At 49.9% G+C, this 140,660-nt stretch overlaps 1 protein-coding gene across 1 annotated transcript; it reads left to right on the forward strand.

The window, feature by feature from the left end:
* The first annotated feature begins 34,881 nt into the window (after window positions 1–34,881).
* On the forward strand, window positions 34,882–117,488 carry LOC147108035 (uncharacterized). Its single transcript, XM_086005983.1, has 11 exons — window positions 34,882–34,933; window positions 47,045–47,178; window positions 53,762–54,240; window positions 85,463–85,670; window positions 94,606–94,720; window positions 98,850–98,907; window positions 104,194–104,235; window positions 105,877–105,900; window positions 113,469–113,549; window positions 115,100–115,202; window positions 117,004–117,488. The coding sequence occupies exons 1-11, from the start codon at window positions 34,882–34,884 to the stop codon at window positions 117,253–117,255; spliced, it is 1,548 nt and encodes a 515-aa protein (XP_085862109.1). The 3' UTR covers window positions 117,256–117,488.
* The last annotated feature ends 23,172 nt before the right edge of the window (window positions 117,489–140,660 follow it).

Here is a 140,660-nt window from a genome sequence, read left to right on the forward strand (position 1 = left end):
ATTGTGTGTCGGCCGGGGCTCAGTGGGCAGCACTCTCGCCTCTGAGTCAGAAGGTTGTGGGTTCAAGTCCCACTCCAGGGACTTGAGCACAAAAATCTAGACTGACACTCCCAGTGCAGTACTGAGGGAGCGCTGCACTGTCGGAGGTGCCGTCTTTCGGACGAGATCTTAAACCGAGGCCCCGTCTGCTCTCTCAGGTGGACGTAAAAGATCCCATGGCACTATTTCGCAGGGGAGTTATTCCTGGGGCCAATATTTATCCATCAATCAACATCACTAAAACAGATTATCTGGTCATTATCACATTGCTGTTTGTGGGAGCTTGCTGTGTGCAAATTGGCTGCCGTGTTTTCTACATTACAACAGTGACTACATTTCAAAAAGCACTCAATTGGCTGTAAAGTGCTTTGTGAAAGCTGCTAAACTCCCCAGCTCCTCTTCAAAATAGTGGCCGTGGGATCTTTTATGTCCACCTGAGAGAGCAGACATGGTTTAATGTCTCATCCGAAAGACAGCGCAGCACTCCCTCAGAACTGAACTGGGAGTGTCAGCCGAGGATTTTTTGCTCAAGTCTCTGGAGTGGGGATTTGAACCCACGACCTTCTGGCTGAGAGGCGAGAGAGCCAGCAGCAGTGTGGAAAACGCACACACAGAATATTGGGAATGTTAAATCTACTTTCCAAGAAAACTATTTGTTCAAGTTTTGCAATAAACTAAAAATTGCATCAGGCTTTGTGGTGTTCCCATCAACAGGATCTGGGAGTGCTGCAGCATCAGAGAAACAAATTGAGTCCTAGATCTTCGGGGAGAGATAAACAAGAGTCTTGAACTTCTAAGGACAAGATAAAATGACTTTTTAATGAGCTCTTAGAACAGACTCACACTGCCTGTAGAAGTGCTCATAATTGTGTCCGGCAATGCTACTGCTGCACATCTCTGCGGGGCAGTTATTTGTGCAGCGTTTAGTGGGATCTACGGGCAATGTGTTGCCAGCTAAGAAGTTGCAATGGCGTTGTCCACCTTGACAGACTCAGGAGATGCAACACATGCCCTTTTACCTCCTCCCTTCCCACTGTCCAGGGCCCCAAACACCCCTTCCAGGTGAAACAGTGATTTACGTGTACTTCTTGCAATCTAGTATACTGTATTCGCTGCTCACGATGCGGTCTCCTCTACGTTGGGGAGACCAAACGCAGATTGGGTGACCGCTTTGCGGAACACCTCCGTTCAGTCCGTAAGGGTGACCCCGAGCTTCCGGTCGCCTGTCACTTTAATTCACCGCTTCACTCCCACTCTGATCTCTCTGTCCTCGGGCTATTGCATTGCTGCAATGAAGCTCAACGTAAGCTCGAGGAACAGCACCTCATCTTTCGATTGGGCACTTTGCAGCCTGCCGGACTCAACATTGAGTTCAACAATTTCAGATAATTATCCCTGCCCCCATTTTTCATGCAGTATGATTTTTGCCACTCCCATTTGCAACATTTTATCTTTCCTGCCTCTTACAAAAGCACAGGGTGTTCTTTCTATTCCTTCCTCCCCTCCTAACCACCCCCCCCCCCCCCCAGTCTCTGCACCTGCTTAATATCTGTTACATCTCCAGCTTTTTCCAGTTCTGATGAAGGGTCCCAGACCTGAAACGTTAACTCTGTTCCTCTCTCCACGGATGCTGCCTGGCCTGCTGAGTATTTTCAGCTTTTTCTGTTGTTATTTCAGGAAGGGAATTGACTAAAGTTGGTGCTAAGATGTGCATTTGAATTGCAGACGGTACAGGAAGAGTGACGAGACTGATCCAAGGGCATGAACTATGAGGAGAGGTTAGAGAGGCTGCAGTCCCACGTTGGTCCAGCCGTGGCTCAGTGGGCAGTGCACTCTCTCGCCTCTGAGTCAGAAGGTTGTGGATTCAAGTCCCACTCCAGAGCCTTGAGCACAGAAATCTAGGCTGACACTCCCAGTGCAGTGCTGAGGGAGTGCTGCACTGTTGGAGGTGCCGTCTTTCGGATGAGACATTAAACCCGAGGCCCCGTCTGCTCTCTCAGGTGGATGTAAAAGATCGTGTGATACTATTCCGAAGAAGAGCAGCGGAGTTCTCCCCGGTGTCCTGGGGCCAATATTTATCCCTCTACCAACATCACTGAAACAGATTATCTGGTCATTTATCACATTGCTGTTTGTGGGAGCTTGCTGTGCGCAAATTGGCTGCTGCGTTTCCTACATTGCAACAGTGACTACACTTCAAAAAAGTACTTCATTGGCTGTGAAGCGCTTTAGGACGTCCTGAGGTCGTAAGAGGTGCTGTAGCAATGCCAGCCTTTCTTTCTTTGTATGAAGGGGCTTCACCAAGAGGCTTAAAAATGGGGTTGGATGTAGGATCAGTGTGGACACTCCAAACTAGTCCCAAAGTGCATCCAGATCAGAACACTACGGGCTAGAAATTCAGTAGGCTTTGCGCCCAGTTTTCGCCCAAAGAGGGCTTTTGCGCCACTTGCTGAGCTTTCGCCGATATTCAGCGCTGCGGTAATGGCGGCGTTAGCCAGTAGCGCTGCGCCGCCACCGATGACGTCATCGGTGTGCGCAGTGCCCCGCTACCACCCCGCTACCGGCCCGACCGCCATATTTAGTTGCGGCCGCCTCTTCCGCAGCGGCCGCAAACAGCGATCAGAAAACGGGGCCGTCCTGTAGCGTTAGTGGGGCGAGTTAAGGCGGAGGTGCGGTCGGCCGCTTTTTCGGCGGCTGCCTGCCCGCACCTCCTTCCCCGGCCTCCTCCACCCCCCCCCCCCCCCCGCGGCATTGCCGGCTGTTTTCCGGGAGCCCGGCACTTCTCCGTGGTGCCGGGCTCATTTGCCGGCACTAGCGAGCGGCGATCTCGCTGTTGCAGGCACCTCCCCCTTAAGAGAGGGAGGAAGGCCTGCAGTACCGCAGCCTGCCGCTCCGCAGCGGGTGGCGCTGCGGCACCTAGCGCGCTGATATTCAGTTTCAGCGCCCCAAGCGGGGGCGCCGAAACCCTTGAATAGCGGCCGCCTTCGAGTTGGGGCGCTGAAACTGAATTTCCGGCGGGCGCAAGTGGCTCCGCGCGCAGCGGTACTTTCTGGGCGCGAGCAAGCTGGCCGCCCCAAACTGAATTTCTAGGCCTATTAATCTTCAAATCAAATCAAATCAACTTTTATTGTCATTGTTAGTGCACAAGTGCAGTACAACGAAATGTAGGCTTGCGGCTCCCGAGGGTGTACATTTAGATTAAGACATTTAAACATTCGACATTCATTTGGCTTGTAATACATTAACATAAGCATAACCATAATAAAGTGCATTGGCAGATGTGCAGGCTTTAGAGTTTATTTGTGGAGTTCAGTAGGATGACAGCCCTGGGAAAGAAGCTGTTCCTAAATCTGGTCGTACGGGTGCGAATGCATCTGTAGCATCTCCCAGATGGCAGGAGGGCGAACAGACTGTGGCTGGGGTGGGTAGGGTCTTTGATGATGGTCCGTGACCTCCGTAAACAGCGTTTCTGGTATATGTGCTCTATGGTCGGTAGCCGGGTGCCGGTAATGCGTTGGGCAGTTTTGACTACCCGCTGCAGGGCTTTCCGGACTTAGCTACAGCTGCCATACCATACTGTGATACAGTTTGTCAGGATGCTCTCTATTGTGCAGCGGTAAAAGTTAGAGGATCAGGGGTGACAGGTTACATCCCTTCAGCCTCCTTAGGAAATATAGGCGCTGCTGGGCCTTCTTCACCAGAGAGGAGGTATTGAGGGACCAGGAGAGGTCTTCCGTGATGTGGACTCCGAGGAACTTAAAGCTGTCCACCCTTTCCACCACAGCCCCATTGATGTGGATGGGGGTGTGACTTCCGCCTTTAGACTTCCTGAAGTCTGAGCTATAAATATGGCTGACCCTATCCATAGCCAACTCGATGATGTTGGGTTTGTTGGTCAACTCATTCAGAACCAATCATAAAAATAGCATAAAGCATCTATTTATTCAATGGTTTTGTGTCGACACTGGTCTTTTTGACAATCCTGAAGGTAAAATCATTCTTCAATTTTCCAACATCTGGTGTTTTTACGAAGGTGGAAATCATAACAAATAATGTCTACTGCAAAGTGATGACTGCTTCAGTGACCGCTCTCCCTCGTCTGCTGACACTGTGTCTACACAAAGCTTCACTTCTGCCTGTAAATCTCAACGACTATTCATCCGAACCTGTTGTCAAGGTTCTCTGACCTTGCTGAATAAATTGCCCTGTGCCTTGCATTGTTTAACTCAAAACACTGGCCATTAAAACACCCAAACTAGTTGCCAGCAACCTTGTCTCCACGGCAATCTCGTAAACCGGGCTAACGAGTTGTCAACATTTTGAAAATGTTTTATGAGCTTCCCTGGTTGCTTGCTCGGTACAGGTCTGGAACTGCGCCCGCAACGGATTAGAAGGTCACCAGACTTTGCTGATTTATCTGATCTCTGGTGGAACAGTTGTTTTTGAGGGGCACCGCAACTCACCTTGGGTGTCAGAGGTAAAAGGGGGAAAAAAATCAGCCCGGGTTCCCCGCCCTTGATCAGGTGGTCCACCTTAGAATTGGTCCGTTTTGGGTATCAGATGAAGACAGCTTCCAAAATAACAACAGAGAATGCTGGAAAAACTCAGCAGGTCAGGCAACATCCGTGGAGAGAAATTTGAGTTGACGTTTCGGGTCGAAACCCTTCTTCAAAACTGGAAAGAAAATAAAAAGATCGAAGGCAAAGCTGCGATCGAACAAAAGAAGAAAAGGAGACAATAAAAGGTATTAGAAGCCAGAGGAGATGGTAATGGGCCCGTGGAGACAAAAGGCAGCTGAGATTAGGTGTGAAGTGTACTGGCAGGATAAGGGCAGCTGCCAGGTGAGAGAGAGAAACAAAAGGAAAGGAGGGGGGGGTGGGGGAGGGAAAGGAGGACCCAAAACAAAGGGGTGGAAAAAATTAAAAGGAAAAAAGTAATAGGGGCCGAGGTTATGATCTGAAATTATTGAACTCGATATTGAGTCCGGAAGGCTGCAAAGTGCCTAATCGGAAGATGATTTGCTGTTCCTCGAGTTTACGTTGAGCTTCCGTGGAACAATACAAGAGGCCAAGGACGGTGAGGTCCGAGTGAGAATGGAGCGGTGAATTAAAATGACAGGCGACCGGAAGCTCGGGGTCACCCTTACGGACTGAACGGAGGTGTTCCGCAAAGCGGTCACCCAATCTGCGTTTGGTCTCCCCAATGTAGAGGAGACCGCTTCGTGAGCAGCGAATACAGTATACTAGATTGCAAGAAACATAAACATAGAAGATAGGAGCAGGAGTAGGCCATTCGGCCCTTCGAGCCTGCTCCGCCATTCAACGAGATCATGGCTGATCATCCGAACCCTAGCACCCGGTCCCTACACCGACAGCCATCCCACCCAAGCCCTATCCCCGTAACCCCGTAACCCCACGTATTTAATCCCCCCTAACACTAAGGGCCAATTTTTATCATGGCCAATCAACCTAACCCGCACATCTTTGGACTGTGGGAGGAAACCGGAGCACCCGGAGGAAACCCACACAAACATGGGGAGAATGTGCAAACACCACACAGGCAGTCACCCGAGGCCGGATTTGAACCCGGGTCCCTGGCGCTGTGAGGCAACAATGCTAACCACTATGCCACCGTGCCATACAAGTACAAGAAGACAGCTTCCAGCTCGGCTGCAATAACCCCCGCCAGTTGAAATATCTCGCTGGCGGACATGTCAAGAATGGCCACTACCCATACTGAAGGGTCGCTGGGATTTGGTGAAGCACTTGTCAGCAACTTGCGAGAGGAAGGTAGAAAATAGAAGGGGGGAGAAAATGGAAAAAAGAGAGAAATGTCTCACTAAATCTTTAGGACAGATGACTTGGCTGTAGGAGCTTCGCTGAAATAACAGAGAGGCTGAGAGACTGTACACATAAAAGGATAAACGACGCTTAGTCTGGTTTCAAATTCATGAACATCCCCCCCCCCCCCCAATGTGGCCCCATAATAAGGAGAGTTCCTTAAGTTCAGTTGCATATTCATTAAAAGGAGCTAGCCCACAGCCCCTGAAGAGTTTACAAGAAAGACTTGGCGTTAATGAAATAAAGCCTGCAACAACATGCATTGAAAAGGCATTCAAGTTGGTGAAACTGCCCCCCCAGTATGAGTCAGTACTTTCAGGGGAAGAACAGAGAAAACTGGAAGGGTGGAGGTGGGGCAGGGGGGCGGCGGCGGAGAGAATGAAAAAGACTGTTCTATTAAAGCTGGGATGGTTGGTGTATGAAGGGTTGATTGCCTTAAACTTCGGAATGGACTTCTCGGTAAGGAAAAGAATTCAAAAACCTTGGGAGTCATTTCAGAAGCAGTTGGATGCTTTAATGGGGTGGGGAAGAACTTTTTTTCCCCCCTTGAGGGTGAGTGAGTTAGAATCATGGAATCATACAGCACAGAAGGAGGCCATTCGGCCCATCGTGTCTATGCCAGCTCTTTGAAAGAGATCTTCAATTAGTCCCACTCCCCCCTGCTCTTTCCCCACAGCCCTGCAAATGTTTCCTTTTTAAGTATAGATCCAATTAACTTTTGAAAGTTACTATTTCCTACATTACAACAGTGACTACACTTCAAAAAGTACTTTATTGGCTGTAAAGTGCTTTGGGACGTCCGGTGGTCGTGAAAGGCGCTATATAAATGCTAGTCTTTCTTTCTTTTATTGAATCTGCTTCCACCACCCTTTCAGGCCGTGCATTTCCAGTTCATAACATCTTGCTGCCTCAAAAAACTGTTTCCTCGTCTCCTCTCTGGTTCTTTTGCCAATTATCTTCAATCTGTGCCCTCTGGTTACCGACCCTCCTGCCACTGGAAACAGTTTCTCCCTATCTACTCTATCAAAACTCCACAATAGTTGAACAGTCTCTCTCTTCTGTGTCTATATTCCCACCTGGTGGACTAAATACACAGAATTTTGCACCTGCGAGGGGTATTTGGTCAACTTGCTATCCAACCAAACCCGCGACCCCAACCACCTAGAAGGACAAGGGCAGCAGGCGCATGGGAACACTACCACCTCCAAGTTCCCCTCCAAGTCACACACACCATCCTGACTTGGAAGTATATCGGCTGATCCTTCATCGTCGTTGGGTCAAAATCCTGGAACTCCCTCCCTAACAGCACTGTGGGAGCACCTTCACCACACGGACTGCAGCGGTTCAAGAAGGTGGCTCACCACCACCTTCTCGAGGGCAACTAGGGATGGGCAATAAATGCTGGCCTTGCCAGTGATGCCCACAAACCAATAAAAAAGAACAAGCCGAATGAATGGCAAGGGTGGATGTCAAAAGGATGTAATCAGCTTCCTCGACGGATTACCATCCAGTTTATAGCTGAGGAACTAGGTTTGAGCCACGGCCTGTGCTGAATAACTTCCACCCACTCTGCGTGCTTTATTGGGTGGTGGAACCTGCCCTTGGAGGGATGAGGGCAATCTGCAGGATATACTGTCCCAAAGACTATAAAACCATGGGATAGTCTCTCAATAAACCATATAATGTTTACGTGCTCGTTCGAGGAGCGTCAGACAGTGGTGAGAAAGGGAAAGGGTCTGTCTCTTACTCCCTTGAGTATAGCAGATTGAGGGATGCGCTGATCAAGATGTTTAAAATGCTAAAAGGGGTAGATACGGAGAGACTATTTCCTCTGATATGGGAATCCAGAACAAGGGGACATAATCTTAAAATTAGAGATAGGCCACTTGGAAACGAAATCAGGAAGCACAAAGGGCAGTAGAACTTTGGAACTCTCCCCCCCCCCCCCAAAGGGCTGTGCGTGCTTGGGGTCAATTGGAGCTTCCATGACTGTGATCGGTAGCTTTTTGTTGGGTAAGGGTATCAAGGGTCATGGAGCTATGGCTGGAAAAAAGACTTGAAGTGCAGATCAGCCATGATCTAATTGAATGGCGTCCTCCTGTTCCTGTGCTCCTATGTGTCTATGTTCCTAGTATTCCTGATCCATGTGCAGTGCAGCTTAGATGTGAACTGAAGCTGCCTTGTCGTCCTCCAGTGCACCTCAACCCAAAGGCCATGGTGACATTTACATTTTCCGCCCGTTGCTTTCGTTTGGTGTCTGTCAGACCAGCATTGCTGAGTTCTGCCAGACTTATGAGCGGTTTTGCGCTGTTGACTGATGTCCAGTTATAAGATAGTAGAGAGACTGCGCAACTCGGCTAGCAGCCAATGAGTAGAGAGGGAACGCCAGCGAATCTGGACCTGGTTCCAACCCAGGCCACAGAGATGAAAAGACAGCAATATTCTTCCCTTGTTGTGGACTCTTCCTGGGGCACCATTCCACAGCCCCCTGCTGCCCCTCTGATACCTGGCTCAGGTAGCCATTCTTCAGGTGTGAGCTTAGATGATGATGCGTCAGCAGACTATTCAAACATAAGGGGGGGGTGGGGGGCATCACGCCAGAGCTCCATCCTGTGTTCATCCGATGTCTGGGCTTTCCAGAAGCAGTCACTGGATAGTCATCGAGAGCTGGAGCCCTGGCTGATTGGCGGCCGTGCCTTCAGCAGCCGAGGCCCGAAGCTCTGGAATTCCCTCCCTGAACCTCTCCGCCTACCTCTTTGACCAAGCTTTTGGTCATATCGCCTAATATCTCCTTATTCGGTGTATCGCTCCTGTGAAGCGCCTTGGGACGTTTTACTACGTTAAAGGCGCTATATAAATGCAAGTTGTTGTTGCTGGTTTGTACCACTCCGATTAACTTGTTCTTGGAGCTTTCCTGACCTAATTGACTGAACAACAACCAGCCAAGTCTCCCTTGCACACTGTTAATCCTTACAGGCATTTTTATGTAATTATTTATACAGCCATTAAACAGTGCTAAGCCAAACCTCTAATTATATCCCACAAAGTGTTCCTATACTTCTCCCAAACAATGTTTAATGTCTTGGAAAGATTTACTCAAACTCAGAGCTCTCTAGTCCTTTGAAAGGGGCCGATTAAATTTTTTCATAAATTGCAACTCACAAATATATCATTACTAGTACGCAATCTGTACCAAAGGTGGAACTAGCCCAGATAGTTTAATATTACCCTAACCACAACACAGCCTGAGTGGATTCATAGAATTGTCGAATGATACCAGTTCCACTGCCGATCATTTCAGTTTTTGCCGGCATGCGGTTGATTTTTTGTTTTGTTTGCATGAATTTTGTGCTGATCAAGTTGCGGGATGTTAGCACTGGAGAGGGTGCAGAGATTTACCAGGGATGCCGGACTTCAGTCACGTGGAGAGACTAGAGAAGCTGGGGCTGTTCTCCTTAGAGCAGAGGCGGTTAAGGGGAGATTTGATAGAGGTGTTCAAAATCATGAAGTGTCTGGATAGAGTAAATAAGGAGAAATGGTTTCCAGTGGCAGGAGGATCGGTAACCAGAGGACACAGAGTGAAGGTGATTGGCAAAAGGACCAGAGGGGGAGACGAGGAGACATTTCTTTTACGCAGCGAGTTGTTGTGATCTGGAATGCGCTGCCTGAAAGGGCGGTGGAAGCAGATTCAATAATAACATTCAAAAGAGAACTGGATAAATAATTGAAAAGGAAACATTTGCAAATCTACGGGGAAAGAGCGGGGGAGTGGGACTAATTGGAGAGCTCTTTCAAAGAGCTGGCACAGGCACGATGGGCCGAATGGCCTCCTTCTGTGCTGTATCATTCTCTGATTCCATGTAGGGCATATGTACCCTGTCGTTAGATTCTTCGAATATTAGAGTACAGGTACCTGACAGGTTAATATCAAATTCTTCTATGCGCTATTAATGGAGGCAATAACCATTAAAATAACCGTATTAATGCCTCTGTAGAAATAGCAGACCAAGCAATTTTAAACAAAAGCATTAGAATAATCCAATTTCAAGACACCCGTGCGCCATCAAACACTCCCAGGGCAGGTACAGCACGGGTTAGATACAGAGTAAAGCTCCCTCTGCACTGTCCCATCAAACACTCCCAGGGCAGGTACGGCACGGGTTAGATACAGAGTAAAGCTCCCTCTACACTGTCCCATCAAACACTCCCAGGGCAGGTACGGCACGGGTTAGATACAGAGTAAAGCTCCCTCTACACTGCCCCATCAAACACTCCCAGGGCAGGTACAGCACGGGTTAGATACAGAGTAAAGCTCCCTCTACATTGTCCCATCAAACACTCCCAGGGCAGGTGCAGCACGGGTTAGATACAGAGTAAAGCTCCCTCTACACTGTCCCATCAAACACTCCCAGGACAGGTGCAGCATGGGTTAGATACAGAGTAAAGCTCCCTCTACACAGTCCCATCAAACACTCCCAGGACAGGTACAGCACGGGTTAGATACGGAGTAAAGCTCCCTCTACACTGCCCCATCACACACTCCCAGGGCAGGTACGGCACGGGTTAGATACAGAGCATAGCTCCCTCTGCACTGTCCCATCAAACACTCCCAGGGCAGGTACAGCACTGGTTAGATACAGAGTAAAGCTCCCTCTGCACTGTCCCATCAAACACCCCCAGGGCAGGTACAGCACGGGTTAGATACAGAGTAAAGCTCCCTCTGCACTGTCCCATCAAACACTTCCAGGACAGGTGCAGCACGGGTTAGATACAGAGTAAAGCTCCCTCTACACGGTCCCATCAAACACTCCCAGGGCAGGTACAGCACGGGTTAGATACAGAGTAAAGCTCCCTCTACACTGTCCCATCAAACACTCCCAGGGCAGGTACAGCACGGGTTAGATACAGAGTAAAGCTCCCTCTGCACTGCCCCATCAAACACTCCCAGGACAGGTACAGCACGGGTTAGATACAGAGTAAAGCTCCCTCTACACTGTCCCATCAAACACTCCCAGGGCAGGTACAGCACGGGTTAGATACAGAGTAAAGCTCCCTCTACACTGTCCCATCAAACACTCCCAGGGCAGGTACAGCATGGGTTAGATACAGAGTAAAGCTCTATCTCCTCAGTCCCAACAACTTGCCTCAGCCTCAGTAGAGCACCCTTTACAGCACCAGTGTGATAATCTTCCAATTCCACACTAGCCATCCTACAGTCTCTCTGAGATAGATTGTCAGTTTGATGCCGATTGAGGTTGAATTGGTAGCCGGTTTGTGCTGAGCCCATGTGCCCAATCAAAACTGGATTGAGACGGGGCAAGCTGGCGTCACAGAGACAGCGAACAGTGAAACAAACATGGGACATTCATCCCGTCTGTCTGGGATGGATTTTGAGCTCATGTGGTGAAGATGAAATGCCAAAGTCTAAGGCACAGCGCAGGGCTTGGTAATCTATCAGCTCGCAACAACATCATTGGTTCTACTGCTTGTAAGTGAGGAGGTTGTGTTACAAAGAATGACATCGAGTCTACAGCACAGAAACAGGCCATTCATCCCAACTGGTCCGTGCCGGTGTTTATGCTCCTCATGAACCTCCTCCTACCCTACATCATCTCACCCCATCAACATATCCTTCTATTAATTTCTCCCTCGTGTGTTTATCCAGCTTCCCCTTAAATGCATCGATACTATTCACCTCAACCACTCCCTGTGGTAACGAGTTCCACATTCTCACCACTCTCTGGGTAAAGAAGTTTCTCCTGAATTCTTTATCAGATTTATTAGTGACTATTTTGTACTGATGGCCCCCTAGTTCTGGTCTCCTGCACAAGTGGAAACATCTTCTCTAAGTCCACCCTTTCATAATCTTGAAGACCTCTATTAGCTCACTCCTTGGCCATCTCTTTTCTCGATGAAAGAGCCCCAGTCTTTTCTATGATGGGGCCCTTGCGATACTAAACCACACAGCCGAAGAGTTCCAGGTCTGTTTCCAGTTGTGTGCTGTGCTACTGATTTCAGCTGGGGCGGTTGGGGGAAGGTGCATGAAATTGGTCTCAAATGTCCCGGGGCGGGGAGGCAAGGAGTGTGGATATTGGCCAGCGTTCCTGTTCCTCATTACTGTTGAACGGGCGCTATTGGAACTGCAGGTGTATACAAGTGACTGTTGGACAAGGGCAGGTTGGGCCTTGCCTGTGATGCCTTCCGCGGTCAAATAGCTCTCTGGTGCTCACATGGCTGAGAGACCAGAGGGCTTCTGTCACCTTTGAAACTGTACCCATCCACGAGTCACTACCTTCAGGTGAGGAGATAGCCGCAGAAAACTGGAAAAGGAAAAAAAAAAATGCTGGGGACAATTATGACCTCCCTGTGAACTTGGGAAGTAGAGGATTGAGAAGGTCTTTACATCGTGGCACTCCATATTCTCTGGAGCTATTCGACTACGGGAGGCAACACAGCCAAGCCCCCATCCTCTCCTGTTCAACCAATCAGCAAGAGCTAGAGTGAGGCTTTGCACAGTTCACAAAGACTTTGCGGTTCCTAAGCTGGGGAGTGTAACATTCGTCTGGAAGTAATAACAGTGGTTTGGAAAGAGGCGACCACAGAATGACCCCGACTGGAGAGCAGTGAATCGAACTCTGTAGCGTAGCAGAAACTTGTGTCGTTTAAGTGCTGCGTCCAGAGGGTCTGGGTACCTAATGACGGGGAGAATGTAATTGGACTTGAGAGGGGAGCAACTGAGATGATTCCATGGGTCAGGAATCCAAAGCATGAGGACAGTTGGGCTTGTTTACTTTGGAAAAGAGATTTGGACACCACGTCAGTGAAGTTTTCAAGATTACGAAAAGAATTGACAAGGGCTCTAATACCAGTGCGCACAAGTTAAAGATTAGCTCTAGTAGTTAAAGGCACCATCTGATATGGCGCCAGGGTTAGTTTTATATCACAACAGAGACTACTCTTCAAAAGTACCTCATTGGCTGTAAAGCGCGTTGGGACATCCCGAGTTTGTGCAAGGCGCTACATAAATGCAAGTTCTTTGGCGATTGGGGGGGTTACATATCAGCAACCCTTTGGCTAAGGAGGTGAGGTTCCTGCTCCTGATCACCATTCAGTGAGCTCTTTTGGAAGGTGGGTCGCTGTTAATAGTGCAGGCGGCTGAGTCAGTATTCCAGGAGGCTCTACGGTTGAAGGTGTTTCCGTTACTTGAAGTACCTCATGCAATCCAGAGGTGACTCAAGTACCCCCCCCACCCCCCGAATGGCAAGCGAGATGAAGCAGAGCCTCACTGGTGTTGGGTGCATGCTTGCTGACAACTCACGATTGGTGGAAGTACTTGCAACCATCCCAGGCGTGACCAGAATTATGGCATTTCACACTAAGATGTCTACTTACCAAAACAACATGAAAGAAAGAAGTTGCATTCATATAGCGCCTTTCACAACCAATAGAGGTCCTTAAGGCTATGAAAGGGTGACGTAATAAAACTCACTACGCACTTGCTTTGAGTGTAAAGCAAGGCTTTAATCAACTTGTTTCAGAACATGGAGGTCTAGTTGTACTTCACTAGCTCCTTGTCTTACAAAATGTCCCTGGAAAGCTGGGCCCACGCCCGAGTATTTATACTCCTTGGACGGCGCCACCAGCTGGCTGGCCAGCATTATTTCATAAGTAGTTTCCCGATGATGAGATTTATAACAAAGGGTTCGCTAGGGTAGATGTAGAGAAGATGTTTCCACTTGTGGGGGAGACCAGAACGAGGGACCATCAATATAAGATAGTCACTAATAAATCCCATAGGGAATTCAGGAGAAACTTCTTTACCCAGAGAGTGGTGAGAATGTAGAACCCGCTACCACAGGGAGTGGTTGAGGCGAATAGCAGAGATGCATTTAAGGGGAGGCTAGATAAACACGTGAGGGAGAAAGGAATAGAAGGATATGCTGATGGGGAGAGATGAAGTAGGGTGGGAGGAGGCTGGTGTGGAGCATAAACACCAGCATGGACCAGTTGGGCCGAATGGCCTGTTTCGGTGCTGTGGAATCGATGTCGTTCTCTGTAACCTCAGGACGTCCCAAAGCATTTTCCAGCCAATGAAGCACTTTTTGAAGTGTGGCCACTGTTGTAATGTAGGAAACGCGGCCGACAATTTGCGCACAGCAAGGGGTCGAGAGTTCGAATGACCAGATAATCTGTGATGTTCCGCACTGGGGAGTGTCAGCCTAGATTTTTGAGCTACTGGCCTTCTTTACCCTCCATCTCCCAATATTTTTCTAACTAATGCACAAAATATGTTCAAAGAAAATGGAGAGAAAAAAGAATACACCTTTTTTTTTACTGCCCCTGTGAGTTTCCTCCCCGGGTGTCGCTCGCAGCCAGCGTCCCGGAGATTAATACAGAAGCAAAATACTGCAGATGCTGGAAATCTGAAATAAAAACCGAAAATGCTGGAAATACTCAGCAGGTCAGGCAGCATCTGTGGAGAGAGAAACAGAGTTAACGTTTCAGGTCGATGACCCTTGGTCAGACGAAGGGTCACCCACCTGAAGCGTTGACTCTGTTTCTCTCTCCACAGATGCTGCCTGACCTGCTGAGTATTTCCAACAATTTTTGGTTTTTATTCCTGGAGATTGATCTTCAACTCCCGGAGACTCCAAGCCAATCCTGGAGGGTTAACAACCCTAGTTGGGAAGCTCCCCAAGTCCCTTCTTATGACCAGTCACACAGCTGCCCATCCCACCCCACCCCCGTCACATTGTAAATCTGACATTGCATTGCAAAAGCTTGAAAATTAAACCGATAGGCCAGATTGCAGCTGGCTGCAGATGTGGCGGAGGGAGGCGCGGAAGGGAGCAGGACTCTTCCAGCTGTTCAGGGTGGGCAACGTTTCAAACAAATTCAACCCCAGCGATGAATGTTAAGCTTCACAGCGGACCCAGCCAGTTCATTGAGTTAGAAAGACAGAGGAACCATAAAAGGCAAGTTAGACGAGTGATTAACACAGGCCAGAGGAAAGCCAATTGGACCAAAGTGCCTCGAAACACAAGCACGGTAATTAGTGTCAGGCTGCTGTTTGTTTAAGAAAAAATAAAACTAGCATTTACGTGGCTCCTTATTACAGCCTCAGGACATCCCTAAGTGCCATTCAACCAATAGATAACTTTTGAAATGTGGTCAACGTTATGGCATCAAACACAGCTGCCATTTTGTGCACAGCAAAGTCCCACAAATACCAAAGTGACCAGTTAATCAGTTTTTGGAGTTACTGGTTGAGGGATGAATGTTGGCCTGGATGACGGGAGAATGCCAATGGATTAGAGAGGAGTTGAGCGGCACTTTTTTCACCCAGAGGGTGGTGGGGGTCTGGAACTCACTGCCTGAAAGGGTGGGAGAGGCAGAAACCCTCATCACATTTAAAAAGTACTTGGATATGCGCTTGAACTGCCGTAACCTACAGGGCTACGGACCAAGAGCTGGAAAGTGGGATTAGGCTGGAGAGCTCTTTTTTTGGCCGGCGCGGACACGATGGGCCGAATGGCCTCCTTCTGTGCCGTAAATTTCTACGATTCTCTGCTCTCCTTCCCTGGGGGGTCATCTACCTCCATCTGAGCAGGTTACAGGATCTCGGCTTAACATCACATCCAAAAGACAGCCCCACCGACAATGCAGCACTGCCTCCCTGAGCGCTGCGCTGAAGTGTCAGCCTAGCTTATGGGCCTGATCCATGTTGGGGCTTGGACCTACAGCCTTGTGCCTCACAGATGAGACTGCCGCTACTGAGCCAAGCTGACAGTCGATTGTGTGATTATTGGATTGAATTGTTGGATTGGGAGAGGAGCAACTAATAAATACTCTTAATTAATAAATCAGGAGGTCGCTCACCAGCAGTAACGCTGGAAAAGCACATTTTAAGGGAACGCACACCTAAAATAAAAATTTGAGGGAATATTGTTTGGGCAGTGTGAATTGCTGGTGCCCTTTTAATGGCTCAGTCGCTTCACAAGGAACCTTCTTCAAAGTCTTGCAATGAAATCGCATTGAGCATTTTCCTTCAAAATCCATCTCTGAGATGAACTGGAAGAAAAATAGATCTTTTTTTTTTCTTTACGCGTTGGATGCTGTTCAAAGATGCTACTTTGATAGATGGAGGTTTAAGCAACGGGTCCCCCCGCCGTATCTAGCAAGGGCCTTTTGGAAGCTGTTGAGAGGAGTTCGGTCTTTGAAGCTGACTTGTTGAAGCATCAGTCAAAGCCACACTGTGTATACTCGGGACTGGGCTGCAAGTCACGACGGAGCGGCAGAATTATGGATTTGGAAGCGTAAAGGCAGCGGTCGGGGAAGGGAGGGCGAGAGGGGCAGGGAAAGCCCCCTGGAGTGTTCCAGGCCTGCGAGCTGTCAGCGTAACAGCCCAGTGGAGTAAGGGACTGACTGCCACTCAGACTTGGCATTGTCCCGTCCTGTCGCACCAAAGGACGACCAGCGAGCGCTCTGAGTTCAGGCAAGTGATCGATCAAGGCTTGGGAAAATGTTTTAAAAGTTGAGTCACTACTTGGCAAGCGATCTCTATTTTTTTTTGGAACTCATTTAAATTAATTTTTAATTTAACTTACTGGGGATGGAGGGATTTGGCAGGGGGGTGGGGGGGAGGGATGGTGTGGAGGGAGCGAAGAGCTTCAGCTTAGACTTCAGCCAGAGACAATGAATCCTAAAAAGGAATCAAAGCCACCTATGGTACAGATAAGGAGCCAGACAGTGGAACAGAGACAGAGGAGGATGGAAAAGAACAGATGCAGTAAGAACGCGAAAAACAGGATTCAAATGGAAGGATAAACACAAAGATATTACTCGCTGTGTGGAAAGCAAGACTCATTCCTTTGTCCAGCACCTCAAAACTGTGGGGCTCCTCACTTCCCTCCTACAATCTACAAAGTCTCAATCCCAGGATTGGTGTCACTTAATGACTAGTTCTTGATTTACCTCATCTTTTCTCCTATTCATTTCAATCAGAGACTTGAGCACAAAATCCAGGCCGACACTCCCAGTGCAGTACTGAGGGAGCGCCGCACTGCCAGAGGTGCTGTATTTCAGATGAGATGTTAAACCGAGGCCCCGTCTCACCTCATAGTTGGATTTAAAAGATCCCGTGGCCACTGACATGAATCAGTCATTCGTGAAAGAAAGACTTATGAAATAATACTGAGTGGCCTGCGGGTGGCGCTGTCCAGGGAGAGTATAAATACTCAGGCATGGGCCCAACTTGCGCAGGATATTCTTTAACAGGAACTAGTGAAGGACACAACTAGACCTCCATGTTGTAAAACAGTTGATTAAAGCTTTGTTTAGCGCTTAAACCAAGTGCCTAGTAGTTTTCTTACGTCAGCCACTATTTCGAAGAACAGCAGGGGAGTTCACCCCGGTGTCCTGGGCAAGATTTATCCCTCAACCAACATTCGCCTTCTCAGCACTGTTGTACAATGGGGATTTGGGTTTGTGTTCAGTGGAACCGCAGTCGAATGAGGTGATCCCGGACAGCCCGGCCGGAGACAGGATATGCTGGTTGCCTCCTCCTCTTCCTGCTGCTTCTCCTCTTCCTCTATCTCCTCCTCCCCTTCCTTCTCCTCCTCCTCTTTCTCCTGCTCCTCCTCCTCCTCCCTCTGCGAGCAGCTCGTTCTCTTCTTTGTTGCCTCTGCTCCATCTTCCTGTCGTGCTGCAGGCCAAGGGGGGGTGGCAACGACAGCACCCAGGACTGGGAGCAAGTGGTCTGACCAGAACCCTTGAAGTCAGAAGCTAGGCCTTCTCCACTTGCAGCACTGCTCCCGGTCACACCTCACCAACTTTAAACAACCCTGGAAAGCTCCAAACACTTCGACAAACTTACATGGAGCCGGTAGAAATTAATCAGCAACTAACCTGAGAGTGGTTGCTGATCCCTTTAAATAGCGCTGGCGAGGGGTCCTTGCCGCTGCTGAACGCAGGTTCATTGTGCGTGGTTAAGACAGGGCGATATCGCCAGCGTCGAGGACGAAAATGACAGCGCTGGCGTCACATCAGCGTTGCACTCTGATTGACGTCACAATCTACCAACTCTACACACTTCCGGTGCACGCTCCTAACGCCCGCCATACCGCCCTCACCAAAATGAAGCCATTTTTGACACATAACGACACCCATAGCCACTCCATCAAAATTTACAATCAAACTAATGTTACATCCCTGCCGAAAGTGGACTGTTCCCACTGGTGATGTCATTGAGTAGATTGGGTCAATACTCTCCGGAGTTTAAGAAGAATGAGAGGTGATCTCATTGAAATGTATAAAATTCTTAGAGGGCTTGACAGGGTAGATGCTGAGAGGTTGTTTCCCCCTGGCTGGGGAGTCTAGAACTAGGGGACATAGTCTCAGGATAAGGGGTCGACCATTTAGGACTGAGATGAGGAGGAATTTCTTCACTCAGAGGGTGGTGAATCTTTGGAATTCTCTGCCACAGAGGGTTGTGAATGCTGAGTCTTTGAGTATATTCAAGACTGAGAGCGATAGATTTTTGGACTCTAGATGGAATCAAGGGATAGAGAGATCAGGCAGGAAAGTGGAGTTGAGGTTAAAGATCCGCCATGATCTTATTGAATGGCGGCGCAGGCTCGAGGGGCCCTATGGCCGACTCCTGCTCCTAATTCTTATGTTCATAGATAAACTCCACTATCTGTTTATGACATCATGGAGCAGAACAATTCAAACAAAAAAGGGGAAGCAATCTACAACGGAGTCAATAATATGAAAAGTGTAGGTTTTTGAGCGTAGTGTTTATATGAGTCGCCCACTCACTGTCAGGCCCTTTAAAAGCTCTGCTCTTCTCTTTACTAGTCCTATCACCATCTCGTCTCGTTTTGAATACCTCTTAATGGGGGAAAAATTCAGTGTCGCCCTGCTTGGGGCGCCACTATCGTCCGTGCGCAAAGTTTAGCGCCTGGCGCTAATTATCACCTCCGACGGCAAACTTGGCTTTTATCGCCCCTGGAGGTGATTGGAGCGCTAAATCAGGCGCTTCACACCTGTCTTAAGGCACAAAGGCCGAGCAGCGAGGCACTACCTCAGAGTGCTGGCGAAGCAAGGAAGGGCAAATCAAAATGAACCTGCAAAGTGCTGCTCAGTACCCAAAACTCCTTCACACAGCGTTGAATCTCTCCAGAAGTCTCTCTCTCTCTCGCTCAGACTGCGTGGTGCAAAAATGTCACCAACAAAGAAAGGCAGGAAGCGGTCGCCTTTAAATAGCGCTCCCCCAGTCCCTTCCTGACTGCAAAACGCTCCCCTCAACCTGTCGTTGCTAGCGGCAGGCAGTAAGGCAGGGGGCGCCACTCAATATCCGGTCCGGGGCGCTAATGGGGCGTTGCGCACTCGACTGACGTCACGATCTGCCGGCGCAGGAGATCGTGGCGGTAGTGTTTAGCGCCGCTGCAAAATGTCTAGTTAATTTCGCGAGCGGCGCAAACATCGTCGCGCCCGAGCGCTAGTTGCTTTGCGCCCCATTAGCGCCCACGAGAGGTGCAAACAACTGAATTTTTCCCCCAATGTCTCTTCACTTCTCTTTTGTTCTCTCACCCCCATTTCCCAGTCCCCAAACTGGCCTTTTAATCTGTTTCATTTCCTGTGTTTTTTCAGTCCTGACGAAGGGTTTCGACCTGAAACATTAATTCTATTTCTCTCTCCACGGATGTTGCCTGGCCTGCTGAGTTTTTCCAGCATTTTCTGTTGTTATTTCTGCTCTTCTTCTGTTGGCTAAAGTCAAGAGTAAACAAATGTAGCCTGCTGGTATTTCTAATCAGAGGAACAGGAGGTGGCCATTCGGCCCCAGCGAGCCTGCCCCGCCTCTCAATGAGATCATGGCCGATCGGTAACTTGGCTTCTTTAAACGGGGATGTTGCAATGCAAAGTTGTTTATGAGACGTCGCCAGAGAACTTAAAAAAAAAAATTCCTACCCAGTTCTATTTCCCTCCACTCCTGAGGGCTCTAACTCGTGTTGTGGGGGTCCCCAGTCCCACCGCTTCCCCTTCACAGGTGGCCGGCTGTTCCATTGCAGGAGAAGGTCACAGCTGGGCCGGATCCTGACCTCACCTGGTCGTTGAGCACAAGTCACTGGAAAGTGAGCTGGGGGTGAGAAACCGGGCTGATTTTCAGCCCTATTACAGTGCCCCGACTGACTGACCTCGCCTAACACACGGAACAAAAGAAAGAAAGACTTGCATTTATATAGCGCCTTTCGCAACCTCCGGACGTCCCAAAGCGCTTTACAGCCAATGAAATGTAGTTACTTTTTGAAGTGTGGTCACTGTTGTAATGTAGTTAATTTGTGCACAGCAAGATCCCACAAGCAGCCATGAGATACTGACTGGATAATCTGTTTTAGGTGTTGGCAGAGGGATAAATATTGGCCAGGACACCGGGGAGAACTCCCCTGCTCTTCTTCAAAATAGTGGCCATGGGATCTTTTACGTCCAGCTGAGAGAGCAGACGGGGGCCTCGGCTTAATGTCTCATCCGAAAGACAGCACCTCCAACAGTGCAGCACTCCCTCAGCAGAGTTTTGGATGAGCTCAAGTTTACGGAGGGTGGAAGATGGGTTGGTTTAGTGTCTGAGTGCTGGCGGTGAGGTGAAGTTCACTGTGGCCATGACCTTACCCTTGTCCAAGATGGCTGCCAAGGCCTCAGCAAGTGCCTGGGCCCTCAGACAAAGGAGGGAGAGACGTAGGGGAGAGCAAATGATTTGTTTCAAAGTTCGACAGTGACACATCTGATAGGGTGAGATGAAGAGGGGTGGGGAGGAGGCCCGTGTGGAGCATCAACGCCGGCACGGACCAGTTGGGCCGAATGAAAGAAAAAGAAAGAAGGACTTGCATTTGTATAGCGCCTTTCACGACCACCAGACGTCTCAAAGCGCTTTACAGCCAATGAAGTACTTTTTGAAGTGTAGTCACTGTTGTAATGTGGGAAACACGGCAGCCAATTTGTGCACAGCAAGATCCCACAAACAGCAATGTGAAAATGGCCAGATAATCTGTTTTAGTGATGTTGATTGAGGGATAAATATTGGCCCCAGGACGCCGGGGAGAACTCCCTGCTCTTCTTCAAAATAGTGGCCATGGGCTCTTTTACGTCCACCTGAGAGGGAAGACGGGGCTTCGGTTTAACGTCTCATCCGAAAGACGGCACCTCCGACAGTGCAGCACTCCCTCAGCACTGCACTGGGAGTGTCAGCCTAGATTTCTGTGCTCAAGTCCCTGGAGTGGGGCCTTGAGCACAGAATGGCCTGTTTCTGTGCAGTAGACCTGATGTAATTCGATGTAACACATCATAACACGGATTCTGCGTTTGAATTTCTCATTTAAAGAGAATAAGGCCTAGTCTCGCCTGGGCGCCGGAAGTACTGCCTGGGAAGGAGCTGTGAGCACCAGCCGGAAATTCAGTTTCAGCGCCCCAAACGGAAGCGTGGCGCTGCTCGAGGCGCCCCGCATCCCTCTTGGGGCACTGCAACTGAAAATCGCAGCACAACGTGCCGCAGCGCCACACGCTGCGGCACGGCGCACTGCAGTACTGCAGGCCTTCCTCCCTTTCTTAAAGGGTAGGGGCCTGCTGCAGCGCGATCGGAGATCGCGAGTGCCGGCAAAAGAGCCCGGCACCGAGGAGAATTCGTGCCGGGCTCTTGGGACACAGCCGGCACAACGCGGGGGGGGGGGGTGCTCAGGAGGCCGGGGACGGCGGCGCGAAGAGGCGCTGGCAGGCGGCCAGCAAAAAAAATGGCCGCCCTGCACCTCTCCTTTAATTAGCGCCTCTACCGCCGCTGGTAGGCCCCCCTAAACCGGTCGCAAATTGCGACCGGTGTTACAGCGGAGGGCGCTACTCAATTTCGCGATCGGGGCGGTAGCGGGGCGCTGCGCACACCGATGACGTCATCGGTGGCGGCGCAGCACTACAGGCTAACGCCGCCATTAGCGCCCTGCTAAATTTCGCGGGAGGCATGGCCAGTGGCGCTAAACCCACTAAGTGCCCTCTTTGGGCACGAACTGGCGGCGCAGCCCACCGAATTTCTAGGCCTAAATCTCGTGTTGAAAAGAGCGGTTTACTGTATGACAGGATGCGGAGGTATTGTGATCGTTCTGGCGAAAGATGTTGGCACATATAGTCATGTGACAGGAAGCAGCAGAGAAAGAGGAACTTTCCTGTCACTCTGATAGCGAACAGTATCTGTTTTTCTAACTCAGGCTTCTGTTCCCGAAGCATTTACAGATCTCTGAAAAATGTAATTTTCTAGAATATTCCTCAAGGGACTTTTGATTTTGCAGGAATCGAATTTAAAACACATTTCATTGGCTAAAGAAAGAAAGATTTTTATACTGTAAGAGGGGATATATGGCACAGAGACAGGCCATTCAGCCCAACCAGTATTGTATGCTCCACTCGATCCTCCTCCCGCCTTTCCTCATCTAACTATCAGCATAACCCTCTATTCCCTTCTCCCTCATGTGTTTGTCCAGCCTCCCCTTAAATGCATCTATACTATTCGCTTCAACCACTCCCTGTGGTAGCGAGTTCCACTTGTATTTCTATAGCGCCTTTCATGACCACCGGATGTCCCAAAGTGCTTTACAGCCAATGAAGTACTTTTTGAGGTGTTGTAATTTAGAAACACAGCAGCCAATTTGTCATGCACAGCAAGCACCCACAAAGAGCAATGTGATATTGACCAGATAATCTGCTTTAGTGATAAATATTGGCCAGGGGAGAACCCCCCTGTTCTTCTTCGAAATAGCGCCGTGGGATCTTTTATATCCACCCGAGAGAGCAGGTGGGGTGGCAGTTTAACATCTCACCTGAAAGACGGCACCTCTGACAGTGCAGCGCTCCCTCAGCACTGCGCTGGAGTGTCAGCCTAGATTTTGTGCTCGAGTCTCTGGAAGCGGGACTTGAACCCACGACCTTCTAGACTCAGAGTTGAGAGTGCCGCCCACTGAGGCGTTGGCTGACACACAAACTATCTCAATAATCCGGTGCCTTTTTATTTAAACAAAAAACTAGCTGTAAGAGCCAAAGTCCATAGTTAAGGATTCTTTAAGGTCAGGTTTTAATGTCAATTTAACAACCAGGGATTTTTTCCAAGTGCTTTTTTTTCCGGATTTTATTTTATAGTGCTTTTTTTTTAAAAAAGGGGGGAGAAAATCAGGTGGGGCAAATCTCGCAAATAGTCCTGGGGAAATTTGGAGAAAACCAGTTTTTATTTTGAACATTGCTACAATTCAATAAAACAAGCAAGCGACTGAAACAGAAATGCATCGTTGAGCTAAACGATAACCCACTGTTATCTACGCAGTTCCTGAGAACCACATTTATGGAGCTCAACATCACTTCACTGCAAGATAGTTAAAAAAAAACATTTAAAGCAAAATTGAAGAGGCTGGTCTAGAAATTCGGGGATTTTTCCAGAGCCGGCTGTTGATGAAAAAAATGGCGGCCGTTGATGAAAAAAATGGTGGCCGGCTCGCTTCCCGCCCGCGGCGACTGCCATTTTGGGCAGGTCAGCAGCGCTGCCGTTGCCAGCGCGCGCTCCCGATATTTAGATTAGGCAGATCGTGACGTCAGTGAGCGTACAATACTGATTCGATGCACGATCTGCCATTTTGGCCATCGCCGCTCCATTCAACGCCCTCTCCTAATCACGACCAGCTGACCAAACGTTCAGCGGCAGGGAAGGAGCCCCCCGCAGCGCTAGTTAAAGGGTTCATCAGCAACTTCCAGCTGATTTGCTTTTTCAGTTCTACTGGCCCGGTCTAAGTTTGTGCAACCGTTTTGGAGCTTTCTAAAGTTGCTTAAAGTTGCTGAGGTCACAGGGAGTGTTGCTGCAAGTGGAGAACGCCGTGCTTCTCATTAAAAGGCTGCTGCTCACACCACTTTCTCCCAGTCATGGGGGCTCTACTTGCGGTCCCCCACCGCGCTGGAGTATGACAGGGAGGTGGACTGGAAGAAGAGGAGACGATGCTCACAGAGGGAGGAGGAGAAGGGCAGGAGGGCTCTCAGGAGGCCTTAGAAACATAGAAGATAGGAGCAGGAGTAGGCCATTCGGCCCCTTGAGCCTGCGCCGTCATTCAATGCAATCATGGCTGATCATCCAAATTCAGTACCCGGTCCCTGCTTTCTCCCCATACCCCTTGATCCCTTTAGCCTTAAGAAATATATCCAACTCCTTCTTGAATATATTTAATGAATTGGCCTCAACTGCCTTCTGTGGTAGAGAATTCCACAGGTTCACCACTCTCTGGGTGAAGAAATTCCTCCTCATCTCTGTCCTAAATGGCTTACCCCTTTTCCTTAGACTGTGACCCCTGGTTCTGGACTCCCCCACCATCGGGAACATCCTTCCTGCATCTAGTCTGTCCAATCCTGTCAGAATTTTATAATATTCAATGAGATCCCCTCTCATTCTTCTAAACTCCAGCGAGTATAAGCCCAATCGACCCAACCTCTCTTCATATGTCATTCCTGCCATCCCAGGTATCAGCCTGGTGAATCTTCGCTGAACTCCTTCCATGGCAAGAACGTCCTTCCTCAGATAAGGCGACCAAAACTGCACACAATACTCATGATGTGGTCTCACCAAGGCCCTGTACAACTGCAGCAAGACATCCTTGTTCCTGTACTCAAACCCTCTCGCTACGAAGGCCAACATACCATTTGCCTTCTTAACCGCCTGCTGCACCTGCATGCTTACCTTCAGCGACTGGTGCACAAGAACACCCAGGTCTCGTTGCACTTCCCCTTCTCCCAATCTATTGCCATTCAGATAATAATCTGCCTTCCTGTTTTTGCCACCAAAGTGGATAACCTCACATTTATCCACGTTATATTGCATGTTATAAACATAGAAACATAGAAAAATAGGAGCAGGAGTAGGCCATCCTACCTGCACTTAAGCCAGGAGCAGTGAATTAGAAGGCTCCGCTTCACCAAGGAGGTGATCACAGAACTCTGCCACCTCCTGCAACCAGACCTGCAGCCTCAGATAGGGTGACAAAGGCTCTCCCAGTGACTCTCAAGGTCACCGTGGCCCTCAATTTTTTCGCCACCGGATCCTTCCAGTCGGCAGCAGGCGACATCGCTAACATCTCGCAGTTCACCATCCATCGCTGCATCCGGGAGGCCACAGAGGCTCTCTACTCCAGGAGAAGGGACTTCATTGTCTTCTCTCTGAACAGAGAGGAGCAGGACGAGCCCGCATGTGGCTTTGCCAGGATAGCGGGCTACCCCGTGGTGCAGGGCGCCATCGACTGCACACACACGGCTTTGTGGACACTGAGATGTTCCCTAACTGCAAAGGCTACTGATGTAAGAAAACTACTAGGCACTTGGTCAAGCGTTAAACAAAGCTTTAATCAACTGTTTTACAACATGGAGGTGGAGCAAGCAGCAGACCACCATGAAATGGGACACCCGCTCCGCTGAGTATTGGTGGGCTCCTCCCAAGCGGTCAAGGCAGTGGAGCCATTGCTTGAGCCCCTCGATGGCCTATTCGATGACATTCCTCGTGGCAGCATGGCTGTCATTATATGAGTGCTGGCCACGAGTGGTGGGGTTGCGGAGCGGAGTCATCAGCCAGGTGCAGAGCGGATAGCCCTTGTCGCTGAGCAGCCACACCTCGCATTTGACGTAGTGGCTGGAAGAGTGCTGGCTCGCTGGACTGGCGCAGGATGAAGACATCATGACTGCTGCCAGTATAGTGGGCATTCACCATCATGATGCGCTGGGCGTGGTCGAACAACAACTGCACATTAAGTGAGTGGTAGCTGACATGAATCAGTCATTCATGAAAGAAAGACTTATGAAATAATACTGAGCGGCCTGTGGGTGGCGCTGTCCAGGGAGTGTATAAATACTCGGGCATGGGCCCAGCTTGTGCAGGACATTCTTAACAGGAACTAGTGAAGGACACAACTAGACCTCCATGTTGTAAAACAGTTGATTAAAGCTTTGTTTAATGCTTAGACCAAGTGCCTAGTAGTTTTCTTACGTCAATGGCCATCATGAGGGCCCAGCCCTGGTCACCACGGGCTCCACGACTGCCTCAGGAGGAGGAGGAGGAAGGGAGGAGGCAGACAGCAAATCCCTGTTCTGGACAGGCTGTCCGTAACGTCTCATCAGACTCCGATTCCGGTGAATGAAACCCCAGATCCCCATTGCTCACCACTTCCTCATCACACCATCCCTCTGTCGCTGAACATCACAACATCCTCCTGGGCACAAAGCTGAAATGAGAGCCACCACAAAACACACATTGCAAACAAAATTTATACATTCATCAAATCCAAATCAAAAGAACAGAGTCAGCTAATCACCCTTGTGCATTCCCTTAGTGTCTGTCTTTCAGGTGCCTTTTCCTACTCTTGAACTCCTACGAAATGCTCCCCCAGTGGTTGCGGCCTGGCTGGTGGAAGGCTGCTGACTTGCAGTGTGGGAGCCTGGAGATGGTCTTGAAGGACAACCTCAAGCAGCTCTGGGCCCAGAAGGCCCGGCTGTAGACTGCACCAGCTCAGCCTGGGCGGCAACAGTCTGGGCTGGCTGGCTGACAGGCAGCAGCAAGGGCACTGGCGGAGTGGCAGTGGTGGGAGTAGGACTGCTGTCATCCTGAGAGGGGACAGCAGGTTCTTGCTCTATGGCGCCACTGCCACTCCCCCCGGGGCGGCGCCTCAGCAATCTTAGTAATCTTTCGGAGGACAGATTACATAGATACATAGAAACATAGAAACATAGAAGATTGGAGCAGGAGTAGGCCATTCGGCCCCTCGAGCCTGCTCCGCCATTCAATGAGATCATGGCTGATCATCCAAATTCAGTACCCTGTCCCTGCCTTCTCCCCTTATCCCTTGATCCCCTTAGCCTTAAGAAATATATCTAACTCCTTCTTGAATATATTTAATGAATTGGCCTCAACTGCCTTGTGTGGTAGAGAATTCCACAGGTTCACCACTCTCTGGGTGAAGAAATTCCTCCTCATCTCTGTCCTAAATGGCTTACCCCTTATCCTTAGACTGTGACCCCTGGTTCTGGACTCCCCGGCCATCGGGAACATCCCTCCTGCATTTAGTCTGTCTAATCCTGTTAGAATTTTATAAGTTTCAATGAGATCCCCTCTCATTCTTCTAAACTCCAGCGAGTATAAGCCCAATCGACCCAATCTCTCCTCATACGTCATTCCTGCCATCCCAGGTATCAGTCTGGTGAATCTTCGCTGCACTCCCTCCATGGCAAGAACATCCATCCACAGATAAGGCAACCAAAACTGCACACAATACTCAAGATGTGGTCTCACCAAGGCCCTGTACAACTGCAGCAAGACATCCTTGTTCCTGTACTCGAACCCTCTCGCTACAAAGGTCAACATACCATTTGCCTTCTTAACCGCCTACTGCACCTGCATGCTTACCTTCAGCGACTGGTGCACAAGGACACCCAGGTCTCGTTACACTTCCCCTTCTCCCAATCTATTGCCGTTCAGATAATAATCTGCTTTCCTGTTTTTGCCACCAAAGTGGACAACCTTGCATTTATCCACATGCATCTGCCCAATCACCCAACCTGTCCAAATCATACTGGAGTTTCTTGGCATCCTCCTGACAGCACACGCCCACCCAGCTTTGTGTCGTCTGCAAACTTGGAGATATTACATCTAGTTCCCTTGTCTAGATCATTAATATATATTGTGAATAGCTGGGGTCCAAGGACCGATCCCTGCGGTACCCCACTAGTCACTGCCTGCCACTCAGAAAAAGACTTGTTTATTCCAACTCTTTGCTTCCTGTCTGCCAACCAGTTCTCTATCCAAGTCAGTACCTTGCCTCCAATCCCATGTGCCTTAACTTTACACGCTAATCTCTTATGCGGGACCTTATCGAAAGCCTTCTGAAAGTCCAAATACATCACATCCACTGGTTCTCCCTTATCTATTCTACCAGTTACATCCTCAAAAAATTACTGGACTGCTGCGACACCCTGCAAGCCCCTTTCGACACTCGTAAAGCCAGCGACAATGGCAGCAGTCTGAGCTTCCACTGCAGCAGTGAGATGTTGGGTTGCTACCGCCTGTGCTGCAATGGAAGCTGTGAGATCGTCCATCACACCCACCAGCATATTTGGGTCCGCAAGGTCTCTCACGGAGTTGCCCATCCTTTCCATCCTGGAAATCATGGGCTCCAAGCTCTGCACAAAGCCCCGTGCGATGTTGGAGCCGGACACTTCCATGCCCCTTGACACTGCCAAGAGGCTCTCCGGCAGGCTTGCTGTTGCACCTAGTATTTCCGTGTGCACGCCCATCACCCTTCTTCTGAAGGCTGCCCCATCGCAGTCATCATCTGAGTCCTGTGGAGCAGAACTCGTGTGCGAACTCGCCCTCCGGGGAGCTGGCACCCGAGCTACCCTTTCCCTCTGGCCTGGGCTGCAGCCCACTCATGCCCGATGACTCACCACGTGCAGATCCTGCCTCTATACTACCCTCTTCACTCCGCACTGTGCCACTTTCTGAGCTGCATGTCTGCGAGTGTCAGACGCAGAGCTGGTGTGTCTTCTTCTTCTCCTCCATCAGTGTCTTCCTCATGTTCAGGGCCAGGCTGGGCCGCTGGCGGTTCTTGGGTATCTGAACGCAGAAAGGCACAAGGGTCAGGTTGTGGTGAGGGGAAGGTGGGAAAGCAAGATATCCATGCTTACACCATGAGCAGCTTGTAAGTGAGAAGAGATTGTGGGATGAGGGGGAAGTGGGGTGTGAGAAGAAGGATTAGGTATGAGCATACCATCTGACATAATAAAACTCACTACACACTTGGTTTGAGTATAAAGCAAGGCTTTAATCAACTTGTTTCAGAACATGGAGGTCTAGTTGTACTTCACTAGTTCCTGTCTTACAAAATGTCCCTGGAAAGCTGGGGCCCACGCCCGAGTATTTATACTCCTTGGACGGCGCCACCAGCTGGCCGTCCAGCGTTATTTCATAAGTAGTTTCTTGATGATGAGATTTATAACACCGTCATCATCAGCAATGCTTTCAACTTCTCTGCTCGCCACGGACACTCACAGCCCCTCCAATTATTTGCAACACTGATTCCTCCAGGTCGTTTAGGTTCTCAACCCTCGCTTGGCCACCTCCTGTCTCCTGTTGTTCTCGGCGGTTGTGCGCCACCTTGGCCTGCAAGAGAAAGGGAAGTGAGTCAGTCTTGAATGTTCTCATCGAGAGCGACAGATTTTTGGGCACTAAGGGAATCAGTGCACATGGGGCCAGGGCAGGAGCATGGAGTTGAGGCTGACGATCAGCCATGATCTTATTGAATGGCGGAGCAGGCTCGATGGGCTGTGCGGCCTACTCCTGCTCCTATTTCTTATGTTCCAATGCTCTTATAGACCAGTTGGGCCGGAGATTACACTCCACACGAGCCTCCTCCCACCCTAATTACCTTTTCCCACCCTGCCCCAATGTATCTCTCTATTCCCTTCTCCCTGTGCTTCAAGCCTCCCCTTATATGTCCTAGTGTTCGAGGCTGAACCAGAGTAAACCCATGTTTGCCCAGCACTCAGTCTTTCAGTCAGATTACGGATTTCACTTTTGCTGAGGGGCTTCTGGTAGGTCTGGATTCTGTAAAAACATCTCTGCGAGACTTCCTGAGCGAGAGACCCGCTCCTATCGCCATGTCACAGCACAGCAATAAACCAGGAATGAATTGGGCTCAAGACATTTCCATTTGAGGAATTATTTGGTGTTCGGGATAATAATATCTGAGTCATCTGGTGCTTGAGGAGGGATTAGAAACATGTCATGTGTGGGAATCGAGTCTCGTGCTGTGCGCCAAACCTAACACTGCGACTGGTTATCCTGCCTGTAATGAACAAAGATTGACTTACTATGACTACTCGGTTGCCATGGTAATTTTTAATGGGTAGCGATTTAATTTTCCTTTTTAAAAGGGACATTGCTCTCTTTTTAGCAAAGTGTATTCTTTATGCAACATCGCACTGCGCCACACAGTCTGGAAGGTTCCGAATTCGATTCCCAGTCTGCGCTGGGATCCCGACCTGCTTTCCTATTCCAGCCTGAATCGCTGGAGAGCGATGTAAACACGGCACTCTCCCACTTTAATCGCCCAATAATCCAGCCATTGTCCCTGTGAACCAGCTGCAAGGTGGGACCTTCCCGCATCCGGGAAGGCGCCGAACACCTCGAGTCTCTTCGTCGGGAGCAAGCGGAAGCCAAGCACAGGCAGCGCAAGGAGCGCACGTCAACCCAAGCACCCCACCCACCCGCCCCTTCAACCACCGTCTGCCCCACCTGTGACAAGAGACTGTAGGTCCTGCATTGGACTCATCAGTCACCTGAGAACTCATTTTTAACGTGGAAGCAAGTCATCCTCGGTTCCAAGGGACTGCCTAAGAACAAGAAGAAGGGACCTGGTATTTTGCAAGCACACGGGCGGGCTCTGAGAGTTTGCGATGTGGGCATGAGAGGTGACATCATAGCACCACGGCAGGAAGTCATCACACCAGTGCCCGGCATGATATCATTCCGATCGGCAATCAACAGCCATCAGAACAACAGCATCTTGCATTTATATAGCGCCTTTAATGTAGTAAGACGTCCCAACGCACTTCACAGGAGCGATTATCAAACATAATCTGACACCGAGCCACATAAGGATCTATTAGGGCAGGTGACCAAAAGCTTGGTCAATGAGGTAGGTTTTAAGGAGCGTCTTAAAGGAGGAGAGAGAGGCGGAGAGGTTTAGGGAGGGAATTCCAGAGCTCGGGGCCCAGGCAGCTGAAGGCGCGGCCGCCAATGGTGGAGCGATTAAAATCGGGGGATTGTGTAAAGGGCAGAATTGGAGGAGCGCAGATATCTCGGAGCGTTGTGGGGCTGGAGGAGATTGCAGAGATAGGGAGGGGCGAGGCCATGGAGAGATTTGAAAACAAGGATGAGAATTTTGAAATCGAGGCGCTGCTTAGCCGGGAGCCAATGTAGGTCAGCGAGCACAGGGGGCGATGGCTGAATGGGACTTGGTGCAAGTTAGGACACGGGGGCAGCCGAGTTTTGGATGTGCTCCAGTTTACGGAGGCTGGTAGGTTGTTTACCAGGAAAGGTCCTCCTCGTCAGCTGTCTGAAAAGAAATCTGCTGCGTTCAGCTTTCAGTTGCCGCTGATTGTTCGAAACCTGTGTCAAAGAAAAGAAAGAAAGATCTAGCATTTCTATCGCACCTTCCACAACCTCAGGACATCCCAAAGCGCTTTACAGCCAATCAAGTACTTTTGAAGTGTAGTCACTGTTGTAATGTAGGAAATGCAGCAGCCAAAATTGCGCACAGCAAGATCCCAGAAACAGCAATGTGATAATGACCAGATCATCTGTTTTAGTGATGTTGGTTGTGAGATAAATATTGGCCCAGGACACCGGGGATAGCTCCCCTGCTCTTCTCCAAAATAATGACCATGGGATCTTTTATATCCACCTGAGAGGTTTAATATCTCATCTGAAAGACAGCACCTCTAACAGTGCAGCCTTCCCTCAGTACTGCATTGACATGTCAGCCTAGATTTTGTGTTCAAGTCTCTACAGTGGGACTTGAACACTCTCTTCTCTTAGACAGTCCCTCGGAACCGAGGATGACTTGCTTCCACATTAAAAATGAGTTCGCAGGTGACTGATGAGCCCAATGCGGGACCTACAGTCTCTGTCACAGGTGGGGCAGACGGTGGTTGAAGGGGCGGGTGGGTGGGGTGCCTGGGTTGACGTGCGCTCCTTCCGCTGCTTGCGCTTGGCTTCCGCTTGCTCCCGGCGAAGAGACTCGAGGTGTCTGGCGCCTTCCCGGATGCTTCTCCTCCACTTTCACAGAATCACAGAATCACAGAAACCCCACAGTGCAGATAGAGGCCATTTCGGCCCATCGAGCCCGCACCGACACATATCCCACCCGATCCCCGTAACCCCTACACCAACACATATCCCACGCTATCCCTGTAACCTCACGTATTTAATCCCCCTAACACTAAGGGTCAATTTATCATGGCCAATCAACCTAACCCACACATCTTTGGACTGTGGGAGGAAACCGGAGCACCCGGAGAAAACCCACGCAAACACGGGGAGAATGTGCAAACTCCACACAGGCAGTCGCCCAAGGCCGGATTTGAACCCGGGTCTCTGGCGCTGTGAGGCAACAGTGCTAACCACTATGCCACCGTGCTGTCTTTGTGCGGTCTTGGGCCAGGGATTCCCAGGTGTCGGTGGGGATGTTGCACTTTTTCAAGGAGGCTTTGAGGGCGTCCTTGAAGCGTTTCCTCTGCCCACCTGGGGTGCTCTTGCCGCGTCGGAGCTCCGAGTAGAGTGCTTGCTTCGGGAGTCTCGTATCGGGCATGCGGACAATGTGACCCGTCCATCGGAGCTGATTGAGCGTGGTCAAAGTTTCGATGCTGGGGATGTTGGCCTGAGCGAGAACACTGACGTTGGTGCGCCTATCCTGCTCCAGGTGAAACAGCGATTTACTTGTACTTCTTGCAATCTAGTATACTGTATTCGCTGCTCACGATGTGGTCTCCTCTACATTGGGGAGACCAAATGCAGGTTGGGTGACCGCTTTGTGTAACACCTCCGTTCAGTCTGTAAGGGTGACCCCGAGCTTCCGGTCGCCTGTCATTTTAATTCACCGCTCCACTCCCACTCAGACCTCACCGTCCTTGGCCTCTTGCATTGTTCCACGGAAGCTCAGCGTAAACTCAAGGAACAGCACCTCATCTTCCAATTAGGCACTTTACAGCCTTCCGGACTCAATATCGAATTCAACAATTTCAGATCATAACCTCGGCCCCTATTACATTTTTATTTATATATTTTATCCACACCTTTGTTTTAGCCTTTCTCCCCCCGCCCCCACCCCCCCCCCCACCCCCATTTCCTTTTTTTTCTTCTCTCTCCCACATGGCAGCTGTCTCCCATTCTGCCAGCATATTTCACACCTAATCTAGAACCGTCTTTTGTCTCCACTAGTCCTATCACCATCTCGTCTCGTTTTGAATACCTCTTAATGGCCTAGAAATTCACTTTGGGGCGGCCAGCTCGCTCGCGCCCAAAAGTTAGCGCTGGGCGGGGAGGCATTAGCGATCGCCAGATATTCGTCTTCTGCGCCCCAATTCGGAAGCGGGCGCTATACCAGGGTGTGCCCGCCTCCGCCTGGGGCGCTGCAACTGAATATCGGCGCGCTAGTTGCCGCAGCGCCACCCGCAGCGGAGCGGCAGGCTGCGGTACTGCAGGCCTTCCTCCCTCTCTTAAGGGGGAGGTGCCTGCAACAGCCGGAGCCCCGATCGCGAGTGCTGGCAAAAGAGCCCGGCACAACGGAGAAGTGCCGGGCTCGCGGAAAGCAGCCAGCAATGCCGCGGGGGGGGGGGTGGAGGAGGCCGGGGAAGGAGGTGCGGCCAGGCGGCCGCCGCAAAAGCGGCCGGCCGCACCTTCCGCTTTAAAGCGCCCCACTAAGGCTGCAGGACGGCCCCGTTTTCTGGTCGCTGTTTGTGGCCGCTTCGGAGGAGGCGGCTGCAACTAAATATGGGGATTGGCGCGGTTTTGGGGCGTTACCGGGGCACCGCGCACACCGATGACGTCATCGGTGCCGGCACAGCGCTAACGGCTACCACCGCCATTAACGCTGCACTCAATTTCCGCGCTACCAACCCCGCCGGTGCAGAAGGCCTCTTTAGGCACTAAGTGGGCGCAAGGCCCACTGAATTTCTAGGCCAATGTCTCTTCTTCTCTTGTGTTCTCTCCCAGCCTGGCCTCTTAATCTATTTCATTCCCCGTGCCTCTTTAGTCTTGACAAAGGGTTTTGACCCGAAACGTTGACTCTAATTTCTCTCCACGGAGGTTGCCTGGCCTGCTGAGTTTTTCCAGCATTTTCTGTTGTTATAATGGGTTTGCAGGATCTTGCGGAGGCAGCGTTGGTTGTGCCTCTCCAGTGCTTTGAGGTCCCTGCTGTGCATGGTCCATGTCTCTGAGGCATACAGCAGGGCGGGAATCACTGCTGCCCTGTAGACCATGAACTTAGTGCCGGGTTTGAGATCCTGGTCTTCAAACACTTAAACACTGACTCAGAGGCGAGAGTATGACCAACTGAGCCATGGCTGACACAGTAGAATCATAGAATCATAGAAAGTTACAGCACGGAAGGAGGCCATTTCGACCCATCGTGTCCGTGCCGGCCGACAAAGAGCTATCCAGCCTAATCCCACTTCCCAGCTCTTGGTCCGTAGCCCTGCAGGTTACAGCATCCCAAGTGCACATCCAAGTACTTTTTAAATGTGGTGAGGGTTCCTGCCTCTACCACCCTTTCAGGCAGTGAGTTCCAGACCCCCCACAACCCTCTGGGTGAAGACATTTCCCCTCAAATCCCCTCTAAACCGTCCCCCAATTACTTTAAATCTGTGTCCCCTTGTTTTTGACCCCTCTGCTAAGGGAAATAGGTCCTTTCTATCCACTTTATCTAGGCCCCTCATAATTTTATACACCTCAATAAGGTCTCCCCTCAGCCTCCTCTGTTCCAAGGAAAACAGACCCAGCCTATCCAGTCTTTCCTCATAGCTAAGATTCTCTACTCCTAGCAACATCCTTGTAAATCTCCTCTGTACCCTCTCTAGTGCAATTTGCGCAGGGGCGCCCTTTTGGGGTTATCGATAAGGTTAATCATGGGGAAATAAATTACACCTCAAGCTGTGCAGCTAGCAATGGAGTAAGTCATAACCAACAGTAAAATATCACAAATATATGTTTTTTTTTTGCAATGCCAAACACCCAGGACATTGTCACTTGCGAGGTATCCAGGCAGCCTGAGCTGTGGGGATATTTATCATCCCTCGTCTCCGGCTGTGTCACATCCTGATGCCAGGCTTTGAACTATCAAGATCACTGTCGTTAGGTGATCAGGAGGCTGTCTTCTTTTCTCAGCCAAGTATGGTAACTGTCAAGAAACCAACCCTGCGAAACATCACCTTAAACAAAGCAGGTTGGAGTCAGTTTTCTCCTTGGAGATTTCTGGCTGGGGTCCAATCCCTTGAGAGTCGAGTAACGTTTTTTTTTCCTTCAACATGTAAAGAAAAAAAAGATGATTCGAGTTTTAAGATTGGCCACATCTGTGGTGACCATGATCAAGGGTTTGTACTTCTTATCTATGTATCGCCCCCGCTAGTATGGGTGACCCTTCTGAGTGTGGTTACCCAGCCCTGATGACTTGGCTCAGTGGGTGGCACTCACGCCTTGGGGGTCAGAAGGTCGTGGGTTCAAGCCCCACTCCAGAGACTTGAGCACAAAAAATCTAGGCTGACACTCCAGTGCAGTGCTGAGGGAATGCCGCACTGTCAGAGGTGCCATCTTTTGGATGAGATGTTAAACCGAGACCCTGTCTGCCCTCTCAAGCCACTATTTCGAAGAAGAGCAGGGAGTTCTCCCCTGGTGTCCTGGAGCCAATATTTATCCCTCAACCAACATCACTGAAAGAGATTATCGGGTCATTATCACATTGCTGTTTGTGGGAGCTTGCTGTGCGCAAATTGGCTGTTGTGTTTCTTGCGTAGTCACTGTTGTAATGTACTTCATTGATGACTCCCCCACCATCGGGAACATCCTTCCTGCATCTAGTCTGTCTAGTCCTGTTAGAATTTTATAAGTTTCAATGAGATCCCCTCTCATTCTTCTAAACTCTAGCGAATACAAGCCTAATCGACCCAATCTCTCTTCATACACCATTCCTGCCATCCCAGGTATCAGTCTGGTGAATCTTCGCTGCACTCCCTCTATGGCAAGTATATCCTTTCTTAGGTAAGGAGACCAAAACTGCACACAATGCTCCAGGTGTGGTCTCACCAAGGTACAACTGCAGCAAGACATCCTTGTTCCTGTACACAAACCCTCTCGCTACGAAGGCCAACATACCATTTGCATTCTTAACCGCCTGCTGCACCTGCATGCTTACCTTCAGCGACTGGTGCACAAGGACAAGTAAAGCGTTTTGGGACTTCCTGAGGCTGTGAGAAAACGCTGGATATAAATGTAAGTCTTCAGACAGAATTCAATGCAGAAAAAGGACTTAAAAAAAAAATTAATAATTTAAAATTAAGTGGTGGCCGCTTTAGAAATTTCTGGACACCTTGTTCAAAGACTGGACTGTCCAGTCCAAAACTGGATTTTTAAAATTAGTTTATGGGATGTGGGCGTCGCTGGCAATGCCAGCATTTATTGCCCATCCCTAGTTGCCCTTGAGAAGGTGGTGGTGAGCCGCCTTCTTGAGCCGCTGCAGTCCGTGTGGTGAAGGTACTCCCACAGTGCTGTTAGGGAGGGAGTTCCAGGATTTTGACCCAGCGACGATGAAGGATCGGCCGATATATTTCCAAGTCTTCTATGTTTCTATTGGGGAGAAAGCAGGGACAGGGTACTGAATTTGGATGATCAGCCATGATCTCATTAAATGGCGGAAGAGGCTTGAGGGGTCGAATGGCCTACTCCTGCTCCTATCTTCTTAGTCAGGATGGTGTGTGTGACTTGGACGGGAACTTGGAGGTGGTGGTGCTCCCATGTGCCTGCTGCACTTGTCCTTCTAGGCGGTAGAGGTCGCGGGTTTGGGAGGTGCTGCCGAAGAAGCCTTGGCGAGTTGCTGCAGTGCATCTTGGAGATGGTACACACTGCAGCCACGGTGCGCTGGTGGTGGAGGGAGTGAATGTTTAAGGTGGTGGATGGGGTGCCAATCAAGCGGGCTGCTTTGTCCTGGATGGTGTCGAGCTTCTTGAGTGTTGTTGGAGTTGCACTCATCCAGGCAAGTGGAGAGTAATCCATCACACTCCTGACTTGCGCCTTGTAGATGGTGGAAAATGATCCAACAACTCACATTGCTGTACGACCTCTGCTCGGAGTGGGCTCCTGTGATATGTTAGCAGCCCCCATCAGGCAGCTTGAAGCAGCCCCTTGTAAAGAGATTTTATCGCGCTGCGAAATGCATCAGCTTCAAAGCTGAATTCTTGGCTCCAAAGATATTTAATACATAGAATTTTCCTTCGATAACTTTAATCATTTCATTTGCACATGAAAAAAAACTGAAACAAACTTCAAAGTGACGGAGGGCAGCCATTCTACTGCTCTCAGTATATAAGAATTGTCACCAGGTGTTGCTGCTTGAATATAAAATCATTGGGAGTTTACTGTACAGAAAGGAGGCCATTCAGCCCATCATATCTGTGCCGGCTCTGGCCAGTGCAATCCAAAATTAATCCAACAGTCCCGTTCCCTCCCATTAGGCTTTCTCCGGTCGGGCAAATCCTCAATTTTAAAAGCCTCATCCTTGTTTTCAAATCCCTCCGTGGCCTCCTCGCCTCCCTCTCCCTATCTCTATAACCTCCTCCAGCCCTGCAACACTCCGAGATCTCGGCGCTCCTCCAATTCTGGCCTCTTGCTCAACCCCCGATTTTCATCTCCCCACCAGTGGCGGCCGTGCCCTCAGCTGCCGAGGCCCTAAGCTTTGGAATACGCTCCCAAAACCTCTCCGCCTCTCTCTCCTACCTTTAGATGCTCCTTAAAAGCTGTTGGTCACCGGTCCGGATATCGCCTTCTGTGGTTCGGTCTCAAATTTTGTTTGATTCTTATCTATCTAAATGTAACCAGAGAATCACCTGCAACGGCTTCTCTTCCTGCTCCCGCATCGTTACCTCTGGTGTCCCCCAAGGATCGATCCTTGGCCCCCTCCTATTTCTCATCTACATGCTGCCTGACATAAGAAAACTACTAGGCACTTGGTATAAGTGTTAAACAAAGCTTTAATCAACTGTTTTACAACATGGAGGTCTGGTTGTGTCCTTCACTAGTTCCTGTTAAGAATGTCCTGCGCAAGCTGGGCCCGTGCCCGAGTATTTATCCTCTCCCTGGACAGCGCCACCCGCAGGCCGCTCAGTTGATTCATGTTACTGCCCCTCGGCGACACCATCCGAAAACACAGCGTCAGTTTCCGCATGTACGCTGACGACACCCAGCTCTACCTCACCATCTCTTCTCTCGACCCCTCCACGGTCTCTAAGTTGTCAGACTGCTTGTCCGACATCCAGTTCTGGATGAGCAAAAATTTTCCCCAATTAAATATTGGGAAGACCAAAGCCATTGTTTTCGGTCCCCATCACAAACTCCGTTCCCTAGCCACTCACTCCATCCCTCTCCCTAGCATCTGTCTGAGGCTGAACCAGACTGTTCGCAACCTTGGTGTCATATTTGACCCTGAACTAAGCTTCCGACCACATATCCGCAGCATAACAAAACCCACCTATTTCCACCTCCGTAACATCGCCCGTCTCCGCCCTTGCCTCAGCTCATCCGCTGCTGAAACCCTCATCCATGCCTTTGTTACCTCTAGATTTGACTATTTCAACACACTCCTGGCTGGCCTCCCACATTCCACCCTACGTAAACTTGAGGTCATCCAAAAACTCGACTGCCCGTGTCCTAACTCGCATCAAGTCCCATTCACCCATCACCCCTGTGCTCACTGACCTACATTGGCTCCTGGTTAAGCAACGCTTCTATTTCAACATTCTCATCCCTGGAGGCTAAATTCGGTTGATGGGCGCTAACGGGCGGCGCAAATCAACTAGAGCTTGGGCGCGACGCCGCTAAGGCCTCCTGCGAAATTCAGCAGGAGGTTAGCGGCGGCGCTAACTGTTAGCGCTCGCGCCCCGGCTGTAACATTGGGTAGCGCCCCCGACTTACCGCCGGATGCTGTGTCTGCCGGGGTCAGGGGTGCCTACCTGCGGCCGGGGCGGCGCTAGTTAAACGGGAGGTGGTGGGCGGCCATTTTTGTTGCTGGCCGCCTGCCAGCACCTGCCCCCCATTGCTGTCCCCAGCCCCCGTGAAGCCTCCCCCCCCCACCGCGGGGTGCCGGCTGCTCTCCGTGAGCCCGGCACTCCCGATCCCTGGTGGCCCAGCTGGGCGCCGGGACACGCTGCGCCAGGCTCCTCCCCTTTAAGAAGGGGAGGAAGGCATGCAGTACCGAGGCACGTAGCGCCGCGATATTGGCTTCCAATAGCGACCCTCCTCTCTCACGGGGCGCTACCTGGGAAAATCGGCTGCAGGGGCGCTAACTTTTTTGGGGCGCTAAAATTAGTGCCCCGGCGAAGGTAGCGCCCCTACCCAATTTTTACCCCTTGTTTTCAAATCCCCTCATGGTCTCGCCCCTTCGTATCTCTGTAACCTCCTTCAGCCCCACAACCCCCCGAGATAGCTGCGTTCCTCTAATTCTGCCCTCTTGAGCATTCCTGACTTTAATCCCTCCACCTTTGGTGGCCGTGCCTTCTGTTACCTGGGCCCTAAGCTCTGGAATTCCCTCCCTAAACCTCTCCGCCTCTCTACCACTCTCTCCTCCTTTAAGACGCTCCTTAAAACCTACCTCTTTGACCAAGCATTTGGTCACCTGCCCTAATTTCTCCTTATGTGGCTCGGTGTCAAATTTGTTGTCTTAAAATACTCCTGTGCGGCGCCTTGGGACGTTTTAATATGTTAAAGGCGCTATATAAATGCAAGATGTTGTTGTTGCGTGAACTACTCTCTGTAGTAATGCATTCCATGCTTCAACAACCCGCTGTGAAACGACATTTCTCCTCACCCCTCTCCTCGCTCCCTTAGTGACAATTTTAAATTGATAACCCCTCAACACTGATTCCCCAACCAGAGGCCATAGTCTTTCCCTATTCGCTCTATCAAAACCCTTCACCATTTTACAAACCTTCAATAAATCTCCACTTAGCCTTCTCTGCTTTAGGGAAAATCGTTGCACTTTTCAAGTCTATCTTCATGACTGTAGTTGTCCATCTCTGAAATCTAAGAGTCGCACTATCTTTTATTTGCTAATCAAATCATGAGAGTAGAGGGTGGTGAGCTGGAGCTGAAACCGCTATTCGTTGTTTAGCATTAAGGTTCCACAAACAGCAATGAGATAAATATTGGCCAGGACACCGGGGAGAACTCCCCTGCCCTTCTTCGAAATAATGCCGTGGGATTTTTTGCATGCTCCTGAGAGGACAGACGGGAACTCGGTTTAACGTCTCATCCGAGTGATGGCCCCTCCGGCAGAGCGGCCCTCCCTCAGTACTGACCCTTCAAAAGTGCGGCGCTCCCTCAACACTGCCCCTCTGACAGCGTGGCGCTCCCTCAGTACTGCACCTTTGACAGTGCAGCGCTCCCTCAGTACTGCCCCTCCGACAGTGCAGCACTCCCTCAGAATTGCCCCTCTGACAGTGCAGCACTCCCTCAGTACTGCCCCTCTGACAGTGCAGCGCTCCCTCAGTACTGCCCCTCCGACTGTGCGGCGCTCCCTCGGTACTGCCCCTCCGACAGTGCAGCGCTCCCTCAGTACTGCCCCTCCGACAGTGCAGCGCTCCCTCAGTACTGCCCCTCCGACAGTGCAGCACTCCCTCAGTACTGCCCCTCCGACTGTGCGGCGCTCCCTCGGTACTGCCCCTCCGACAGTACGGCACTCCCTCAGTACTGCCCCTCCGACAGTACGGCACTCCCTCAGTACTGCCCCTCCGACAGTGCAGCCCTCCCTCAGTACTGCCCCTCCGACAGTGCAGCCCTCCCTCAGTACTGCCCCTCCGACAGTGCAGCGCTCCCTCAGTACTGCCTCTTCGACAGTGCAGCGCTCCCTCAGTACTGCTGGTCCAACAGTGCAGCGCTCCCTCAGTACTGCCCCTCCGATAGTGCGGCGCTCCCTCGGTACTGCCCCTCCAACAGTGCAGCTCTCCCTCAGTACTGCCCCTCCGACAGTGCGGCGCCCCCTCAGTACTGCCCCTCCGACAGTGCGGCGCTCCCTCAGTACAGCCCCTCCGACAGTGCGGCGCTCCCTCAGTACAGCCCCTCCGACAGTGCGGCGCTCCCTCAGTACAGCCCCTCCGACAGTGCGGCGCTCCCTCAGTACTGCACTGGGGTAACAGACTAACAGTGTTAATCGAGCTCTTTTGGAGCTCTTGGACTCAAAGGCCAATAGCGAGGAAGGGGTGGTGTGGTTGCTCTGTGTCGCGATATTATAAATACATCCAGAAAGAACCTCCCTGAGAATTTTTTTGTTACTTCTCCCGCTTCGCTCATGTCTCTTTGGCAGAAACACCATTGACCCGCATAAACGGGAATTCTGCCGAAGAGGCAGAGCGGGAGCAACCCCAAGGAAATTCCAGACGCACGTTTGCAGTTCTTCACTCAGATTGTTTCCTCTCCCCAATGTCATAGAATGGTTTGTCAGGGGCGGCCACTGCAGCGGGTTTACGAGGCAGCCAGGCGCATCGCTGGAGAGAGATGGGACTGTGGGAGATGGGGAGAAGGCAGGTGAGGTGGGCTAGAGGTCAATTGAGAAGGGACGGGTTAGTTAGGTGTGTGCAAACATATATGCAGCGCACACGCACACACGTGCACGTACGCAATCACACACACACGCACACACACACGCAGTCACTCACACACACACACACATGCAGTCACACACACGCTGTCGCTCACACACACACGCAGTCACATGCACAGTCACACACATGCACACACAAGGCACCGCCAGAAACCACAAGACAGCTTGCTGTCTCACGTGCTGGTCAGAGTTCCTCACATGCAATGACTTTGCTGTTTGCTGAAAATCTAAATTTGGAAAGAGTAGTGCTTTAAAATCTTTACAGGACTCTTCCAATAGAAATCCCCTCAATACTTTAAAGCAAACACGTCACTGTGGTGAAATCAAGGCCCATCGCGTCTTCCCCAACTCTGCTTCAGGATCTCAAACCTGTGGAACTCCTCACCCTGAATCTTCCCTTCCTCCTACAGCCTTTAAGAACATAAGAATTAGGAGCAGGAGTCGGCCACTCGGCCCCTCGAGCCTGCTCCGCCATTCAATAAGATCATGGCTGATCTTCGACCTCAACTCCACTTTCCCGCCAGATCCCCATATCCCTTAGTGTCCAGAAAATAAACCTGAAGCTTTTATACTCGAAGATTGGTGCCAGCCAGCCCCTACAAGAATTACCTCATCTCCTCGACTCTCCTGGTGCTGTTCTGTACTACGAGCTTTTGCCCTTCACCTCAGTAGTTCAATAATTAAAACAGAAAACACAATGTTTCAATTTACAGCAGTATATTTCAAATGGCAGGACAGCTGGACAAACATCAGTAGAGATACAGCCAGTGACATAGGGTGCTGGGGGAGAGGGGTTACTGAGAGACAGTGTGAGGGAGCTGGATTAACATCAGTAGAGATACAGTCAGTAACACAGGGCGCTGGAGGAGAGGGGTTACTGAGTGACAGTGTGAGGGAGCTGGATTAACATCAGTAGAGATACAGTCAGTGACACAGGGCGCTGGGGGAGAGGGGTTACTGAGTGACAGTGTGAGGGAGCGGGATTAACATCAGTAGAGATACAGTCAGTAGCACAGGGCGCTGGAGGAGAGGGGTTACTGAGTGACAGTGTGAGGGAGCAGGATTAACATCAGTAGAGATACAGTCAGTAACACAGGGTGCTGAGGGAGAGGGGTTACTGAGTGACAGTGTGAGGGAGCTGGATTAACATCAGTAGAGATACAGTCAGTGACACAGGGCGCTGGGGGAGAGGGGTTACTGAGTGACAGTGTGGGGGAGCTGGATTAACATCAGTAGAGATACAGCCAGTGACACAGGGCGCTGGGGGAGAGGGGTTACTGAGTGACAGTGTGAGGGAGCTGGATTAATCAGTAGAGATACAGCCAGTAACACAGGGCGCTGGGGGAGAGGGGTTACTGAGAGACAGTGTGAGGGAGCTGGACAAACATCAGTAGAGACACAGTCAGTAACACAGGGCACTACGGGGGAAAAATTCAGTTGGTTTGCGGCTCCCGTTAGCGCCTTAAGAGGGCGCTAATGGGGCGCAAAACAACTGGCGCCCGGGCGCGGCGATGTTTGCACCGCTCGCGAAATTAACCAGACATTTTGCGGTGACGCTAAACACTACCGCCACGATCTCCTGCGCCGGCAGATCGTGACGCCAGTCGAGTGCGCAACGCCCCGGTAGCGCCCCGGACCGGATATTGAGTGGCGCCCCCACCTTACCGCCTGCCGCTAGCAACGACAGGTTGAGGGGAGCGTTTTGCAGTCAGGAAGGGACTGGGGGAGCGCTATTTAAAGGCGACCACTTCCTGCCTTTTTTTGTTGGTGACATTTTTTGCACCACGCATTCTGAGAGAGAGAGAGAGAGAGAGAGAGAGACTTCTGGAGGGATTCAACGCTGTGTGAAGGAGTTTTGGGGACTGAGCAGCACTTTGCAGGTTCATTTTGATTTGCCCTCCCTTGTATTGATTTAGAAGAGACTATGGGGGCTGCACTCTGAGCTCTTTCCCTGGGCCTCTCCATTGTTCTTTCAGCAGATTTGATGTACAGGTCTCTCCAGGCCGAGATTCAAGGCTGCAATGAGCAGGATGTGGATGGAGAGCAAGATCGACCCTCCCCTTTAAGATAAAAACAGAAAATGCTGGAGAAACTCAGCAGGTCAGGCAGCATCTGTGAAGAGAGAAACAGAGTTATCGTTTCAGTTCGATGACCTTTCGTTAGAACTCCCCTTTAAGAACTGGCCGGCGCCAGTGTGTTTGTGTTCCATTGCTGACTGACATCACATGAGCTTCGCCAGCGCTCTGAGGTAGCGCCTCGCTCCTCGGCCTTTGCGCCTTAAGACAGGTGTGAAACACCTGATTTAGCACTCCAATCACCTCCAGGGGCGATAAAAGCCAAGTTTGCCGTCGGAAGCGATAATTAGCGCCAGGCACTAAACTTTGCGCACAGCCGATAATGGCGCCCCAAACGGGGCGATACCGAATTTTTCCCCCTATATCTTTAACTGTGTGTATCTGTTCAATTCCTGCTTGCTTGTTAGATCTTCCAGGACAGATTCAACAATTAAACAGAGATAAACTATAGAAAGCGAAATACAGAAACGGAGCTTAAAGGAAGTTGAAAGTTTTCTGACAATTTGGCGTAAATACATTAGATTTCTTTAAAATTATATTAAGACCCCCAGGAGGGGAGTTGTCCTCTGTGTCAGCTGTGGCTCAGTGGGCAGCACCCTCGCCTCTGAGTCAGTAGGTTGTGGGTTCAAAGACCCACTCCAGAGACTTGAGCACATAATCCAGGCTGACACTCCCAGTGCAGTACTGAGGGCAGTACTGCCCCTCCGACAGTGCCGCGCTCCCTCAGTACTCCCCCTCCGACATGCGCCGCTCGCTCAGTACTCAGACTAGACTGAGCATTGTATAGTTAGCAGTTTGGAAGGGTCCTGCCCTGGGAGTGTATGCTAGGCCGATGTAGCAGAGCCTGGTCTCCAATCATCTTGGATCCCCTTGCCATTGGACCAAGACCTTGCTCTGTCAAGCCCGTGTGGTAGCTGGTGTGCAACGGCCACCCCACGCTAAAAGAATTCACGCACAGGCATCTTCCACCCTTTAAAATGAAGTTCGGGACCTGGAACGTCAGGACCCTCATGGACAACCCCAACAGCGACAGAGACTGTAGAAACATAGAAACATAGAAGATAGGAGCAGGAGTAGGCCATTCGGCCCCTCGAGCCTGCTCCGCCATTCAACGAGATCATGGCTGATCATCCAAACCCTAGCACCCGGTCCCTACACCGACAGCCATCCCACCCAAGCCCTATCCCCGTAACCCCACGTATTTAATCCCCCCTAACACTAAGGGTCAATTTTTTTATCATGGCCAATCAACCTAACCCGCACATCTTTGGACTGTGGGAGGAAACCGGAGCACCCGGAGGAAACCCACGCAAACACGGGGAGAATGTGCAAACTCCACACAGACAGTCACCCGAGGCCGGATTTGAACCCGGGTCCCTGGCGCTGTGAGGCGACAGTGCTAACCACTATGCCACCATCCCGCATTGAACTCATCAGTCACCTGAGAACTCATTTTTAGTGTGGAAGCAAGTCATCCTCGGTTCCGAGGGACTGCCTAAGAGAGAGAGAGTACTGAGGGAGTGCCACACTGTCGGAGGTGCCGATTTTCAGATGAGACGTTAAACCGAGGCCCCGTCTGCCCCCTCGGGTGGATGTAAAAGATCCCGTGGCCACTATATTTGAAGAAGAGCAGGGGAGTTATCCCCAGTGTCCTGGGGCCAGTATTTATACCTTAAGCAACATCACTAAAAACAGATGATCTGGTCATTATCACATTGCTCTTTGTGTAAATCATAGAAATGCAAGCTGAGCTCCCATGGCATTGCTCAGTGTGAATGTGAGGATCTGCTGTTTCAATAACAGGAGGAGTGTTATAACACACAATCAGTTGTTCTGCAGCTCAGGTGCAGCTGTGTTTAAACGGGACTGTCTCTTTAAGAACACAGAGTCAACATAAATAGGCTTTGAGGTCAGTTGGAGGTTATTTGGCCCCGATGTTAACTCCAGGCGGATTCCCCACTCGGGCCCGAGTTAAAATTACAGTCGGGTCTCAATGATGTCACCGGGCCACAACATGTGCATGTAAAGAAGGACCCCGTTGGCTCCGGGCGCGCGTCCTTTGCCGCCTACCTCAGGAGAGCGGGTTAAAATTGCAGACGTTGCGATCGTGGCGGCTTTCGGACAGGTACGAGCCCAGGGCGATTTTAACTGCCCGCCCGCCAGGTTTCTGCTGAGCGAGTCGGGTTAAAATCGCCCCCCATGTGCCGTCGCGTGAGAGAAATTTTGACGATTGGAAGATACTTGTAAATTTCTAGCTCCCAGTCAGAAGAAACCAGCATGATATGTCTGCTGTTTTACATATTTGAACCTTTGAGGTGCAGCATCTGAATTGTGATGACTGAATCCATATAAAATAATAGATAGATTGGATACTGACTTGGGAAAAAAAACATTGACTTCACATCCGGAGGGTGGGAGCAGGAAGTGAGATTAGTTTGGGATTGCACTGACATGATGGGCTGAATGGCCTCCTGTGTGTAAGTGTCAATGGTTTCATGGTTCTCTGCCATCTTGGGCCTCCTTCCTTCTGGCGGCATTGACAGGGAGAAGTATCGGGGGTCCTGGAGGGGGTCTACTTATTCTAACATGGGTTGCAACCAGGGAGGAGGCAACCTGGCATTGCCCGCCCAGGGGGAACAAGCTACTGGCTGGGCTTGTCACATGACAACAGCCAATGTACTCCAAAAAGTAATCTGCCGGGTGAGGCGTTTAGATGTTGCGATAAGGTATAGAATCGTACAGCACAGAAGGAGGCCATTCGGCCCAGCGAGCCTGTGCCGGCTCTTTGAAAGAACTCTCCAATTAATTCCTCTGCCCTGCTCTTTCCCCCGTAGCACTGCAAATTTTTCCCTTCAAGTATTTACATAGAAACATAGAAGATAGGAGCAGGAGTAGGCCATTTGGCCCCTTGAGCCTGCTCTGCCATTCAATGAGATCATGGCTGATCATCCAAACTCAGTACCCTGTCCCTGCCTTCTCCCCATATCCCTTGATCCCTTTAGCCTTAAGAAATATATCTAACTCCTTCTTGAATATATTTAATGAATTGGCCTCTACTACCTTGTGTGGTAGAGAATTCCACAGGTTCACCACTCTGGGTGAAGAAATTCCTCCTCATCTCAGTCCTAAATGGCTTACCCCTTATCTTTAGACTGTGACCCCTGGTTCTGGACTCCCCCGCCATCAGGAACATCCTTCCTGCATCTAGTCTGTCTAGTCCTGTTAGAATTTTATAAGTTTCAATGAGATCCCCTCTCATTCTTCTAAACTCCAGCGAGTATAAGCCCAATCGACCCAATCTCTCCTCATACGTCATTCCTGCCATCCCAGGTATCAGCCTGGTGAATCTTCACTGAACTCCTTCCATGGCAAGAACATCCTTCCTCAGATAAGGCGACCAAAACTGCACACAGTACTCAAGGTGTGGTCTCACCAAGGCCCTGTACAACTGCAGCAAGACATCCTTTTAATTTAACTTTTGAAAGTTACTGTTGAATCTGCTTCCACCGCTCTTTCAGGCAGCGCATTGCAGATCATCACCGCTCGCTGCACCTCTTTAAATGCAAATATTTGATTTGGCTCATTTATCTTTTTATTTTTAATTCCCTTTCCGCAGAATGCAAGCAATGCCCGCACGGGTTTCCCCGAGTCCCGGAGGGGTCACCCCCAGCTTGTGTAAATGCTGATGTCCGGTCGAGCTCGCTCAGTGAGGTGGAGGAGATGTACTTCAACAGGATGGCTGAGGGCAAGGCAAGTATCGCCTGAGTAATTCAACTGTTCAGTGACCCAAGTGGTTAGTAATTCTGAAAAAGTCTTCATGTACAAAAAAAAATGTTAGCCAAGGTTGTAACGGAAGACAGAACTTGCATTTATATAGCGCCTTTCATGACCACAGGTCTTCCCAAAGTGCTATACTTTTGAAGTGTAGTCACTGTTGTAATGTAGGAAACGCGGCAGCCAATTTGCGCATAGCAAGCTCCCACAAACAGCAATGTGATAATGACCAGATAATCTGTTATAGTGATGTTGGTTGTGGGATAAATATTGGCCCCGGGACACCAGGGATAACTCCCCTGCTCTTCTTCGAAATAGTGGCCTTGGGATCTTTTACGGCCGCCTGAGAGAGCAGACGGGGCCTCGGTTTAACGTCTCACCTGAAAGACGGCACCTCTGACAGTGCAGCACTCCCTCAGCGCTGCACTGGAGTGTCAGCCTAGATTTTTCTGCTCAAGTCTCTGGGGTGGGACTTGAAGCCACAACTTTCTGACTCAGAGGCGAGAGAGTGCGGCCCACTGAGCCAAGGCTGACACCTTTCATTTTATACAGTACCTGTGTAGCCGATCGCCCATGGCATTGCGCAGGGAAAATAAAGAACAAGTGTAGGCTTCAGGTGAAGTGTGGTTAGAGGGTGAAGGATAACTAGATCAGGATCTGCCAATGTCATTCAGTCCCTGCGTTAAAGTCATACGTTCTGTCCTTATTTTTGTTTTGATAATATTTGTAGTGAAATAGCAAAACCTAATGGCAAATTGGGAAGCAGAGAAGTAAAAAAAACTGCTCTGTGTTTAAGATGATTAAAGGAGTTGACAGGGTAGATAGAGAGAAACTATTTCCTTTTTTTTATTAATTCCTGGGATGTGGGCGTTGCTGGCAAGGCCAGCATTTATTGCCCATCCCTAATTGCCCTTGAGAAGGTGGTGGTGAGCCACCTTCTTGAACCGCTGCAGTCCGAGTGGTGAAGGTACTCCCACAGTGCTGTTAGGGAGGGAGTTCCAGGATTTTGACCCAGCGACGATGAAGGAACGGCCGATATATTTCCAAGTCAGGATGGTGTGTGAGACTTGGAGGGGAACTTGGAGGTGGTGATGTTCCCCCGCGCCTGCTGCCCTTGTCCTTCTAGGTGGAAGAGGTCGCGGGTTTGGGAGGTGCTGCCGAAGAAGCCTTGGCGAGTTGCTGCAGTGCATCTTGTAGATGGTACACACTGCAGCCACGGTGCGCCGGTGGTGGAGGGAGTGAATGTTTAAGGTGGTGGATGGGGTGCCGATCAAGCAGGCTGCTTTGTCCTGGATGGTGTCGAGCTCCTTGAGTGTTGTTGGAGCTGCACTCATCCAGGCAAGTGGAGAGTATTCCATCACACTCCTGACTTCTGCCTTGTAGATGTTGGAAAGACTTTGGGGAGTCAGGAGGTGAGACACTCGCCGCAGAATACCTAGCCTCTGACCTTCTCTTGTAGCCACATTATTTAAATGGCTGGTCCAGTTAAGTTTCTGGTCAATGGTGACCCCCCAGGATGTTGATGGTGGGGAATTCGGCGATGGTAATGCTGTTGAATGTCAAGGGGCGGTGGTTAGACTCTCTCTTGTTGAGATAGTCATCGCCTGGCACTTGTGTGGCGCGAATGTTACTTGCCACTTATCAGCCCAAGCCTGAATGTTGTCCAGGTCTTGTTGTATGCGGGCATGGACTGCTGCATTATCTGGGGAGTTCCGAATGAAACTGAACACTGTGCAGTCATCAGTAAACATCCCCACTTCTGACCTTATGATGGAGGGAAGGTCATTGATGAAGCAGCTGAAGATGGTTGGGCCTAGGACACTGCCCTGAAGAACTCCTGCATCGATGTCCTGGGGCTGTGATGATTGACCTTCAATCACCACAACCAACTTCCTTTGTGTTAGGTATGACTCCAGCCAATGGAGAGTTTTCCCCCTGATTCCCATTGACTTCAATTTTACTAGGGCTCCTTGATGCCACACTCGGTCAAATGCTGCCTTGATGTCAAGGGCAGTCACTCTCACCTCTGGTGAGGGGAGAGTCCAGAACAAGGAGGCATAACCTCAAAATTAAAGCTATGTCGTTCAGAAAGAAAGAAAAAAAAGGGAAGACTTTCACGACCACCGGACGTCCCAAAGCACTTTATAGCCAATGAAGTACTTTTGAAATGTAGTCACTGTGGTAATGTCGGAACAGTGACTACACTTCAAAAGTACTTCATTGGCTGTAAAGCGCTTTGGACATTCAGGGGTGATGTCAGAAAGCACGGCGGGTAAATGGAGATAAGATACAGATCAGCCATGATCCAAATGAATGGTGGGACAGGCTCGAGGGCCTGAATGGCCACCTCCTGTTCCTGTGACACAAGGGTCTTCCTATTTGTAAGGGGCTTGAGGAGAGGACTGGTCTGTGGCAAAACGCAGCTCCAGAGTACAGCTCAGTCTGAGGCTGCAGCACCTGGGCCGCTGTCCAAGGAACCATCCACGTTTCCATCTGGAGAAATGTTATGGAAAGGAAAAGACTGTGGGAGCTGCCAAAATACACGGTGTGTTCAGAAACATAGGCCCCAGCACTGCCCGGGATCTGGGCCAGACCAGGAACAGAACTGGAGAGATTATTTATTTTTTAGCGTTCAGATTTATTTAATTCTGCACAAAAAAGACACTTTTCAACAAGAGAAATGAAATGTATTTATGTATGTATTTTTTTAACGTAAATTTTTAAAAAAATGAAAAGAAGGTGTCCCTTTAGCCACGAGCAGTTTTCACCAACATTACAGTTTCCTGCATCCAACACTGAGATTCGACACAAGATTGATAACAAATGAAATACAGATGTTCTTTTTTTTCTGACACACTGTAAATGGTCCACATATGTTTTATACAAGTATTAGATTGTGCAGCGTTCTGAGACTGAGGTCAGTTGGGGGAGGGGTAAAGATGTTTGTCCGCTAGTTGAAATCACGAGGTCCTTCCATCCAACCGATGAAACGTTAAGCCTGCCTGTTCTGTTGGTTCAGGTGGCGGTTCAAACGCCCCATGGGACTATTCAATGAAGAGCAGAGACATATATATATTACCGTCAGTAATTTGATTTTATCACGCCCACTGTTTGCTCTCCCTAAACCCCCTCCGCCACGCCATCTTCCCCCACCCCCTTCAAAAATCACATCAAAGCCCAGCTCTTTGATTCCAGCGGAGGGGGTCTGTAAGATTCTAGGAGGGTCGGTAACCAGAGGACACAGATTTAAGATAATTGGCAAAAGAACCAAAAGGAGATGAGAATTTATTTTACGCAGCGAGTTGTTGTGATCTGGAACGCGCTGCCTGAAAGGGTGGTGGAAGCAGATTCAATAGTAACTTTCAAAAGGGAAGTGGATATATACCGAAAAAATTAAAAATAATTGCAGGGCTATGGGGCAAGAGCAGAAGCACGGATTCCAAAAGGGAAGGTCATGCTTGACCAATCTTATTAAAATCTTTGAAGAAGTAACAGGAAGGGTAGATAAGGGGTAATGTAGTAGACGTAATATATTTGGATTTCCAAAAATCCTTTTGATAAGCTACCACATACTAGACGCATGACTACGGCCAGAGCATGTGGAGTCAGGGGACAAGTAGCAGGATGGATGACAAGCTGGCAACAAAACACAAAACAGAGAGTAGGGGTTAAAGGTAGTTACACAGATTGGCAAAAGGTGGGAATTGGTGTTCCACAGGGATCGGTGCTGGGACCACTGTTCACCATTTACATAAACAATTTGGACTCGGGAATCAGAAGTACAATTTCAAAATTTGTGGATGACACCAAATTGGGGGTGTAGTTAATACAGAGGAGGACTGCGACAAAATACAGGAAGACATTAATAAACTATTAATAAATTAATAAATAGAGAAGTTATGCTGAACCTTTATAAAGCGCTGGTTAGGCCACAACTGGAGTATTGTGTCCAGTTCTGGTCGCCACACTTTAGGAAGGATGTGAAGGCCCTCGAGAGGGTGCAGAGGAGATTTACCAGAATGGTTCCGGGGATGGGGGATCTTAGCTACAAGGACAGGTTGGAGAAGTTGGATTTGTTTTCATTAGAGCAAAGGAGATCGAGGGGTGATTTGATGGAGGTGTACAAGATTATGACGGGTTTGGATAGGCTAGATGGGGAAAGGCTGTTCCCACTAGTTGATGGTACAAGGACTAGGGGACACAGATTTAAGGTTTTAGGCAAGAGATACAGGGGGGAATGTGAGGAAAAACTTTTTTACGAGGACCTGGAACTCGCTGCCGACGGAAGTGGTGGAAGCGGAGACACTCAATGTTTTCAAGGGGAGACTGGATAGGCACTTGAGGGAAATAAACTTGCAGGGCTACGGGGATAGAGCGGGGGAATGGGACTGACTGGATTGCTCCACAGAGAGCCGGCACGGACTCGATGGGCCGAATGGCCTCCTTCTGTGCCGTTATGACTCTATGGGGGAAAAATTCGGTTGCTTTGCGCCTAAGAGGGCATTAACGGGCGCAAGGCATCTAGCGCCCGGGTGCGGCGCCGCCAACGCCTCCCGCGAAATTCAGCGGCAGAGGTAACTGTTAGCGCCCCGCAGCACTGCGCCACCAGCGATGACGTCATCACCATGCGCAGTGCCCCGCTCACGCCCCGGCCGTGATCTTCGGTAGCGCCCTCTGACTTACCGCCGGACGCTATGTCCGACGGGGTCAGAGGGGCCTACCTGTGGCCGGGGCGGCGCTAATTAAAGGCGAGGTGCCGGGCAGCCATTTTTGTTGCTGGCTGCCTGCCAGCACCTGCCCCCATTGCCATCCCCGGCCTCCTGACCAGCCCCACTGCGGAGTGCCGGCTGCGACCCGTGAGCCCGGTACTTCTCTTGAGTGCCGGGCTCTTTTGCTGGCACTCGGATCCCTGGTGGCCCAGCTGGGCCCCGGGTCGCGCTGTGCTAGGCCCCTCCCCTTTAAGAAGGGGAGGAAGGCCTGCAGTTCCGTGGCGCGACGTGCCGCAGGGTGTGGCGCTGCAGCACGTAGTGCTGCGATATTCCCTCGCAGCGCCCCAAGAGGGAGGCGGGGCACTTCTAGCAGCACCCCGCTTCCCTCTTGGGGTGCTACCGATGAATTTCTGCCGCGGGGGCGCTAATTTTTTCGGGGTGCTAAAGGTAGCGCCCCAGTGAAGTTAGTGCCCCAAAGGGGGCGCGACTCAATTTTTCCCCCTGTGACTCTATGACTATGACTTTCAGAAGAGGCGTGTAATTGGCAAATGAACTTCAATATAGATAAGTGCGAGGTAATACATTTAGGTAGAAAGAATAAGGAGGCCACATATTCTTTGGAAAATAAGTTTCTAAATGGGGCAGAGGAACAGAGGTTATCTGGGGGTACAGATACACAAATCACTAAACGTAGCAACACAGGTTAATAAGGCCATAAAAATGCAAACAAAGCACTGGGGTTCATTTTTAGAGGGACAGTTTGGTGCTTTGGTAAGATTGCTCCTGTGCTGCCCTCTACTTGGTTTGGCAGAGTTGGCAGTGAATAGGTCTTCCTCAATATTGGAACGCATTCCCAGCAGGAAAGATGTGCTGCTAATTTCTTTTGGAAGCTGTTCATTATTTTCTCTTTTTCCCCTTTCTCTCGGCTTCCCTGCACCACGCACCTTTCCTGGCCAAGGTGGTGGACTTGCGGAAGGTGTGTACGAGTGGTCTTGGCTGGCTTGCTCTCTGTAAAAAGTGGCAGGTCTTTTTTTCCAGTGCTTCTGCGGTTCTGCTTGCCTGGGATTGGTAACTCACCTTGTGAAGATTCTCTCCCTCAGTACCCCACTGGAGTGTCAGCCTAGACGGTGTCAGCTGTGGTACAGTTGGTAAAAAGAAAGACTTGCATTTCTATAGCGCCTTTCACGAACACCGGACGTCTCAAAGCGCTTTACAGCCAATGAAGTACTTTTGAAGTGTAGTCACTGTTGTAATGTAGGAAACGCGGCAGCCAATTTGCGCACAGCAAGCTCCCACAAACAGCAATGTGATAACGACTAGATCATCTGTTTTAGTGATGTTGGTTGAGGGATAAATATTGGCCCCAGGACACCGGGGAGAACTCCCCCTGCTCTTCTTTGAAATAGTGCCATGGGATCTTTTACGTCCACCTGAGAGAGCAGACGAGGCCTCGGTTTAACGTCTCATCCGAAAGACGGCACCTCCGACAGTGCAGCACTCCCTCAGTACTGCACTGGAGCGTCAGCCTAGATTTTGGGCTCAAGTCCCTGGAGTGGGGCTTGAGCCCACAACCTCCTGACTCAGAGGCGAGGGTGTTACCCACTGAGCCACAGCTGACACAGTGACTACACTTCCAAAGTACTTCATTGGCTGTAAAGCGCTTCGGGGGGCGTCCTGAGGTGGTGAAAGGCGCTATAGAAATGCAAGTCTTTTTCTTCTAGATTACGTGCTCAAGTCCCGGAGTGGCTCTTGAACCCACAACGTTCTGACTCAGAGACGGGCCATTTGACAACTGTGTTGTATTTTCTTAAACAACTTCTAATTAGTTTCTTCCAATCATTCATCTGCAGGATGATGCCTTCCTGGATTATGATGACTCTGCGACGGATGCCACCACCAGCAGCACCGAGGATATTCCCTCCTTGGAATCATCGCTGCAGTGCTCAATGTCCTTTGGGGAGCTCAGGCGTTCTCCCTATCCAGTGGCTAGTAGCTCAGAAGATATCGCCAGAGCAGACACTATTTCAACGTGCCCAACACAACTCAGCAACGTTGGGAAAAGTAATGTTTTCCCAGAGCTCACGGCCTGCTGCCCTTTACAAGAAACTCTGGAAACCAGCAAGCCTTCCCCGGTACAAAGACCTGATGAATGCGACTTGACAGATGAAGCTGGGAAGGATCAAAGTAACAGTGCGTCTGATCTCGAGAATGCGATAGACAGCGAAGATCAAGATTCGTTTCCTTTGTTAATCAGGTCCATGTCCAGCTCGAGAAGGCATAGCTGGGAAGGACCTTTATCCCCTTCAGCACTTGGAGACACGAGAAGAAGGTAAATTCATGCAATAATAGACAACTAACTGTAATGATATAGTCAAGGGATTTCTAGATGTTCCCCTCACTTGGTGTTTTCTATGAAGCTCGAGATAGCAAGTTAGCGATGTTCTCCTAATGGTCAATATCTGACAATGCTGCAATTGGCCAACCTGTTGATCCAGTGTGCACTAGCTAGCAGTTTGTAAGATGGAGTTTGCAGGCACAGGTGTAGCTGCAAGCCTTAATAACGTTATTCCTTTTTCATTCAGTCTTGCATAAAAAAAAGCCCTTAAATTAGTTCAAATAGAGACTTTGCACGACAACTTGCATTTCTATAGCTCCAGTAACATAGGAAAGCATCTCAAGGTGCTTCACAGGAGTGTAATCAGACTTAATTCTACACTGAGCCAAAGAAAAGAAAGGACTTAAATTTCTACAGCACCTTTCACAACCTCAGGACGCCCCACAGCGCGTTACAACCAATGAAGTACTTTTGAAGTGTAGTCACTGTTGTAATGTAGGAAACATTACAGAAGGTCGTATTAGGACAGGTGACCAAAAGCTTGGTGAAAGACAATGGGGGAAAAATTGGGTTGATTTGCGCTACTCGTTACCGCCCCTGGGGGGGCGCTAACGGGGCATAAATCCCTTAGCGCCCGGACATGTGCCACTAACGCCTCCCGCGAAATTCTGCGGGAGGTTAGCGGCGGTGGTAGCTGGTAGCGCCCCGCGCCGCTGGCGATGTCATCGCCGCTTGCGCCCCGGCCGCAAACTTCCCTTGCGCCCCTGAGCTATCGCCGGACGATATGTCCGACAGGACCAGGGAGCAGTTTGGCAGCGGCAGCGGTGCTAGTTAAAGGGGCAGGTGTCGGGCGGCCATTTTTATTTTGGCCGACTGCCAGCACCTGCCCACCTTTAACATTTCTACGCGCGGTGTCGGCCGCGATCGCTCAGCCCGGCGCTCCTCTTGAGTGCCGGGCTGTTTTCACAGCGCCCCGCTCCCCGGTGGTCCAGCAGGGCCCCGGTGCGCGCAGCGCTAGGCCCCTCCCCTTTAATCAGGGGAGGAGGCCTGCAATGACGTGGTGCTACGTGCCGCCGTGCGTGGCGCTGTTGCACGTAGCGCTGCGCAATTCAGTAGTAGCGCCCCAAGCGGGAGGTGGAGCGCTTTCCCGTAACACCCTGCCTCCTGCTTGGGGCGCTACTACTGAATTTATGGCGGTGGGGGTGCTAACTTTATCGGGGTGCTAAAATTAGCTGTTATTGGCCCAAAATGGGTGCCACCCAATTTTTCCCTCATAGGTTTTAAGGAGAGCCTTAAAGGAGGAGAAAGAGGCGGAGAGGCATAGAAACATAGAAACATAGAAGATAGGAGCAGGAGTAGGCCATTCGGCCCCTCGAGCCTGCTCCGCCATTCAATGAGATCATGGCTGATCATCAAAATTCAGTACCCTGTCCCTGCCTTCTCACCATATCCCTTGATCCCTTTAGCCTTAAGGAGAGGTTTATGGACAAAATACCAGAGCTTAGGGCCGAGACAGCTGAAGGCATAGCCGCCAACGGTCTGGCGAAGGGATTGGGAGATGCACAAGAGGCCCAGAGAGCTGTGGAGGCTGGGTCTGTTATGAATCTTATGATCCATGAAGAAAGACTCATGAAATAACACTGGACGGCCAGCTGGTGGCGCTGTCCAAGGAGTAGAAATACTCGGGCGTGGGCCCAGCTTGCCCAGGACATTTTGTAAACAGGAACTAGTGAAAGACAACTAGACCTCCATGTTTTGAAACAAGTTGATTAAAGCCTTGCTTTACACTCAAACCAAGTGCGTAGTGAGTTTTATTACGTCACAGGGTTCTTGGAGGTTGTAGGGCTGGAGGAGGTAACAGAGGGATTTGAACTCAAGGATGAGAATTTTAAATTTGAGGCGTTGGTCGACTGGGAGCTAATGTCGGTCAGCGAGCACAAGGGTGACGGGTGAACAGGACTCGGGGCGAGTTAGGACACGGGGCAGCCGAGTTTTGGATGAGCTGAAGTTTATGGAGGGTGGGAGACGGGAAACTAGTCAGGAGAGCGTTGGACTAGTCTGGAGGTAACAAAAGCCTGGATGAGGGTTTCTGCAGCAGATGGGCTGAGGCGGGGGGGGGTGGAGGCGGGCGATGTTCCGGAGGTGGAAGTAAGCGGTCTTGGTGATGGAGAGGACATGGGGTTGGAAGCTCAGTTTAGGATCAGCCTGAGACAGAGCCCAGGGAGAGGAAGGGAATTGGTGGTGAGGGAACGGAGTTTGTGTCGGGGACCGAGGACAATGGCTTTGGTCTTCCCAATATTTAGTTAGAGAAATTTTTGGCTCATCCAGGACTGGATGTCAGACAAGCCACGTAACAAATCAGAGTTGGTGGAGGGGCCAAGAGAAGTGATGGTGAGGTAGAGCTGGGTGTCGTCAGCATATATGTGGAACCTGACGTTATGGGCAGGATTTTCATTGGGCCGTGGAGTCGGGATTGGAGGCGTGCGGGGGTTAAAATCCTGAAATCAGGGGTCCCGACCCCATCCCGCCCCCAACTCGCCTCCATGCCAGTTTCAAAGGAGGTGGGTACCCGCCTACCCGAGGCGGGAAGGGGATTAGTGCCAATTAACAGGTAGTTAACAGGCAGTTTTTAGCCTAATCCCTATTTTTAATGCTGAAGTGTGGGATTCCCGACGGCTCCAAACCACGCCAAGTTTGCGAGGCGGGCCGTCGGGTTGAAGGACTTGGAGGGGTCGAGATGTCCGGTGTTCAGGTGAGTGATGGGTGCATGAGTGCAAAGGTAAGTGTGTTTGGTGTGTCTAAAGTGTTTAAAGAAGTTTAAATTACCTTTTCTTACCTTTTCAGCCTTCCTTCCTTTAGGTCTCGGGAGTCCCTCATCTCACCGGCACAGAAAGCAGAATGGCTGCGAACTGTCAAAAGTGACAGCCTTCAGCTTTCTGTGCAGGAGAGATTTCTAACTGAGTCTGTGGAGAAGGACTCAGGTTAGAAGTAAGACTGTCAGTGTTTGACAGCTTCAAACAGCAGTGAAACGCTGATATTTCATCTGTCAAAACCTCTTGACAGATGAAATTTCAGTCTGTGACGTCACCTGTTGCCGGGTGGCCCTTAATTGGCTTGCTGAGCCCGCTGGGCAGGCTCAACAAGGTCAATCAAGTTAAAATCGCGTAGATTGGCCGCATCTCGATGGAGGCGGGACTACAACCCCGAAAGTTGTAGTCCCGCCTCCTACCCGACTCCTGAATGAAAATCCAGCCCTGTGTCTTCAGATGATGTCAGCAAGGGGCAGCATAGAGATGAGAAATAAGAGGGGGCCAAGGATAGATCCTTGATGGATTTCAGAGGTAACAGTGTGAGGATGGGAAGAAAAGCTATTGCAGAAGATTCTCTGGCTTCGACTGGATAGGTAAGAGTGGAAACAAGGGAGGGCAGTCCCACCCGGCTGGACGATGGAGGAGAGACATTAGAGGAAGATGGTGTGAATGACTGTGTCAAAGGCTGCGGACAGGTCGAGAGGATGAGGAGGGATAATGCAGCACGGTCACAGTCACAGAGGATGTCGTTTGTGACTTTGATTTGGGCCGTTTCAATGCCGTGGAAACCTGATTGGAGAGGTTCAAACATGGAGCGGCCTAACAGATGGGCATAGGTTTGGGGGAGCGACAGCTTGTTCAAGGACCTTGGAGAGGAGAGCGAGGTTGGAGATGGGGCGGTAGTATGAAGGAATAAAGGGGTCAAGGGTGTTTTTTTTGAGGAGTGGGGTGATGACGGCAGATTTGAAAGAGAGACAAACAGTACCTGAGGAGAGGGAGGCATTTACATTCTTAGCTGGTATGGGTACCAGCAAGGCAAGTTGGGTGGTCAGCACTTTAGTGGGATGTGTGTGTGTAAGTGTGTGTGTGTGTGTCAGTGTGTGTGTCAGTGTGTGTGCGTGTGTGTCAGTGTGTGTGTCAGTGTGTGTGTCAGTGTGTGTGTGTCAGTGTGTGTGTCAGTGTGTGTCAGTGTGTGTGTCAGTGTGTGTGTCAGTGTGTGTGCGTGTGTGTGTGTGTCAGTGTGTGTGTGTCAGTGTGTGTGTCAGTGTGTGTGTCAGTGTGTGTGTCAGTGTGTGTGTCAGTGTGTGTCAGTGTGTGTGTGTCAGTGTGTGTGTGTCAGTGTGTGTGTCAGTGTGTGTGTCAGTGTGTGTCAGTGTGTGTGTCAGTGTGTGTGTGTCAGTGTGTGTGTCAGTGTGTGTGTCAGTGCGTGTGTCAGTGTGCGTGTGTGCGTGTGTCAGTGTGTGTGTCAGTGTGCGTGTCAGTGTGTGTGTGTCAGTGTGTGTGTCAGTGCGTGTGTCAGTGTGCGTGTGTGTGTGTGTCAGTGTGTGTCAGTGTGCGTGTGTGTCAGTGTGTGTGTGTCAGTGTGTGTGTGTGTGTGTGTCAGTGTGTGTGTCAGTGTGTGTGTGTCAGTGTGCGTGTGTGTGTGTGTCAGTGTGTGTGTGTGTGCGTGTGTGTGTCAGTGTGTGTGTGTCAGTGTGTGTCAGTGTGTGTGTGTCAGTGTGTGTCAGTGTGTGTGTGTCAGTGTGTGTGTCAGTGTGTGTGTGTCAGTGTGTGTGTCAGTGTGTGTCAGTGTGTGTGTGTCAGTGTGTGTGTCAGTGTGTGTGTGTCAGTGTGTGTGTCAGTGTGTGTCAGTGTGTGTGTCAGTGTGCGTGTGTGTGTGTGTCAGTATGTGTGTGTGTGTCAGTGTGTGTGTGTCAGTGTGTGTGTCAGTGTGTGTGTCAGTGTGCGTGTGTGTGTGTGTCAGTGTGTGTGTGTCAGTGTGTGTGTCAGTGCGTGTGTCAGTGTGCGTGTGTGTGTGTGTCAGTGTGTGTCAGTGTGCGTGTGTGTCAGTGTGTGTGTGTCAGTGTGTGTGTGTGTGTGTGTCAGTGTGTGTGTCAGTGTGTGTGTGTCAGTGTGCGTGTGTGTGTGTGTCAGTGTGTGTGTGTGCGTGTGTGTGTCAGTGTGTGTGTGTCAGTGTGTGTCAGTGTGTGTGTGTCAGTGTGTGTGTCAGTGTGTGTCAGTGTGTGTGTGTCAGTGTGTGTGTCAGTGTGTGTCAGTGTGTGTGTGTCAGTGTGTGTGTCAGTGTGTGTCAGTGTGTGTGTGTCAGTGTGTGTGTCAGTGTGTGTGTGTCAGTGTGTGTGTCAGTGTGTGTCAGTGTGTGTGTCAGTGTGTGTGTCAGTGTGTGTGTGTGTGTCAGTGTGTGTCAGTGTGTGTGTGTCAGTGTGTGTGTCAGTGTGTGTGTCAGTGTGCGTGTGTGTGTGTCAGTGTGTGTGTGTGTCAGTGTGTGTCAGTGTGTGTGTGTCAGTGTGTGTGTCAGTGTGCGTGTGTGCGTGTGTCAGTGTGTGTGTCAGTGTGCGTGTCAGTGTGTGTGTGTCAGTGTGTGTGTCAGTGCGTGTGTCAGTGCGTGTGTCAGTGTGTGTGTCAGTGCGTGTGTCAGTGTGCGTGTGTGTGTGTGTGTCAGTGTGTGTCAGTGTGTGTCAGTGTGTGTGTGTCAGTGTGTGTGTGTCAGTGTGCGTGTGTGTGTCAGTGTGTGTGTGTCAGTGTGTGTGTGTCAGTGTGCGTGTGTGTGTGTGTCAGTGTGTGTGTGTGTGCGTGTGTGTCAGTGTGTGTGTCAGTGTGTGTGTGTCAGTGTGTGTGTCAGTGTGTGTGTGTCAGTGTGTGTGTCAGTGTGTGCGTGTCAGTGTGTGTGTCAGTGTGTGTCAGTGTGTGTGTGTCAGTGTGTGTGTGTCAGTGTGCGTGTGTGTGTCAGTGTGTGTGTGTCAGTGTGTGTGTGTCAGTGTGTGTCAGTGTGTGTGTGTCAGTGTGTGTGTGTCAGTGTGCGTGTGTGTGTCAGTGTGTGTGTGTCAGTGTGTGTGTGTCAGTGTGTGTGTGTCAGTGTGCGTGTGTGTGTCAGTGTGTGTGTGTCAGTGTGTGTGTCAGTGTGCGTGTGTGTGTGTGTCAGTGTGTGTGTGTGCGTGTGTGTGTCAGTGTGTGTGTGTCAGTGTGTGTGTGTCAGAGTGTGTGTCAGTGTGTGTGTCAGTGTGTGTGTCAGTGTGTGTGTGTCAGTGTGTGTGTCAGTGTGTGTGTCAGTGTGTGCGTGTCAGTGTGTGTGTCAGTGTGTGTGTGTCAGAGTGTGTGTCAGTGTGTGTGTCAGTGTGTGTGTGTCAGTGTGTGTGTCAGTGTGTGTGTGTCAGTGTGTGTGTCAGTGTGTGTCAGTGTGTGCGTGTCAGTGTGTGTGTCAGTGTGTGTGTGTGTCAGTGTGTGTGTGTGTCAGTGTGCATGTGGGGGTGATCCACAAAGGTCCACACCGCCATCTCTTGCCACAATTTATTGCCAGTTGTTCACAGTAATTATTTTTTTGCTGCCTCTTCGAATTTGGGTTGTTTGGATATGGCTACTCCTTGGATTTAGGACTTACCCACCAACGAGGGAAAAGCGCTGAGATCAGGCATTCGAAAAAGGGCAAACCCGCCAAACTTTAAAAAAAACACGGACTAACCCCACGGTGTGCGAACGCAGCTTTCAAGGTGGGGTCCTCAAGCCACATGTCGGGGAGCAACCAACCCATGCCGTCGAGACCAGAGGAAACCGTTCATACCACCCAGTATTAGCACGGGGAGGGGACATGCTGTTACTGTTCCCGCTGCCCCCAAATCTGCAGCTGTGTTATTGAGAGGGGATGTGGAGCAAGAAGCTGTTTGGGAATGTGAGGCCCTGAACCAACAGTTAGTGATTAATACTGGAGTGCCACTCCCCCTGCCATCTGCTGAATATCTCTTCACCCTCGACTGGGAATTTCCATCTCGTGGACCCCCTCTTTTCCCCATTATTTATTCTGTCTTTAACAGCAGGAGTGCTGTTTCTTTGGTGGGGGGGCGGGGTTGGGTGGTCCCTGTGCAGAGGCTGGGTTTGGGGCACTACATTTCATGAGACAGTAATAGTCCCACCTTCCACCCTCCATAAACGTGAGCTCATCCAAAACTCGGCTGCCCCCCCGTGTCCTAACTCGCACCGAGCTCCGTTCTCCCATCATCCCTGTGCTCGCTGACCTACACTGGCTCCCGGACCAGCAACGCCTCGATTTTAAAATTCTCATCCTTGTGTTCAAATCACTCCACAGCCCTCACCCCTCCCTATCTCTGTAACCTCCTCCAACCCTGCAACCCTCCGAGATTTCTGCACTTTTCCAATTCTGGCCTCTTGTGCATCCCCGAGTTTAATCGCTCCACCATTGGTGGCCGTGCCTTCAGCTGCCTGGGCCCCAAGCTCTGGAATTCCCTCCCTAAACCTCTCCGCCTCTCTCTCCTCCTTTAAGACGCTCCTTAAAACCGACCTCTCTGACCAAGCTTTTGGTCACCTGTCCTAATATCCCCTTATGTGGCTCGGTGTCAGATCCTGTTTGAGAATCGCTCCTGTGAAGCGCCCTGGGAGGTTTTACTATGTTACAGGTGTTATATCTGTCTTTCAGATGAGACGTTAAACCGAGGTCCCGTCTGCTCTCTCAGGTGGACGTAAAGGATCCCATGGCACTATTTTGAAGAAGAGCAGGGGAGTTCTCCCTGGTGTCCTGGCCAATATTTGTCCCTCAATCAACATCACTAAAAAAAAACCTAGATTATCTGGGTCATTACCACATTGCTGCTTTGTGGGATCTTGCTGTGTGCCAATTGGCTGCCGCGTTTCCTACATTACAACAGTGACTACACTTCAGATAGTACTTCATTGGCTGTAAAGCACTTTGGGGCGTCCTGAGGTTGTGAAAGGCGCTATAGAAATACAAGTCTTTCATCATTCTTATATAAATGCAAGTTGTTGTTGTTGCTGTACGTACTACCTACTTAATTCCGTTTCAGGTGCTCACACGTACAATCGTGAGAAGGCCTGTTTATTCTATTCATTCTGGGGATGTGTGTAGTTCTGGTCACCACACTATAGGAAGGATGTGATTGCATTGGAGAGGGTGCAGAGGAGATTCACCAGGATGTTACCTGGGCTGGAGCGCTTCAGCTATGAAGAGAGACTGGACAGGCTGGGGTTGTTTTCCTTAGAGCAGAGAAGGCTGAGGGGGGACCTGATTGAGGTGTACAAAATTATGAGGGGCATAGATAGGGTAGATAGAAAGGAACTTTTCCCCTTTAGTAGAGGGGTCAATAACCAGGGGGCATAGTTTCAAGGTAAGGGGCAGGAGGTTTAGAAGGGATTTGAGGAAAAACTTTTTCACCCAGAGGGTGGTTGGAATCTAGAACTCTCTGCCTGAAAGGGTGGTAGAGGCAGGAACCCTCACAACATTTAAGAAGCATTTAGATGAGCACTTGAAACGCCATAGCATACAAGGCTACGGACCAAGTGCTGGAAAATGGGATTAGAAACATAGAAACATAGAAGCTAGGAGCAGGAGTAGGCCATTCGGCCCCTCGAGCCTGTTCCGCCATTTAATGCGATCATGGCTGATCATCCAAATTCAGTACCCTGTCCCTGCTTTCTCCCCATATCCCTTGATCCCTTTAGCCTTAAGAAATATATCTAACTCCTTCTTGAATATATTTAATGAATTGGCCTCAACTGCCTTCTGTGGTAGAGAATTCCACAGGTTCACCACTCTCTGGGTGAAGAAATTCCTCCTCCTCTCAGTCCTAAATGGCTTACCCCTTATCCTTAGACTGTGACACCTGGTTCTGGACTCCCCCGCCATCGGGAACATCCTTCCTGCATCTAGTCTGTCTAGTCCTGTTAGAATTTTATAAGTTTCAATGAGATCCCCTCTCATTCTTCTAAACTCTAGCGAATACAAGCCCAATCGACCCAATCTCTCATTAGAATAGATAGGGCTTGATGGCCGGCGCAGACACGATGGGCTGAAGGGCCTCTTTCTGTGCTGTATAACTCTATAACTCTATGATGTGGGCGTCGCTGGCAAGGCCGGCATTTATTGCCCATTCCTTGAGAAGGTGGTGGCGGGATTTGCAGTCTGCAATATAAAGAAGGGTAGATCAGGGCCCCGCTGTTCCCATCGCCTAGGTGTCCTTTCCCTGGGACAGCTCGGAGCCTTGTGCAATCGCCTGGTTTTACAGCGCCCTAAGGCCGCCCCTGTCTAACAGTCCGCCTAATGTCACGGGCTTGAAGAGTTTTCAATTGATTGTTTTGCTTAAGAGCGAGCGTCCCATCTGGCTAATAGTAACTGGTGTGCGCGTGTAGGCATCTAAAGCTGAGCCTGCCGTTCGATGCTGTCAGCGTGTAACTGACCGAGTGATGCGCCTGGCATCGACTGCCAGGGATCACTTCCCTGTTCCACAAGTTGAGCCATGGAGGGAAAAATGACTTTGTTGTAACATTAACCATCGGGAAACTGTAAGCAAAGGGGAGAAGTACATCGTACGGTGCCAAGTCCTAAAGAGTGGAGGCCAAAAAATGTACAAGGACAAAAATTAATACGGGTGGATGAAGCCAAAAGAGAGAGTGAGCGATGCAGGGGGAAAAAAAGCGTTTCGGAGAGATTTTCATCTTTGCATTCACCGAGAGCAAACCAGGAAATTACAGGCCCCAACCTCTGTCTGGTTTTCTGTGCAATGTTTTCATATTTTCCCAAATTGTGAAATTTCCCCTTTTTATTACTGACCGATTTAAAAAAAAATCAGGAAGAAAGACTTGTATTTCTATAGCGCCTTTCACGACCACCGGGCGTTCCAAAGCGATTTACAGCCAATGAAGTACTTTTTGAAGTGTAGTCACTGTTGTAATGTAGGAAACGCGGCAGCCAATTTGCGCACAGCAAGCTCCCACAAACAGCAATGTGATAATGACCAGATAATCTGTTTTTGTGATGTTGATTGAGGGATAAATATTGACCCAGGACACCGGGAATAATTCCCCTGCTCTTCTTTGAAATAGTGCCCGTGGGATCTTTTACATCCACCTGAGAGGGTAGATGGGGTCTCAGTTTAACATTTCATCTGACAGACAGCACCTCTGACAGTGCAGCACTCCCTCAGCACTGCACTGGAGTGTCAGCCTAGTTTTTTTGTGCTCAAGTCTCTGGAGTGGGACTTGAACCCACAACTTTCTGATTCAGAGGCGAGGGTGCTGCCCACTGAGCTACAGCTGACACAAGCAAAAAAAAAATCAGTGTTTATTTTCAGTTTGGTTAAAAAATACTATTGGTTTGGAAGGTGTGAGGTTCGGGCTCCCGTCTGGGCCTAGTTGGCCGATCACAGCCTGAGCTTCAGTTGCAGCAACTCAGCGCCTCTGGGGTAGGGATGGAGGGAAGGGGTGGGGGTGTGTGGTGTAATTGGGGGGTGGGAGGGGGAAGGAAGCATCCCTCCTGAAATTCCTGCTGGAGGGTGGGCACGTGTGGACGTCGAGCAAGGGGAGGATTGAGATACCCACCCGGTGATGCCCCTGCAGTGGAATAGCAGCACAGGTTTTTAAAATAGCCACTTGGATGAGATACTGAAAACTGATGCACAACCTCATTGGCAGTCAGTGCCTTCAAGAGAGGAGGGAGAAAATTGGAAAGGGGGTGGGGGTTGGGGTAAAGTTTTATTCATTCATTCATTCAACTGTTTTGTATTAAGAAATTGGCTGTGTTATTTCTGACTCAATATTCATGACACAGGAACACAGCCATAGTAATGAGCATTCAGTCCAGCCTGTCCTGAATCCCCGGGGTTGAGATGCCAGCTGCACTATCTGAAACAGGAATTTTCCATAACGTAGTCATGCGAGGTCCAGCCCAGCACTGCAGAGTAACAGCCCACGCCAGCAGTTCATGGGTGAGCCCCTTTCAACAGAGAGGGCTGTGTTAGTGAGTATTTGCCTTTCGGAGTGTGGTGCAGTGGTGCTCCAACGCACACAGCCGCGGCTCCGTGGGTGGCACTCTCACCTCTGAGTCAGAAGGTTATGGGTTCAAGCCCCATCCCAGAGACTTGAGCAGATATGCCAGGCTGACACTCACAGTGGGTACTGCTGAGGGGTGGCTCTGTCTGCCCTCTTGGGTGGATGTAAAAGAACCCATGGCACTATTTTGAAGAAGAGCAAGTGAGTTAAGAAACAGGAGCAGGAGTCGACCAATCGGCCCCTCGACCCTGCTCCGCTATTCAATAAGATCATGGCTGATCCAATCTTGACCTCAATACCACTTTCTCGCTCTCTCCCCATACCCCTCGACTCCCTTGTAGTTCAAATGTCTGTCAATCTCCGCCTTGAATATATTCAATGACTCTGCCTCCACAGCTCTCTGGGGTAGAGAATTCTAAGGGGGAAAATTTCAGTTACTTTGTGCCTCCCATTAGCACCTTAAGAGGGTGCTAATGGTGTGCAAAGCAACTAGCGCCCGGGCGCGGTGCCGCCGACACCGCCCGCGAAATTCAGTAGGAGGTTAACGGCGGTGGTAAGCGTTAGCGCCCCACAGCGCTGCGCCACCGCCGATGACATCATCGGCGTGCACAGCGCCCCAGCCGCAATCTTCGGTAGCGCCCCATGACTTACGTCTGGCGGGGTCAGGGGGCCTACCTATGGCCGGGGCGACGCTATTTAAAGGCGAAGTGCCGGGCAGCCATTTTTGTTGCTGGCCGCCTGCCAGCACCTGCCCTCCACTCCCGTCCCCGGCCTCCTGAGCAACCACCCCTCCCCCGCGGAGTGCCGGTTGCACTCCGTGAGCCCGGCACTTCTCTTGAGTGCCGGGGTCTTTTGCCGGCACTCCCGATCCTCGGGGGCCCAGTTGGGTCCCGGGTTGCGCTGTGCAAGGCCCCTCCCCTTTAAGAAGGGGAGGAAGGCCTGCAATACCATGCCGCGATATTCCTTTGCATCGCCCCAAGAGGGAGGCGGGGCGCTTCCAGTAATGCCCTGTTTCCCTCTTGGGGCGCTACCACTCAATTTTGGCCGTGGGGATGCTAATTTGTTCGGGGTGTTAAAAGTAGCGCCTCAGCGAAGTTAGCGCCCCAAAGCGGGTGCAACTCAATCTTTCCCCCCAAAGATTCACAACCCTCTGAGAGAAGAAATTCCTCCTCATCTCCGTCTTAAATGGGCGACCCCTGAAACTATGCCTCCTAGTTCTAGATACCCCCACTAGGGGAAACATCCTGTCAGCATCCACCTTGTCAATTCCCCTCAGAATCAATAAGATCACCTCTCATTCTTCTAAACTCTAATGAGTATAGGCCCAACCTGCTCAACCTTTCATCATACGTCAACCCCTTCATCCCAGGAATCAACCTAGTGAACCTTCTCTGCATTGCCTCCAATGCAAGTATATCCTTCCTTAAATAAGGAGACCAAAACTGTACATAGTACTCTAGGTGTGGTCTCACCATTTTGTAATCTCACTTCATTTAAATAATAATTTGCTTTTTCATTCTTCCTTCCAAAGTGGATAACCTCACATTTTCCCACATTATACTCCATCTGCCAAATCTTTGCCCACTCACTGAACCTGTCTATATCCCTTTGCAGACTCTCGTGTCCTCCTCACAACTTGCTAACCCACCTCTTTGTATCGTCGGCAAACTTGGCTACAGTACACTCGGTCCCTTCATCCAAGTCATTAACATAGATTGCAAATAGTTGAGGCCCCAGCACTGATCCCTGTGGCACCCCACCAGTTACTGATTGCCAACCGGAAAATGACCCATTTATCCCGACTCTCTGTTTTCTGTTAGTTAGCCAATCCCCTATCCATGCCAAAATATTATCCCCAACCCCGTGCGCTCTTATCTTGTGCAGTAACCTTTTATGTGGCACCTTATCGAATGCCTTCTGGAAATCCAAATACACCACATCTACTGGTTCCCCTTTATCCACCCTGTTTGCTACATCCTCAAAGAGCGCTAGCAAATTTGTCAAACACGATTTCCCTTTCATTAAACCATGTTGACTCTGCTTGATTGTCTTATGATTTTCTAACTGTCCTGCTATTACCTCCTTAACAATGGATTCCAGCATTTTACCAATGACAGGCCTAACTGGCCTATAGTTTCCTGCTTTCTGTCTCCCTCCTTTCTTGAATAGTAGCGTTACATTTACGGTTTTCCAATCCGCTGGGACCTCTCCAGAATCCAGGGAATTTTGGTAGATTACAACCAACGCATCCACTGTCTCTGCAGCTGCTTCTTTTAAGACCCTAGGATGCAGGCCATCAGGTCCAGGGGACTTGTTGGCCTTTAGCCCCATTAGTTTGCCTAGTACTTTTTCTCCAGTGATAGAGATTGTTTTAAGTTCCTCCCTCCCTATAGCCCCTTGATTATCTACTATTATTGGGATGTTTTTAGTGTCTTCTACCATGAAGACTGATCCAAAATAATTGTTTAGAGTCTCTACTATTTCTCTATTTCCCATTATTAATTCCCCAGTCTCATCCTCTAAGGGACCAATGTTTACTTTAGCTACTCTCTTCCTTTTTATATACCCGTAGAAGCTCTTACTGTCTGTTTTTATGTTATTTACTAGTTTACTCATATACTCTATCTTCTCCCTCTTTATAATTTTTTTAGTCATCCTTTGCTGGTTTCTAAAAATTTCCCAATCCTCTGGCCTACCACTAATGTTCACAACATTGTATGCCTTTTCTTTCAATTTGATACCATCCTTAACTTCCTTAGTTAGCCACGGATGGTGCATCCTTCTCATAGAACCTTTCTTTCTCACTGGAATATACCTTTGCTGAGATTTATGAAATATCTCCTTAAATGTCTGCCACTGCTGATCTACCATCTTACCCTTTAATCTATTTTCCCAGTCCCTTGTAATTGCCTTTATTTAAGTTTAGGACACTAGTTTCAGACCCAAGTTTCTCACCCTCAAACTGAATTTGAAATTCTACCATGCTATGATCACTCTTTCCTAGGGGATCCTTTACTATGAGATCATTAATTAATCCTGTCTCATTACACATTACCAGACCTAAAATAGCCTGCTCCCTGGTTGGTTCCTCAACGTATTGCTCTAAGAAACCATCCTGAATACACTCTATGAACTTGCCCTCAAGGCTACCTTTGCCAATTTGATTTGTCCAATCTATATGATGACTAAAATCGCCCATGATTATTGCAGTACCTTTCTAACAAGCCCCCATTATTTCTTGATTTATACTCTGTTCTACAGTATGGCTACTGTTAGGAGGCCTATAGACTACTCCCACCAGTGACTTCTTACCCTTACTATTTCTTATCTCCACCCAAACTGATTCTACATCTTGAGTTTCTGAGCCAATATCATTCCTCACCACTGCAGTGATCTCATCCTTTATTAACAGAGCTACCCCACCTCCTTTTCCTTTCTGCCTATCCTTCCGAAATGTCAAATACCCCTGAATATTCAGTTCCCAGCCTTGGTCACCTTGCAACCACGTCTCTGTAATGGCTATCAGATCATACCCATTTATTTCTATTTGTGTCGTCAACTCATCTATCTTGTTACGAATGCTGCGTGCATTCAGATAAAGAGCCTTTAATTTTAAGTTCTCCTGATGAAGAGCAGGGGAGTTCTCCCCGATGTCCTGGGGCCAATATTTATCCCCCAACCAACATTGACAAAAAAATGGATGACCTGGTCAATACCACATTGGTGTTTGTGCATGCTTGCTGCGTGCAAATTGGCTGCCGCGTTTCCTACACTACAGCAGTGATTATACTTGAAAAAGCCATTCATTGGCTGTAAAGCGCTTTAGGATGTCCTGAAGTCATGAAAGGCACCATAGAAATGCCAAGTATTTCTTTATTTAATATATACAATGTTCACTATACTGTACAAAAGCGATGTCAATGACACGACCTCGGTCTGGAGAATCTATGATCTGGCCTGCGAAGCTCCCACTAATTCCGAGCGTGAAGCCAACTTCAGCAGTGTGGACTTTAAGGGGAAGAAATTCGGCATGTTAGCGCCCCCAGTTAGTGCCTGGCGGGCGCTAACGGGGCACTCAGGCAGTAGCGCGTGGTGGGGAAAATCCCTCGCCGCGCGGCAAATTTGTCAGCTCCGTAGCGCCAGCGATAACAGTTAGTGCGTCGATACTTTTCGCCACGCAGATCGTGACGTCAGTGAGTGTGCAACGCTCGTTGGGCGCCCGATCGGCAAACTTCAGTAGCACCCCCCCCCGCCTTACCGCCTCGCGCCGACAGCGCCAGGGAGCAAGATTGATTAGCGCTTGGCGCTATACTTCCAACTTCTCAAAAGTTAGCACCCCAAACGGGGCGATACCGAATTTCTAGCCTTTTAACTATTTAAACTTCCCAGGAAAAGGATCGGTGAAGGTTAACCTATCAAAGTGAAAGCCTTTATCAGTTCTCCAGGCCCAGGAATTTTACGGAGCTCAAACCTCTGAGTTGTCAGACTTTGGAGGAAGTGAGAAAATGGGGAGAAAGGATGAGAGGGAAAGTGGGAGAGGATAAGATGGAAAGGGAGAGAGGATGAGTTTATAAAGGAGGAATGGAGCTTTTGTTGTGTGTATGGGGGGCCTTGGTTTCTGCTGAGTGTGGTGACCTTTCTGGATCTAGTGGGGAGTTGCAATATTTTGTGTACTGGAGTCTCCATATTTGTGTTGACGAGAACACTGTTTTTCTACGTATAGGGCTCGCACCTCTTGTGTGTACGGAGGTCGAGTTATTGGGGGTCTTGCTTTTTGTGTGGTTAGGGAACTTGCTTTTGTGAATCTAATATTCCCCATAATATACATTGGGGGAAAAATTCAGTATCGCCCCGTTTGGGGCGCCATTATCGGCCGTGCGCAAAGTTTAGCGCCTGGCGCTAATTATCGCCTCTGACAGCAAACTTGGCTTTTATCGCCCCTGGAGGTGATTGGAGCGCTAAATCAGGCGCCTCACACCTGTCTTAAGGCGCAAAGGCCGAGGAGCGAGGCGCTACCTCAGAGCGCTGGCAAAGCAAGGAAGGGCAAATCAAAATGAACCTGCAAAGTGCTGCTCAGTACTCAAAACCCCTTCACACAGCGTTGAATCTCTCCAGAAGTCTCTCTCTCTCACTCAGAATGCGTGGTGCAAAAATGTCACCGACAAAAAAAGGCAGGAAGCAGTCGCCTTTAAATAGCGCTCCCCCAGTCCCTTCCCGACTGCAAAACACTCCCCTCAACCTGTCGTTGTTAGCGGCAGGCGGTAAGGCAGGGGACGCCACTCAATTTCCGGTCCGGGGCGCTAACGGGGCATTGCGCACTCGACTGACGTCACAATCTGCCGGCGCAGGAGATCGTGGCGGTAGTGTTTAGCGCCGCCACAAAATGTCAAGTTAATTTCGCGAGCGGCGCAAACATCGCTGCGCCTGGATGCTAGTTGCTTTGCGCCCCATTAGCGCCCTCTTAAGGCACTAACGGGAGGTGCAAACAACTGAATTTTTCCCCCATTAGGTCTAATATTCGGCTGCAATAGATACAGCATCTCCTATTCCCTATAGATCTCTTATTCTCTATAATATACACAGGGGCTGCTATTCTCTATAATATACACAGGGGCTGCTATTCTCTATAATATACACAGGAGCTGCTATTCTCTATAATATACACAGGGGCTGCTATTCTCTATAATATACACAGGAGCTGCTATTCCCTATAATATACACAGGGGCTGCTATTCCTTATAATATACACGGGCTGCTATTCCCTATAATATACACGGGCTGCTATTCTCTATAATATACACAGGGGCTGCTATTCCCTATAATATACACAGGAGCTGCTATTCTCTATAATATACACAGGGGCTGCTATTCTCTATAATATACACAGGAGCTGCTATTCCCTATAATATACACAGGAGCTGCTATTCCCTATAATATACACGGGCTGCTATTCTCTATAATATACACAGGGGCTGCTATTCCCTATAATATACACAGGAGCTGCTATTCTCTATAATATACACAGGGGCTGCTATTCTCTATAATATACACAGGGGCTGCTATTCCCTATAATATACACAGGGGCTGCTATTCTCTATAATATACACAGGGGCTGCTATTCTCTATAATATACACAGGAGATGCTATTCCCTATAATATACACGGGCTGCTATTCTCTATAATATACACAGGGGCTGCTATTCCCTATAATATACACAGGGCCTGCTATTCACTATAATATACACAGGAGCTGCTATTCCCTATAATATACACGGGCTGCTATTCTCTATAATATACACAGGGGCTGCTATTCTCTATAATATACACAGGGGCTGCTATTCCCTATAATATACATGGGCTGCTATTCTCTATAATATACACAGGGGCTGCTATTCACTATAATATACAGAGGAGCTGCTATTCTCTATAATATACACAGGGGCTGCTATTCCCTATAATATACACAGGAGCTGCTATTCCCTATAATATACACGGGCTGCTATTCTCTATAATATACACAGGGGCTGCTATTCACTATAATATACACAGGGGCTGCTATTCTCTATAATATACACAGGGCTGCTATTCCCTATAATATACACAGGGGCTGCTATTCCCTATAATATACACAGGAGCTGCTATTCCCTATAATATACACGGGCTGCTATTCTCTATAATATACACAGGGGCTGCTATTCACTATAATATACACAGGGGCAGCTATTCTCTATAATATACACAGGGGCTGCTATTCCCTATAATATACACAGGAGCTGCTATTCCCTATAATATACACGGGCTGCTATTCTCTATAATATACACGGGCTGCTATTCACTATAATATACACAGGGGCAGCTATTCTCTATAATATACACAGGGGCTGCTATTCTCTATAATATACACAGGGGCTGCTATTCTCTATAATATACACAGGGGCTGCTATTCTCTATAATATACACAGGGGCTGCTATTCCCTATAATATACACAGGGGCTGCTATTCTCTATAATATACACAGGGGCTGCTATTCTCTATAATATACACAGGGGCTGCTATTCCCTATAATATACACAGGGGCTGCTATTCTCTATAATATACACAGGGGCTGCTATTCTCTATAATATACACAGGGGCTGCTATTCTCTATAATATACACAGGGGCTGCTATTCCCTATAATATACACAGGGGCTGCTATTCCCTATAATATACACAGGAGCTGCTATTCCCTATAATATACACAAGCTGCTATTCTCTGTAATATACACGGGCTGCTATTCCCTATAATATAAACAGGGGCTGCTATTCTCTATAATAGACACAGGGGCTGCTATTCTCTATAATATACACAGGGGCTGCTATTCTCTATAATATACACAGGGGCTGCTATTCCCTATAATATAAACAGGGGCTGCTATTCCCTATAATATACACAGGAGCTGCTGTTCTCTATAATATACACAGGGGCTGCTATTCCCTATAATATACACAGGGGCTGCTATTCCCTATAATATACACAGGGGCTGCTATTCTCTATAATATACACAGGGGCTGCTATTCCCTATAATATACACGGGGGCTGCTATTCCCTATAATATACACAGGAGCTGCTATTCTCTATAATATACACAGGGGCTGCTATTCTCTATAATATACACAGGGGCTGCTATTCCCTATAATATACACGGGGGCTGCTATTCCCTATAATATACACAGGAGCTGCTGTTCTCTATAATATACACAGGGGCTGCTATTCCCTATAATATACACAGGGGCTGCTATTCTCTATAATATACACAGGGGCTGCTATTCCCTATAATATACACAGGGGCTGCTATTCCCTATAATATACGCAGGGGCTGCTATTCCCTATAATATACACAGGGGCTGCTATTCCCTATAATATACACAGGGGCTGCTATTCTCTATAATATACGCAGGGGCTGTTATTCTCTATAATATACACAGGGGCTGATATTCACTATAATATACACAGGGATTATTTTCTGTATTATATGTTTTCAAAATTGTTTCTGGTGGATTTACTGCTCGTTCTTGTCCATTTGTTCAGTTCCTGAACCATTTGTTCTAGGGTCTTGTATCAGAGTACAGACTCTGACTACCCAGAGATATGGATCAGGACAGCCACAGGAACACAAACACTACAGACAGAGGCTTTTGCACAAACTTAGCATCCTACTTTTGCAGAATTGATCTGCATGTCAAAACTTTCCTGTTCAGACTGGCAGATAAACACAGACAACTATTATCTTTTGGTTGGCGGGGGGAGGGGGGTGGAATTTGTGTGAGAATGTCGGATGGGAAGTGATAGACTTCCTACAATATGCAACAATCCATTTTTCCATGAGAGTTTCAATGCATTGCAGATTCTCAATGTTTAAAGGTGTACGGCCAATTGTACCAACTTTAGCCCGTGAACGGCATTTGCTGTATTAGCAACTTAGGAACAGGAGGAGGCCATTCAGCCCCTCGAGCCTCTTCAGCCATTCAGTGAGATCATGGCTGATCTGTATCTCAACTCCATCTACCTGCCTTGGTTCCATATCCCTTAATACCCTTGGCTAACAAAAACCTATCAATCTCAGTTTTGAAATTTTCAATTGACCCCCCAACCTCAACAGCTTTTTGGAGGGAGAGAGTTCCCGATTTCCACCACCCTTTGTGTGAAGAAGTGCTTCCTGACATCACCCCTGAACGACCTGGCTCTAATGTTAAGGTTATGCCCCCTTGTTCTGGACACCTCCCACCAGAGGAAATAGTTTCCCTCTTATCTACCCTATCAACTCCTTTAATCATCTTAGACACCTCAATTAGATCAGCCCTTAATCTTCTATACTCAAGGAATATAAGACTAGTCTGTGTAACGAGTCCTCATAATATAACCTTTTTAGCCCCGGTTTCATTCTGGTGAATCTGTGCTGCACCCCCTCCAAGGCCGATATATCCTTTCCGAGGTGCTCCACTGCGAACAGGGTCGACGGTTGCCTTGTGCGGGATCTGTGCAAGGGTTTGGTTTGGGGATTGGCTACACTTGAGCTGGACCAAGAGCTGGGCCGAGAGGAGCTGGACTGAGAGGAGCTGGACTGAGAGGAGCTGGACTGAGAGGAGCTGGGCCGAGAGGAGTTGGACTGAGAGGAGTTGGACTGAGAGGAGTTGGACTGAGAGGAGCTGGACCGAGAGGAGCTGGGCTGAGAGGAGCTGGGCTGAGAGGAGCTGGACTGAGAGGAGCTGGACTGAGAGGAGTTGGACTGAGAGGAGCTGGGCCGAGAGGAGTTGGACTGAGAGGAGTTGGACTGAGAGGAGTTGGACCGAGAGGAGCTGGGCCGAGAGGAGCTGGACTGAGAGGAGCTGGGCCGAGAGGAACTGGGCCGAGAGGAGCTGGGCCGAGAGGAGCTGGACCGAGAGGAGCTGGACCGAGAGGAGCTGGGCCGAGAGGAGCTGGGCCGAGAGGAGCTGGACCGAGAGGAGCTGGACCGAGAGGAGCTGGACCGAGAGGAGCTGGGCCGAGAGGAGCTGGACTGAGAGGAGCTGGGCCGAGAGGAGCTGGACTGAGAGGAGCTGGGCCGAGAGGAGCTGGGCCGAGAGGAGCTGGACTGAGAGGAGCTGGACCGAGAGGAGCTGGGCTGAGAGCTGGACTGAGAGGAGCTGGGCTGAGAGGAGCTGGGCTGAGAGGAGCTGGACCGAGAGGAGCTGGGCTGAGAGGAGCTGGGCCGAGAGGAGCTGGGCCGAGAGGAGCTGGGCCGAGAGGAGTTGGGCCGAGAGGAGCTGGACTGAGAGGAGCTGGGCCGAGAGGAGCTAGACTGAGAGGAGCTGGGCCGAGAGGAGCTGGGCCGAGAGGAGCTGGGCCGAGAGGAGTTGGACTGAGGAGGAGCTGGGCTGAGAGGAGCTGGACTGAGAGGAGCTGGACTGAGAGGAGCTGGGCTGAGAGGAGCTGGACTGAGAGGAGCTGGGCCGAGAGGAGTTGGGCCGAGAGGAGCTGGACTGAGAGTCTGCCTGGACTGACCAGCGATGGACGGTTACGGCAACTGGGTCTGATGGGGCCTCTGACTGTGGGAAAATCATTGGTTAGGCTGTTAGCAGTACTGAGGGAGTGCTGCACTGTCAGAGGTGCCGTCTTGCGGATGAGACGTTAAACCGAGGCTCGGTCTGCTCTCTCAGGTGGACATAAAAGATTCCACAACATTACTCAAAGAAGAGCAGGGGAATTCTCCCCGGTGTCCTGGCCAATATTTCTCCCTTAACCGACAGTGACTCCACTTCAAAAAATACTTCATTGGCTGTAAAGCGCTTTGGGACGTCCTGAGGTCATGAAAGATGCGATAGAAATACCAATCCTTCCTTCCTTACTTCCTTCCTTCCTTCCTTCCTTTCTTTCTTTCTTTCTTTCTTTCTTTCTTTCTTTCTTTCTTTCTTCCTTCCTTTTCCTTCTTCTTTCTTTCTGTCCAGTTTTGATTTTTATGAGGAGCAATTAGAGAACTGGGGCCATTAGAACATAAGCGGTTAAGAGATCTAATAGCGTCGTTCAAAATTATGCAGGATTTCTATTAAGTTGATTAATTGTAGCCAGAGAATCACGTGCAACAGCTTCTCTTCCTGCTCCCGCATTGTTACCTCTAGTGTCCCCCAAGGATTTATCCTTGGCCCCCTCCGATTTCTCATCTTTATGCTGCCCCTTGGCAACATCATCCGAAAACACAGCGTCAGTTTCCACATGTACGCTGATGACACCCAGCTCTACCTCACTACCTCTTCTTACGACCCTTCCACTGTTGCCTCACAGCGCCAGAGACCCGGGTTCAAATCTGGCCTCGGGTGACTGTCTGTGTGGAGTTTGCACATTCTCCCCGTGTTTGCGTGGGTTTCCTCCGGGTGCTCCGGTTTCCTCCCACAGTCCAAAGATGTGCGGGTTAGGTTGATTGGCCATGATAAAAAAATTGACCCTTAGTGTTAGGGGGGAATAAATATGTGGGGTTACGGGGATAGGGCTTGGGTGGGATGGCTGTCAGTGTAGGGACCGGGTGCTAGGGTTTGGATGATCAGCCATGATCTCGTTGAATGGCAGAGCAGGCTCGAAGGGTCGAGTGGCCTACTCCTGCTCCTATCTTCTATGTCTCTAAATTATCAGACTGCTTGTCCGACATCCAGTTCTGGATGAGCAGGAATTTTCTCCAATTAAATATTGGGAAGACCGAAGCCATTGTTTTCGGTCCCCGCCACAAACTCCGTTCCCGAGCCACTGACTCCATCCCTCTCCCTAACATCTGTCTGAGGCTGAACCACACTGTTCGCAACCTCCGTAACATCGCCCGTCTCCGCCCTTGCCTCAGCTCATCTGCTGCTGAAACCCTCATCCATGCCTTTGTTACCTCTAGACTTGACTATTCCAACGCACTCCTGGCCGGCCTCCCACATTTTACCCTACGTAAACTTGAGGTCATCCAAAACTCGACTGCCCGTGTCCTAACTCGCACCAAGTCCCGTTCGCCCATCACCCCTGTGCTCACTGACCTACATTGGCTCCCGGTTAAGCAATGCCTCGATGTCAAAATTCTCATCCTTGCTTTCAAATCCCTCGCCCCTCCCTATCTCTGTAATCTCCTTCAGACCTACAACCCTTTGAGATATCTGCGCTCCTCTAATTCTGCCCTCGTGAGCATCCCTGATTTTCATTGCTCCACCATTGGTGGCCATGCCTTCTGTTGCCTTGGCCCTTAGCTCTGGAATTCCCTCCCTAAACCTCTCCACCTCTCGACCTCTCTCCTCCTTTAATGGAGCAAGTGGGAGGGATTCAAATTCCTGGGACATTGGAACCGGTTCTGGGGAAGGTGGGACCAGTACAAAACGGACGGTTTGCACCTGGGCAGGACTGGGACCGATGTCCTAGGGGCAGTGTTTGCTAGTGCTGTGGGGGAGGGTTTAAACTAAAATGGCAGGGGGTTGGGAACCTTTGCAGGGAGACAGAGGAAAGGGAAACAAGGATAGAAGCAAAAGACAGGAAGGAAAAAAGCAAAAGTGGCAGTCAGAGAAATCAAGGGTTTAAATCAAACATGGCCACAGTAAATAATAATTCTAAAAGGTCTAAGTGTTAAAAAAACAAGCCTGAAGGCATTGTGTCTTAATGCGAGGAGCATTCGTAATAAGGTGGATGAATTAGCTGCGCAAATAGATGTAAACGGATATGATATGATTGGGATTACGGAAACATGGCTCCAGGGTGACCAAGGCTGAAAACTCAACATCCAGGGGTATTCAATATTCAGGAAAGACAGGCAAAAAGGAAAAGGAGGTGGGGTAGCATTGCTGGTTAAAGAGGAGATTAACACAATTGTAAGGAAGGATATTAGCTCTGATGATGTGGAATCTATATGGTTAGAGCTGAGAAATACCAGGGGGCAGAAACCATTAGTGGGAGTTGTATACAGACCCCCAAACAGTAATGCGGAGGTTGGGGATGGCATTAAACGGGAAATTAGAGACGCGTGCAATAAGGGCACAGCAGTTATCATGGATGACTTTAATCTAAATATAGATTGAGCTAACCAAATTAGTAACAATACTGTGGAGGAGGAATTCCTGGAGTGTATACGGGATGGTTTCCTGGACCAATATATCGAGGAACCAACTAGAGATCAGGCCACCTTAGACTGGGTATTATGTAATGAGAAAGGAATAATTAGCAATCTTGTTGTGCGAGGCCCCTTGGGGCGGAGCGATCATAATATGATAGAATTCTTCATTAAGATGGAGAGTGAAGTGTTTGACTCAGAGACTAGGGTCCTGAATTTAAATAAAGGAAACTACGATGGTATGAGGCGCGAGTTGGGTAGGATTGATTGGGGAATGTTACTCAAAGGGTTGACGGTGGATAGGCAATGGCAAACATTTAAAGATCGCATGAATGAACGACAGAATTTGTTCATCCCTGTTTGGCATAAAAATAAAACAAAAAGGGTGACTCAATCATGGCTAACAAGGGAAATTAGGGATAGCATAAGATCCAAGGAGAGGACATATAAATTGGCCAGAAAAAGCAGCAAACCTGAGGATTGGGAGCAGTTTAGGATTCAGCAAAGGAGGACAAAGGGATTAATTAAGAGGGGGAAAATAGAGTATGAGAGTAAGCTTTCAGGCAACATAAAAACTGACTGTAAAAGCTTCTATAGATATGTGAAGAGAAAAAAATTGGTGAAGTCAAGCGTAGGTCCCTTGCAGTCAGAATCAGGGGAATTTATAATGGGGAACAAAGAAATGGCAGACCAATTAAATACATACTTTGGTTCTGTCTTCACAAAGGAGGACACAAATAACCTCTAGGGTCTAATGAGAAGGAGGAACTGAATGAAATCAGTATTTGTAGGGAAATGGTGTTAGGGAAATTGATGGGATTGAAGGCCGATAAATCCCCAGGGCCTGACAATCTACATCCTAGGGTACTTAAGGAAGTGGCCTAGAAATAGTAGATGTATTGCTGGTCATCTTCCAAAATTCTATAGACTCTGGAACAGTTCCCATGGATTGGAGAGTAGCTAATGTTACCCCAGTATTCAAAAAAGGTGGTAGAAGGAAAACGGGGAATTATAGACCGGTAAGCCTGACATTGGTAGTGGGGAAAATGCTAGAGTCCATTATAAAAGATGTAATAGCAGAGCAGTTGGAAAGCAGTGACAGGATTGGACAAAGTCAACATGGATTTACAAAAGGTAAATCGTGCTTGACTAATCTACTGGAATTTTTTGAGGATATAACTGGTAGAATAGATAAGGGAGAACCAGTGGATGTGGTGTATTTGGACTTTTAGAAGGCTTTCGATAAGGTCCCGCATAAGAGATTAGCATGTAAAGTTAAGGCACATGGGATTGGGGGCAAGGTACTGACTTGGATAGAGAACTGGTTGGCAGACAGGAAGCAAAGAGTTGGAATAAACAGGTCTTTTTCCGAGTGGCAGGCAGTGACTTGTGGGGTACCGCAGGGACCCCAGCTATTCACTAAGGAAGTGGTACTCGGTAAAATAATGGGACTCAAGGCGGATAAATCACCTGGAACTGATGGCTTACATCCTAGGGTCTTGAGGGAAGTGGCGGTAGGGATTGTGGATGCATTGGTAATAATTTTCCAAAACTCCCTGGATTCGGCAAAGGTCCCGGCAGACTGGAAAACTGCTAATGTAACACCCTTATTTAAAAAGGGCAGTAGACTGAAGGCTGGAAACTATAGACCGGTTAGCCTAACATCTGTGGTAGGTAAAATTTTGGAGTCCATTATTAAGGAGACAGTAACAGGACATTTGGATAATCATAATTTAATAGGACAAAGTCAGCATGGTTTTATGAAGGGGAAGTCATGTTTGACAAATTTGCTGGAGTTCTTTGAGGAAGTAACATATAGGGTGGATAAAGGGGAACCAGTGGACGTAGTGTATTTAGACTTCCAAAAGGCATTTGACAAGCTGCCACACAGAAGATTATTGCTTAAGATAAAAAATCACGGGATTGGGGGTAATATTCTGGCATGGATAGAGGATTGGCTATCTAACAGAAGGCAGAGAGTTGGGATAAATGGTTCATTCTCAGACTGGCAATCAGTAACTAGTGGTGTTCCGCAGGGGTCAGTGCTGGGTCCCCAACTCTTTACAATCTATATTAACGATTTGGAGGAGGGGACCGAGTGTAACATATCAAAGTTTGCAGATGATACTAAGATGGGAGGGAAAGTAGTGAGTGAGGAGGACATAAAAAACCTGCAAGGAGACATAGACAGGCTAAGTAAGTGGGCAGAGATTTGGCAGATGGAATACAATACTGGAAAGTGTGAGGTTGTGCACTTTGGCAGGAAAAATCGTAGAGCAAGTTATTATCTTAATGGCAAGAAACTGGAAAGTACTGAAGTACAAAGGGATCTGGGGGTCCTGGTGCACGAAACTCAAAAGGTTAGTATGCAGGTGCAGCAAGTGATTAAGAAGGCCAATGGAATGTTGGCTTTCATTGCTAGGGGGATAGAATATAAAAATAGGGGGGTATTGCTTCAGTTATACAAGGTATTGGTGAGACCGCACCTGGAATACTGCGTACAGTTTTGGTGTCCATACTTAAGAAAGGACATACTTGCTCTCGAGTCAGTACAAAGAAGGTTCACTCGGTTAATCCCGGGGATGAGGGGATGGACATATGAGGAGAGGTTGAGTAGATTGTGACTCTACTCATTGGAGTTCAGAAGAATGAGAGGCGAACTTATTGAAACATATAAGATTGTGAAGGGGTTGGATCGGGTGGATGCGGGGAAGATGTTCCCGATGATGGGTGAAACTAGAACTAGGGGGCATAGTCTTAGAATAAGGGGCTGCTCTTTCAAAACTGAGATGAGGAGGAACTACTTCACTCAGAGGGTGGTAGGTCCATGGAATATGCTGCCCCAAAAAGCTGTAGAAGCTACATCATTACATAAATTTAAAACAGAAATAGACAGTTTCCTAGAAGTAAAGGGAATTAAGGGTTATGGGGAGCGGGCAGGAATTTGGACATGAGTCTAGGTTCGGATCGGTCATGGCCCTGTGGGTAGCGGAGCGGGCCCAGGGGCCGTATAGCCTGATCCTGCTCCTATTTCGTGTGTCTAATTCTGTTAGATTCAGGAGATGGTTCTGTGATAGTGGATTGGCGGTTAGGATCAGATCAGCCATGATCTTATTGAATGGCGGAGCAGGCTCGAGGGGCCGATTGGCCTACTCCTGCTCCTATTTCTTATGTTCTTATGTTCTTATGTTAATATATATTAATGATCTAGACGAGGGAACTAGATGTAATATCTCCAACTTTGCAGATGACACAAAGCTGGGTGGGCATGTGTGCTGTGAGGAGGATGCCGAGAAACTCCAGTATGATTTGGACAGGTTGGGTGATTTGGCAGATGCAGTATAATGTGGATAAATGCGAGGTTATCCACTTTGGTGGCAAAAACAGGAAGGCAGATTATTATCTGAATGGCAATAGATTGGGAGAAGGGGAAGTGCAACGAGACCTGGGTGTCCTTGTGCACCAGTCGCTGAAGGTAAGCATGCAGGTGCAGCAGGCAGTTAAGAAGGCAAATAGTATGTCGGCCTTCGTAGCGAGAGGGTTTGAGTACAGGAACAAGGATGTCTTGCTGCAGTTGTACAGGGCCTTGGTGAGACCACACCTTGAGTATTGTGTGCAGTTTTAGTCGCCTTATCTGAGGAAGGATGTTCTTGCCATGGAGGGAGTGCAGCGAAGATTCACCAGACTGGTACCTGGGATGGCAGGAATGACGTATGAGGAGAGATTGGGTCGATTGGGCTTATACTCGCTAGAGTTTAGAAGAATGAGAGTGGATCTCAGTGAAACTTATAAAATTCTAACAGGACTAGACAGACTAGATGCAGGAAGGATGTTCCCGATGACGGGGAGTCCAGAACCAGGGGTCACAGTGTAAGGATAAGGGGTAAGCCATTTAGGACTGAGATGAGGAGGAATTTCTTCACCCAGAGAGTGGTGAACCTGTGGAATTCTTTACCACAGAAGGCAGTTGAGGCCAATTCATTAAATATATTCAAGAAGGAGTTGGATATATTTCTTAAGGCTAAAGGGATCAAGGGGTATGGGGAGAAAGCAGGGACAGGGTACTGAATTTGGATGATCAGCCATGATCGCATTGAATGGCGGAGCAGGCTCGAGGGGCCGAATGGCCTACTCCTGCTCCTATCTTCTATGTTTCTATGTTTCTACGTGTAACCGGCGGCCGATTGACTACTACATGTTTTCCACCACCGCCGCACGTTAAAACCTATCCTTGAAATTAAAACGTTTCCCCTGCGATTCGAAGAACTGCACTGTTGCTTCCGTTTCCTCCAGGCCCCAGAGCACCACTGTGCTGTGTGCAGGCAGGTGTACACCACACGCCAGGGCGAACAACGCTCCCAAACTTGGCGGGAGCATTGCGTGTGAGCTTGCAGCCTCCCGGGGCTCCAGATAAACAGACGGCTTCACACACATTGTGACGATAAGCATTGTGAAACCGGCCTGTCTGTCTGAGGCGCCAGGAAATTGCAACCTTGCACACAAAGTTCCTTCCATATTTGACAGAATCATCCAGCCTGGGGCATTGCTGTTTGTGGGAGCTTGCTGTGCGCAAATTGGCTGCCGCGTTTCCTACATTACAACCGTGTCGGCACTTCAAAAAAGTACGTCATTGGCTGTAAAGAGCTTTGGGACGTCCTGAGGTCATGAAAGGCGCTACAGAAAAGCAAGTCTTTCTTTTTTTTCTTTCATTGTGTAAAGGTGTTGAGAGATAAAATATGGGCCAGGACACCGGGGAGAACGCCCCCACACTTCTTTGAAATACCTGTAGTGCCATGGGATCTTTTACATCCACCTGAGAGAGCAGATGGGGGCCTCGGTTTAACGTCTCATCCGAAAGACGGCACCTCCGACAGTGCGGCACTCCCTCAGCACTGCACTGGGAGCGTCAGCCTAGATTTTTGTGCTCAAGTCTCTGGAGTTGGACTTGAACCCACGACCTTCTGACTCGGAGGCGAGGGGGGGAAAACAGAAAATGCTGGAAATGCTCAGCATCTGTGGAGAGGGAAGCAGAGTCGTGCACCTTTTGTCAGAACTGGAAGAAGTTAGAAATTTAACGGTTTATAAGCAAGTGCAGAGGCAGGGAGAAAAGAACGAAAGGGAAGGTCTGTGATAGGCTGGACGGCGGGAGTGGTGCAAGGCAAAAGTGGTTGTCAATGGGACAAGTAAAGAAACAAAAGATGGATCTAGAGGAGGTGTAAGTGGCAACAGCTGAATCATTACCAGCACCTGCTGTCTGAGAAAATGGGAGCGATGGTTATGATCTGAAATTGTTGAACTCGATGTTGAGTCCGGAAGTTGTAAAGTACCGAATCGAAAGATGAGGTGCTGTTCCTCGAGCTTCCGTTGAGCTTCGTTGGAACAGTGTAGGAGGCCGCGGACAGAGAGGCCAGAGTGGGAGTGGGAAGGAGCATTAAAGTGGCAGGTGACCGGAAGCTCGGGGTCACGCTTGCGGACTGAACGGAGGCGTTCCGCAAAGTGTCTAATTGCTACGTCCAATTGTTGAGATCAGCGAACTTAGCACAGGCCAGCGAGTAAACCTGGGACTACCCTGGTCGATCTGGTGCACTTCTTTCCCGATGTGTATCATTGAATCTCACAGCACAGAAGGAGGCCATTCGGCCCATTGTGCCTGTGCCGGCTCTTTGAAAGAGCTGTCCAAATAGTCCCCACTCCCCCCCTGCTCTTTCCCCATAGCCCTGCAAATTTCTCCTTTTCAAGTATTTATCCAATTCCCTTTTTCTTTTGGAAGTTACTATTGAATCTGCTTCTGAAGGGTTAATTACTAGTCCTCGCCCTTTTCGGGCTACCCCAGATCAGGCGTATTCTCCAGACATTCACCTTCAATTAAAGTTAGAGATAGCCGAATTCTATAAGACGCTTAATTGGGTCTAGAGGTCCAGGCTATCTCTCCCTAAAGGAAAGGAACGACTTGAAGATGTTACATCCTCCAGATAGCACTTTTAATAAGTTTAAGCACGGTGGCATAGTGGTTAGCACTGTTGCCTCACAGCGCCAGGAACCCGGGTTCGAATCTGGCCTCGGGTGACTGTCTGTGTGGAGTTTGCACATTCTCCCCGTGTTTGCGTGGGTTTCCTCCGGGTGCTCCGGTTTCCTCCCACAGTCCAAAGATGTGCGGGTTAGGTTGATTGGCTATGATAAATTGACTCTTAGTGTTAGGGGGATTAAATACATGGGGTTACGGGGATAGAGTGGGATATGTGTTGGTGTAGGGGTTACGGGGATCGGGTGGGATATGTGTCGGTGCAGGCTCGATGGGCCGAATGGCCTCTATCTGCACTGTGGGGTTTCTGTGATTCTGTGACTGTAATCTTCCAGATATTATGAGGGTCCAGGAAACTCCCCCAGAACTCTGCAACTCCTCACCAAAGAGTGTACAGAGATTGAGTTTGCGAGTTTGATACAGAAATACTCTGTGAGACAATTCTAAAAATATACAGATTTATTAAAGAACCGACATGTAGTTAACAGCTGGTGATTCAATCGCAACTTTAACAGTTCAAAATACAAATAGCTTACATTTCTTATTCTCAGAGATCCTTATTCTCAAATCTTAACTTTGTTACATTTTTACATTTCTTATTATTTCTAATCCAGGATATCCACCAAAATCAAATAAAAGCACCTTTTTGATCCCCGAGACTCAAAGAGTTAAAAACTTACAGAGCCTGCCTCTGAAGTTGAGAATCGCTTGCCCCTTCCAGTGACTTCTGACTTTCTATCTGAAAGTTCCATATTTTGTACCCTTTTTGCAGTGGTATATCCTTTGAAGTTTTCTGCTGATGTAAGTTAATTATCTCTAGTCATTCTTTCCATTGACTTCTTTCTAATCTTTCTGTCAGTTCAGCTGTTAACTTGCAGAATCCTGTCTCCTCTTTTAGGCATTCGAAGCTTATCATAAAAACAATATGACAGCTGTATCTATTTGATGCCATTTTTATCAAAGTCTCCTGTTTGTATCTTTTCACATTTAGAAGACCTTAACTGGTTGTATTACAGACTCCTGTCTCCGTGGTGTTCCAAGTTCAACACATAAACACTGTGATTGCTTGATGCACCTATTGGTGTAATATTTACAAAGTCTTCTGTTTGTACCTTTTACAATATGTAAATCAAAAACACTTCAACCGAGTACTTGATTGTTTCCCTAGCCATCTCAATTGGTTGGAAGCAGACTTCTGTCTCCTTGTTCTAAGTTTAACATAAAACTATTTTACGGCAGGTATTTCTTTTACTTGATGTCATTTTTTCAAAGGCACATGTTTTTTAAATTTATGTGATGCTTTCTGAAGTGTTGGTTTATAACACTTAACTTGGGCATTGCTATTGTGTTTCTTCCAATGTTCAGACATAGAGGAACCTCCAACCTGCTGTTTCAGCAGGGCTATTGTCTTAGTATCAATCAACCAATTCCCATTTCAAAAGCTTGTATGGTGTTTACAACTTTTGTGTCAACAAACCATCTTATCTCAGAAGCTTGTATTCACAGCTTGTGTCGTTGAGGCTTTTTAGATTTTTAAACCCAGTTTATCATGTTTTAATAAAGTCAGAAATTCCGTTCATAGGATGGTGTATCTTTCTGAAAAAAGGCTATTCCTTTAAACTTCCACCACCCTTTCAGGCAGCGCATTCCAGATCATCACAACTCACTGCGTGAAAAATGAAATCTGCTCATCTCGACCCCTTGGCTTTTTTTACCAACTATTTAAAATCTGTTGATTGATTTATTCTGGACCTGGGTCCTAATTACTTGTCTACCTCTGTCTGCGCAGACTCAGCCTCGATCTGTTAGGTATCGACAGCGATGGGGAAGGCGACAGAGAGGATGAAGGCCAGTCGGATCCGTTAGCGGACCAGTCAGTGTACTTGTTTCCAGAAACCCTCACGGCCGCCACAGCCAGTACGGAGAATGATACACGGGAAACCGGAGGTCAGGGGAAGACCGGCTCGAGCGTGACCGAGGACAAGATGACCGAGCAGGTAACTTGCTGGGGTTCCATTTGGGCTGTGATAGAACCGGTCATGGAACCTGACTGACGGGTAACATCCAAAGATTATGTTGTAGCTCATTGCTACTGATCTTCTGTTAAGGGCCAGAATACTAATCAACAGGGTGGATTTTCCTATTATTGCTCTTGCATGTAAACAACAACAATTTAAACATAGAAACATAGAAGATAGGAGCAGGAGTAGGCCATTCGGCCCCTCGAGCCTGTTCCGCCATTTAATGAGATCATGGCTGATCATCCAAATTCAGTACCCTGTCCCTGCCTTCTCCCCATATCCCTTGATCCCTTTAGCCTTAAGAAATATATCTAACTCCTTCTTGAATATATTTAATGAATTGGCCTCAACTGCCTTCTGTGGTAGAGAATTCCACAGGTTCACCACTCTGGGTGAAGAAATTCCTCCTCATCTCTGTCCTAAATGGCTTACCCCTTATCCTTAGACTGTGACCCCTGGTTCTGGACTCCCCGCCATCGGGAACATCCTTCCTGCATCTAGTCTGTCTAGTCCTGTTAGAATTGTATAAGTTTCAATGAGATCCCTTCTCATTCTTCTAAACTCCAGCGAGTATAAGCCCAATCGACCCAATCTCTCCTCATACGTCATTCCTGCCATCCCAGGTATCAGTCTGATGAATCTTCGCTGCACTCCTTCCATGGCAAGAACATCCTTCCTCAGATAATATACAGCATTTATACAGTACCTTTAACGTAGTAAAACATCCCAAGGCGCTTCAGACAAGAACCTTATCCGATCAAATTTGACACCGAGCCACATAAGGCGATATTAGGACAAGTGATCAAAAGCTTGGTCAAAGAGGTAGGTTTTGAGGAGTGTCTTAAAGGAGGAGAGAGAGGCGGAGAGGCGGAAAGGTTTAGGGAGGGACTTCCCGAGCTTTGGGCCTCGGCAGCTGAAGGCGCGGCCGCCAATGGTGGAAGATGCACAAGAGGCCAGAATTGGAGGAGCGCAGAGATCTCGGAGGGTTGTAGGGCTGGAGGATGTTACAGAGATAGGGAGAGTGGTGAGGCCATGGAGGGATTTGAACACGAGGATGAGAACTTTAAATTCGAGGCGTTGCAATCCTCCCAGTCCAATTTTCCTCCGGGTGGTGACACTTTCCGCGCAAGCACAATAAGAGGAAGATTTGCCGCAATATCTTGCTTGAGAGCCGCTCTGAAGAGACCTGCAACATGCTGCATGATGGGGTGATGGGACAAAGATCTTCGTCCCACCACATGGCCAGCTCCTGATTCCAACCATCCCACTGTGGATGGTTGCCAAGTAGAAACTAGGCAGAGGAAAGAAAAGCTAATGGCCCAATAGTACTACTAAGTAGGTGTATTTTAATAAGGTCCTTTCACTCAGTATATTGAGCTGGGATAACCCCATCGAGGAACATAGGGACAGGAGGAAGCCATTCAGCCCCTCGTTACTGCTCCACCATTCAATAGATCATGGCTGATCTAATATACCTGCCCATAACACTCCCATACCTTCCTTTGAGAAGGAGAGGGAACAGTACTAAATTGAGCTGTAGGTTTCTCTAGAAGAATGGATCAAATCACCTTGCTTATCCATGTTTATGTTGTGCCTTGTGATTTATTTATTGTATTGGAAGGAAAGGAGTCTCTCTATTATTATTCCCACTCTCCCTGTGCCTGCACCTACTGCAGTCAGGGCCCTCAGTCAATGCCACTTGGAACCATTCTCTAGAGCTGGCAGGGCGATAGACTTGTACTAGGCTGTGGTTTCGTCAATATTCTCACTGCTGATCACTGTCCAGTAGTAACCCCTGCTGGAAAATGAGTGTGATTCAATGCCCTGTAAGGACGGGACCGGGTCCAGCCGCAATGCCCCATGTGGTGGAATAGCCTACAACATCACTGTCAAGGCACTGCCCCCAGTGAGATCCTCCAATTCCGGCCTCTTGTCCATCCCCGATTTCCATCACTCCGCCATTGGCGGCCGTGCCTTCAGCTGCCTGGGCCCTAAGCTCTGGAATTCCCTCCCTCAACCTCTCCGCCTCTCTCTCTCCTCCTTTAAGATTCTCCTGAAAACCCACCTCTTTGACCAAGCTTTTGGGTCACCTGTCCCTAATATCTCCTTATGTGTCTCGGTGTCGGTTTTTTGTATCTGATTAACGCTCCTGTGAAGAGCCCCGGGCCGTTTCATTGCCTCGAAGGCGCTATATAAATGCAAGTTGTTGTTATTTTCTGATTCATGCGATTGACAACGGCAAACGTCAAGGAGTCTTTCTGAGCACTAGAGGGAGCTAGCACTAATTTCAGGGCAGCAGAGCTGGCATCGCCTCTTGGGCCCAGACACGGCTCGGCTCGGCTCGACGCCAGACCTTCTGGCCGGGAGATGTTGAGAGGCAGACGGGCGCTAGCTGTGCGTTTTATAACTCGCTTTTGTTTTTACATGTTTGAGGTTGTAAAAAGGCGTGGGGGGTGGGGGGGGGAAAGGGAGGGGAGTTGCTTCGAAACGTTCCGGCCCTTCTGCGGAATCGTTAACGTGCGCGCGCGGCTCCTGGAATCCGCAGACTTTACGGAGCATCCGGGGGAAGGAGGGAGGGAGAGGGGGGAGCGCGTCCAGAGCGAGTGCAGACTCACCGGCAGTAGAAACGGGGGAGGGAGGGAGGGGGAGGGGAGAGGCCCAGTTACGGGGATTTCCTGCTGGGAGGAGGGGCAGGATGGGCGGTAGATGCCCCCCTCCCCCCACAAACCACGCCCCCCTCCCCCCGCCACCCAACCCCACCTTGGCAGCCCGATGCCAACAATAGAGGGGGGGAGGGAGGGAATCTGTTGGGAATGACAGCTCATAAATTGCTCACCTCAGCCATTTCCTGACTGATTGTTCGGCAAAATAACCTGAGTCCAGACTGTATCTCTACCCCAGAGGGCGGTGGAGGCTCAGTCGTTGAGTATGTTCAAGACAGGGATCGATAGATTTTTGGACTCTAGGGGAATCAAGGGATATGGGGATAGGGCGGGAAAGTGGAGCTGAGGTCGAAGATCAGCCATGATCTTATTGAATGGGGGAGCAGGCTCGAGGGGCCGAATGGCCGACTCCCGCTCCTAATTCTTATGTTCTTATGACAGACACAGTTAAGATTAGGAGTTTGTTGGATGGGGAGTGACAGACGAGCACACCTTGTACCAGTCCACAGCAAGTAGGGTAGAGCCCTCTCACCCTGTGTCACTCCTGTACCCTGCATTGTCCCATCGCCCTGCATTGTCCCATCGCCCTGCATTGCCCCATCACCCTGCACTGTCCCATCGCCCTGCACTGCCCCATCGCCCTGCACTGCCCCATCGCCCTGCATTGCCCCATCGCCCTGCACTGTCCCATCGCCCTGCATTGTCCCATCGCCCTGCATTGTCCCATCGCCCTGCATTGCCCCATCGCCCTGCATTGCCCCATCGTCCTGCACTGCCCCATCGCCCTGCACTGCCCCATCGCCCTGCACTGTCCCATCGCCCTGCACTGTCCCATCGCCCTGCACTGTCCCATCGCCCTGCACTGCCCCATCGCCCTGCACTGTCCCATCGCCCTGCATTGCCCCATCGCCCTGCAGTGTCCCATCGCCCTGCAATGTCCCATCACCCTGCATTGTCCCATCGCCCTGCACTGCCCCATCGCCCTGCACTGCCCCATCGCCCTGCACTGCCCCATCGCCCTGCATTGTCCCATCGCCCTGCATTGCCCCATCGCCCTGCACTGCCCCATCGCCCTGCACTGTCCCATCGCCCTGCACTGCCCCATCGCCCTGCATTGCCCCATCGCCCTGCATTGCCCCATCGCCCTGCATTGCCCCATCGCCCTGCACTGTCCCATCGCCCTGCATTGCCCCATCGCCCTGCATTGCCCCATCGCCCTGCATTGCCCCATCGCCCTGCACTGCCCCATCGCCCTGCACTGCCCCATCGCCCTGCACTGCCCCATCGCCCTGCATTGCCCCATCGCCCTGCATTGCCCCATCGCCCTGCACTGTCCCATCGCCCTGCATTGCCCCATCGCCCTGCATTGCCCCATCGCCCTGCACTGCCCCATCGCCCTGCATTGCCCCATCGCCCTGCATTGCCCCATCGCCCTGCATTGTCCCATCGCCCTGCATTGCCCCATCGCCCTGCACTGTCCCATCGCCCTGCATTGCCCCATCGCCCTGCATTGCCCCATCGCCTTGAATTGTTCCATCGCCCTGCATTGCCCCATCGCCCTGCATTGCCCCATCGCCCTGCATTGCCCCATCGCCCTGCATTGCCCCATCACCCTGCAATGTCCCATCGCCCTGCACTGCCCCATCGCCCTGCATTGCCGCATCGCCCTGCATTGCCCCATCGCCCTGCACTGTCCCATCGCCCTGCACTGTCCCATCGCCCTGCATTGCCCCATCGCCCTGCAATGTCCCATCGCCCTGCATTGCCCCATCGCCCTGCATTGCCCCATCGCCCTGCATTGCCCCATCGCCCTGCACTGTCCCATCGCCCTGCACTGTCCCATCGCCCTGCACTGCCCCATCGCCCTGCACTGTCCCATCACCCTGCACTGCCCCATCACCCTGCACTGTCCCATCGCCCTGCAATGTCCCATCGCCCTGCACTGTCCCATCGCCCTGCATTGCCCCATCGCCCTGCACTGTCCCATCGCCCTGCAATGTCCCATCACCCTGCACTGCCCCATCGCCCTGCACTGCCCCATCGCCCTGCACTGCCCCATCACCCTGCACTGTCCCATCGCCCTGCAATGTCCCATCACCCTGCATTGCCCCATCGCCCTGCACTGTCCCATCACCCTGCACTGTCCCATCGCCCTGCAATGTCCCATCACCCTGCACTGCCCCATCGCCCTGCATTGCCCCATCGCCCTGCATTGCCCCATCGCCCTGCATTGCCCCATCATCCTGTACTGTCCCTTCATTCTTTGTAGAAAATGAAGGCCCAGGTTCAACTCCTGGCCTGTGCTGCGTTCTTTGATCTCAGTTGGCTGATCCTGAGGGGTACTTGAGATTTGCAACAGGCCACTGTTTCTCTGAGAGGTTCCCCTCCTAAGAGTTGCCCAGTGACCCTCACCGCTGAAAGTTGCGTGTGTATGGTCATTGAGTGAGGACAGAGTTAGGGCTCGAATCTGGGACCTCTGTATTGAACGCTCTGCCAACACTCACTGTCACATATGTAGAATGGCTGCTTGGATGGGAGTCCAAGGCAGGGGTCTAGTGGGGTTCATGGAACCTTACCCCTGTAATCTCGCCTTGCACCCTCTGTAAACTTCAGCTCATCTAAAACTCTGCTGCCCGTATCCTAACTCGCACCAAGTCCCGTTCACCCATCACCCCCAGTGCTCGCTGACCTACAATGCCTGGTCAATGCCTTGTTTTAAAAAATTCTCATCCTTGTTTTCAAATCCCTCCATGGCCTTGCTCCCTCCCTATCACTCTAATCTCCTCCAGTCCGACAACCCTTTGAGATCTCTACGCTCCTCCAATTCTGGCCTCTTACGTACCATTGATTTTCATCACTCCACCATTGGCGGCCGTGCCTTCAGCTGCCTGGGCCCCGAGCTCTGGAATTCCCTCCCTAAACCTCTCCGCCTCTCTATCTCTCTCTCCTACTTTAAAACGCTCCTTAAAACCTCCCTCTTTGACTAAGCTTTGGGTCACCTGCCCTAATATCTGCTTATGTGACTCGGTGTCAAATTTTGTTTGATAATCGCTCCTGTGAAGTGCCCTGGGATAAACATAGAAACATAGAAGATAGGAGCAGGAGCAGGCCATTCGGTCCCTCGAGCCTGCTCCGCCATTCAATGAGATCATGGCTGATCATCCAAATTCAGTACCCTGTCCCTGCCTTCTCCCCATATCCCTTGATCCCTTTAGCCCTAAGAAATATATCTAACTCCTTCTTGAATATATTTAATGAATTGGCCTCCACTGCCTTCTGTGGTAGAGAATTCCACAGGTTCACCACTCTCTGGGTGAAGAAATTCCTCCTCATCTCTGTCCTAAATGGCCTACCCCTTATCCTTAGACTGTGACCCCTGGTTCTGGACTCCCCGACCATCGGGAACATCCTTCCTGCATCTAGTCTGTCCAGTCCTGTTAGAATTTTATAAGTTTCAATGAGATGCTAAAGGCGATATATAAACGCAAGTTATTATTGTTGTAAGCATCTTCAGTAGAGGGAAGAAATGAGAAACTGTCTAACAGGAATGGATCAGTAAACATATTTAATTCCATGCATCTATTTTATATTAAAGATAATTTCACACAGGTCTAAGTGTACGATGGCTGTAGTCTAGATCTGTCTCCCACATCTGTTGTCAATCTTATGCTCAAATTGCACTTCAATGTGTCTGTTTCCAGCTGACTCTGGCCTACTGAAGTGCAAAGTGACATGAAGCTTGCAGCAATTTGTTCCATTATTAAAGAGCACATTGTTCTAAATAAACACAAGGGTAAACCCCTCGGTCAGCACTAAAACTCTCTCAAAAAAAAAACCAACGAAGTGCGGCTCCTTTCACTCCAGGTGTAGGCCGTGGCCTTGGAACTCGGCCTGTGTGCAGTGTCAGGCTATTGGAGCAAGGCCTGGCTGCCCTTCGGCGAGTAGTTGCTGCTGCAAGGCCCTCTGGGCCTCCGTTCACGGGCTAGTCTGGCCGGCCTCCCACCTTCCAACCTCCGTAAACTTCAGCTCAACTAAAACTCTGTTGCCCCCGTGTCCCGAACTCGCACCAAGTCCCGTTCGCCCATCACCCCCTGTGCTCGCTGACCTACATTGGCTCCCAGTCCAGCAATACCTTTAGGGAAAAATTGAGTCGCGCCCCCTTTGGGGCACTAACTTTGCCGGGGCGCTACTTTTAGCACCCCGAAAAGATTAGCGCCCCCGCGGCCGAAATTGAGTGGTAGCGCCCCAAGAGGGAAGCAGGGCGCTACTTGAAGCGCCCCACCTACCTCTTGGGGCGCTGTGAGGGAATATCACGGCGCGCTGCGGCACGTCGCGCCGCGGTACTTCAGGCCTTCTTCCCCTTCTTAAAGGGAAGGGGCCTAGCGCAGCGCAACCCGGGGTCCAGCTGGGCCACCAGGGATCGGGAGTGCCGGCAAAGGAGCCCGGCACTCAAGAGAAGTGCCGGGCTCACGGACCGCAGCTGGCACTCCACGGGGGGCTGGTCAGGAGGCCGGGGACGGCAACGGGGGCAGGTTTTGGCAGGCGGCTAGCAACAAAAATGGCCGCCCGGGACCTCGCCTTTAATTAGCGCCGCCCCGGCCGCAGATAGGCCCCCCCTGACCCCGTAGCATCCGGCGGTAAGTCAGGGGGCGCTACTGAAGATTGCGGCTGGGGTGCGAGCGGGGCGCTGCACACGGCGATGACATCATCGCCGGCGGCGCATCACCGCGGGGCGCTAATGGTTACCGCCGCCGCTAACCACCCGCTGAATTTCGCGGGAGGCGTTGGCGACGCCACACCCGGGCGCTACTTGCTTTGCACCCCGTTAGCGCCCTCTTAGGGTGCTAACAGGAGGCGCAAAGCAACCAAACTTTTCCCCCCTCGATTTTAAAATTCTCATCCTTGTTTTCAAATCCCTCCATGTCCTCGGCCCCCTCCCGAACTCTGTAGCGTCCTCTAGCCCTACAACCCTCCGACATATCTGCTCCTCCAATTTTGGCCTCTTCTGCAGCTCGATGTCCATCGCTCCACCATTGGTGGCCGTGCCTTCAGATGCCTCGGCCCTAAGCTCTGGAATTCCCTCCCAAAACCTCTCCGCCTCTCTAGCGCTCTCTCCTTAAAACCTACCACTTTGACCAAGCTTTTGGTCACCTGTCCTAATATCTCTTTATGTGGCTCGGTGACAAATCGCCCCTGTGAAGAAGCGCTTTGGGACATTTTACTACGTTAAAGGGCTATATAAATGCAAGCTGTTGTTGTTGTAGGGATATTCCCTCTCCTCTTGCTCTCCAGTGAAGTAGACTTTTTAAAATTCATTCTTGGGATGTGGGCATCACTGGCAAGGCCGGCATTTATTGCCCATCCTGATTGCCCCCCGAGAAGATGTTGGGGGGGGGGGTGGTGGGGGGTCTTTCTCTCGAACCGCTGCAGTCCGTGCGGTGAAGGCGGTCCCGCAATGGCGTTTGAGTGCCTTCACCACACAGACTGCGGCGGTTCGAGATGAAGGCCCACCACCACCTTCGGGAGGGTAGCTAGGGACAGGCAATAAACGTCGGTTTTGCCAGCGAACCCTGCATCCCGAGAATGAATTAAAAATAGTAGGGAATTCTAGGAAAGAAAAAAGAAAGACTTGCATTTCTATAGCGCTTTTCACGACATTAGGAGGTCCCAAAGCACTTTACAGCCAATGAAGTACTTTTTGAAGTGAAGTCACTGTTGTAATGTAGGAAATGTGGCAGCCAATTTGCGCACAGCAAGCTCCCACAAACAGCAATGTGATAATGACCGGATAATCTGTTTTTGTAATGTTGATCGAGGGTGAATACATGGATGGGTGAAGACAGCTCCATATCTATTTATTTTATTTTACCTCATTGAAACATTTTAGTGATGTTGGTTGAGGGATAAATATTGGCCAGGACACCGGGGAGAACTCCTCCTGCTCTTCTTTGAAATAGTGGCCATGGGATCTTTTACGTCCACCTGAGAGAGCAGACGGGGCCTCGGTTTAACGTCTCATCCGAAAGACGGCACCTCCGACAGTGCGGCACTCCCTCAGCACTGCACTGGGAGTGCCAGCCTAGATTTTTGTGTTCAGGTCTCTGGAGTGGGGACTCGAACCTAATGATGACGAAGGAATATAGGTCCAGGTGTGAGCAGGTGGGGAAATCGAGGGACTTTGAGAGCAGTGATGTCTGAGAGTGAATCCCAGTCAGTTGGTTACTGATGCTCTTGCTTGTTGCCACCAGGAGACAAAGAGTCCGAAGATGCGGCCACGATTGCAGGCGAGCTATTCGTATTCCTCCAAGGCGGCTCAGATCCGCTCTTCCCGGAGTCTGGCTGCATCCCAATCCAGAGAAGCAGGTGAGTGAAGCTGTGAGGAGGACACAAAGAGCCTGCAAAGGGATATACAGGAAACTCTCGATTTACCGGCACCCAAACAACCGGCAAAATTCAGGAGTCGGCTCAGTTAAGTTTTTCTTCATATTAGTGGCCGTTCCTGGGATCTGTGGCTGTGTAATCGGGGGTTTCTGCACTTGTTGCTAAGCAACAGGGACGCTTGGTCTGTGGCCAGGGTTGCTGCAGCTGTTGCTAAGCAACAGGGAAGCCTGGATCTGTTGCTGCGTACGGAGCTCTCGTACCTTTTAACTATAACTCTCTGTAATCCGGACTTTTTGATAAACCGGCAGCACGCCGGTTCCATCGGTGACGGATAAAAAAGAGTTTCCTGTAGACAGGTTAAGTGAGTGGGCAAGAAGGAAATGTGAGGTTGTTCACTTTGGTAGGAAGAATAGGAAAACAGAATCTTTTTTAAATGGTGAGAAACTTTCAAATGTTGGTGTTCGGAGAGATTTAGGTGTCCTCGTGCAAGAAACACAGAGGGCTCGAATTTCATCGGGCCGTTGAGGTGGGCTTGGAGGCGCGTGGGGGGTTAAAATCCCGAAATCAGGGGTCCCAACCCCATCCCGCCCCCAACCCGCCTCCATGCCCGTTTCCCAGGAGGTGGGTACCCGACCTGTGCTGGGAGCCGCCTCCCCGAGGCGGGAAGGGGATTAGTGCCAATTAACTGCCTGTTAACAGGTAGTTAACAGGCAGTTTTTAGCCTAATCCCTATTTTTATCGCTGAAGTGTGGGCTTCCCGACGGCTCCAAACCATGCCAAGTTAGTGAGGCGGACCGTCGGGCTGAAAGGCTTGGAGGGTTCGAGATGTCCAGTGTTCAGGTGAGTGATGGGTGCATGAGTGCAGAGGTAAGTGTGTTTGGTGTGTAAAATGTTTAAATAAGTTTTACTTACCTTTACTTAATAATGCAGTCTTCCTTCCTTCAGGTCTCGGGAGTCCCTCATCTCACTGGCACAGAAAGCAGAATGGCCGCGAGCTGTCAAAATCTGCAGCCTCTGCTTTCTGTTCTGGAGAGATCTCTAAATCAGCCTGAGAGGAAGGAATTAACTTAGAGTACAGATTGTCAGTGTTTGACAGCTTCAAACAGCTGTCAAACGCTGATATTTCATCTGTCAAAAGCTCTTGACAGATGAAATATCAATCTGTGACGTCACCTGTTGCCGGGTGGCCCTTAATTGGCCTGCTGAGCCCGCTGGGCGGGGTCAACAAGGTCAATCAAGGGAAAATCGCGTGGGTTGGCCACAACTTGATGGAGGCGGGACTACAACCCAAAAAGTGGGAGTCCCGCCTCCTACACGCCTCCATTGATAAAATCCAGCCCAGAGAGTTAGCATGCAAGTACAGCAAGCAATTAGGAAGGCAAATGGCATGTTAGCCTTTACTGCAAGGGGTTTGGAGCACAAGAGTGAGGAAGTCTTACTGTAATTGTACAGGGCTTTGGTAAGACCACACCTGGAGTACTGTGTAGAGTTTTGGTCTCCTTACCTAAGGAAGGATATACTTGCCTTGGAGTCGGTGCAACGAATGTTCACTAGATTGATTCCTGGGATGAGAGGGTTCACCTATGAGGAGAGATTGAATAGAATGGCCCTATATTCCCTAGAGTTTAGAAGAATTAGAGGTGATCTCATTGAAACAGAAGATTTTCAGAGGGCTTGACAGGGTAGATGCTGAGAGGTTGTTTCCCCTGGCTGGAGAGTCTAGAACTAGGGGGCACAGTCTCAGGATAAGGGGTCGTCCATTTAAGACTGAGATGAGGAGGAATTTCTTCACTCAGAGGGTTGTGAATCTTTGGAATTCTCTACCCCAGAGGGCTGTGGATGCTGAGTCGTTGAGTATATCCATGGCTGAGATCGATAGATTTTTGGACTTTAGGGGATATGGGGATTGGGGAGGAGAAAGTGGAGTTGAGGTAGAAGATCAGCCATGATCTTATTGAATAGCGGAGCAGGCTCGAAGGGCCGTATGGCCGACTCCTGCTTCTAATTCTTATGTTCTCATGTTCAACAGGGCCCACAACTCCATGTCTAAGAGCCTCCTCCACACTCCCCATACCTCAGTTGGTGAATCCACCACTTGGCTTAGCCGTCGAATGATCCCAGGTGTTGTCCTACAGACCGGGAGGAGTCAGCTGACCTCACAACAGGCAGCAGTAGGCCTCCAAGAATTGGCCTCAGTACCCATGGCTACAAAGGGACACAAAACCAGCCCACGGCTCCTCCCCCCCCCCCCACCACCCCCTCTTGGTGGCTGCCCAATGACCCTGACTGGAAAGTGGATGAGGGGCAAGGGCAGGATTGGAGATAGCTGTGAAGCCCGCTTTGAGCAAATAGGCCACTGGCATAAACAGAATGGCCACTTGGGTGAGGTACCAGAGCATGGCTGGATGCTGTGGAGCTGAAACCCAGCCAGAGACAGCGCCTTCAGGAGAGGAAAGGGGGAAATTGGGAGCAATATATTTGTCTCCTCTGCCTTCACAGTGAGGGAAATCTGGGGCATCGATTTCCCCAGTGCCAGATTAACTAGTGAGGTCCTCACTCGGTGGGACAGGGCCCTCCCTCTGGGACAGGGCCCTCGCTCTGGGACAGGGCCCTCGCTCTGGGACAGGGCCCACGCCCTGGGACAGGGCCCACGCCCTGGGACAGGGCCCACACCCTGGGACAGGGCCCACACCCTGGGTCAGGGCCCACACCCTGGGACAGGGCCCTCACCCTGGGACAGGGCCCTCACCCTGGGACTGGGCCCTCACCCTGGGACTGGGCCCTCACCCTGGGACAGGGCCCACACCCTGGGACAGGGCCCTCACCCTGGGACAGGCCCCTCACCCTGGGACTGGGCCCTCACCCTGGGACAGGGCCCTCACCCTGGGACAGGGCCCACACCCTGGGACAGGGCCCACACCCTGGGACAGGGACCACACCCTGGGACAGGGCCCACACTCTGGGACAGGGCCCACACCCTGGGACAGGGCCCACACCCTGGGACAGGGACCACACCCTGGGACAGGGCCCTCACCCTGGGACAGGGCCCACACCCTGGGACAGGGACCACACCCTGGGACAGGGACCACACCCTGGGACTGGGCCCTCACCCTGGGACAGGGACCACACCCTGGGACAGGGACCACACCCTGGGACAGGGCCCACACCCTGGGACAGGGCCCACACTCTGGGACAGGGCCCACACCCTGGGACAGGGCCCACACCCTGGGACAGGGCCCACACCCTGGGACAGGGCCCACACCCTGGGACAGGGCCCACACTCTGGGACAGGGCCCACACTCTGGGACAGGGCCCTCACTCTGGGACAAGGCCCTCACTCTGGGACAAGGCCCTCACTCTGGGACAAGGCCCTCACTCTGGGACAGGGCCCTCACTCTGGGAGAGGGCCCTCACTCTGGGACAGGGCCCACACTCTGGGACAGGTGATGTGCCTCAATAATTCTGAGACTCGAAGGCAGCAGAACAAAACAAGGCTTTTATTAACTTAGAACGAAACACGTAAGCGAGAGAGATGTCGTCCTTCTGGAGATTGGGGCTAGACTGAAGCTAGCTTACAAACGGGGCCAGGTATGGGCGGAGCCCTACACACAGCACATTCCAGCACATTCCAGTATACAATACAGCACATTCCACTACACAATACAATGAGGTCTGGGGGAAGGGAAATGACACTGAAACCGATCTCAGTCACAGGCAGTGATGAATGGAAATATTTCATCACAACAGGGCCCACACTCTGGGACAGGGCCCACACTCTGGGACAGGGCCCACACTCTGGGACAGGGCCCACACTCTGGGACAGGGCCCTCACTCTGGGACAGGGCCCTCACTCTGGGATAGGGCCCTCACTCGGTGGGACAGGGCCCTCACTCTGGAACAAGCCCCTCACCCTGGGACTGGGCCCTCAGTTGGTGGGACTGGGCCCTCACTCGGTGGGACAGGGCCCTCACTCTGCGTAATTGGTATATTCTCTGTGTATAATTGATCATTGTTTAATTTTTTAGTAACATTTTGAAATGAAGAGGACAATTTTCGATTCCTCTCAGTCTCAGTCGAGTCACTTTAATTCTGTTGTTTTCCTCCACCTCAGACTCTGAAATCTCCCTGGAAATCCAAGAGGAAAAAGAAAATCTGGAGCCTAACCACTTGTACGTATGAAAGGACCACACTCAGGAGCCCGCCTCGTTAGCCTCACTGTTAATGGATCAGCCAGCAGTCTGGGTACAATCGGGCCTTTATTAAGAGGGTGGTTTGGACACTGTTGTGCAGGTAGTTCAGGCCCTCGGTTGCTTGCTTCCCCCCAAACCAATCCCATCCACCTGCTCATAGACTCCAGTCCCGGAGTTGCTTGCGTGTGAGGCTCTGTTCAATTAACTTCAGAGTGAACCGTTCTCCTCCCTAACGTGCCCAAGGCCTATCGTGCAGGAAAGAAAGAAAGACTTGGGAGGCTAAATTCGGTTGATTGGCGCCTCCCGTTATCGCCCTAAGAGGGCACTATCGGGGCGCAAATCAACTAGCGCCTGGACGTGGCGCCGCTAACGCCTCCCGCGAAATTGAGCGGGAGGTTAGCGGCGGCGCTAACCGTTAGCGCTGCAGGGCGCTGCGCCACCGGCAATGACGTCATCGCCATGCGCAGCACCCCGCTTGCGCCCCGGCTGCAATATTGGGTGGCGCCTCCCGACTTACCGCCGGACGCCATGTCCGACTTGGGTCAGGGGGGCCTACCTGCGTCCGGGGCGGCGCTAGTTAAAGGGGAGGTGGCAGGCGGCCATTTTTGTTTCTGGCTGCCTGCCAGCACCTGCCCCCGTTGCCGTCCCCAGCCCCCGTCCCAACGCGGGGTGCCGGTTGCTCTCCGTGAGCGCCGGGCTCGTTTGCCGGCACTCCCGATCCCTGGTGGCCCAGCTGGGCACCGGGACGCGCTGCGCCAGGCCCCGCCCCTTTAAGAAGGGGAGGAAGGCCTGCAGTACCGTGGCACGTAGCGCCAAGATATTGGCTTGCAGCGCCCCAAGAGGGACGCGGGGCACTTCCAGTAGCGCCCCTCCTCCCTCTCGGGGTGCTACCTGGGAAAATCGGCTGTGGGGGCGCTAACTTTTTCGGGGCACTACCCAATTTTTAACCCCTTGCATTTCTATAGCGCCTTTCACAACCTCAGAATGTCCCAAAGCGCTTTACAGCCAATGAAGTACTTTTCGAAGTGTAGTCACTGTTGTAATGTAGGAAACGCGACAGCCAATTTGCGCACAGCAAGCTCCCACAAACGGCAATGTAATAATGACCAGATAATCTGTTTCAGTGATGTTGATTGAGGGATAAATATTGGCCCCAGGACACCGGGGATAACTCCCCTGCTCTTATTCGAAATAGTGGCCGTGGGATCTTTTACGGCCAGCTGAGAGGGCAGACGGGGCCTCGGTTTAACGTCTCATCCAAAAGACAGCACCTCTGACAGTGCAGCACTCCCTCAGTACTGGCACTGGGAGTATCAGCTTAGATTTTTGTACTCAAGTGTCTGGAGTGGGACTTGAACCCACAACCCTTTGACACAGAGGCAAGGGTGCTACCCACTGAGCCACTGTTGACCCTCTAAGAGACTGCTGTGATTGAAAAGAGTAAGAAAGAAGATGAGGTAAATGAAGTAGCAGTGGTTAGTTAGGTGGTACCAAACTTGGGTTTTAAAACTCTATAGCTTGTCGGAGGAAGGGGAGACTGAGGGAGGCCTTTTAAAAAGCACGGTGTCTTTTATTTTGGACAAAAAAGGAGACAATTCTGTGCTCTGGTGGCAATGCTTCATGGGGCATGTGACGGGGGGACACTGTCAGAGTGACACAGGACGTGTGACGGGGGGACACTGTCAGAGTGACACAGGACGTGTGACGGGGGGACACTGTCAGAGTGACACAGGACGTGTGACAGGGAGACACTGTCAGAGTGACACAGGACGTGTGATGGGGTGATACTGTCAGAGTGACACAGGACATGTGACGGAGACACTGTCAGAGTGACACAGAACGTGTGACGGAGACACCGTCAGAGTGACACAGGACGTGTGACGGGGTGATACTGTCAGAGTGACACAGGACGTGTGACGGGGGGACACTGTCAGTGTGACACAGGACGTGTGATGGGGGACACTGTCCGAGTGACACAGGACATGTGACGGAGACACTGTCAGAGTGACACAGGACGTGTGACGGGGGACACTGTCAGAGTGACACAGGACGTGTGACGGGGGGACACTGTCAGTGTGACACAGGACGTGTGACGGGGGACACTGTCAGAGTGACACAGGACGTGTGACGGGGTGATACTGTCAGAGTGAACAGGACATGTGACGGGGGGACACTGTCAGTGTGACACAAGACGTGTGACGGGGGACACTGTCCGAGTGACACAGGACATGTGACGGGGTGACACTGTCAGAGTGAACAGGACATGTGATGGGGGGACACTGTCCGAGTGACACAGGACGTGTGACGGGGGACACTGTCAGAGTAACACAGGGTGTGTGACGGGGGGACACTGTCAGTGTGACACAGGACATGTGACGGGGACACTGTCAGAGTGACACAGGACATGTGACGGGGGGACACTGTCCGAGTGACACAGGACGTGTGACGGGGGACACTGTCCGAGTGACACAGGACATGTGACGGGGTGACACTGTCAGAGTGAACAGGACATGTGATGGGGGGACACTGTCCGAGTGACACAGGACGTGTGACGGGGTGACACTGTCAGAGTAACACAGGGTGTGTGACGGGGGGACACTGTCAGTGTGACACAGGACATGTGACGGGGACACTGTCAGAGTGACACAGGACATGTGACGGGGGGACACTGTCAGTGTGACACAAGACGTGTGACGGGGTGACACTGTCAGAGTGAACAGGACATGTGATGGGGGGACACTGTCCGAGTGACACAAGACGTGTGACGGGGGACACTGTCCGAGTGACACAGGACATGTGACGGGGTGACACTGTCAGAGTGAACAGGACATGTGATGGGGGGACACTGTCCGAGTGACACAGGGTGTGTGACGGGGACACTGTCAGAGTGACACAGGACATGTGACGGGGACACTGTCAGAGTGACACAGGACATGTGACGGGGACACTGTCAGAGTGACACAGGACATGTGACGGGGGACACTGTCCGAGTGACACAGGATGTGTGACGGGGACACTGTCAGAGTGACACAGGATGTGTGACGGGGACACTGTCAGTGTGACACAGGACATGTGACGGGGACACTGTCAGAGTGACACAGGACATGTGACGGGGACACTGTCAGAGTGACACAGGACATGTGACGGGGGACACTGTCCGAGTGACACAGGATGTGTGACGGGGACACTGTCAGAGTGACACAGGATGTGTGACAGGGGGAAGACTGTCAGAGTGACACATCTCTGACCCCCGGCAAACTTTCCAGGATCAGCCTCAGTGAAATGTTTCTCGGTGGGTTCCCTGGCAGGATTCCTGCCGGTACCGGGAATCTCATCGCTGTTGGGGAGGGGTGGGAAACAGCTGCAGCTGAATGGCCAGAACAATTGGAAAGACTGAGCAGGCCGAAGCTATTTTGTCTGGAAAAGAGACAAGGAAGAGGAGGCCTGATAGAGGTCTTTAGCCAAGGCTTCTTCGGCAGCACCTCCCAAACCCGCGACCTCTTCCACCTAGAAGGACAAGGGCAGCAGGCACAGGGGAACACCGCCACCTCCAAGTTCCCCTCCAAGTCACACACCATCCTGACTTAGAAATATATCGGCCGATCCTTCATCGTCGCTGGGTCAAAATCCTGGAACTCCCTCCCTAACAGCACTGTGGGAGCACCTTCACCACACGGACTGCAGCGGTTCAAGAAGGCGGCTCACCACCACCTTCTCAAGGGCAATTAGGGATGGGCATTAAATGCTGGGCCTTGCCAGCGACGCCCACATCCCGTGAATGAATAAACAAAAGATAAAATGAGTGATGAAGGGGCTCGATAGGGTGGACATGGAGAAACTGTTTCCACTTGTGGACCTGGAGGTATAAATATAAGGTCATCACTAACTGATCAAATAAAGAATTTACATAGAAACATAGAAGATAGGAGCAGGAGTCGGCCATTCAGCCCCTCGAGCCTGCTCCGCCATTCAATGAGATCATGGCTGATCATCCAAATTCAGTACCCTGTCCCTGCTTTCTCCCCATATCCCTTGATCCCTTTAGCCTTAAGAAATATATCCAACTCCTTCTTGAATATATTTAATGAATTGGCCTCTACTGCCTTCTGTGGTAGAGAATTCCACAGGTTCACCACTCTCTGGGTGAAGAAATTCCTCCTCATCTCAGTCCTAAATGGCTTACCCCTTATCCTTAGACTGTGACCCCTGGTTCTGGACTCCCCCGCCATCGGGAACATCCTTCCTGCATCTAGTCTGTCCAGTCCTGTTAGAATTTTATAAGTTTCAATGAGATCCCCTCTCATTCTTCTAAACTTTACACAGAGAATGGTGAGAAGGTGGAACTTGCTGCCACATGGAGTGGTTGAAGGAGGTAACATTGAGAGCTTTTCAGGGGAGGCTTGATGCTTGCATGAGGGAGAAGGGAATAGAGGGATACGAGGACAGGGTGGGAGGAGGCTCGTGTGGAGTGCAAACACCGCGCACAGACCAGTTGGGCCGAATGGCCTGTTATTATTCTGTAGGAATGTAACCCGCCCATATTTGGGAATTGATGCCAGAAGATTGCTAGAGGTGCAGATATGGGCATGGATCCCTTGAGACCCCACCCCATTACCGGCAAAGACCAGGAGGAAAATCCTGCTTAATATAAGAACATAAGAATTAGGAGCAGGAGTCAGCCATACGGCCCCTCGAGCCTGCTCCGCCATTCAATAAGATCATGGCTGATCATCAACCTCAACTCCACTTTCCCGCTCGATCCCCATATCCCTTGATTCCCCTAGAGTCCAAAAATCTATCGATCTCAGCCTTGAATATACTCAATGACTCCCTTTGGGGTAGAGAATTCCATAGATTCCCAACCCTTTGAGTGAAGAAATTCCTCCTCATCTCAGTCCTAAATGGCCGACCCCTTATTCTGAGACTGTGACCCCTAGTTCTAGACTCTCCAGCCATGGACAAATCCACTAGCATTTGCGTTTTAACCCCTCCCCCAAATGTGCTCATTGCGGTTGGGATACAGATCCTCGGGTGCCAGTACCAAGGGCACTGAGGCCAATTCTAGCACTCCTACTGCTGCTGCCGTGGCTGAAATCAGCTAACTCAGCCTTGACCGGGGATCGAACCTGCGACCGTCCTGGTCTGTATGACCCTGCCGAGCCACCAGGGGGAGCTACAGCCGGGGAGTTTGACAACAGAAACAAAATGGATTCCGTCAAAGTCAATGTTGTTGGTTGAAGTTGTTTCCTTTTGCTTGTCTTCCAGGCTGGTTCAGCAAGTGCTGCAAGAACTCAAGGCCTTGCATAGGTTAGTCACACTTTGTTTACCGCTTTCACAACTGACTGCAAGAGGTTTCAGTGGCAAGGTTTCCAAGGTCTTGAAAATCTATTCAGAAAGTTGAATCCAAAGGGGAATTGGATCTATACTTGAAAAGGAAAAATTATCAGGGTTATGGGGAATGGGACTAAGTGGAGAGTTCTTTCAAAGAGCTGGCACAGGCATGATGGGCCGAATGGCAGCCTCCAGTGCAGTATGATTCAAAGGCACAATGTGAACTCACCAGCTGCTGACAGAGCCTCCCTTGTCCTTCCAGGATCACAGATACCTGTCTCCCCATTAACTGCTTGGGGTAAGAGACACCTTCAAACTAGAAACACATAGACACGTGCCGTTATTCTATCAGGAGGACTGGACACTTCCCTCGCCTTCTCCCCGCCGCTCATAGTTACATGGATACTCCCAGTGAGCATGCCCCTCCTCTTACAAATGCTTCACCCTCCCCAATGGAACACCCCCTTCCCACTGGATCATCGGGGAAGTCAGATACACTCACCCCACCACCACCACCCCCAAACAACTCACCTTCTCGAATGGATACACCTCCACAGAGAGATGTATCGTCCTCTCAAGGACTGCTTCCTCCCAACTCCCTTTTTCTCTCTCTATCTCCCTCTCGCACATCTTCTCTGTAACATTCTCACTTTTTTGCCAAGTTTAGAACTGACTAGGGGCCAGGCTGGGGGAGGGATCATGGCCCCTAAGTTTTGATGATGAAAGTTCATCAAAAAACCTGAATAAACTCAACAACTGCCAACTCCAAGCCATGAGTCGCAGAAGTATGAGACGTGACGTGTGGTGAGTGTAGCGAGCTCGGGAGGGACAGGTGACTTTGGACCTCTGGTTCCCAAAGCTCTCCACCACTGGGGGTTTCCCTCGCCTCATGTCTGGGTCTGTTGTAGACTCATTGATAGAGATTGATCGCTGTGATTGGCCAACAACTCCATTATTGTTGTATCATAAAAAAAGAAAGACTTGCATTTCTACAGCGCCTTTCACGACCAGTGGACGTCTCAAAGCGTTTTACAGCCAATGAAGTACTTTTGAAGTGTAGTCACTGTTGTAATGTGGGAAATGCGGCAGCCAATTTGCGCACAGCAAGCTCCCACAAACAGCAATGTGATAATGACCAGATAATCTGTTTTAGTGATGTTGGTTGAGGGATAAATATTGGCCCCAGGACACCCAGGAGAACTCCCCGGTTCTTTTTCGAAATAGTGTCATGGGATCTTTTACGTCCATCCGAGAGAGCAGACGGGGCCTCGGTTTAACGTCTCATCCGAAGGACGGCCCCTCCGACAGTGCAGCACTCCCTCAGCACTGCACCGGGAGTGTCAGCCTAGCTTTATGTGCTCAAGCCCCTGGAGTGGGACTCGAACCTACAACCTTCTGACTCGGGCTGGCAGAAGGTGAACTGGAGGGACCCTAGTCTTTTCTCATCTTGCAATTCCTACATTCCTTTGGATGGAAGGCAGGAATGAAGCAATTGACAGCTTTGACTTGGGCAGTGTCTCTGCCCCGTAAGTCCCAGAGAGGGAGGATAAAGCTGCTTTAAAAATGGTTCTGTCGATCGCTAATTCTGTTTCCAATTTTCCCCCCCCCCCCCCTCAGACAGTGCGACGGTGCAGTGAGCAGGTGAGCAGGTTCCAGCGTGCGTCTCTGTCTCTCGCTCCTTGTGTTGCTTTGCGACCCCCCGCACCATGCCAGCGCTAACCTGTTCTCGTTTTGTTTCTCAGCCGCTCCGTTTCTCAGCCAGCGCTCTGCCCTTTTTTTCCCTCAGTTGAAGGGGCTCTCATACTATTTAAAAGGCTTATTTTTTTACAAGCGATTTCATCTGATGGCACAGCGTAACATTGCAGCCTTCGGCTCACTACTGACACGCTCGCCCTGGACTCTTTCCCCTGGGTCTCTCCGGGTTTTGGTTGAATGCAGCCGCCCAGCCAATGGGTCTCGAATTCCCTGGGGCGGTGTGGGGGAAGAGAGGGAAATATCAGCTGGAATTCCTGCCCCGATCGCTGTCCAGTGACCCCTGCTGGGACAGTGAGCTTATGTAGACATCGGACTTCACTGTGATTCCCCTCGAGCTAAGAAAAGAAAGAACCTGCATTTCTATTTGGTGGCAAAAACAGGAAGGCAGATTATTGTCTGAATGGCAATAGATTGGGAGAAGGGGAAGTGCAACGAGACCTGGGTGTCCTTGTGCACCAGTCGCTGAAAGTAAGCATGCAGGTGCAGCAGGCGGTTAAGAAAGCAAATGGTATGTTGGCCTTCGTAGCGAGAGGGTTTGAGTACAGGAACAAGGATGTCTTGCTGCAGTTGTACAGGGCCCTGGTGAGACCACACCTTGAGTATTGTGTGCAGTTTTGGTCGCCTTATCTGAAGAAGGATGTTCTTGCCATGGAAGGAGTTCAGCGAAGATTCACCAGGCTGATACCTGGGATGGCAGGAATGACGTATGAGGAGAGATTGGGACGATTGGGCTTGTACTCACTGGAGTTTAGAAGAATGAGAGGGGATCTCATTGAAACGTATAAAATTCTGACAGGACTGGACAGACTAGATGCAGGAAGGATGTTCCCGATGGTGGGGGAGTCCAGAACCAGGGGTCAGTCTAAGGATAAGGGGTAGGCCATTTAGGACAGAAATGAGGAGGAATTTCTTCACCCAGAGAGTGGTGAACCTGTGGAATTCTCTACCACAGAAGGCAGTAGAGGCCAATTCATTAAATATATTCAAGAAGGAGTTGGATATATTTCTTAAGGCTAAAGGGATCAAGGGATATGGGGAGAAGGCAGGGACAGGGTACTGAATTTGGATGATCAGCCATGATCTCATTAAATGGCGGAGCAGGCTCGAGGGGCCAAATGGCCTACTCCTGCTCCTAGCTTCTATGTTTCTATGTTTCTATAGCGCCTTTCACGACCTCAGGACGACCCAAAGTGCTTTACAGCCAAGCAAATGTTTTTGAAGTGTAGTCACTGTCACTGTTCCCTCTAAGCTGTGTGGCCACGCTGTAATGGGAAAGGTCCTGTGCGGGCCTTAACACTGTATATACCGCGACTGCGCAGAGAACTAAAAGCAACAGGCCGCGCAGATCAAAACGCAGCTTACAGGGATCATTGGTCACTGTTGTAATGTAGGAAACGCGGCAGCCAAATTTGCGCACAGCAAGCTCCCACAAACAGCAATGAGATAGTGGCCGGATAATCTGTTTTAGGTGTTGATTGAGGGATAAATATTGGCCCCAGGACACCGGGGAGAATATTATAAGAAACAGGGTAGATGCTGAGAGGATGTTTCCCCTCGTGGGGGGAACCTCGAACGAGGGGGCATAGTTTCAGGATAAGGGGTCGCCCATTTAAGACGGAGATGAGGAGGAATTTCTTCTCTCAGAGGGTCGTGAATCTTTGGAATTCTCTACCCCAGAGAGCTGTGGAGGCGGAGTCATTGAATATATTCAAGGCGGAGATAGACAGACCTTTGAGCTACAGGGGGGTCAAGGGTTATGGGGAGCGGGCGGGAAAGTGGAGTTGAGGCCAAGATCAGATCAGCCATGATTTTATTGAATGGCGGAGCAGGCTCGAGGGGCCGAATGGCCGACTCCTGCTCCTATGTCTTATGTTCTTATAATTCCCCTGCTCTTCTTCAAAATAGTGCCATGGGATCTTTTCCGTTAAACAGAGAGGGCAGATAGAGCCTTGGTTTAACATCTCATCTGACAGTGCAGCGCTCCCTCAGTACTGCACTGGGAGTGTCGGTCTAGATTATGTGCTCAAGTCTTTGGAGTGGGATTTGAACTCACAACCTTTCTGACTCAGCGCCGATAGTGCGACTTGAGTGAGGTACCCAAGCTGCAGGAGCAGGAATCAAACCCCCGGCATGAATTAGTGCCTTCAGGAGAGAAGGGAATAAAAATTGGGAATGGGAAATCTTCACTAAATCAACGTTACTAACTTTTGAGCATCACTAGTAACTAAATGATGACTTCCTACGGCATTTTAACTGCAAAGTAGTCAGGTGTCAAACACTTCCTGATTGCTACTTGAATGATTCGCATCCCCTGGATGTTTGGTAATGGCGTATTCAGGATGGACTGCTGAGAAGTAACTAAAAGTAAACTGCTGTTAGGTCGAAGTGGAATAACTGGGCATAAGTGACTGAACTACCGGCCGTTACCTGGCTTGGTTATGTCTGGCCATGAGGCAGGGGAACCAAATGCAACTCCATGGGCGTGACCCTATGTAGATCCTGTAGACTGTATTCTGTTGGTTCGCTAAGGAATCAGACTGCTCTCGCTTTCCGAAATGTATTTGCTTTATCCCTAGTTCAACCAGAAGTTTTTCAAGGATTTCATCCGACTGATTTGTCTGCTAATCATTTGTGTACTGGCTCCAGATCGCTGTATTTGAACTGATTCAATATCTTGCTTCTCCCGCTGCTTTCTGTGTATAAACCTATCTGCGAATAAATCCGATTGATCATTTAGCCTGTTATGAAAAGTGTCCGGCGGGGCCAATGTTGTCTATCGTCGAAGTGACCTCGGATGTAATGGTATTCCTACATCCGGGAGCTATAAAAGGGTTCTTTATTCACCCAGGGCATGCTGTGCTCAATTATTTTGGACAAAAGGCCATGTTTTGGGCAGTAGCAAGCAAGGGCTTACCTATGGATACTGATCTTTTGTGCTGGTTATGAGAAAAAACATCTGGAATTGTAACAATGATGTCTTACTGAATGCCATTGATATCAGTTTAATTACTTCGCCAGATTATGTTTCAGCATGCCAGTTTTTAAAAAATTAATTCCTGGCATGTGGGCGTCGCTGGCAAGGCCAGCATTTATTACTCAACCGTAATTGCCCTTGAGGAGGTGGTGGTGAGCCGCCACCTTTAACCGCTGTGTCCGTGTGGTGAAGGTACTCCCACAGTGCTGTTAGGGAGGGAGTTCAAGGATTTTGCCATTGTGGAGTGTGAATGTGGCAGAGATCCTCTGTAAATACTAACGCACCCCCTGGGACCCCCTGTAAATACTGACACTCCCTGGGACCCCCTGTAAATACTGACACACTCCCTGGGACCCCCTGTAAATACTGACACTCCCAGAGGCCCCCATAAATACTGACCCTCCCACAGATCCCCTATAAATATAGACTCTCCCAGAGATGGCCTTTAAAGAGACACACACCCAGAGACCCCCTGTAAATACTGACACACTCCCTGGGACCCCCCTGTAAATACTGACATTCGCCGAGACGGCCTTTAAAGAGACACACTCCCAGGGACCCCCTGTAAATACTGACACTCCCTGGGACCCCCTTGTAATTACTGACATTCGCAGAGACGGCCTTTAAAGAGACACACTCCCAGGGACCCCCTGTAAATACTGACACACTTCCAGAGACGCCACTGTAAATACTAACACACTCCCTGGGACCCCCTGTAAATACTGACACACTTCCAGACAACCCCTTTAAAGAGACACACACCCAGAGACCCCCTGTAAATACTGACACTTCCAGAGACCCCCTGTAAATACCGACACACTCCCGAGGACCCCCTGTAAATACTGACACTCCCGGGGACCCTCTGTAAATACTGACACTCCCGGGGACTCCCTGTAAATACTGACACTACCGGGGACTCCCTGTAAATACTGACACACTCCCGGGGACCCCCTGTAAATACTGACACACTCCCGGGGACCCCCTGTAAATACTGACACACTCCCGGGGACCCCCTGTAAATACTGACACACTCCCAGGGACACCCTGTAAATACCGACACACTCCCGGGGACCCCCTGTAAACACTGACACACTCCCAGGGACACCCTGTAAATACTGACACACTCCCGGGGACTCCTTGTAAATACAGACACACTCCCGGGGACACCCTGTAAATACAGACACACTCCCAGGGACACCCTGTAAATACTGACACACTCCCGGGGACTCCTTGTAAATACAGACACACTCCCGGGGACACCCTGTAAATACAGACACACTCCCAGGGACACCCTGTAAATACAGACACACTCCCGGGGACACCCTGTAAATACAGACACACTCCCAGGGACCCCCTGTAAATACTGACACACTCCCGGGGACACCCTGTAAATACAGACACACTCCCAGGGACACCCTGTAAATACTGACACACTCCCAGGGACACCCTATAAATACCGACACACTCCCGGGGACCCCCTGTAAACACTGACACACTCCCAGGGACACCCTGTAAATACTGACACACTCCCGGGGACTCCTTGTAAATACAGACACACTCCCGGGGACACCCTGTAAATACAGACACACTCCCAGGGACCCCCTGTAAATACTGACACACTCCCGGGGACACCCTGTAAATACAGACACACTCCCAGGGACACCCTGTAAATACAGACACACTCCCGGGGACTCCCTGTAAATACAGACACACTCCCAGGGACACCCTGTAAATACTGACACACTCCCGGGGACACCCTGTAAATACAGACACACTCCCAGGGACACCCTGTAAATACAGACACACTCCCGGGGACTCCCTGTAAATACAGACACACTCCCAGGGACACCCTGTAAATACTGACACACTCCCGGGGACACCCTGTAAATACAGACACACTCCCAGGGACACCCTGTAAATACAGACACACTCCCGGGGACACCCTGTAAATACAGACACACTCCCAGGGACACCCTGTAAATACAGACACACTCCCGGGGACTCCCTGTAAATACAGACACACTCCCAGGGACACCCTGTAAATACAGACACACTCCCGGGGACTCCCTGTAAATACAGACACACTCCCAGGGACACCCTGTAAATACCGACACACTCCCGGGGACCCCCTGTAAACACTGACACACTCCCAGGGACACCCTGTAAATACAGACACACTCCCGGGGACTCCTTGTAAATACAGACACACTCCCGGGGACACCCTGTAAATACTGACACACTCCCGGGGACACCCTGTAAACACTGACACACTCCCAGGGACACCCTGTAAATACTGACACACTCCCGGGGACTCCTTGTAAATACTGACACACTCCCGGGGACACCCTGTAAATACTGACACACTCCCAGAAACTAAGATACATGGCGGCCAATTTGGCACAGCAAGGTCCCACAAACAATACATGTCCAGATCATCTGTTTTATCTTTAAATATTGAGAGCTCACCTGCTCTTCATCAAATAATGCCATGGGATTTTTTACGTCCACCTGGGAGAGCAGACGGGGCCTCGGTTTAATGTATCATTTGAAAGACGGCACCTCCGACATTGCAGCACTCCCTCAGCACTGCACTGGGAGTGTCAGCTAGATTATATACTCAAGTCTCTGGAGTGGGACTTGAACCCACAACTTTCTGACCCAGAGGCGAGAGTGCTGCCCACTGAGCCACGGCTGACGCACAGATTAATAGAAAATGTCTCCTCATTCTGTCCTCTAGAAAGACCATAAGCGACAAATTCCTGGGAAGCTGTACCTCACGGCACTAAATCGGCCCTAAGTTGGCATCAACCGTTTCACCCCGAGAGGTCACAGGGATAGTAGGATGGGGAAACAGAAAATATCATTCTAATACAGTAGGAATGCTCCTTCTCACATTGAATTCAAGGTGAATTATTGGGGCAGTGCAGAGAGAACCTAGCCCCTACATCAAACCCGTGCTTTACCCGATCTGGTGCTTGATGCCGGCGCTGGCAGCAGAAACGCTCTGCCAACCGCGCAGGTGCGGGACTGCAGCGTGAGCAATGAGCATCCTTCATTCTCAGTAATGAGCGTCCTTATAAAATTCTTATAAAAACTTATAAAATTCTAACAGGACTGGACAGACTAGATGCAGGAAAGATGTTCCCGATGGCGGGGAGTCCAGAACCAGGGGTCACAGTCTAAGGATAAGGGGTAAGCCATTTAGGACAGAAATGAGGAGGAATTTCTTCACCCAGAGAGTGGTGAACCTGTGGAATTCTCTACCACAGAAGGCAGTAGAGGCCAATTCATTAAATATATTCAAGAAGGAGTTGGATATATTTCTTAAGGCTAAAGGGATCAAGGGATATGGAGAGAAAGCAGGGACAGGGTACTGAATTTGGATGATCAGCCATGATCTCATTGAATGGCGGAGCAGGCTCGAGGGGCCGAATGGCCTACTCCTGCTCCTATCCTCTATGTTTCTATGTCCTCAGTTACTGATCAGAGATGCAAGGGCAACCGGGCGAACAACTTCATTCTCGAAAGTTGTTAACAATTGATGCAGCGTGTGTTTAGGGGGTTGCTTAAGCCACACAAAGTGACAGCGTAGATTTGGCCCCCTGTGTACTTAGTGTGCAATTCGAGGAGTGTTGCCTTCTGTCCAGGGAATGAGGTAGTCAGGGTTGACCGTTGTGTGTGTCCAAGTGTCGACTCCCTGGGATGGCAGGAATGACGTATGAGGAGAGATTGGGTCGATTGGGCTTATATTCGCTGGAGTTTGGAAGAATGAGAGGGGATTTCATTGAAACTTATAAAATTCTAACAGGACCAGACAGACTAGATGCAGGAAGGATGTTCCCGATGGCGGGGGAGTCCAGAACCAGGGGTCACAGTCTAAGGATAAGGGGTAAGCCATTTAGGACTGAGATGAGGAGGAATTTCTTCACCCAGAGAGTGGTGAACCTGTGGAATTCTCTACCACAGAAGACAGTTGAGGCCAATTCATTAAATATATTCAAGAAGGAGTTGGATATATTTCTTAAGGCTAAAGGGATCAAGGGATATGGGGAGAAGGCAGGGACAGGGTACTGAATTTGGATGATCAGCCATGATCTCATTAAATGGCGGAACAGGCTCGAGGGGCCGAATGGCCTACTCCTGCTCCTATCTTCTATGTTTCTATGTTTCTCCCGTACACGCAGATTCTAAGCTGGCTGTGCACCCAGCAGGGAGCTGATGTAGAGCAGTGGGTATTCATTTGCCGAGCTGGCCTATAACGTTGTGTATTTTTCCCTGTACATCGCTGCCGTACGGTTGCTCAGCCTCTCTATAATGGAGCAGTGATGAGTTTCCAATTCCTCCTCCGGGGGAACCAGCTTTTTTTTGTGGCGTGTTTCTGCAAACGAGTAGCGGCGCCTCGGACGGCCCCGTTTAAAGGAGCCCTGCCGCGGGCACCAATCGCGTGTACCTTTGTTCTGATTGGTCATTTTCTCCGCAGTGCAAGAGCAGCGTCGCAGTCCAGCCAGCTGCACCGTTCCGTCTCCCCCCACAATCTCACCTGGATGGAATTCCTCGCAGAGTAGGTTTCTGGAATCTTATCTTTGCTTCACGTGATCGTCAGTATTGGTTTTGAGGGATACAGAGCATTACAGTACACAAGAAATCGGAGCAGGAATGGGCCACTTGGCCCTTCGAGCCTGCTCCGCCATTCAAGGAGATCATGGCTGATCTTGGGCTCAAAGCCACTTCTCAGCCCACTCTCCATAACCCTTCACTCCCTTATCTTGCAAAAATCTGTCTATCTCCTCCTTAAATGCCTCCACGGCTCTCTGGGGCAGAGAATTCCACAGATTTACGACCCTCTGAGAGAAGAACTTCCTCCTCATCTCAGTTCTAAAAGGGCGACCCTTTATTCTGAGACTGTGCCCCCGAGTTCTAGATTTCCCCACGAGGAGAAACATCCTCTCTGCATCTACCTTCTCGATCCCCCTCAGTATCTTATATGTTTCAATAAGATCACCTCTCATTCTTCTAAACTCCAATGAGTACAGGCCCAGCCTGCTCAACCTTCGTAAGTCAATCCCTCATCTCAGGAATCAACCGAGTGAATCGTCTCTGAACTGCCTCCATAGAATGTGCAGCACAGAAACGGGCCATTCGGCCCGACTGGTCCGTGCCGGTGTTTATGCTCCACATGAGCCTCCTCCCATCCCCTCTTCATCTCACCCTATCAGCTTATCCTTCTATTCCATTCCCCACCCACATGTGCCTATCTCGCTTCCCGGGCAGATGTTCCCATTGCTGTGTAAGTGGTTGTTGAATTGACTGGACAATGGGAACACGCGCCCGTGAGGGAACCTGCCTGGTCTTTCACCCATTCAGGTGAATACATCTCTGGGCCTTGGGGACCGGAGGAAACAAGTTGACCAAGATTCCTGCTCCTGACCCGTTGGAAAGGAAAATCAGGAGAGGTGTATAACGGACAGTCGATCCGATATTGTCCATGTTACACTAACACTAAATTTTAAAATGACCCCCTTGAGAATTTACTTATAAAAGAAAGAAACTTACATTTCTTTTGTGTCTTTCATGGCCTCAGGACATCCCAAAACCCTTTATAGCCAATGAAGTACTTTTTGAAGTGTAGTCACTGTTGTAATGTGGGAAACGCCGCAGCCAATTTGAGCACAGCAAGCTCCCACAAACAGCAATGTGATAATGACCAGATAATCTGTTTTAGTGATGTTGGTTGAGGGATAAATATTGGTCAGGACACCGGGGATAATTCCCCTGCTCTTCTTCGAAATAGTGCCCTGGGATCTTTTACATCCGCCTGAGAGAGAGCAGACGGGGCCTCGGTTTAACGTCTCACCCGAAAGACGGCACTACGTAGAAAAGCTGGGACTTGGAAACTCAGGGATAAAGTCAATGCCCAGTTTAGTACCAAGGGGAGAAAAATTAAGTCAGTAAAAACAAATAATTTAAAGAAAATCTACTTACATTTGGGACAATTTAATGAGATGTTGTTGCAGTCGTTTGAAGGACTTCCTTCATTCCAACTCCACTTAGCAAATTGTCCGTTAAGTCTGCTTGTGTAAGTTTGCAACTTTCTCTCCCTTCTGTTTAAAGAAAGAAGGATGGTGAAAAAAGCGACAGACCCGAGAAAGGAGCAAAAGTGAAAAGGACGTTAAGTTCCCTCAAGAACAGGGTGACCGGCTCCTTCAAGGATAAGGTAAGAAGGGTTTTATTATTTTGTTATCAAACGTACCAGGAGAAAGGTGGGCAGAGATTTGCGGGATTTGTCGATCTTGCGCTGAAAATGGGCTGTGTTGGGAAGGCTGTCCTCTCTCTTCTTGGATCTGAACTCCAATCCAGTCCAAGGCAAATGGAGTGAAGACCAACTCACCCAAGCAGCTATGATGTGAAATGAATTCACCAGATTCTACTCCACGCTAGATGGCCAGGAGTCTATAGGTACAAAACTGCCTTACATTTGTTACAGCCAGTACTAAGTTGACAACCTCCTAGAAGCGGGGGGGTGGGGGGGGGGGGCGGAGGTGGCAGTAGAACGACTGAGCTCTTCAATGTCTGCGCAATGTTGGCATTGTTGTGGCAGAATTATTCATTATATTGGCAAGATTCTGCCGAATAAAAAAGATAGGTGCTTAGTGCTTAGCCTTAGAGTCCAGCCCAGATGGATACTTAACCAGCGGAACCTGAGATGGGTACGTTCAAGAAGAGTTCATCTGGGATCTGTAGGACCCACCTGACTTGAGCATAGAGCGCAGCTGGGAGGCGTATTTGCCGTCAGATCCTCACTCAAATGGTTACTTACTGGTAGCACCTAGGCCATTCAGGAAGCACTTGGCCACACAAAGGGTAGCGGAAATCTGGAACTCGCTCCCTCAAAAAGCTGTTGAGGCTGGGGGTCAGTTGAAAATTTCAATACTGAGATTGATAGATTTTTTTGTTGGGCGAGGGGATTAAGGGTTACGGAACATAAGAACATAACATAGGAATTGGGAGCAGGAGTCGACCATACGGTCCCTCCAGCCTGCTCCGCCATTCAATAAGATAATGGCTGATCTTCGACCTCAACTCCACTTTCCCGCCCGATCCCCATATCCCTTGATTCCCCTAGAGCCCAAAAATTCTATCGATCTCAGCCTTGATGATTCAATGATTCAGTATCCACAGCCCTTTGGGGTAGAGAATGCCAAAGATTCACAACCCTCTGAGTGAAGAAATTCCTCCTCATCTCGGTCTTAAATGGCCGACCCCTTTATCCTGAGACTATGCCCCCTAGTTCTAGACTCTCCAGCCAGGGGGAAACAACCTCTCAGCATCTACCCTGTCAATTCCCCTGAGAATCTTATACAGGAAACTCTCGATTTACCGGTACCTAAATAACCGGAAATCTCTGTTAACCGGCAAAATTCAGGAGTAGGTTCAGGTAAGTTTTACTTCATATTAGTGGCCGTTCCTGGATCTGTGGCTGTGTAATCGGGGTTCCTGCACTTGTTGCTAAGCAACAGGGATGCTTGGTCTGTGGCCGGGGTTCCTGCAGCTGTTGCTAAGCAATAGGGAAGCCTGGATCTGTTGCTGTGTACGGAGCTCTCGTACCTTTTAACTATACCTCTCTGTAATCCGGACTTTTTGATAAATCGGCACCACGCCGGTCCCGTCGGTGCCGGATAAAAAAGAGTTTCCTGTACATTTTAATGAGATCACCTCTCATTCTTCTAAACTCCAGAGAGTATAGGCCCATTCTACACAATCTCTCCTCATAGGACAGCCCTCTCATCCCAGGAATCAATGGGCGGTGAGAATCCTTGGTTTAGAGGTGGGATCACTGGCCTTGTTTTAGACGTGGGAGGTGGGATTGCTGGTTCGGGTCCCAGGGTGCAGATCCGCCACGATCTTAACTGAATGGCGGGACAGGCGCGAGAGGGGCCGAGGGGCCTGCTCCTGTTCCTTTGACTCTTTGAAGTGAACCTCTTTTTTTTTGTGTGTTCCTTTCCTTTTTTTTTTAGGGTAAGACCAAAGAGAAAGAGAAGGAAAGCCCGAAAGAAAAGAGAAAGGGTAACAATGGCCACCAGTTGGTGCCAGGGACATTTTCCTGCTCCGCCAGCTGCTCATTGTGCAGCAAGCCGCTAAGCAGTAAAACCGGTTATCAGTGTCTCAGTGAGTATCGCCATCACGCTGCTTTTCACGCTTGCCTCAGTTCGCATTGCTCACGCTCTGGCGCCTGGTGGAGTGAACCTTCGGTCATTTCCCTCCAGTGAATGAGAACATAAGAAATAGAAAGCACAGAAGCAGGCCATTCGGCCCCTCGAGCCCTGGCACCCCCCGCTGTTCAATAAGATCACGGTTGATCTGACCTTGACCTCAACTCCGCTTTCCTGCCCGCTCCCACTGTTTTTCAAACATCTGTCTATCTCTGCCTTGAATATCTTCAATGACTCCGCCTCCACAGCTCTCTGGGGTAGCGAATTCCAACGATTCACGACCCTCTGAGAGAAGAAATTCCTCCTCATCTCCATCTTAAATGGGCGACCCCTTATCCTGAAACTATGCCCCCTAGTTCTAGATTCCCCCACGAGGGGAAACATCCTCTCAGCATCTACCCTGTTGAGCCCCCTCAGAATCTTATGGCCTAGAAATTCACTATAGCCCCGTTTGGGGCGCCAGCCTCGCCAGGGCGCTGAAAGTAACGCCCCGGACGCAGTCGCAGCCGCCCGCCGGAAATTCAGTTTGAGCGCCCCAGAGAGATGCGCGGCGCTACGGGAGGCGCCCCGCGTCCCTCTTGGGGCGCTGCAACTGAATATCGCTGCGCAACGTGCCGCAGCACCACACACTGCGGCACGGCGCGCTGCGGTACTGCAGGCCTTCCTCCCCTTCTTAAAGGGGAGGGGCCTTGTCCAGCGCGATCGAGGATCGCGAGTGCCGGCAAAAGAGCCTGGCACCGAGGAGAAGTGCCGGGCTCTTGGAACGCAGCCGGCACTCCGCGGGGGGGGGGGGGGGCTCAGGAGGCCGGGGACAGCAGCGCGGAGAGGTGCTGGCAGGCAGCCATCAAAAAAAATGGCCGCCCCGCACCTCTCCTTTAATTAGCGCCTCTACCGCCGCAGGTAGGACCCCCTGAACCGGTCGCACATTGCGTCCGGCGTTAAAGCAGGGGGCGCAACTAAATATCGCGATCGGGGCGTCAGCGGGGCGCTGCGCACACCGATGACGTCATCGGTGGCGGCGCAGCGCTAACGGCTAGCACCGCCATTAGCGTCCCACTGAATGTAGCGGGAGGCGTGGCCAGTGGCTTTTGACCCACTTAGCGCCCTCTTAAGGTGCTAACGGGTGGTGCAGCCCACTGAATTTCTAGGCCTATATGTTTCAATAAGATCACCCCTCATTCTTCTAAACTCCAATGAGTACAGGCCCAACCTGCTCAACCTTTCCTCATAAGACAACCTCTTCAACTCAGGAATCAACCTAGTGAACCTTCTCTGCACTGCCTCCAATGCAAGTATATCCTTCCTTAAATATGGAGTCCAAAACTGTACGCAGTACTCTAGGCCTGGTCTCACCAACGCCCTGTACAGTTGTAGCAAGACTTCCCTACTTTTATACTCCAACCCCCGGCAATAAAGGCCAACATTCCATTTGCCTTCCTAATTACTTGCTGTACCTGCATGCTAACTTTTTGTGTTTCCTCTACGAGGACCCCCAGGTCCCTCTGTACCGCAGCATTCTGCAGTCTCTCTCCATTTAAATAATTGAAGCGAAGCTGCTCAAAGTCAGCCAAGGTGCTTTCTAAACTGAGCTGGAGGAGGTGAGGGGAGCAGTGAAATAGGTTCCAGACTTTATAACCTCTGTGAGCTATCGCAAATGCATTTAGGAGGAAGCGAGATAAGCACACGAGGGAGAAAGGGATAGAAGAATATGTCGACAGCAAAATACTGCAGATGTTGGAAATCCGAAATAACAACAGAAAATGCTGGAAAAACTCAGCAGGTCAGGCAACATCCGGGAAGAGAAATTTGAGTTGACGTTTCGGGTCGAACCCGTCTTCAAAACTGGAAAGAAAAGAAAATAGATCGAAGGCAGGGCTGCGATTGGACAAAAGAAGTGAAAGAAACAAAAGAAGTAAAAGAGACAATGAAAGGTATTAGAAGCTAGACGAGATGGTAATAGGCTGAGATTAGGTGTGAAGTGTACTGGCAGGGCAAGAGATAGCTGCCAGGTGTGAGAGAGAAACAAAAGGAAAGGGGTGGGGGGGAAAAGGAGTGGAAAAATTTATTGTTTCTTTTACTTCTTTTGTTTCTTTCACTTCTTTTGTCCGATCGCAGCCCTGCCTTCGATCTATTTTCTTTTCTTTCCAGTTTTGAAGAAAGGTTCGACCTGAAACGTCAACTCAAATTTCTCTCCACGGATGTTGCCTGACCTGCTGAGTTTTTCCAGCATTTTCTGTTGTTATTTTAGAAGAATATGTCGATGGGATGAAAGAAAGACTTGCATTTCTATAGCGCCTTTCACGACCACCGGATGTCCTAAAGCGCTTTACAGCCAATGAAGTACTTTTTGAAGTGTAGTCACTGTTGTAATGTCGGAAACGCGGCAGCCAATTTGCGCACAGCAAGCTCCCACAAACAGCAATGTGATAATGACCAGATAATCTGTTGTAGTGATGTTGGTTGAGGGATAAATATCGGCCAGGACATCAGGGAGAACTCCCTTGCTCTTCTTCGAAATAGTGGCCGTGAGATCTTTTACGTCCACCTGAGAGAGCAGACGAGGCCTCGGTTTAATGTCTAATCCGAAAGACGGCACCTCCGACAGTGCAGCACTCCCTCAGTACTGCGCTGGAGTGTCAGCCTAGATTTTTGTGCTCAAGTCTCTGGAGTGGGGACTTAAACCCACAACCTTCTGACCCAGAGGTGAGGGTGCTGCCCACTGAGCCACGGCTGACACATGAGATGAAGAAGGGGTGGGAGGAGGCTCGTGTGGAGTATAAACACCGGCATGGACCTGTTGGGCCGAATGGCCTCTTTCTATGGTGTAAATACTATGTAATACTAGAATGGTACCAGGGATGAGGGACTTCAGTTATGTGCAGAGACTGGAGAAGTTGGGGTTGTTCTCCTTAGAGCAGCGAAGGTTAAGGGGAGATTGAATAGAGGTGTTCAAAATCTCGAGGGGTATGATAGAGTGGAGAGGGAGAAACTGTTTCCACTGACAGGAGGGTCAGTAACCAGAGGACACAGATTTAAGATAATTGGCAAAAGCATCAGAGGGGAGAGGACGAGATTTTTTTTTTACACAGCGAATTGTAATGATCTGGCAAGCACTGCCTGAAAGGGTGGTGGAAACAGATTTGAACTTTCAATAGGGAATTTGATCGACACGTGAAGGTGAAAAATTATGGGGAAAGAGCAGTGGAGGAGTGGGACTAATCGGAGAGCTCTTTCAGAGAGCCGGCACAGGCACGATGGGCCGAATGGCCTCCTTCTGTGCTGTATGATTCCATGAAGTAAAGGTGGGAGGAGACGTGCTGAGCATAAACACCAGCATAGACCGGTTGGGCCGAATGGCCTGTTCCTGTGCTGTTAATTCTATGCTACGACCCCTTCTCCTCCCTTCCCACTTTCACTGGTCCCAAATGGGTGGACCTGTTGACAATCAATGGAAGCAGCAGCTGGGTTGTCGCAGTTGATTTCAGTGCTCCCAGTGTAGGGGATATCAGCCAGGGTTCCCGATCCTGACCAGCGTCCAGTATTTCCCACTGAGTGTCTGTGAGGATCAGGCTTGGTCGTGGTTCATTCCATGGTTGAATAGCATAAGAACATAAGAAATAGGAGCAGGAGGAGGCCATACGGCCCCTCGAGCCTGCTCCGCCATTCAATAAGATCATGGCTGATCTTTGACCTTGACTTCACTTTCCCGCCTGATCCCCATATCCCTTGATTCCCCTAAAGTCCAAAAATCTAACTATGTCAGCTTTGAATAGACTCAAAGGGGTAGATTTTCATTCAGAAGTCGGGAAGGAGGCGGGACTACAACTTTTGGGTTTTAGCCCCACCTCAATCGAGATGCAGCCAATCCACGCAATTTTCCCTTGATTGACCTTGTTGAGCCCGCCCAGCGGGCTCAGCAGGCCAATTAAGGGCCACCCGGCAACAGGTGACGTCACAGACTGAAATTTCATCTGTCAAGAGGTTTTGACAGATGAAATATCAGTGTTTCACAGCTGTTTGAAGCTGTCAAACACTGACAGTCTTACTTCTAATCTGAGTCCTTCTCCACAGACTCAGTTAGAAATCTCTCCTGCACAGAAAGCTGAAGGCTGTCACTTTTGACAGCTCGCGGCCATTCTGCTTTCTGTGTCGGCTGAATGATGGCCTCCCGAAACGTAGAGGAAGGAAGGCTGTAAAGGTAAGTACAGGTAATTTAAACTTCTTTACACACTTTAGACACACCAAACACACTTACCTTTGCACTCATGCGCCCATCACTCACCTGAACACCGACATCTCGACCCCTCCAAGTCCTTCAACCCGATGGCCCGCCTCCTCTAACCTGGTGTGGTTTGGCGCCATCGGGAATCCCACACGACACCCCTCAAAATAGGGATTAGGCTAAAAACTGCCTGTTAACTACCTGTTAACAGGCGGTTAATTGGCACTAATCCCTTCCCGCCTCGGGTCGGCGGGTCCCAGTGCGGGGCAGGTACCCGCCGCCCCTGAAACTTGCGTGGGGCGGGGTTTTGGGTGGGATGGTGTCGGGGCCCCCAAATTCGGGATTCCCCCCCCCCCCCACACGCCTGAAACCCCACCTGACGGCTCCAGGAAAATCTAGCCCAAAGACTCAGCATTCACAGCCCTCTGGGGTGGAAAACTCCAAAGATTCACAACCCACTGAGTGAAGAAATTCCTCCTCATCTCAGTCCTAAATGGCCAACCCTTTATCCAGACACTCCAGCCAGGAGGAAACAACCTCTCAGCATCTACCCTGTCAATCCCCTTCAGAATCTTGTATGTTTCAATGAGATCACCTCTCATTCTTCTAAACTCCAGAGAGTATCGGCCCAATCTACTCAATCTCTCATCGTAGGACAGCCCTCTCATCCCAGGAATCAATCTAGTGAACCTTCCTTGCACCGCCTCCAAGGCAAGTATATCCTTCCTTAGATAAGGAGACCCAAATTGTGTAGCCTAGCCTATAGCATTGTGCGGTGTCGGAGGATTCGCTCAAGTACATCTAGTGATGCGTCACGAGTAGCTTCAGTCTCCTGGAGCTTGCTCGGATGCCTTAGGGAGTTGGGGAGTAATTCCCCAGAGCTTTTCCTGAAATTGGCCACAGTTTTATTCTCTTGTCTGGCCCCAGGAGCCAGTATCACCAGCGGTTGGAGAGGGTGGTGCACTGTCTAATGGATAGGGTGAGTGTGGATATGGCTTCTGGCCTTTTCTCATCCTTCTGACCGTATCTTCGTAAAGCTGCAGTGTAAGAGGGAGTCCTTACAGCGAGAGCAATGAATACTGCAACTAGCACTGAAAAGGATTAATGTCACAATTATTGTGATTTCGTAAGATTTTCCGCCATGCTATTCTGGAGGATTCTGTAGATTCAAGGGAGGTCTCTCTGGCAACTGAGTGAGGCTGAACCAGACCATTTCTAACCTTGGTGTTGTATTTGACTCCGAGCTGAGCTTCTGAGCACATGTCCACTCCATCATTAAGACCGCCTACTTCTACCTCCGTAACATCGCCCAACTCCCCCCCACTGCCTCAGCTCATCTGCTGCTGAAACCCTCATCCACGCCTTTGTTACCTCTAGACTTGACTATTCCGACGCTCTCCTGGCCTGGTCGCATCTTCCACCCTCCATAAACTTCAGCTCATCCAAAACTCGGCTGCCCCCGTGTCCTAACTCGCACCCAGTCCCGTTCACCCATCACCCCCCGTGCTCACTGCCCCGTGTCCTAACTCGCACCGAGTCCCGTTCACCCATCACCCCCTGTGCTCACTGCCCCATGTCCTAACTCACACCGAGTCCCGTTCACCCATCACCCCCTGTGCTCACTGCCCCGTGTCCTAACTCACATCCAGTCCCGTTCACCCATCACCCCCTGTGCTCGCTGCCCCGTGTCCTAACTCACACCCAGTCCCGTTCACCCATCACCCCCTGTGCTCACTGCCCCGTGTCCTAACTCACACCCAGTCCCGTTCACCCATCACCCCCTGTGCTCACTGCCCCGTGTCCTAACTCACACCCAGTCCCGTTCACCCATCACCCCCTGTGCTCACTGCCCCGTGTCCTAACTCGCACCCAGTCCCGTTCACCCATCACCCCCTGTGCTCACTGCCCCGTGTCCTAACTCACACCCAGCCCCGTTCACCCCTCACCCCCTGTGCTCACTGCCCCGTGTCCTAACTCACACCCAGTCCCGTTCACCCATTACCCCCTGTGCTCACTGCCCCGTGTCCTAACTCACACCCAGTCCCGTTCACCCATCACCCCCTGTGCTCACTGCCCCGTGTCCTAACTCACACCCAGTCCCGTTCACCCATCACCCCCTGTGCTCACTGCCCCGTGTCCTAACTCACACCCTGTCCCGTTCACCCATCACCCCCTGTGCTCACTGCCCCGTGTCCTAACTCGCACCAAGTCCCGTTCGCCCATCACCCCCTGTGCTCACTGCCCCGTGTCCTAACTCACACCAAGTCCCGTTCACCCATCACCCCCTGTGCTCACTGCCCCATGTCCTAACTCGCACCAAGTCCCGTTCACCCATCACCCCCTGTGCTCACTGCCCCGTGTCCTAACTCGCATCAAGTCCCGTCCACCCATCACCCCGTGCTCACTGCCCCGTGTCCTAACTCGCACCCAGTCCCGTTCACCCATCACCCCCTGTGCTCACTGCCCCGTGTCCTAACTCACACCCAGTCCCGTTCACCCATCACCCCTGTGCTCACTGCCCCGTGTCCTAACTCACACCCAGTCCCGTTCACCCATCACCCCCTGTGCTCACTGCCCCGTGTCCTAACTCCCACCCAGTCCCGTTCACCCATCACCCCCTGTGCTCACTGCCCATGTCCTAACTCGCACCGAGTCCCGTTCACCCATCACCCCCTGTGCTCACTGCCCCGTGTCTGAACTCACACCCAGTCCCGTTCACCCATCACCCCCTGTGCTCACTGCCCCGTGTCCTAACTCGCACCGAGTCCCGTTCACCCATCACCCCCTGTGCTCACTGCCCCGTGTCCTAACTCACACCGAGTCCCGTTCACCCATCACCCCCTGTGCTCACTGCCCCGTGTCCTAACTCACACCCAGCCCCGTTCACCCCTCACCCCCTGTGCTCACTGCCCCGTGTCCTAACTCACACCCAGTCCCGTTCACCCATCACCCCCTGTGCTCACTGCCCCGTGTCCTAACTCACACCCAGTCCCGTTCACCCATCACCCCCTGTGCTTGCTGACCTACATTGGCTCCCGGTCCGGCAACACCTCGATTTTAAAATTCTCATCCTTGTTTTCAAATCCCTCCGTGACCTCACCCCTCCCTATCTCGGTATCCTCTTCCAGCCCCACAACCCTCCGAGATCTCTGTGCTCCTCCATTCTGGCCTCTTGAGTATCCCCAATTTTAATCGCTCCACCATTGCTGGCCGTGCCTTCTGTTACTTAGGCCCTAAGCTCTGGAATTCCCTCCCTAAACCTCTCCACCTCTCGCTCCTCTCTCTCCTCCTTTAAGACGCTCCTTAAAACCCACCTCTTTGACCAAGCTTTTGGTCACCTGCCCTAATATCTCCTTATGTGGCTCGGTGTCAAATTAGGGTTGATATACGCTCCTGTGAAGCACCTTGGGACGTTTTATGACGTTAAAGGTGCTACATAAATACAAGTTGTTGTTGCCTTCACATAAAGAGGGATCAGAATGTGGAATGGATTCTTGAGCAGGGCAGTGGAGGCAATGATTTGATAAACCGTGGATGCTGTGATGAGGGTGGGTGGGGGGGGAATGTGGGATCTTCCTCGATGGATAGGCCAAATGGCCTCCCTCATCTGTATCAATTGTCTGATAAGTGAAAATATCACAGTTCACACACTGCTCCCAGTCTCAGTCAATGGGAGTGCGGATCGGAGAGCCTGGTCCGCACGATTCGTAACACTCACCAATTTTCTGGTCTTGCAAATTTGGGGCCGGCGTCTCACTAAAGCCACTTTTCTGCTGGCGTCACAGAGGAAGAATTCTTACTCATACTTTATCCAGTCAGTAATGTGGTATCTGCGTTTCAACTGGGAATGTGTGTCTGTGTTCCGAGAACTGTCGAGGGTCACCCAGCACCTACTGCATGGTCGGCCGAGTCTGCTGCTTGCTGTGCCCACTACGCCATCAAATTCCCATTGCTGTCACGAGAGGCACGCACCCTCAGTGCCCCCTCCCTGCAGGCTCCATGTTCTGCCGCTGTCTCACTGCCGCTGTGCCACCATCTTCCTGCCTCTGTGCCGCCATCTTCCTGCCGCTGTGCTGCCATCTGCCTGCCAGCATACCAACATCCTCCTGCCTCCATCTTCCTGCCTCCATCTTCCTCCCTCCATCTTCCTCCATCCTCCTCCCTCCATCCTCCTCCCTCCATCGTCCTCCCTCCATCCTCCTCCCTCCATCTTCCTCCCTCCATCTTCCTGCCGTTTGCCCTCGGCTGCTGCCAGCATGCTTCCTTGCTTTATAATATATTTTGGGAAGACGTTTAGATGCCAACCCGAGACAGGTATTTACGTTGCAGTGCACACTACCTTCTGGAGCCTCAGTTCTGTTCTACCAGCCTATATTGGCAGAGTTTGGGTCTTTGGATTAGTCCGGCTGCTCGCTAAAGCCTAGCTTTAAGTTATATTTTCATAAATATCTTGACGTTATGTGTAAGAGATGTTATGGTTCAGGTTTTAAAAAGTTATTCATGACTTTCTGTGAGTGAGCGCTGCCTCCTCATGGTCTGAGGAGCGTAACTCTTATGTAGTCTAACCCAGGTATGACAATGACTCTACATTGTAGTTTTTAACTCCTTTTTAACAAATCTTCCCTATTTTAGAGTTATTTAATTAGCTTATCGCTACTCCTTGGAATCGCCCTCACCTCTGAGTCAGAAGGTCGTGGGTTCAAGTCCCACTCCAGAGACTTGAGCACAGAAAATCTAGGCTGACACTCCCAGTGCAGTACTGAGGGAGTGCTGCACTGTCGGAGGTGCCGTCTTTCAGATGAGATGTTAAACCGAGGCCCTGCCTGCCCTCTAAGGTAGACGTAAAAGACCCCGCGGCCACTATATCGAAGAAGAGCAGGGGGAGTTATCCCCGGTATCCTGGGGCCTATATTTATTCCTCAACCAACATCACTAAAAAAAAACAGATTCTCTGGTTATTATCACATCGCTGTTTGTGGGAGCTTGCTGTGCGCAAATTGGCTGCCGCGTTTCCCACATTACAACAGTGGCCACACTTCAAAAAGCACCTTCATTGGCTGTGAAGCGCTTTGGGGTCGTGAAAGGCGCTGTAAAAATGCAAGTTCTTTCTTTCCGACTCCCTGCTTCGTGCGGTGCGGGTGGGTGACTTGCGAACAAGCATCTTCCAGTGCCATTGTGTGGACAGCCACTCGGAGGCATGTGTGAGAGTGACTTGGATTGATGTCCCTCCCCCTTCCTGTTGGGGGTGGGGGCAGCAGTGGGGCAAGTTACCCGTGACTGGCTGCAGAACCTCACTCTGTACTGAAGGGTGAAGCGTGGGACCGTGCAGGTTCACCCACTGAGTGGCTGGATTTTGATTGCACCATATAGGGATGGTGTCATCAGTACCCAACCAATCATGACTGTATAAAGATTATGAAGGGAAATTGTCCACTGTGCTGAAGGATTCGAATACCAGGGGACACGGGTTAAAACTTTGGAATAAGAATTAGCGGAGCTTTAAATTACATAAAGGGTAATCGGACTTGCTGAGTAAGGTCTCAGGGAGGGTGATTGAGGTAGAATAAAAATGGGGTTAACAGGAAACTAGACGTGTTTCTGGAGAGAGAAGGAATTGAGGGATTTGGTGAAGGAGTGCTTCACACATTACTTAGACTCCTAGGAGAAAAAATTCAAGTTGTTTGCGCCTCCCATTAGTGCCTTAAGAGGGCGCTAATGGGGCGCAAAGCAACTAGCGCCTGGCGCGGCAATGTTTGCGCCGCTCGCGAAATTAACTAGACATTTTGCAGCGGCGCTAAACACTACCGCCACGATCTCCTGCGCCGGCAGATCGTGGCGTCAGTCGAGTGCGCAACGCCCCGTTAGCGCCCCGGACCGGATATTGAGTGGCGCCCCCTGCCTTACCGCCTGCCGCTAGCAACGACAGGTTGAGGGGAGCATTTTGCTGTCAGAAAGGGACTGGGGGAGCGCTATTTAAAGGCGACCGCTTCCTGCCTTTTTTTGTCGGTGACATTTTTGCACCACGCATTCTGAGAGAGAGAGAGAGACTCCTGGAGAGATTCAACGCTGTGTGAAGGAGTTTTGAGTACTGAGCAGCACTTTGCAGGTTCATTTTGATTTGCCCTTCCTTGCTTCGTCAGCGCTCTGAGGTAGCGCCTCGCTCCTCGGCCTTTGCGCCTTAAAACAGGTGTGAAGCGCCTGATTTAATGCTCCAATCACCTCCAGGGGCGATAAAAGCCAAGTTTGCTGTCGGAGATGATAATTAGCACCAGGCGCTAAACTTTGGCAATGGGGCAATACCAAATTTTTCCCCCCTAGAATATTACAGCACAGAAAGAGCCCATTCGGCCCATCCAGTCTGCGCCGGCTCTTTCGAAGAGCGATCCCGTTAGTCCCACTCCCCCGCTCTTTCCCCATATCCCTGCAGTTTTTTCTCCTTCCAGTATTTATCCAATTCCCTTTTGAAGGTGACTATTGAATCTGCCTCCACCGCCCTATCAGGCAGCGCATTCCAAATCCTCACCACTTACTGCGTAAAAAAGTTTTTCCTCACGTCGCCTCTGGTTCTTTTGCCAATCACCTTAAATCTGTGCCCTCTGGTTACCGACCCTTCAGCCACTGGAAACAGTTTCTCTTTACTCTGCTTTGAAGTGGAGTGGCTGTCATCGTGGTGGCATCAGGCAATTTGGCCGCAGAAAAAAATCCCCCAAGAAACAGCGATTGGATGAGATCGGTCGGAAAGCAAATCAGGGCAAGACGTAATCACTTGGCAGCTGAGCTAAGTTGGCACTTCCCGGGAATAGTCCGCATTGCCAAGGATAGGCCGTGATTTCAACCGCTTAATACTCAACGCGGGGAGTCTCGGTACTGCCTTGAAAGTGCGGAGCCCAGGTACGTCATCGGGAAGAGGATGTATGGGGGGAGGGGGTGGGGTTAAGAATCCGCATCTTGAATCAGAGCAAAATTGGATGTAGCCTAGAACCAGCTTTGGCTCCTTGAACATTTTTACAAAAGCAAAATACTACGGCTGCTGGAAATCTGAAATAGAAACAGAAAATGTTGGGAACACTCAGCTGGTCAGGCAGCATCTGTGGAGCGAGAAACAGGAGTTAGCGTTTCAGGCTGGTCATCTAATTATATAACTAACAGAGCTCCTAGAGTTCTGCGGAAGCTCACTGACCGGAAACGTTAACTCCACTTCTCTCTCCACAGATGCTGCCTGACCCGCTGAGTGTTTCCAGCGTTTTCTGGTTTTATTCCTTGAACATTTTGTTGGTGAAGTGATATTCAGAGCGAGGGAGAGAGATAAAAACTAATGGCCCAGAACTTGGTGTTGGGGGCTTGCCGCGCGTGCAAGCCCCCGATCTGCACTCACCCTGCGCGCTGACATCTGAAGCCCGGGCCTGCTCGCATTTCCTGTCACTGGCCCGGTTCTGATGTCGGCGCGCAGTGCTTACCTGATCCAGCGGCGTAGTTAGTGCAATGTGCCGGCTGGGATCAGGTGAGCACTGTACAACCAATCAGGGGAGGGGAAGGTTCATTCATGAGTTTGAGAGTAAGAACTGTCAAACTCATGAAAACTACGGGGGCCCAAAACACTATTTAAACTTTAAATAAAAATTTAAAAAACACCCCAATCATTAAATTAAGTATAAATAAGTTTTAAAAAATAATTTAAACAATAATTTTTTTTTTGAAATTTTTTTTTTTTAATAAAAAGGGTCTAAAACTAAACTTACCTTATTGTAGATTCTTTAAAATAATAAACCTGTGGAAAAAAAAATTCTAAATTACACTAAAACACCACTTACCTGTAAAAATAAATACTTACGTGTGCTTTTTACAAGCGTAAAGACCGGAGGCCTTTAGACATGCGCAAATCCCCCAAAACAGAGGAAATCCAAGACGCACGCGCTGCCCCCTACAGCGCACGCGCTAGCCTCTTCACCTCTTGGGTTAGAGGAGAGGAAATGCCGGTTTTCAGCGCATGCGCTGTGCATGCTGAAAACCGGCATTTCCTCCGGCCAGACGCGTGAGTACCCCTTCCGTACTCACGCGTTTGGGGAGGAATTTCTGCCCCAATAACTTAATGGTGTAACTAAAAAATCTACTTTATAATTGAATCCAATAAACGTGTCCCTATAAACATTTCTATAGCGCCTTTCACGACCTCTGGACAGCCCAAAGCACTTTACAGCCTAGGAAGTACTTTTTGAAGTGTAGTCACTGTTGTAATGTAGGAAACACAGCAACCACTTTGCGCACAGCAAGCTCCCACAAACAGCAATGTGATAATGACCAGATAATCTGTTTTTAGGTTGAGGGGTAAATATTGACCAGGACACCGGGGAGAACTCCCCAGCTCTTCTTCGAAATAGTGGCCGTGGGATCTTTTACATCCACCTGAGAGAGCAGATGGGGCCTCGGTTTAACGTCTCATCCGAAAACCTGCACCTCCAACAGTGTAGCGCTCCCTCAGCACTGCACTGGTATGTCAGTGTAGAATTTATGCTCAAGTCTCTGGAGTGGGACTTGAACCCACAACCTTCTTGACTCAGAGGTGAGAGTGCTACCCCCTGAGCCACAGCTGACACCTTAATCATTCCTACAGTGTAACCCTGCAGTCTCGCCCTTTTCTCCGACCCTTTACTGTAACCTTTCCCCCCCCACCGAGAGTAGTTTATTCACAACTCACATTTTCAATAGAAAACTGGTGAAAGACAAAACCCAGACTCGTCATCTATCATTGAGCAGACACAACCTTGTGGAAAACATTTACATCTCCATTGGCGTGTGAGACGGTGTTAAACAAATGGCTCTGATATATGGACTCCCGTCCCCGCAGTGAACCTGCTGACGTTTCAACAACATTAAACATTCAAGCCGAGCCTGTCCTCTCTGGGCGTCAAGGCACGGGATTAAATTGTCCAGATTCAAGGGTTGATTCGACTGGGCTGATGTGTGGATTTTCTTTCCTCGAGCTTCAAACTGTGCGTGTGTGTCTATCTATCTTTCTCTATCTATCTGTCTTATCCAATTTCCAATTTCCAATTCAAATGCTTTATTGGCATGAAAGTTTACAGAGAACCATATTGCCAAAGCTTACATAGCAAAAAGGTACAGTTTTCCAACATTCTGTAGGTGTCAATCGATTTGACATTTGTTGGGTACATACAATATTACTTTTAAACAATATTAATTTTAAACAGTCTTTGTACTTCATTTGGTACGTTCAATATTAATTTTAAACAGTCTTAATTTTAAACAGTCCTCAGGTTGTGACATGTTGTTACATATTTGGCCCCAAGGTATGGTCTGTCTCCTTCTCCCAGGACTAATCTCAATTTTGACAGGTCATCCAATTCCTTGAAATCTGGGGTTGTTTGGCTTAGCTTGTTGAATAATATGTTTCTTGATGTGTTGAATTTTTCGCATTTTAGGAGGAAATGCATTTCTGTTTCAACCTCGCCGGCCAGACATTGATCGCATATTCTATTCTCTCTAGGCTGCCAGGATTTCTTGTATCTGCCTTTTTCAATTTCCAGTTGGTGGTCGCTTAGTCTGTACCTGGTGAGGGTCTGTCTCTGTTTTGTGTCTCTATCTCTCTACCTATCTGTCTATCTCTATCTAGCTATCTATCTATTTCTCTCTCTATCTCTCTATCTATCTCTCTCTCTATCTCGCTCTATCTATCTCTCTATCTCTCTATCTCGCTCTCTCTATCTATCTCTCTATCTCTCTCTCTCTCTATCTCTCTATCTCGCTCTCTCTATCTATCTATCTATCTCTCTCTCTCTCTCTCTCTATCTATCTCTCACTCTATCTATCTCTCTATCTCTCTATCTATCTCTCTCTCTATCTCGCTCTCTCTATATCTCTATTGATATTTCTATCTATATCTCTATATCTATCTATCTCTCTATCTGTGTCCAACTCTCTCTCTGTGTCTGCCCGTCTATCTATTTCTCTATCTCTCTATCACTATCTCGCGGTCTATCTCTCTATCTATCTCTATCTATCTCTATCTCTCTATCTATCTCTATCTATCTCTCTATCTCTCTATCTATCTCTCTATCTATCTCTCTATCTCTATCTATCTCTCTATCTATCTCTCTATCTATCTCTCTATCTCTCTATCTATCTCTCTATCTCTATCTATCTCTCTATCTATCTCTCTATCTATCTCTCTATCTATCTCTCTATCTCTCTATCTATCTCTCTATCTATCTCTCTATCTATCTCTATCTCTCTATCTATCTCTATCTATCTCTCTATCTCTATCTATCTATCTCTCTTTCTCTCTATCTATCTCTCTATCTGTCTGTCTATCTATTTATATCTCGCTCTCTATATCTCCATCAATATTTCTATCTATATCTCTATATCTATCTATCTATCTATCTCTATCTATCTATCTATCTGTGTCCAACTCTCTGTGTGTCTGTTTGTCTATCTATTTCTCTATCCCTCTATCACTATCTCACTGTCTATCTATCTATCTCTTGCTCTATCTATCTATCTATTTATCTATCTATCTATCTCTATGTATCTATCTATCTCGCTCTCTATATCTCTATCGATATTTCTATCTATATCTCTGTGTCTATCTCTCTCTGTGTCTGTCTGTCTATCTATTTCTCTATCCCTCTATTACTATCTCGCTGTCTGTCTATCTCGCTGTCTGTCTGTCTGTCTGTCTATCTATCTATCTATCTGTCTGTCTGTCTGTCTGTCTATCTGTCTGTCTGTCTGTCTGTCTATCTATCTATCTAGCTATCTGTCTGTCTCTGTCAGTAATTTGATTCGATCATGTCCACTGTTTAATCTCCTATACCCCCAGTGCCTCACCAACTTTCACGCCTCCTCAAACCCCAGCTCTGACGCTGATTCTAGGAGGGTCGATAACCAGACGACACGGATTTAAGATAATTTGGAAAAAAAGCCAAGGGGGAGATGAGCTTTTTTCTTTTACACAGCGAGTTGTTGTGATCTGGAATGCGCTGCCTGAAAGGGCGGTGGAAGCAGATTCAATAGTAACTTTTAAAAGAGAAGTGGATAAATACTTGAAAAGGAGAACATTTGCATGGCACAGGCACAATGGGCTGAATGGCCCCCTTCTGTGCTGTATCATTCTATGATTCTACCTTCAGCCACCTCCCATAACTCTTCTTCTGCTACTGCTCTGGTTTTGCCTCTCTGGGACGCTTTATTATGTTCCAGGCACTCGACAAATACAAGTTGTTGTTCTTACCTTAAACCCTCCCTGTGTTACAAGCTCCTATCTGACTGAAGGTTAGACTTACAGACCAGACTCTGGCAACGCTGCTCTGTTGTCAGCCACGAGGAGGTTTGTGGGTGACTTGATCCCCCAATTCTTCCTGCACTGTGACTTGGGAAGCAGCTAGTCCCTGCCTCGTATTTCTTGCAATCACTTTCCCTTTCGTCCAGCCCCCACCCCTGGTGCAAATTGGCTGCAGATACTCTGATATTTACCGGGGCAGATACTCTGATATTTACGGGGCAGATACTCTGATATTTACCAGGGCAGATACTCTGATATTTACCGGGGCAGATACTCTGATATTTACCGGGGCAGATACTCTGATATTTACCGGGGCAGATACTCTGATATTTACTGCGGCAGACACTCGGATATTTACCGGGTCAGATACTCGGATATTTACCGGGTCAGATACTCGGATATTTACCGGGGCAGATACTCTGATATTTACTGCGGCAGATACTCGGATATTTACGGGGCAGATACTCTGATATTTACCGGGGCAGATACTCTGATATTTACCAGGGCAGATACTCTGATATTTACCAGGTCAGATACTCGGATATTTACCGGGGCAGATACTCTGATATTTACCAGGGCAGATACTCGGATATTTACCGGGTCAGATACTCGGATATTTACCGGGGCAGATACTCGGATATTTACCGGGGCAGATACTCGGATATTTACCAGGGCAGATACTCTGATATTTACCGGGGCAGATACTCTGATATTTACTGCGGCAGGTACTCGGATATTTACGGGGCAGATACTCTGATATTTACCGAGGCAGATACTCTGATATTTACCAGGGCAGATACTCTGATATTTACCGGGTCAGATACTCGGATATTTACCGGGGCAGATACTCTGATATTTACCGGGGCAGATACTCGGATATTTACCAGAGCAGATACTCTGATATTTACCAGGGCAGATACTCTGATATTTACCGGGGCAGATACTCTGATATTTACCACGGCAGATACTCTGATATTTACCAGGGCAGATACTCTGATATTTACCAGGGCAGATACTCTGATATTTACCAGGGCAGATACTCTGTTATTTACCGGGGCAGATACTCTGATATTTACTGTGGCAGATACTCTGATATTTACCGGGGCAGATACTCTGATATTTACTGCTGCAGATACTCTGATATTTACCAGGTCAGATACTCTGATATTTACTGTGGCAGATACTCTGATATTTACCGGGTCAGATACTCCGATATTTACTGCTGCAGATACTCTGATATTTATCGGGTCAGATACTCTGATATTTACTGCGGCAGATACTCTGATATTTATCGGGTCAGATACTCTGATATTTACTGCGGCAGATACTCTGATATTTATCGGGTCAGATACTCTGATATTTACTGCGGCAGATACTCTGATATTTATCGGGTCAGATACTCTGATATTTACTGCGGCAGATACTCTGATATTTACCGGGTCAGATACTCTGATATTTACTGCGGCAGATACTCTGATATTTACCGGGTCAGATACTCTGATATTTACGGCAGATCTCAGTAGTTTTGGATGCCCAGCTGCTGTGCATTCATGTTTCTCTCTGTGAGGCACGCTCTCACAGATTGTGGCTCCCTCTGCTGGCACTCTTACTAAAGTCAAGTTCTGCCACAAGCCCATTGAAACTCGTCTACAGCTGAAACTTTCAGCCAAACCTCTTCAGGCCACAGATGTCACTCACTCCCTTTCGTTCCGAAGTTGTTTTTTCACTGCTTATTGTTTTGTTCATGGCTTTGCAGGTCTGACTCAGTTGTTTGGCTGCGATTTCTCACCTCTTTCCGGCTTTCTAGTTTGCAGGCTATTAAGCCCATTAAAGCCCATTATTAAACCCATTAACCATTAGACCCATTAACTTTTAAACCCCATTACCTGCCCATTTGTGCTTGGAGTAGGTATACGTGACTCTTCACCTTCACCTTTCGGATGAGACGTTAAACCGCGGCCCCGTCTGCCCTCTCAGGTAGACGTAAAAGATCCTGCGGCCACTATTTTGAAGAAGTGTGGGGGAGTTCTCCCCGGTGCCCTGGCCAATATTATGGCCTAGAAATTCGGTATGGCCCCGCCAGCTCAGTTGCGCCCAAAAGTTTGCGCAGCGCCCGGAGCCCGTTGCGCCCACCAGAAATTCACTTTTAGCGCCCCAAGTCGGAACCGGGCGCTGTTCCAGGGCGTGCCCGCCTCCGCTTGGGGCGCTGAAAGTGAATTTCAGCGCTCCAGCTGCCGCTGTGCCACCCGATGCGGTGCGGCAGGCTGGGGTACTGCAGGCCTCCTCCTTCTCTTAAAGAGGAGCTGCCTGCAGCCGTGAGATCGCCGCTGGATTCTGCCGGCAAATGAGCCCGGCACCACGGAGAAGTGCCGGGCTCGCGGGAATCAGCCACCGATGCCACGGGGGGGGTGGTGCGGGCAGGCGGCCGCCGAAAAAGCGGCCAGCCGCACCTCCACCTTTATGCGCCCCACTAACGCTGCATGAAGGCCGTGTTTCACGAACGTTGTTTGCGGCCGCTGCGGAAGAGGCGGCCGCAACTGAATATGGGCGTCGGGCCGGCATCGGGGCGGAACCGGGGCGCTGCGCACACCGATGACGTCATCGGTGCCGGCGCAGCGCTACCGGCTACCGCCGCCATTAACGCTGCACTCAATTTCCGCGCTACCAACCCCGCCGGCGCAGAAGACCTCTTTAGGCGCTAAGTGGGCGCAAGGCCCACTGAATTTCTAGGCCTATATCTCTCAACACCTTTACGCAGTGAAAGAAAGGAAAGAAAGTCTTGCATTTCTATAGCGTCTTTCACAACCTCAGGACGTCCCAAAGCGCAGGAATGTTTTAAAGAAAATTATTCTTTACAAAAATCCTTATCTGTTTTGCGTTCAGTAAGGGGTACGGTAGTGTAGTGTTTATGTTACTGGTCCAGTAATTCAGAGGCGTCGACTAATAGTCCAGAGAATGAAAGTTCAAATCCCGCCATGGCAGGTTGAGAATTTGAATTCGTTTTTGGTATTGGTAAAAGTTGTTTGATTGTCGTGAAAACCCATCTGGTTCACTGATGTACTTTAGGGAAGGAATTCTGCCGTCCTCACCCAGTCTGGGCCTATATGTGACTCCAGTCCCACACCAGCGAGGTTGACTCTTAACTGCCCTCTGAAGTATCCTAGCAAGCCAAACAGCTGTTCAGAAAGAAGGCCTACCACCTTCTCAGTGTAACTAAGTAACAAAATATATATATTTTAAAATCCTGCTCCCAATCAACACAATTGCATGTAAAGAGTGTCTCACCTCCTGACTCCCCAAAGCCTTTCCACCATCTACAAGGCAGAAGTAAGGAGTGTGATGGAATACTCTCCACTTGCCTGGGTGAGTGCAGCTCCAACAACACTCAAGAAGCTCGACACCATCCAGGACAAAGCAGCCCGCTTGATTGGCACCCCATCCACCACCTTAAACATTCACTCCCTCCACCACCGGTGTACCGTGGCTGCAGTGTGTACCATCTACAAGATGCAGTGCAGCAACTCACCAAGGCTTCTTCGGCAGCACCTCCCAAACCCGCGACCTCTTCCACCTAGAAGGACAAGGGCAGCAGGCGCATGGGAACACCACCACCTCCCAAGTTCCCCTCCAAGTCACACACCATCCTGACTTGGAAATATATCGCCGTTCCTTCATTGTCGCTGGGTCAAAATCCTGGAACTCCCTCCCTAACAGCACTGTGGGAGCACCTTCACCACACGGACTGCAGCGGTTCAAGAAGGCAGCTCACCACCACCTTCTCAAGGGCAATTAGGGATGGGCAATAAATGCTGGCCTTGCCAGCGACGCCCACATCCCAGGGACAAATTTTAAAAAAGAGAATTTCCATTGAGTTCTAATCTTGTGTCATCATCCCTCCATGGCCTAATCCCGCCCTGCCGCCGCAGCCTCCTCTAGCTATACATCCGCATCCTCACCCTCTGCAACCACCCCGCCACCCACCCCCCCCCCCCCCCGCCCCGCCACCTCCGGTCCACTATTTTTTGTCTTATAACACTCCTGTGAAGCGCCGTGGGACATTTTACTATGTTAAAGGCGCGATATAAATACAAGTTGTTGTTGTTATTGCTCAAAGGGTTTGAGCCATCTTGCTCCTACTCTCTGGGACTCCCCTCCCAAACTCCCCCAACTTGCAATATCTGCCCCCCACCTTCAAAATAACAACTTGCAATGTTATAACGCCTTTAATGTAGAAAAACGTCCCAGGACATTTCACAGAAGCACTTTCAGGAAAAACAAATGGACACCACGCCAGAGACGGAGACAGTCGGAGGGCTTGGTCGAGCAGGTGGGTTTTACGAAGAGTGTTAAAGGAGGAGAGGGAGGTGGAGCAGCTTAGGGAGTGAACTCCAGAATGTAGGGTATAGGTGGCTGGAGGCACAGTCACAGATGATGGGGCGAGGGGAGGAGATGCACAAGAGGTCGGAGGAGCGGGGAGTTAGCTGAACAGTTATAGGGCTGGAGCAAGTTACAGAGAAACATAGAAACACAGAAGATAGGAGCAGGAGTCGGCCATTCGGCCCCTCGAGCCCGCTCCGCCATTTAATGAGATCATGGCTGATCCTCCAAATTCAGTACCCTGTCCCTGCCTTCTCCCCATATCCCTTGATCCCTTTAGCCTCAAGAACTATATCTAACTCCTTCTTGAATATATTTAATGAATTGGCCTCAACTGCCTTCTGTGGTAGAGAATTCCACAGGTTCACCACTCTCTGGGTGAAGCAATTCCTCCTCATCTCAGTCCTAAATGGCTTGCCCCTTATCCTTAGACTGTGACCCCTGGTTCTGGACTCCCCCACCATCGGGAACATCCTTCCTGCATCTAGTCTGTCTAGTCCTGTTAGAATTTTATAAGTTTCAATGAGATCCCCTCTCATTTATCTAAACTCTAGCGAATATAAGCCTAATCGACCCAACCTCTCCTCATACGTCATTCCTGCCATCCCAGGTATCAGTCTGGTGAATCTTCGCTGCACTCCCTCCATGGCAAGAACATCCTTCCTCAGATAAGGCGACCAAAACTGCACACAATACTCCAGGTGGGGACGGATGAGGCCATGGAGGTATTTAAAGACGAGGCTGAGAATATTAAATATTGGAGGACCGGGAGCCAATGTAGGTCCACAAGTACAAGGGGGTGATGGATCAGTGGAACTTGGTGCGGAATAGGATAAGTGCAGCAGAGTTTTGGATGAGCTGAAGTTAATGGAAGCTGGAGGTTGTGAGCCTGGCCAGGAAATACTCGAGACAAAAGCCTGGGGGAGAGTTTCAGCAGCAGCCGGCATCAGATAGGGGCAGGGACCGGTGATGATACAAAGGCGGAAGTAGGCGGTCTTTGTGACTGAGAGGGTGGAAGCTCAGCTTGAGATCAGATAGGGTGCTGAGGTTGCAAGCACGGGGATAGTGGCCGGGGGATGTAATCAGTGGTGGGGGAACGGAGCGTGTGGCTGGGGCCGAAGAGGATGGCTTCGGCCTCCCCAAAAGATTAACTGGAGGAAATTGTGGCTCGTCCATGACTGAATGTTGCACAAACAGTCTGACAGCACAGAGGCAGTGGAGGGATTACGAGAGGTGGTGGTGGTAGGTAGAGCTGGGTGTTAGCAGCATACATGTGGAAACTGACCCCATGTCTGGGGATGGCATCACTAAGGGGCAGCATGTAGACGAGGAAGAGGAGAGAGCCAAGGATGGACCCTTCGGGGACTCCAGAGGTAATGACGCGGGGGGCAGGAAGAGAATCTATAGTCAGAGATGTTCTGGCTACAATTGGATAAGAACATAAGAAATAGGAGCAGGAGTTGGCCATTTGGCTCTTCAAGCCTGCTCTGCCATTCAATAAGATCATGGCTGATCTCCACTTTCCTGCACTATCCCCATATCCCTTGATTCCCTTAATATTCAAAAATCCATCGATCTCTGCCTTGAATATACTCAACGATTGAACCTCCACAGCCTCTGGGGTAGAGAATTCCAACGATTCACCGCCCGCTGAGTGAAGAAATTTCTCCTCATCTCAGTCCTAAATGGCCGACCCCTTATTCTGAGACTGTGACCCCTGTTCTAGACTCCCCAGCCAGGGGAAACATCCTCCCTGCATCTACCCTGTCAAGCCCTGTAAGAATTTTGTATGTTTCAATGAGATCACCTCTCAATCTTCTAAACTCGAAGAGAATATAAGCCTAGTCTACTCAATCTCTCCTCATAGGACAATCCCCCCCATCCCAGGAATCAGTCTGGTGAACCTTCGTTGCACTCCCTCTATGGCAAGTATATCCTTCCTTAGGTAAGGAGACCAAACTGTACACAGTACTCCAGAATAGGCTAGAGTGAATAGAGCGAGGGCAGTGCCACTGAGCGGACAAGAAAGGAGAAGGTGTTGGAAGAAGATAGCGTGCCCAGTCGTGTCAAAGGTTGCAGAGAGGTCGAGGATGATGAGAATACCACTTGCGACTTTGGTTAGGGCCATTTGCCGTGGCAGGGAGGGAATCTTGATTGGAGAGCCTCAACCATAGAGTTGCGGGAAAGGCCGGGCACGGATTTGGGAGGCGGGGAGCTGGGGAAGCAGTTTCCACCTCCCGAGGCATTGTGGCCTAGATTTTCCAGTCACCGCCTGAGTGTAAAATCTGGGCCGCAACGCCGTAACTGGACCAGATTCTGGGAGTGAGTGAACTGAACTGAGCTGACGCAGTTTGGATCACTTCGAGGGTTTGGAATGTGGTGTGGCAATCTTCCCGGAATGCCGCCCATCCCTCCTGATAGGTTTGAATTCAACACATTTTCAGAAGGTAGAAACATACAAAAATGGACGGGCAGGAAAAGACCAGCTGGTCCGCCTAACCCTGTTTCTCTGAACAAAAATTCTGGAGTGACAAAGGACCATTATTCTGCGGCACATAAGAGATAGGAGCAGGAGTGGGCCATTCGGCCCCTCGAGCCTGCTCCGCCATTCAATAAGTTCACGGTTGAACAACAGCAAAATACTGCGGATGCTGGAAATCTGAAATAACAACAGAAAATGCTGGAAATACTCAGCAGGCCAGGCAGCATCCGTGGAGAGAGAAACAGAGTTAACGTTTCAGGTCTGGGACCCTTCATCAGAACTGGAAAAAGCTGGAAATGTAACATATTAAGCAGGTATAGAGACAGTTGGGGGGGGGGGGGTTTAGGAGGGGAGGGAGGAATTGAAAGAACATCCTGTGAAAATGTTGCAAATGGGAATGGCAAAATCATACTGCATGAAAAATGGGGGGCAGGGATTATTATCTGAAATTGTTGAACTCGATATTGAGTCCGGCAGGCTGCAAAGTGCCTAATCGAAAGATGAGGTGCTGTTCCTCGATTGATCACGGTTGAGCTCTGACCTCAACTCCACTTTCCCGCCCGATCTCCATATCCCTTGATTCCCCTCGAGTTCAAAAATCTATCGATCTCAGCCTTGAATATACTCAACGACTCAGCATTCACAGCCCTCTGGGGCAGAGAATTCCAAAGATTCACAACCCACTGAGTGAAGAAATTCCTCCTCATCTCAGTCTTAAATGGCCGACCCCTTATCCTGAGACTAGGCCCCCTAGTTCTAGACTCGCCAGCCAAGGGGAAACAACCTCTCAGCATCTACCCTGTCAATCCCCTTCAGAATCTTGTATGTTTCAATGAGATCATCTCTCATTCTTCTAAACTCCAGAGAGTATAGGCCCATTCTACTCACGTGACGGCCATAATTGTTAGCTGACACTCAGAAGGGTTAAGTTGTAAACCACTCTACATCCCAATCCTGTGCGTTCACTTTCATTCCAAAGAATGTTAGATATTACCGGAATAACAACAGAAAATGCTGGAAAAACTCAGCAGGTCAGGCAACATCCGTGGAGAGAAATTAGAGTCAACGTTTCGAAAAAG

Source organism: Somniosus microcephalus, chromosome 13, assembly GCF_052327205.1.
Source record: "Somniosus microcephalus isolate GS21.2 chromosome 13, FLI_Smic_1.0, whole genome shotgun sequence".
NCBI classification, from domain to species: Eukaryota; Metazoa; Chordata; class Chondrichthyes; order Squaliformes; family Somniosidae; genus Somniosus; species Somniosus microcephalus.

What these genes read in the sequence shown, in the direction of transcription:
- LOC147108035 (XM_086005983.1), top strand. Translation starts at nt 34,882, where the DNA reads ATGGTAACTGTCAAGAAACCAACCCTGCGAAACATCACCTTAAACAAA. An exon ending in ACAGGATGGCTGAGGGCAAG is followed by an intron (nt 47,179 to 53,761) that starts GCAAGTATCGCC and finishes ATTCATCTGCAG; the next exon opens with GATGATGCCTTCCTGGATTA. An exon ending in CCGGCTCCTTCAAGGATAAG is followed by an intron (nt 115,203 to 117,003) that starts GTAAGAAGGGTT and finishes TTTTTTTTTTAG; the next exon opens with GGTAAGACCAAAGAGAAAGA.